The following is a 129,144-nucleotide window of genomic DNA, read 5'->3' as shown; positions in this document are numbered from 1 at the left end:
ATCTGGAAGAAAAGGCTGAACAGATGAAAAAGTCATACTACAAAAGATTAGGGTGTACTGTACAATTTCAGGTAGGACAAAGGTATTACTATAAACACACACCATAAACCTACGAAAAGTGGCAGCATTTGTACACTGGGCCATTTGTGGTTACTACAATCCCTCATCAAGGATAAGGGACTTATCCATGCAAGGGTCTAAGAAAATCTGTACATTGAAATGACTGGACAAAGATCAAACCTCGCTTGAAGTACAGTACACGGCAAATGAAAAAAAAAAAAAAAATATATATATATATATATAAAACGTGTGGTTCCTGAAGAGGGACAGCAGCCTTTTCAGTAGTTGCAGGGGCAACAGTCTGGATGATTGACTGATCTGGCCCTGTAACACTAACCAAAACGGCCTTGCTGTTGTGGTGCTGCGAACGGCTGAAAGCAAGGGGAAACTACAGACGTAATTTTTGTACGAGGGCATGCAGCTTTACTGTATGATTAAATGATGATGGCGTCCTCTTGGGTAAAATATTCCTGAGGTAAAATAGTCACCCATTCGAATCTCCAGGCGGGGACTACTCAAGAGGACGTCGTTATCAGGAGAAAGAAAACTGGCGTTCTACGGATTGGAGCGTGGAATGTCAGATGCCTTAATCGGGCAGGTAGGTTAGAAAATTTAAAAAGGGAAATGGATAGGTTAAAGTTAGATATAGTGGGAATTAGTGAAGTTCGGTGGCAGGGGGTACACGACTTTTGGTCAAGTGAATACAGGGTTATAAATACAAAATCAAATAGGGGTAATGCAGTAGGTTTAATAATGAATAAAAAAAATAGGAGTGCGGGTGAGCTACTACAAACAGCGTAGTGAACGCATTATTGTGGCCAAGATAGATACGAAGCCCATGCCTACTACAATAGTACAAGTTTATATGCCAACTAGCTCTGCAGATGATGAAGAAATTGATGAAATGTATGAAGGGATAAAAGAAATTATTCAGGTAGTGAAGGGAGATGAAAATTTAATAGTCATGGGTGACTGAAATTCGACAGTAGGAAAAGGAAGACAAGGAAACGTAGTAGGTGAATATGGATTGGGGCTAAGAAATGAAAGAGGAATCCGCCTGGTAGAATTTTGCACAGAGCATAACTTAACCATAGCTAACACTTGGTTCAAGAATCATGAAAGAAGGTTGTATACATGGAAGAGCCCTGGAGATACTAAAAGGTTTCAGATAGATTATATAATGATAAGACAGAGATTGAGGAACCAGATTTTAAATTGTAAGACATTTCCAGGGGCAGATGTGGACTCTGACCACAACCTATTGGTTATGAACTGTAGATTAAAACTGAAGAGACTGCAAAAAGGTAGGAATTTAAGGAGATGGGACCTGGATAAAGTGACTAACCCAGAGGTTGTACAGAGTTTCAGGGAGAGCATAAGGGAAGAATTGACAAGAATGGGGGACAGAAATACAGTAGAAGAAGAATGGGTATCTTTGAGAGATGTAGTAGTGAAGGCAGCAGATGATCAAGTAGGTAAAAAGACGAGGGCTAGTAGAAATCCTTGGGTAACGGAAGAGATACTGTATTTAATTGATGAAAGGAGAAAATACAAAAATGCAGTAAGTGAAGCAGGCAAAAAGGAATACAAACATCTTAAAAATGAGAGCGACAGGAAGTGCAAAATGGCTAAGCAGGGATGGCTAGAGGACAAATGTAAGGATGTAGAGGCTTATGTCACGAGGTGTAAGATAGATACTGCCTACAGGAAAATTAAAGAGACCTTTGGAGAAAAGAGGGTCTATACAGGGGCGACGTTCTTGAGGACAATATTATGGAAAGGGAAGAGGAGGTAGATGAAGATGAAATGGGAGATATGATATTGTGTGAAGAGTTTGACAGAGCACTGAAAGACCTAAGTCGAAACAAGGCCCCGGGAGTAAACAACATTCGATTAGAACTACTGACAGCCTTGGGAGAGCCAGTCCTGACAAAACTCTACCATCTGGTGAGCAAGATGTATGAGACATGCGAAATTCCCTCAGACTTAAAGAAGAATATAATAATTCCAATCCCAAAGAAAGCGGGTGTTGACAGATGTGAAAATTACGGAACTATCATAAACTGATAAGTCACAGCTGCAAAATACTAATGCGAATTCTTTACAGACGAATGGAAAAACTGGTAGAAGTCGACCTCGGGGAAGATCAGTTTGGATTCCGTAGAAATGTTGGAACACCTGAGGCAATACTGACCCTACGACTTATCTTAGAAGCTAGATTAAGGAAAGCCAAACCTATGTTTCTAGCATTTGTAGACTTAGAGAAAGCATTTGACATTGTTGACTGGAATACTCTCTTTCAAATTCTGAAGGTGGCAGGGGTAAAATACAGGGAGCGAAAGGCTATTTACAATTTGTACAAAAAGGAGATGGCAGTTATAAGAGTCGAGGGACATGAAAGGGAAGCAGCGGTTGGGAAGGGAGTGAGACAGGGTTGTAGCCTCTCCCCGATGTTATTCAATCTGTATATTGAGCAAGCAGTAAAGGAAACAAAAGAAAAGTTCGGAGTAGGCATTAAAATCCATGGAGAAGAAATAAAAACCTTGAGGTTCGCCGATGACATTGTAATTCTGTCAGAGACAGCAAAGGACTTGGAAGAGCAGTTGAACGGAATGGACAGTGTCTTGAAAGGAGGGTATAAGATGAACATCAACAAAAGCAAAACGAGGATAATGGAATGTAGTCGATGCTGAGGGAATTAGATTACGAAATGAGACACTTAAAATAGTAAAGGATTTTGCTATTTGGGGAGCAAAATAACTGATGATGGTCAAAGTAGAGAGGATATAAAATGTAGGCTGGCAATGGCAAGGAAAGCATTACTGAAGAAGAGAAATTTGTTAACATCGAGTATTGATTTAAGTGTCAGGAAGTCGTTTCTGGTAGTATTTGTATGGAGTGTAGCCAGGTATGGAAGTGAAACATGGACCATAAATAGTTTAGACCAGAAGAGAATAGAAGCTTTCGAAATGTGGTGCTACCGAAGAATGCTGAAGATTAGATGGGCGGGTATTGAATAGAATTGGGGAGAAGAGAAGTTTGTGGCACAACTTGACTAGAAGAAGGGGTCAGTTGGTAGGACATCTTCTGAGGCATCAAGGGATCACCAATTTAGTACTGGAGGGCAGCATGGAGGGTAAAAATCGTAGAGGGAGACCAAGAGATGAATACACTAAGCAGATTCAGAAGGATGTAGGCTGCAGTAGGTACTGGGAGATGAAGAACTTGCACAGGATAGAGTAGCGTGGAGAGCTGCATCAGACCAGTCTCAGGACTGAAGACCACCACAACAACAACAACAACAACAACAACAACAACTGTTTGCTTAGTTGTAAGAGAAATTCTTTTTACTTATTTATATGATTTTAAATGGAAGCAAGATAAACTGTAGTAACATATGGTGCCAACAATGTGATAATGCACTTGAGATGCAAATATGTAAAGTACCAATACGAGAGGGAGAGGATGTGCAGGCATGGATAGTAGGAGTTAAGTATATAGGCCAGCAACCTTAATGTTTGCAAAGGAACAGTTTAATCCAATACGCCACTTTCCACTTTGCATGCTGGATGCAACGCAAATTTGGTATCTAGCCACCAAATTAGCTACATTCTGGAGATTTTAATAATTGTTAATTATTATTAAAATGAAGGCGTCTACACTATAAGAACAAAACTAGTACAGTAATGGGGTTTAAAATAAAGGGAAATTTACACACAGAGAGAAAGAGTGACTAACTACAGAAACCTTATACACTACATTACTATTTAAAGTATACACGAATTTACACAGTAAAATACTATAAGGACAATATCTATATACAAGGACAGTATCTATACGTATACAATGAAACAATATTATGAAAAGGGTAGTTGCTACTCACCATATAGTGGATATGCTAAGTCGCACATATGCACAACAAAAAGACCCTCACAAAATAAGCTTTCAACCAATAAGGCCTTTGCCAAACGTACATGACAGACACACACAAAAATGCAACTCACACACATATGACCAGTCTCTGGCAATTGAAGCCTATATGGTAAGTAGCAACTACCCTTTTCATAATATTGTTACATTCCATCCTGGATATTCTATATACAATGAAACAAAGAATAATTGTAGCAGTACGGTCACACTCTGAATAAATTACAAAAGATACTGAGGTTGTGGCCATCTACAACAACACTTGTTAATCGCACGTGTAATCATAGTACGAATATGTAAAGACTGAAAAAGGTAAATCAAAATGATGGACATGCTCTGAATATTTGCACTCTTATGAAAGGAGGATTGGTTTTAAGAATTAAAAAGGAGTTGATACATTTACACATCCACATACTTAAAGTAAAAAGATATGCGTGTTAGAAGAAAAATGATACGTTAGTAAGCCATGGAGTGAGTACTTTCTTAGTTTACAAGTTGTTATCAAGCTTCTTTTTCGGGTAATGATGTCAATAAATGCCCTGGTAAAGGCAGGAAGGAGAATTTAGGTAGCTGGTGCCAAAGAAAACAGGCCACACTACTATATAAGTAATTATATGTATGTAAATAATGGAAAATCCAGGATGGAATGTAAGAATATCATGAAAAGGATAGTTGTTACCATATAGCAGAGATGCTGTGTCGCAGATAAGCACAACAAAAAGACTGTCAGGAAGTGAGTTTTCAGCCAACAAGGCCTATGTCAAAAATACCCCCACTCCCCCCCTCACACACACACACACACACACACACACACACACACACACACACACACACACAAACAAACGCGCGAACTCACTCACTCACTCACACACACACACACACACACACACACACACACACACAACCACAGACTGGCAGCTGAAGCCAGATTGTGAGCAGCAGCGCATGATGGAAGAGGCAGCCAGGTGGTGGGGATGAGGAAGAGGCTGGAGCGGGGAAGGGGAGGGATAGCAGGATAGGATGAGGGACGGTACAGTTCTGCCTATTGGAGTGAGCATGGAAAAGGTGGAGAGAGGGTAGGGCAGTCTTTCTACTTCTGCCCTCCATCTAACCTCCTAACTGCACATAGCTGGATATATTTAGTTATGTTAAGTACTTTGTTACCAATACTATTCTTCAAGACATTTAGCCAGTTACATGTATTCACAGCAGCTTCACCTTTCTCATTTCTAGCAGCAACAGCGGAATCAACATCTGTTGTAGGTGCGGGTTTTTATTGCTACAGTAATGTCTGCAAGACTGGGATTTTAGGGCCGCCACCTGCAAACTGATAACATCTGTAGGCATTTACGGTTCTCATATGAAATGGACCACTTGTCTTGTTTGGCATTATTGTATTCACAAAACAGTCTTCTTTTACACAAAGCTCCTTAAAATACCTATAAAATTTAGGTGATACTAATTTTGTGCAGAATTTCATAAACAGATGTGAGATTTAGAAAAGGGCTTCTTGTAGGGCCAAAGTTACTTCTCCATAATGGCACGAGGCCCTTTTTCAGAAGACTGACATTGATTGCTTTTAATGATATTATTGAGTCCTGATCATACAATTTAGGGTTACATAGCCTGTATCGTCTTTAAGTAAAACTTCTGGGCTGATAGGCCGTAGTCGATGTATTGAGGATACTTGTCAGCCCTGTAGGCAGTCCCACCCATGAGTTAGTTAGACACCTTGCCTCACTGCTGCAACCTTATGTTGGTAGGACTGACAGTCATATTAAAAATTCGACTCATTTCATTGACAAGTTAGAGGAAATGAGTGTGGGCCAAGATGATATCCTCGTTAGTTTTGATATTGTGGCATTATTCCGACACTGTCTCGCCACAACCTGCTTTCAATCAATAATGACTTTTGAACAGGTGGACGGAGTGGCTATGGGCAGTTCTCTTAGTCCTGCAGTGGCTAACTTGTTTATGGAGACTTTTGAACAATGGGTATTGCAGACTGCCAGTAAGCGACCAGCCATATGGTATCGCTATGTCAATGACACTTTCGTAATATGGACACATGGAGCAGAGGAGTTGGATGTCTTTCTGACACATTTAAACAACATTAATCCGAAAATCCAATTTACTATGAAGAAGGAGAGTAATGGGCAACTGAATTTTCTGGATGAGTCTGTGATTAAACAACGGGACAGAACACTGGGTCATAAGCTGTACAGAAAGGCCACACATACTGATTGTTACCTGCATAAAGATTCAGACCATCACCCTAGAAAAAAAAGAGGTGTAATAAAAACCTTGGTACAAAATTTGTGAAACTGTTTATTTAAAAGATGAGACTGAACATCTATGGTCGACTTTCATGAAGAAAGGTTATTCTAGCAAGGAGATAAATAGAGCACTTCGCTCTAGACAGAGAGTCAGGAGCAACGACAAACGACAGCTGCCCAACGGCAAGGTTTTTCTTCTGTTCATTAGTATGGTCACATATCACATTGGGAAAGTGTTAACCAAGTATGGGGTGGAAACTGTTTTCAGACCCATCAGGAAAATAAAAGAATATTTAACGCCAGCAAAAGATGCATGACATCCTTTGGCTACACTGGGATTACGTAAAATTTCTTGTAGTTGTGGACAGGTTTGTCAGTGCCACAAAGAGAAGTGTTAACAGTTGTCTTGTTGAACATAAGAGGAATTGCCACCTGGGTCACATGGATGAATTGGCCATAGCAGAACATGTTTACCAGGAAGGTAATCATTCTTCGCTCTAGACAGAGAATCAGGAGCAACGACAAACAACAGCTGCCCAACGGCAAGGTTTTTCTTCTTTTCATTAGTATGGTCACAGATTTTATCAGGAAAGAGGAAGATGTTAAACTGGATAAAATTTGGATGTCAGCGTTGCACCGAAAACATGACGATCAATTACTTTGAATCGAGAATGTTGGCATTACCAGAGACAATACCATAGCCAATGCCACATGATGGACAGTGGCGTCCTCTGTACTGCCTACATAATCAGCGCTTCCTCAAGTTCACTTTGCAGTTTGCCACTTTATCTTGGAGGATGTCTCCTGCAGTCAAAGACGAAATGTCAGGGGAGAGTTTATACATCGACCTTGGCCTGTCAGCCCGGAAGTTATTGAGTCCTGTTGCATTAAAAAAATTTCCAATCAATACGAGTGTGTACAGAATGATATGAGTCTGTACAGAATGAGTTAAAATTACTGCAATATACAAAAATGAGAATAGATATTTTAGACATTATCAAACATTTTTGCCTGTAATGAAAATTTTACTTCTCCAATAAGAGGTCCCTTTTCGTTCTCCGTCCCACAAATCGTGATGATACAGGGACTGACACATTTGTTTCATTAAATATGTTTGATAAACGATTTTCTGAGTCATATGCATCTAAAGTAGGGGACAACTAATATTTACTTACATTTTTTTTACATGAACATACACGTTGGTAAAATGCAGAGGTTGAGAACGACACTGATAATATTGTACTTTATTATGTACACTTATGAAAATATATTACAAAAAGCTTATAAATAATTCATTTATCAAAACTATGTACATCTGTTGCTAAAAATTAAGTGGGTCTTATTTTTGACATATTTGTAGATAAGATTCTGTCAACTACTTCAGCTCGTTGATTCAAAAGAGTTAACTGTGATGTTGGTAGAGACATTGAATTTTTCAGCACAAAATGTTTTATAAAAATTCTCATGCTTTCTCGAAACATTTGGAGCTTTGGTGACAATGACACACGGCAAAATACTTCCTGCATATTGTCCTGTGATTCATGGAGTAAGATTCCCAACAGAATCTGACGTAGAAGGTGCACAGTTGCCTTATTCACCTCACCAAAGTTAATTACCTGAAATGAACTTACAGTAATGAATCATGTTTGACATCAGATTTTTGTATCATAATCTAAAACAGTTTATGGTAAAAAGTTCAATAAATTAATAACAAATTTATAGCATTTCATAGTTAAAATCAAGAGAATTCAAAAAGAGCAATAATGTAGGCAGCAGAAAGTGCCCTGATCTGTCTTAAGCATTATTCCATCCTTGTAATCATATGTATTTATTTACCACTAAATATCCTGTATTCTTATCAGTCAAATTTCTTGTAGCAACTGCAGTTTTGACATATTCAAACTTCCTTAATCTTGAGTTAATTAAGAACTAAGAAAATTGACTAAAGATTGAGAATTACTAGATATGGAGGAGATCATTATCGCATTTATTGGATCTATTAGCTTTCCTGGCAATGACAGCTCAAAACACACAGTTATTTAAACGTTTATTTGCCAGGGGAGTATCTTGTTCTGAGTTAAGTGAATGCAATATGCATTGTGCTTACAGTAAAGACAGAACTTATTCAGAACAAATTACATGTAGAGAGTCTGATGGTGGCGTTGGAAACTGAAAACCAGTTAACAAAACATTAAATCTGCAGAATGTACGCAATACAGTGTTTTTCATTTACAAAATTGGTATAACATTTTAGCAAATGTTTTAAAAGTTATCTGATATTGAACTTGATTGTATATGAACAATTAATGTTTCTTGTTTCTTCATATAATTTTAGTGCAAACTTCATTACTTCCAGCACTTGCTTGGTAGATCAAACCTTTATAGATGTCAAATTCTGAGGACACTTTCTGAATAAAAAGCATTTTGTCAACTATACTCTTCATACAAATTCAGCAAACAACATCAAAAATATAAACTGCTAAGTCAATCTCTTTCAATTTTCTGACATACCTTCAAGGTTGAAAGAGCCAAGCCTTTGTTGATGAAGAGATGAATAAGCAGCTGTGCTAGGTTTGGCACTTGAAACTGTGACAGTCTGCTTAATTCTTTTAGTTTATCCCACACTGCACACTGAGTTATCATCTGCATCAAATATAATTTATATTCTTAGTAGATGAGAGAAAGGTAAGATATCAATAAACAACAATAATAAATAAACATATAAATTACATAACTTCTATTTTTATAAACTAAAGTTTTTATTTTTTTAAACTTAAAAGATAATGAATAACCGATATAGTAAAATCAAGGACGTCTAAAAGTAGAACTTTACAACTTTTAAAGGAGCAACAGTACGGAAAAGGCTACAGAATAACAAGTACCTCTGCTGTAAATGTTCACCAAATCATTAACATACCAAAATCAACCAGGAAGTAAGTACCAATACAGTGTAAAAAAACAGCGATTAGAATTATGTTTATTTCACGGGACAGTACACACCTTCCGATACTTTACAACATAATAAACTCCTCTTATAATGTATTAAAACAAATGTGTGGGTCTAGTGGTCAAGCACCCGTACTACATGTTTACCATCTCTGAGGATACCCAAATACTAATATTATCTATACTCCACCTAAAAAAAATATGTGATGTAGTGTTTTAAAAATTTCAAGGCCCAGTAAGCTTAGCTCAGATATGACCATAAACTCATATTTCAAAATTATATTTCGTATGAAAGGATTAGGCTTGCAAATAGACACAGTTTTCAGAAACACATTTCTCCAAGATTTTGGGCTGGTTAGTCACGCCTTGCCGTATGGTTACGACGCACCAAGCACACACAGCATCTTGTCTGTTGTCCAGTTATTAGCACCCATTAGTTGCTTGCTCTTCCCAAGCTCTTTGTATTACTCGATCAGCCTAATGTAACCTTCTGCATTTGGTTTCTTAATTAAGACTTAAACCAGGCATTCGCTGAACTACGTATTCCATAAAAACTTAATTTCTCTAATAAAACAACGGAAAATCCAGGATGGAATGTAACAGTATTAGAGAAGGAAAGTTGCTACTCACCACACAGTGCAAATGCTATCGTTGTCCTCATCAGATTTCACCTCGTTTTTTTCCCCTTGTGCATCCATTTTGTCCTTTCTCTGATTTTTCACATGTATTTGGGTGTATTTTGCGTAATTTTTTGCATGTAATTCTACTTTTTTGCGTAATTTTTCACATTTTTTGCACCATCTTGGATCCTTGCTCCTTCCATCTGAGTCAATACAGAAAAGTCTCCTTATCCCTAGCCAGATCCCACTCCCACATACTGTTCCTGCATTGTTGCTTGGCTAATGGCCTTACCATCAAATTACCCATCTCTGGTTGCCACCCCTCCTTCCACAATGACCTTCACCTGTTCAGACTCCGCCAATCCTAAGCCCTCACCAACATAGTCCTGCAAAACCATATCAACTGAGCCCAATCCTCCTTGCAGTACCTTCTCTCCATCTGCAAAATTCTCCTGCTGTGTAATCCCAAATTCCTGGAACAAAACTTGCCACAGTGACTCCATTTCAGTAATCCAGCAGGATCTCCAGTCACTACTCAAATCCTTAGGCCCAGCCCAGAACCTCTCCCCAGAGTGCACCTCTCTACCTGCTCCTACCACTCCCCGCACTCCCACCTTCTACATTCTTCCTGAAGTCCATAAACCCAACTACCCAGGACGACCCATTGTAGCTGATTACTGTGCACCCAGTGAGAGAATCTCTGCTCTCGTAGACCAACACCTTCAACCTATTACCCAGAACCTATCCTCCTATGTAAAAGATACCAAACATTTCCTCCACCGACTCTCCACAGTTCCTGTCACTTTACCGCACGGAGCCCTGCTCATCACTATTGATGCCACCTACCTGTACACTAACATTCCTAATGCTCATGGCGTTACTGCTATTGGACACTACCTTTCCAGATGACCTATGGATTCCAAACCAACAACCTCCTTCCTAGTCGCCATGACCAACTCTATCCTCACCCACAATTACTTCTCCTTTGAAGACATTACCTACAAACAAATCCGGGGTACGGTGATGGGCACCCACATGGCACCAGCCTATGCCAACCATCTAGAGGAATGCTTCCCAAATACCCAGAATCGTAAACCCCTCACCTGGTTCAGATTCACTGATGACATCTTTGCTATATGGATTGAAGATAAGGACACCCTATCCACATTCCTTCAGAACCTCAACAACTTCTCCCCCGTTTGCTTCACCTGGTCCTACACAAACCAACAAGCCACCTTCCTAGATGTTGACCTCCACCTGAGAGATGGCTACATCAGTACCTCCGTCCATATCAAACCTACTAACCACCAGCAATACCTCCACTTCAGCAGCTGCCACCCATTCCATACCAAGAAGTCCCTTCCGTACAGCCTAGCCACCTGTGGTCATCGCTTCTGCAGTGACATGCAGTCCCTCTCAAAATATACCAAGGGTCTCATTGAAGCCTTCACTGACCGTAATTTTCCTCACAACCTTGTACAAAAACAAATCTCCCTTGCCTTATCTTTCCAGTCTCTCACCACCTCCCGAAGTCCCAGTCCGGCCACAGAGGAGCATTCCCCTCGTAACTCAGTACCATCCAGGACTGGAGCATCTGAATTACATTCTCCACCAGGGTTTCAATTACCTTTAGTCGTGCCCTGAAATGAGAAATGCCCTGCCAACTATCCTTCCCAGCCAGCCAACAGTGGTATTCCGCTGTCCACCAAACCTACACAATATACTCGTCCATCCTTACACAACCCCTGCTCCCAATCCCTTACCTCATGGCCCATACCCCACAAAACGTGCCCCATCCATCCTCCTACCACCACCTACTCCAGTCCGGTCACTAACATCACCTATCCCATCATAGGCAGGGTTACCCATGAAACCACTCATGTGATTTACAAGCTAAGCTGCAACCACTATATAGGCATGACAACCAACAAGGTGTCTGTCCGCATGAATGGCCACTGAAAAACTGTGGCCAAAAAACAAGTGGACCACCCTGTTGCTGAACACACTGCCAAACATGACGTCTCTCATCTCAATGACTGCTTCACAGCCTGTGCCATATGGATCCTTCCCACTAAAACCAGCTTTTGTGAACTGCCCAGGTGGGAACTTTCCCTGCAATACATCCTACGTTCCTGTAACCCTCCTGGCCTCAATCTTCGTTAGTCACTGTCCTCACCCATCCAGCCCCTTCCCTGTTCCCATTCCAGCACTACAGAGCCGTCATTTCACTGCCACAACCAGTCTTTTAATTTCTTTTTATTTCTCTCCTTTCCGCTACTAACCCCCCCCCCCCCCCCCATCTAAACTACAGCACTTCACTGTCCGCCACCCCCACCGTACTATCCCTCCCCTTCCCCACTCCTCCTTACCCTTACCCCCACCCAGTCGCCACTCCCATCATGCAGTGGTGCTGCTGCTCGTAGTGTAGTTTCAGTTATCTGAGACTGCAGATGTATGTGCAAGTTGCGTTTGCGTGAGTGTGTTTGGGTGTGTGTCTATGTGTGTCTATTGCTGAAAGCTATAATTGTGTGAATCTTTTTGTTGTGCCTATTGCGACTCAGGATCTCCGCTATATGGTGAGTAGCAACTTTCCTTCTCTAATATTGTTAACTGCTTTAATAGAATATTATGACTGACACAATCCAATGCTTTTGATAAGTCACAGAAATCCCAATTTGTGACTTTTTTGCCATTTAAAGATTTATATGTGCTCAGGAAATGTATAAATAGCTGATTCAGTAGTATAGCCTTTTGAAATCCAAATTGTGATTGTCTAAGTATCCCATTACTACACATATGGGTGACACCACTGGAGTACATTACCTGCTTAAAAATCTTAGAAAATGATGTAAGGAGCGACACTGGATGATAGTTACTGGCGTCTGTGCAGTCACCCTTTTCGTATAGGGGCCTAACAGTGGCATATTTCAATCTCTCTGGGAAAACACCTTGCGTTAATGAAGCGTTACATGAGAGACTAAGAGCATTAGATATTATAAGGCCACAACTGCGTAGTATCTTGTTGAAGATGATATCCACTCCATATGAACTTTTACTTTTTAGAATCATAGTGATCTTCCGTAAGTTCCGACATGAAAGTGAGATTAATTTTTAATTCACTAAATGTCCTCTGTATTGTTTCTTCAGTGTACTTTTTTTTCTTTCTCTTCTGAAATATTTGCACCAATTTTTTCAACTATTTTTAAAAACTGTTTATTAAAAACATCTGCTACATGTGAACTGTCTTTTACAACACTCACATTCTCTTTAACATAAACACTGTCATCTTCTACAACTTCTTTCCCTGACTCTTTTTTAACAATATTGCATACTGATTTTATTTAGTTATCTGATCTATTAATTTCAGACAAGATGTGCACACCCCTGGACTTTTTTTACCACTTTTTTAATACTTTATGGTGCTGTTTATGATAAGAAAGTATTTCTAAGTTATTAATTGTACAAAATAGCCAGAACAAGTCCTTTCTTCATCGTGAAGAGATTCAGATACCTGCAGTGATCAAACGTTTCTTTAATGACTTGCTGTTATTACATTTAAATATCTTTATAGGAAAACTACCTTCAAAAATAGATACAAACTCATTAAGGAATATGTTGAATTTAGAGATAGAATAAGGCTCATTGTAACTTCACCCCAGTCAACATTATTTAGCTTCATTTAAAATCTTTAGTAGTTTTGTCATTAATCAGCCTTACTGTTTACTTAGAGTGTTCCTGAACTGTAAATGGAGCTACGAGATATAATGTGATTAACTGTGCATCGTGATGATCCAAGAGTCTGTTTACCACTGGATAAGTTATGTCTCTCTTCAAGTTCTGTTTGTTGAAATGAATACATTATCTATAAGGGTCCTACTATTTTGAGCAACCTGGACAGGGAAATTTATGACCGATTTCAAGTTTCAAATGGCTAAAAGGCCCTCTTACATCAGTTTTCCTATCAATTATCCCAATAATAATCACAAATATTACGTTTTCCAATAGTAACTCACAAGTACATACTTCCGTATCCTGATTTATATAGAACTTACTTATTTCCACATGTCTGTATTTATATCTCTTTTATTATGGATGTGACAACCCTTCCTTTATCTATATTGAATCCACATGAGTGTGCAGTTAACTTAAACCACTAACAGTAAGATTTTCTATGCCTGAGTCATATGGTGTTCAGGCAGACAAATTACATTAATTTCTTTCCACCTATTAAGATCTTGCAAACAAATTAACAATTCATCTGTTTTATTTTTTACCTCTCAAATATTGTGATGAAATAAGTTGATTTCACATGCTGGTTTCTCATCTGACCCCAATAACCACAGGAATTTGCCTTTGTGTGCTGATGCCCCCTTATGTTATCTGCTAATAGACCTGCTAACTTATCCTTACTCCTCCCATTCAAGTGTAGGCTATGTGAAGTATATCCCCGTCTTCATGCAAACTACTGAACACTACCAATATGAGATTTTGCATCCTTCTGAAGGAGTCGCCTCAGGTCCATGTTTCCTCGCTTTACAGTTGAGTAAAACCAGTGCTGGTCAGGGCTCCACAAAACTCACAGTTGTGTGCTCAGTAGCTGCTCCTACTTTGTCACCCCTATTACCATATTTTTCATTTTGAGCCAAGCCGTTTCCAACTCCACCATCTATTAACACCTGATCATCTTTGTTAGAATTTTTGTGCATTTGGGGTTGGGTTGGGTTGTTTTGGGGAAGGAGACCAGACAGCGAGGTCATCGGTCTCATCGGATTAGGGAAGGATGGGGAAGGAAGTCGGCCATGCCCTCTGAAAGGAACCATCCCGGCATTTTCCTGGAGCGATTTTGGGAAATCACGGGAAACCTAAATCAGGATGGCCGGACGTGGGACTGAACCTCCGTCCTCCCGTTTTGTGCATTTGTCCTAAGTTATTTGTTACCTGGCTAATACTGGCACTTGGTATTAAAAAAGAAACTGTGACCTGGCACACTGCACGTAATGTTCCCTGTAGCTGCCTGCTTGCACCCCTCCCATGGCTGCTACCTAGCAGCTGAACTGTTCTCTTCCTATTCTGATTTTCACCTGACTTATCACTAAGTGTCTTACCATTGCTCTGATGCGCCCTACATTTCTCAACACCTGTACAAGGCTCTTTGTTCTCTAATTCTGATAGCAAGCAAAACTGAGTTTGCTAAGAAAATTTTCCCTAATTCACCCTTTGCTGCCACCTTTCCCCAGCACTCCTTCTCTTTTTCTGCCCTTCAGCAACTTTTGCATTTTGTAACTGTCTGAAGGGCACAAAAATTCACCTCCTGTTCCTCAATTTTCTGGTCTTTCTGGCCTTTCTGGCATAACCTACTTGTCCAATTCCGTGAAAGAGACCCGCTGATCATCCCATTCTCTTCCTCACTGCAGTCATCTCAATGAAAGCATAACCAACCATTTTCACAAATACTCCATGTTTAACTACAGCAACATCCATACTTATCGCAAAGGACTGACTGATTTTAACACTAGGTACAATGAAACAAATGGAAAAGAAATTTACGTTATTCTATTTGTACAATTCTTGTGCCTAAAATTAGTTCTAAATTTATGAGTGTAGGTGAAATAAGAAAAGAATACTTTTTACACTGTTTTTACCTATTTTACATGACACTAATACTCACATTAATGTAATTATGCTAATACTGCATAATACTACATGGACAGAAAACCAGATTATAACAACCTGAAAATAAATAATGAAGTAATACAGTGTGTGGAAGGCACAAAATTTCTTGGAATGCATGTTGACTGAGGGGGTAGGAACAGCATGTAAAAACATTTAGTAACAGAATCTCTACGGCATCTTATGCCTTCTGAATTCTTACATCAATATGCAATATTTCCTGTATCAGATCAATATATTTTGCTTATTCTCATTCTGTTTATTTAAGAGATAATTTTTTGGGGAGTAATTAGGAAAAATATTCAAGCTGGGGAAAAAAATGCAATACATATAATGACACAGGGAGGCAGCATGGCTCATTGATTTGACCTTTTTAAATGCTGGAAATCTTAACTGCCCTTTGTGTGTATATTTTTAGTGTTACATATGATGATGAAGAAGAAGAAGAAGAAGAAGAAGAAGAAAGGAAAAAAATCTACTATGTTAAAAACTGTTTAGTATATGGTTAGAACACTAGAAATGTCTATAATTTGCATCTGGACAGAAAAAAATAAAAATTAAAATTCAGCAGTTTATTGCACAATGTCATCAAATTATATAATAAATTACAACAACATACAAAAGATAGACTATCTTCTCTTTCAAAGTGAAACTAAAAAATTATTTACAAAATAAAAGTTTTTCTAGATGGTAATGGAGTACTTGAATTAAAGTAGGTTACTTAATTTAAGAAGTCCTGTATTATAATATGCACAGAAATAGTAATTATTTAAGAGAAAAACAAATGTAATTAGATTACAAGAAGAGTCATTGTCAACTATTGTGCATGAATTAATTTTAAGCTGTTAATTTTTCACTGTTTTGAATGATGAAATCCATTCACATATAGATAAATAAATACAGTCATGTAATTCTTTACAACAGCAAAATTCACAACGATCTTGCAGGCACAGTGTTTGCAGCACAATCCTCCTGCACACTGTTGAGTGACTATGTCATGCGTCAGAGGGAGGAAAGGAACTGAAAGTGACAGTATTAAACAATTATTACTTAAGCCAACTATTCAGGCAAGGCATAGCTGCTTTCAGCTACTCTGTCAACACAAAGTTTTGTTAACATGTTTCCAGACAGCAGTGCTTTGACTTAAGTGCTTGTGATGGCATATGGATATCATGGCAACAATGAACGCACTTTGCATGCCGATGAGAGGGTAGCTTATGCTTAAGCTTTCCTCTACTTTGGGTGAGTGCTATGTGTCAAGCATCCTCAAAATTCTTTCAAGTAGTTCCTAGAGATGGTAAAAACTAGCCACAATGAAAATTTTGCTGCTGTGGTTGTGTCTAAAAGAAATAAAAGATGTTATAATGCCATGTTAGTCATTCTGTCACATGTGATGCTGCTGTACTAGTATTAATGCAGCACTGACTTATATGCTAGATCTTTAAATATAAAAAACATGGAGATTATTACATACAATCCATAGATGCTCTAATTAGTCAATTTGCTTACTAAGTTACTGTACATAGGAGATACTGTCTGACAATGACAGAAACCTCATAATTCCATAAGAAGTACAGCAAAACAAAATATGATGCACTGAGAGTGCAGATGAAGAAACTTGTGAGTATGAAGAACTTGGCATACATATATTTACACAAATGGCCATTATAGTTACTTACCCTTCAAAATAATGTTTAAATGAAGCCTAAATGATTGGCAAGGAAAATGTAACTGTATAATTTGTGTAAACTGCAATTTGGACTCAGATGGGGAAAGTAAAGTTGTTCAAATACTGTTCCTGTCCTTCCCAATACACTCTTCTGTTAGTTGCTACATGTCACAAAACATTCTTTTAAAAATCACAATAACACACTCAAACTGGTGCCAAACTGGACAAGATACTTCATTATGTGGTATATACTATGGTTGTCACATTGTGATCATGTTACAACCATTTTCTACCAACATACATGCACGGCTTCATCAGGATATTTCCTTGATATCTGTCTTGATAAATGTGACTTATATTAGTTTTAATAAAACCAACTAAGTTTGTATAGCAAGGCTATATGAACTTACCTGATATTTTCTATCAAAATCACAAAACTTTTGAATCAGATGGCTATAGTACGGGTTATATCGTTTTTCTTGAAGACAACAGTCCAGAGTAACATGTATGATTTCCCTTTCTTGTTGATTTTTGAGACCCAAATGCAGCAGTTTTTCAAAACCGTCTAAGTAGTCCTGCAAATAATATTTAAAAGTAATAATATATCTAACAGGACAAATATAAATCTCTCTCTCTCTCTCTCTCTCTCTCTCTCTCTCTCTCTGTGTGTGTGTGTGTGTGTGTGTGTGTGTGTGTGTGTGTGTGTGTGTGCGTGTAAGGGGGGGGGGGGCAGTTCTTGTGTTTGTGTCTACATATATCTTCAAAAAAATTCAAAAGAAAAGGCATGACATTCTAAAGAGGTGCTTAGCAGGCTGCTATGAGGAAGCCCCTGCAGCTTAATTAACAATTCTTATTTGAAGATATAATCAAGTAATTAGTGTGACTATTTGCTTCATTGCTTATTGTGATCTGGCATTACTTGGTCATCTATATTCTTGAGATAGTATCTGTGCGCCTTCAGCCTATTAGCCTTAACCTATCCTCCTATATAAAAGACATGAACTATTTTTTCCACTGAGTCACCACAGTTCCTTTTCCTTTAGCACATGGCGCACTGCCTGTCACTGATGCCACATCCCTAATGACCATGGCCATGCTGCTATTGAACACTGCCTTTCCCAATGCCCGACTGACTCCAAACCTACAATCTCCTCCCTGGTCACCTTCACCAAATATATCCTCACATACAATTACTTCTCCTTTGAAGGCATCACCTACATACAGATCTGTGGCACAGCAATGAGCACCCACGTGAAACCATTCTATGTCAACCTATTTATGGGCTGTCTAGAGGAACTGTTCCTAACCATCCACAAAATCCCAAACCCCTCAACTGGTTCAGATTCACCATTGACTCCTTTGTGGTCTGGACTGACTGTGAAGGCACATTTCTCCAGAACCTCCAACATCTTCTCCCCCATTCACTTCATCTGGTCCCAAACCCAACAAGCCATCTCCCTTGATGTCGACCTCCACCTCAATGATGGCTACATCAGTACTTAAATCCACATCAAACCTACCAAATACCAGCAATACCTCCACTTTGACAGCTGCCACCCATTCCATATCATGAACTACCTTTCATATAGTCTAGCCATTTGCGGCCGTCACACCTACAGTGAAGAACAGCTCCTCTCAAAATATACCAAGGATCTCGCTGAGGCCTTCACAGATCAAAATTACTCAACCCAGCCAACCTTGTACAGAAACTGATCTCCTGTGCCCTGTCTTTCCAGTCACCTACCGCCTCCCACAGACCCACAATCTAGCCACAAAAGAGCACCCCCCTCATAACTCAGAAACACCCAGGACTGGAGCAATTGAATCACATTCTCTGCCCAGGTGACAACTACCTCTTGCCATGTCCTGAAATGAGGAATACCCTACCCACTATCCTTCCTACCCCTTCCTCAGTGGTATTTCAACATGCACCAAACCTACACAATATCCTTGTCCATCCCCACTCCAGCCCTGCTCTCAACCCTTTGCCTCATGGCTCATATCCCTGCAATAGACCTAGATGCAAGATCTCTCCTATACACCATCCCAGCACCACCTACGACAGTCCAGCCACAGTCATCTCCTATCCCATCAAAGTCAGGGCCACCTGTGAAAGCAGGCTACGAAGTTGCAACCACTGTACTGCTTTCTATGAGGGCATGACAGGCAACAAGCTGTCTGTCTCCATGAATGGCCACTGACAAACTGTGGCCAAGAGACAGCTGGACTACCCAGTTGCTGAACATGCTGCCCAACACCCTCCTGGCCTCACCCTTCACTAGTTCCTGTCCTTCACTTACCTATCACTTCCCTGCTCTCACCCCAGCACTGCCCACAATTCGTTTTTCCCTTTCTCTACTTCTCTGACCTCCTGGTTGCACCCTCAGCCCTATCCTTTCCCCCACCACATCCCTCCATGGCCCCACAAGCAGCACTATGCCTTCCCTCACCCCTAACCTGCTCTCTCTCTCTCCCCCCCCCCCCCCCCCCCTCCATACCCGCCCCAGTTTCCTTCTTATCCACAGCACCCTCGTATTGTTTTCCCGTCAGGTGCAGTTGCTATACACAATCCAAGACAGTCGTGTGTGAGTCATGCTTGTGTGAATCTCCGTGTGTTTTCTACTTTAGAAGAAGGCCTTGTGGCTGAAATCTCAGATGCACAGCAGTCTTTTTGTTGTGCCTTTCTGTAACTTAACATCTCCTCTACATGATGAGCTGAAATCTATCTTTTCCTAATGTTATCATTATTCTGTCCTGGATCTCCCATTGTGTGAAGATTGTTAAAAACATGTAGACAACCAAATTGTTTTAGTTTCAAGGGGAAGAAAGCGTCACTTGAGAGTTTGATCTGTAAAATCTCCACTGACTTACGTATTGACAAACACTTCCAAGTATTCTTGGTTGCAGCTTTACTGGAACTGATTCTGCTTTGAGCCACTATCTAATGGATAAACTACTTTATCATGTGTGGATGGGTTCTGTGGTGTCACCGCAAGGCACCACGCTTGCTAGATGGTAGGCTTCAAATTGGCCACGGTCCATCAGTACACATTGGACACGCAAGTCTCCACTGTCGACACTAGAAGACCGAGCGCCACCACTCAGCTGGTCTTCTGAGACAAGCTAGCGCACTGCCCAGTTCTACAGCCGACTTTAATAGGAATGGTTCACTTGTTATAGCTTCAGAGATCTCATTTGCAGAGACGCTAGTTAGCGTAGCCTTCAGCTAAGTCAGCAGCTACGAACTAGCCAGGCACCACATACAGTTTATGCATTGACAATTGATCTATATGTGTGGAGCAATCAGAATTGCAAAGTAGTATTCGCAGTTCAGTCTATAACTGCACTTGTAAATATTATTGTACAAAGTCAAGATTGATGTTCACCGCTGATGCTGAATTAAAGCTAAGTATTTAAATGTATTCCTGTCTACTAACTTTCTAATCACCTAAGATGTTCCCGATACATCCCGTCAAGTATAGTTCATCAATCCTCACATCAGCCAACGTGATCAACGCGTGCAATTAATGGCCACACCTCATGATCATACTAAGAGTCAAATTGTGTGACTCAACCGGGTCACCCTTTTTCCATATGGCCCATAGTTCCGCCTCATACACAACAGATTCTGAATGCCTGTTTGAGTATATGACAGAAGAATCAGATGTCACACATTATCAAGTCTATGATGCTATCATGCAACAAGGTTAGAAATGCGCGTTCTTTGCACCTTCAAGTGTAATAAACTGCTCTGGTATGAGGAGAGTAAGCACATTTATACAATAGCTTGGGAATATTTTTTATTTTTCTATGTCTTGTCATTGATATGTGTATTTATTTATTTCCTATGGCTCATTGCAATGTCTTTTCATTTGAATATATACAAAAAAGTAAATTTCTAATTTCTTCTTGGCACTAACATAACATTTTACATTTACCACAACTGATAAGAATTAAATACTACCATTTTGTTTCCTTGTTTCTGAGTACAACATTCCACTTTTCATTAGTGCACTACTGACTATGAAGCAATATGAAAGCTGGTTAATGGCCCCCAAGTTCAATCAGCTTTCTATGAGTTGAACGAGAAGGACTTACTATCTAATAAGTAAAATAACCAAATAAAAAAATGAAAATAATCGATCTAACAAATATTGGTTTACAAGGTGAATGTCACAACTGTAATTGACAAAATTATAAGAGTTATTTTATATGCAGATGAGAAATCTTAATTTTATTTTCTCTCTAGGCTGATTCTGAAAAGGTAATGTGTCATGCTCATAGTTACTTTTTGAGATACTGGTGACCAACTTTTAAAGACTGAATTGTTCAGAAACAGGCAGTGAAAGAATAATTCTGAATATGGATTGGGTGCAATCTGCTGCAGCTATCATTAAATGTAAATGAGGTACATGAACCCAAGCCTAATTTAAATGCAAAAACTTAAGACACGTTTCACATGTGGTATGAACACGAGTCAATAAATGCTCAGACTTTTAATCTCAAGTGGAAAAATTATTTCAGATATTCTCATAATTATCAATGTTAAAGTAATTTATTATTTCATGCACGTTTCTGTCATTCCACGAGGCGTGTTTTTTTTTAGTAAGTACCATTTTTTTATAAAAATAAAACAAGCAGACTTTTACATGTATGGCTGTACTTTTAAACTACTCTTCAACATCATTCCCACCAATATTAAGGCTCTTATCGTATACTACAATTGGATTTTGAATACCATCCTTGTAGAAATCTGCCACCTAACTAGACAATCCAAACATGGTCATTTTGTTATCTTCATCATTGTCATCATGCTGACCACCACATGCTCCTTCAAATGCTGGAACACATGGTAGTCACTGAGCAACAGATTGAGGCTGTACGGAGAGTGATCAAGTTGTTCCCAGCCAAATGATCCGATCAGCTCTTGGGTTCGGATGGCCACATGTGGACGGGCATTGTCATAAAGCAAAAGATCCACTTACTCAGCATGTCATGTCTTTTGTTTTGGATTGCAGAGCACTGTTTTTTAAAGTTCTCACAAAAAGTCGTAGAATTTATGGTGTCACCATGAGACAAAAAATACTTGAGCAACACCCCCTCCCTGTCCCAAAAAACAGTGACAAATTTACTTAAAAACTCTTTACCCTTCTCGCTGTACTGTTGTGTGAAAGTCAAAGCGGTTAATCATTTGCTTTTGTGTACTTCAGTCAGCATTTTCAGTATTCAGTGTATTATAACTTTTGATAATTTACATATTTTGTAACAAATGCACAAAGCACACTTCTTGACACTTGAGGAAACTCTTAATGTGAAATCGTGAAGCATCTGTTCCCCCTTTTTCATCAACTTTCTTCTGCAATGGCTGATGGTCACCGACTTAGTTCCTCATCATGCACAATCGTAAGGCTATCTTTAAAAGCTCTCACCTATTTCCATACCATGCCATCACTCATACACTTCACTGATCTCACAATGAATTTCAGCTGCTTTCACACCTTTAGCATTAAGAAAACGAATCACAGCACGTATTTCACAGTCAGTGGGATTCTCAATCAGGGGAGGCATTTAAAATACTCACAAACAAGCGCAAACATGCTATATGATGCTCAAATGGCATCTGTAGTTGTCAACATAGTGAGGTACACACTGTGCAGAGCCAAATGCCGACCAAAGCACTGCAGCAGCAGAATTTCAAAATGATGCTTACTTTAAAAACATGCTTCATATTTTTATTTGGCACATATAGACACCATTTTATGAACTTCATTTTCAGTCATTCTCAATTTAAGAAAAGTTGTAAGAAGTAACGAAGAGAGTTTGAGATTTAGCAGTTTCTTTACAGAAAAGAAACAATACAGGTTACAGAAATGTTTGCTCTATTCTGTGAGTTCTACTGTCTCGTTTTTTTTAAGTTACACCACTCTGAATGTAACATGTAACTTCCACTAAACTTTCTGAGATTAAATATAACAACAAACACAGCATTAAGAAAACTAAAGATTGTGTTTCAGCAAATAAATAGTGAACTTCTTTCCTATCTATTTATTTATTTATTTTTTTCTCATTGCCCTTTGCATCCGAGACATTTTCACAGATGTCTGCTACTGCTAACAAGTTCAGTCTTATGTAGATCTGTGTGGTAAGTAAGGAGACGAGGTGGAATTCTCACTGCACCAAAAGATTCCCATCCACAACCATTCAATGATTTACTGCCGGAAGTAAGAAAGTGATGGGCACTTTGTTTTCTAGTGCAGTATATTTCAGTAAATTGTAATTCATTCTTGGCTTTGACCAGACAGTAATGCTGAATTGTACACTGAGTGAAAAATAGAAACTGGGTTACATGGTGTCATTGATTCGTAACGAACAAAAGTTGATTCTTTTTTTAAGTTTTTTTATTATTTATTTATTTATTTATTTTACACACATTATTAGTATCTCACACTTTGTGAGATAATCAGGTCTTGACAACAAACAGTGGTATTTTTCTTTTTATCAGTATCTGCATTTATGTGAGATCAAAGTCTGCAGCTTTCAGTTTAATTTAAAATATTACTGGAAACAAAATGGAAGTAAAATATCTGCATGTGAATTCTGTTCTGCCTTACATCAGAGTGCATCTGTAAGTTAAGTGGAGGATCTCGATAGGCATAATACTGAATAAGGAAATAGGGATGCACATAAGCCAGTACGAACAGCATAATGAAAGCATTTTTGTATCCAAGACAGATACAAAAGCAACACTCACCACAGAAGTACAAGTTTATATGCCAGTTAGCTCTGCAGATGATGAAGCAATTGGAAGAATGTATGATGAGACAAAGGAAATTATTCATGCAGTTAAAGGATATGAATATTTAATTGTGATGAGTGACTGGAATTTGGTAGCAGGAAAAGGAAGGAGAGAAAAAGTAGCAGGATAACATGAACTGGGGAGAAGGAAAGAAAGAGGAAGCTGCCTGGAAGAATTTTTGCAGACAGAATAATTTAATAACTGGTAACACTTTGTTTAAGAACCCTGAAAGAAGTCTGTAAACATCACAGACCTGAGGACACTGGAAGGTTTCAGACTGATTAAACTATAATGGTAAAACAGAGATTTCAAGAGACATTTCCCATAGAGACAGGCAATCTGCACTTGAAACATTGACTAGGAAAAAAGGAACAATAGTTCGTCTGATCTGAAATGTCTCCCTGGTAATATTAGTAAGTGGAATGAAGATTCTGCGGCAGGCTGCTGCAACAGCGCTCTATGTCACATGCTCAAGGAAAAATTTCCCAAGCTGCAAAAAATGCGGTATATACTGTGTGTGAGAAGGACTGGGATATCTTATCAATGTGTGCAGCTTCTTTCAGTCACAAAAAGAATAGACAATGAAGGAATATCATTTTTTCAAAAACTGCATCAATGCAGAAAACACTTTCCCACATTATACAGCATGTAGAAGAAGCTGAAATGAACAGGACACTTGTGGTTTATCAAGTTGGACACTACCTCAAATTTTGGCCTACAAAAACTACATAAGCTGCACGAATGTGTGATGTTTGAGATTTTCAATATTCTCTTGGTCTCCTTGGGCAAACTATTAGTCCTAGAGTATGTGTGAGATTTTCAATATTCTCTCACTGTCTTCGGGCAAACTATTAGTCCTAGAGGAAAAATGAATAGGACCTTTTTTGTAGGAAATTTAATACTGGACATCTCATGCAATGCATATGTGCTGTAGATTGTGTGCCATAAACGGGGATAACTTTGTTAAGCAGGGCGACTTTGCCATTTTTTGAAAAAGAATATCTTTCCCATCCTACAAGTTCCTGGATCATCGAATAGATGCACAAATGCTTTCACTCCACAAGGCACCAATGAATGAATGAGAGATCCATTTATTCATTGTTTCCTGGTCTTTGTCAGTGCTTTGTCTTTCGGGTTGTGGAGCACACGTTTTCTGGTAGTCTACAAAAGTGTCTCGCCCTGCCCACTCATTCTAACGAGAGTGAAAACTATTACTTTTGTTCAATGCACTATGTAATTACATTTCAGAACCCCTTTTAAAAATAAAATTTTGTGGTGTGTTTAGTATAATAACATAACTTGGCAACATTGCACCAGGAAGCTCAGTAAAAGTGGGACAACTTTACCAACCTAGAATTTTGCCTTTTTCTTACTTATTTCAAGCTTTTCTTCTTTTTTAATCAAGTGTTTTTGGGTCTCCATACAGGTTGTTAAAATGCCAAGTGTAAGGGTCTACGGATTGCACACAGGCGTACAGTACGTAACATGCGCTCACCAGCCGACCTATCTGGAATGCTGACAATATGCTTGGTCAGTACACGAGCATCAGGCCGCAGCGCCACACAGGAAGTAAGTGACTGGCCGCCGTCCGCAGCACACCGCATTAACTAGTGTGGCCTCGGGCATGAATATGTATTTCCTTAGCCCACCTTGGAGCCTTTTGATAAGACGGTAATTAGCCACTGTTAGCATGTCAGACACAGTGATGATAGGTGCGCGTAGTGTGCGTGTTTTATAATCAGCCTTTTGTTAATAAAACTGTTTAAACTTACTTCTCATGCTCGCATATTGCCGTACCTCAAGGACCCACCGCTTACAAATCCTGACAAATATTTTGCCTAATCATAATCCGGGGCAACAACACAAACAACCCCCTTATACAAAACTCATTAGAACTAAACTGGCAGCACACACATATCAAAATTATGACGACACTAAACTAAAGCTAGCTCTGCAATGATTAATAAGTAAATGAGCAGTGGAAAAGTAGCAAAAGAGTTCAATATTCCTTGGAGAACAATTGAAAAAAAGTAGAGTGTCTCCATTTAAAGAAACCAGGGTGTCAGACTGCACTGAGCAGTGGAGAAGAAGAGGAGATCCTTGAAAATGTCTTCATGTGTGTGGATTGGGAAATGCCTCTCGATGCCCTCAATCTAAGACTTATCATGAAAAATTTCTTGGATTCAACAGGGAAGCAGATTTTACAATTCCAAAATAACTTACCTGGTGATTACTGGTACGGTTCTTTTGTGAGACAGCATAAAGAAAGACTTTCTTCATGTACGTGCCAAAATATTTCCCTTGTTAGAGCTAGCTTTGGGACAGATCAGCTTAAAGCATACTTTAGTCAGTTGAAAGACTCATTAGAAGGAATTCCTCCATTCCACATACTAAACAATGACATTTCGTAGGGGATGCAAGTATCCAGAAAGTTATAAATTCTACCAAAGCAAGTGTTTCTTTAATGTTCAGTTTCAGCATTAGGAGAACTGCTTCCTCCTTTTGTGGTTTATCAATCAACGCAGTTATGGATTTTAGGAGGACCGAAAGGAACAAAATATGGCAATATAGCAATTGGATGGTTTGATGCTCCGCATTTTTAAAATTGGTTTTTCCATGTTGCTGAGCCGTTGGCAAAAACCTATGTTTAATACGAAATAATCTCAGTAGCCATGTGAATGTGAGAGTTATCAAGGCATGAAGAACTCAAGCCATTCGCTCTGTGCCAGCATCCACTCATCCTTGTCAACCTCTGGACGTTTCAGTATCTGCTCCCTTTAAAAGGAAATGGAGAGCCCTACTGACAGATTAAAAGATGATAAACTCATATAGTTCCAAGACTTGAACATCATATCAGGGTTTATGGAATGTGGTACTGTGCCACTAGACCCTGAAGAAGTTTATTCTAGAATCCCCAGATGCAGAGAGAGCTGACAGTAATGACACACCTACAAGAATTAGTGATTCACTCATGAATTATCTTCAAGCCTGTTGCGGAAATAATAATCAGAGTCCTCTGAAGAGGAGAAGAAGAAGAATTGATGTGGCACCAGGAGAAGCTGTTGATGAATCACACTTGGTGAACCACCAATCTCTTCTGAGTATCTCTGTAACGAAACAAATTGAGGAAACTGGAGGAAGAACATTCAGAGGATTAGCCATGACAGGCGTGATGAATCTGACTGCTTTTTCTTTACATGACACATCTGACTCTGAACCTGAATAAGGTGCAGAATGTACAGAGGACCTAAGTATTTCGGAATTAGTTGATCCTGTGGATCTTGTTTTTGCTGTGAAGAGGATCGTAATTCAGCCATTCGTGAATAAAGTGAAATTAATGCAATAATGGTGCAGGAAACTGAAGCTTGGAATGTTTGTTGTAGTAAAATTCCTGACAAAAAAGTGTCAAGCATTTTGTTGGTAAACTTATTCAGTTCTGTGGAGATGGGGACTTCAAGGAGTCATATCTCTGTACAACAGACTGGGGGAAAACTTTTTACTTCCCAGATGTACCAGAAGCAGCATCCCAGAATTTAAAAGATGTGGTGTACATAATTAATAATCTTTACTATCAAAACCGAGGCAAATTTTTCCTTTCTGATGAAAATCTTAAACTTTTCTTTTAACTTTGAAGATTTGAATTTTATGTGTGCCTTCCTGTGTAACTTCCTTTGTATCTATCTTTGCATTAAAGTGCTTAATACCAATGGGTAAATTGGTTTCAATGCATTAAGCTTCTTTTTTGGTAATTTTTTAATGATTTCCGCTGATTTTAACACAGTTGGCTAAGTTGCCTGATTTCCCAGATAACTTTACCAAATATGTTTTTCAGTTTTTTAAAATATAAATACATAAGTAAGTTGTCATCTGTCCACTGATTATGAGACCAGAGATCAAGACTCATGTTTTAGGATGCTTTCAAAAACATATGCTGCATTATTAGGTAACAAACCATGCTGAAGGAAAAAAGTGGCAAAGTTGTCCCAGTTTAGTGTAGTCTCTGTAGGCCAGTTTGAAATAAGTTTCCTGACTTGACAGACCACAAGTGTCCCATATCAAATTGTTTGTCTCAACTTTCTCTACAATACTGTGGTAAACTGTAAACAGTTATCATTTACATCTTGAACTGAAACGAAAATCTCAAAATTCAGAAGCACAAAAAATGTTCACATACTTTTGAATGAACTGTTACTTCTAAAAGTGAGAGGAAAATATATTAGTCATGGGGGACTGGAATTTGATAGTAGGAAAACGAAGAGAAGGAAAAGTAGCAGGTGAATATGGACTGGGGGTAAGGACTGAAAGAGGAAGCCAGCTGGTAGAATTCTGCACACAGCATAATTTAATCATCGCTAACACTTGGTTTAAGAATCATGGGAGAAGGTTGTATATGTGGGAGAGACCTGGAGACCCCGGAAGCTTTCAGATTGATTATATAATGGTAAGACATAGATTTAGCAGCCAGGTTTTAAATTGCAAGACATTTCCAGGGGCAGATGTGGACTCTGACCACAATTTACTGGTTACGAAGTAACATTAAAACTGAAGAAACTGCAAAAAGGTAGGAATTTAAGGAGATGGGACCTGGATAAACTGAAAGAACTAGAGCTTGTAGACAGTTTCAGACAGAGCATTAGGGAATGACTGATAAGAACAGAGTAAAGAAAACAGCAGAAGGGGAATGGGTAGCTTTGAGAGATGAAATAGTGAAGGCAGCAGAGGATTAAGTAGGTAAAAAGATGAGGGCTAGCAGAAATCCTAGGATAACACAATAGATATTGATTTTAATTGAGGAAAGGAGAAAATATAAAAATGCAATACATGAATGGAATATAAACGTCTAAAAAATGATATCGACAGGAAGTGCAAAATGGACAAGCAGGCTACAGGACAACTGTAATAATGTAGAAGCATATATCACAAGGAGTAAGATAGATGCCACCTACAGAAAAATTAATGAGACCTTTGGAGAAAAGTGAACCACCTCACTCCGACGGAAAACCAGCCCCAAGCAAAGAAGGGAAAGCCAATAGGTGGAAGGAATATATAGAAGGTCTACACAAGGGCTATGTATTTGAGGGCAATATTATAGAAATGGAAGAGGACATGCAAAAAACCCTCAGATTTCAAGAAGAATACAGTAATTCCAATTCCAAAGAAACCAGGTGCTTACAGGTCAGAAAATTAGTAAAATATCAGTTTAATAAGTCACAGCTGCAAAATAATAAAACGAATTCTTTACAGAAGAATGGAAAAACTGGTACATGCCGACCTCGGGGAAGATCGGTTTGGATTCCGTAGAAATGTACGATCACACGAGGCAATACCTGCGACTTATCTTAGAAGCTAGGTTACATGTATAGCATTTGTAGACTTAGAGAAAGCTTTTGACAATGTTGACTGGAATGTCTCCCATAGCATAATACTGCTCCCATCAGCCTGCATCCGTGGTACTGTAAAGCGACACCCTCCTCTAACATTACTTTTATTCAGCAGAAGTAATCAATGCAGAAAATATTTTCATATCTTGTATAGGTTAATATTATTTCAGCTGTTTAACTAAAAGAATTTCATATGATTTTGTACATGATGTGGTATATTTCAGGCTAAAATGTACAAAGAGAAATTATTTCATTTTCTTTGCCCCAATCGATATATACTAGCTCTGTATGTACAGTTAAAATTACGCTTTTTTTTTTTTTTTTTTTTTTTTTTTTTTTTTTTTTTTTTTTTTTTTTTTTTTTTTTTTTTGAGATACTTGAAATTACAAAATATCTGGCACACTTTATTGCACAATCTGACACTAATTATTAAATTTATTTCTGGATTCATTTATAGAATAATGACACAAATTGGTGGATACTCTTTTGTCAAGAAAGTCTGTAAACTCTTTGGAATACTGTTAGTACCCAGAATGAAGCAGCAGTGGGCATGCCTCTAATGTGATTGGACGTGGTTTTATGTTTGGCAATAACAAAGTAATTTTTGAAAATAAAGTGGAAATTGTAAAGATTGTGTGATATAGAAAAATGTGATATAATATAAATTACGGAAACAGAAATTACACAGCAGGCTTACTTAAACATTATCATGTCATTCAGAACCTATAATGTCAAAAATTTCAGCCTCACGAATCAACCCCTAGACAAGAAAAACTAGAGCCAACCACGAGAAAAGAAGATAAGTAAAAAAATTTATTTGTAAATCTGACTCCTCTCAAAGCTTATTAAAAGAAATTAATTAGGAAATGAGTGACAATCAATAGATGATACGAGGGAGGGTAAGATTACAGTACGCAGCACATTTCGAGCAGCCGTTCACCTCGTTGGCAGCATTTGTGGAGACCACCGTCCAACTGGTGTAGCAAGAAGTATGATCCATCTGGAGAGCTGACATGTTTCCATAGGTTGAGGATCGAATCTCAATGGCCCTGTACCAACCGCAATCATAACTGATGATGTCGTTGGGTCAACAAGTGAATACGTAGGGGTGGACTGCTGCAGAGCTCCTCGTTCAGTAATGTACAATGAATGGTGTGTTCTGAAACATTAGTTCTTGCACCAGTGTTGCCACAGATCACTATCTACCCTACTTTACAAAGCAAACAAGCTTCCTAACCACACATTTTGTGAAGAGTCACGGACGTTCAACCATTTAGCACCTAGTGGTAGTTTCACTGTCATTTGACACCTTTCCATAGGTGTTCACGACAGTAGCAAGTGAACATTCGACCAGCTTCACTGTTTTCGAGATTCTCATTCACAGGCTCTGTGTAATAATAATTTGCTCTTTGTCAAAGTCACTTATCTCAAAGGATTTTCCCATTTGCAGCCCATATATTCACTAGAGTGATCCCCTGTCTGTGCCTGCCCCATTTTAATACTTCTGTTACCACGTCACGAGCCCAAAAAGTGACCATGCGGCACCCAACGTCTTGGTGCGCAATGGTCATAAGGTTTTGGCTCATCAGTGTATATTGTCATACTGATTGTAAATGATGACTGTAGATATTTAAATTAATTATAATTATGTTATACCTGTTGTACCATATTTTGTCAGCAATAAAAGTATGAAAACTTAACAAGAATCAGAGTTAATTTTAAAATTTTCCCATAACAAGCCTGACTCATACTGTTTTGGGCACAATTCATTATCAACTACAGATTAAGTCTGAAGAAATTGCGGAAAGGTAGGATATTAAGGTGAAAGGACCTGGATAAATTGAAGAAACCAGAGGAAGTTGAGAGTTTTAGAGGGAGCATTAGGTATCATTGGACAGAAGCAGGACAAAAGAACAAAACAGAAAATGAATGAAGAGACTTGAGAGATGAAGTAGTGAATGCATCAGTGGATGACATTGGTAAAAAGACATTGTCTAGTAAGAATTCTTACATAATTCAGGGGATGTTGTATTTACTGAAAAAAGGAGAAAATATAAAAATGCAGCAAATGAAGCAGGCAATTGGGAATACAAAGGTCTAAAAACGAGACTGACAGAAAGTGGAAAATAGCTAAGCAGGAATGGCTAAAGGACATGCAGGGGTGTAGAACCATGAATAACTACGGAAAAGACAGATGCCACCTGTAGGGTGATTAAAGAGAACTTTTTGAGAAAAGAGAAGCAATGTATGAAGATCAAGAGTTCAGGTGGCAAGTCAATGCTAAGCAAAAAAGGGAAGGCCGGGAGATGGAAGGAAAATAGGAAAATATAGAGGGTCTATATAACGGGAACATACTTGAGAACATTTTTATATAAAGAGAGATGAAGTCGGAAAAGACGAGATATGGGGTGCAGGGGGGCGGGGGTGATACAGTACTGCGAGAACAATTTGATACAGCACTGAAAGTCTTAAGTGGAATCAAGGCCTGTGAAGAATATGACGTTCTCTCAGAATTATTAATATCCTTGGGAGAGAGAACCACGATAAAATTATTCCACATGGTGTGAAAGATATATGAGAAAGGTAAAAAAACTCCACACTTCTGGAAGAATGTAATAATTGCAATTCCAAAAATGCAGCTGCTGACAAGTGTGAATACTATTGAACCATCAGTTTAACAAATCGTGGTTGTGAAATACTGACATGAATTATTTATATAACAATGGACAAACTGATAGAGGTTGACCTTGGGGGTCCTACAACTTATTTTACAAGATAGGTTGAAAAAAGGCGAATGTATGTTTATAATATTTGTAGATTTAGAGAAAGCTATTGGCAATGTGGGCTGGACTACACTCTTTGAAATTTTAAAGGTGCCAGGAATAAAATACAGGGATTGAAAGGTTATTTACGACTTGTATAGAAAGCACACTTTAATCATAAGAGTTGAAGGATATAATGGGGAAGCCATAATTGAGAACGGTGTGAGGACACATAGCATACCCATGATGTTATTCTAGCTATATATTAAGCAAACTGTGAAAGAAACAAAGGAGAAATTTCATAAGGGATTTAAAGTTCAGAGAGAAAATATAAAAACTTTGCACATTACTGATGACATTGTCATTCAATCGGAGATGACTACGGGCTTGGAAGATTAGTTGAACAGAGTGGATACTGTCTTGAAAAAGAGATTATTAAATGAATATCAATTAAAGTGAAACAAGGATTGCCATGCACTTATAAATAACAATAAAAGAAGAAATCTACAGAAAGTAAATCAGTTTTGAGAGATTTTTTAGAACATGAAATCTTCAACATACCAAAAAACAATGTTAAAACACTCCTCGGTGACTTCAATGCACATGCTGGGAAGGAAAAGGAGAAAATCTACGCAAATATTCAGCACACTTAAGAACAAACAGAAATGGTGAAAGACTGATCAACATGTGTAAAATATTCCATTTAAAACTGATGTCCACACAATTTCACAATTTACCAAGAAAACCCAAAACTTGGATATTTCCAGATCCAAACCTAGGAGAATTTCAGATGGATCACATAGCTATAACTAAACAGAATAACATGGAAATTATGAATGTTAAAGTAATCAGAAATGGGGCATTTGATTCAGATGATAGTCTCTTTAAGATTATAGTATGATTTCTCCCATCTAAAACAACAACAACAACAACAAAATACAATCAAGAAAGTAATCAGATAAATCTCCACTAAAGCTAACATAACAATCAAGAATACAGAAAAAAAATTGAGAAGAGACTGAGACAACAAAACAAGGTGATGAGTATGAACTCCAGGTACAAATTACTAAAGCATTATAGGAAACTTTAGGACTGGCCAAGAATTAAAAGAAGACATGGTGGAACCAAAAGTGTGAAGAAGCACTAGAACAAAGAGGTAAAAAAGGAAGACATTCAAAAAAGGAAAAAAAAAGAAAAGAATTCAGACAAAAAAAAAAGGAACTTCAAAAAACTGAAAATCAAACGAACTTTTGAAAAAACTGAACTTATGGAAATACAAGACAATTTTACCAAGAATAATACCAGACTTATTGCCAAACTTTTAAACACATGGTTAAAGGGTATCAGGCACAAGTATTTGTTCCAAAGATGAAAATGGCAAAATCGGATTAAATAACAAAGAAAATAGTGAAATACTAGCAAAATATTTTGACAGGCTCTTAAACTGCCCACCTCCAACAGTTAAATTTAAATTTCCAGCAATACCACAAAATATGTTGGAACATTTCCCACCAACAGAGCAAGAAATCCGTAAAGCCATTGTTGTTGTTGTTGTTGTTGTTGTGGTCTTCAGTCCTGAGACTGGTTTGATGCAGCTCTCCATGCTACTCTATCCTGTGCAAGTTTCATCATCTCCCAGTACCTACTGCAGCCTACATCCTTCTGAATCTGCTTAGTGTATTCATCTGTCGGTCTCCCCCTACGATTTTTACCCTCCACGCTGCCCTCCAGTAGCAAATTGGTGATCCCTTGATGCCTCAGAACATGTCCTGCCAACCGACCCCTTCTTCTAGTCAAGTTATGCCACAAACTCCTCTTCTCCCCAATTCTGTTCAATACCTCCTCATTACTTATGTGATCTACCCAGCTAATCTTCAGCATTCTTCTGTAGCACCACATTTCGAAAGCTTCTATTCTCTTCTTGTCTAAACTATTTATCGTCCATGCTTCACTTCCATACATGGCTACACTCCATACAAATACTTTCAGAAACGAATTCCTGACACTTAAATCTATACTCGATGTTAACAAATTTCTCTTCTTCAGAAACGATTTCCTTGCCATTGCCAGTCTACATTTTATATCCTCTCTACTTCGACCATCATCAGTTATTTTGCTTCCCAAATAGCAAAACTCCTTTACTACTTTAAGTGTCTCATTTCCTAATTTAATTCCCTCAGCATCACCCGACTTAATTCGACTACATTCCATTATCCTTGTTTTGCTTTTGTTGATGTTCATTTTATACCCTCCTTTCAAGATACTGTCCATTCCGTTCAACTGCTCTTCCAAGTCCTTTGCTGTCTCTGACAGAATTACGTCATCGACAAACCTCAAAGTTTTTATTTCTTCTCCATGGATTTTAATACCTACTCCGAATTTTTCTTTTGTTTCCTTTACTGCTTGCTCAACACACAGATTGAATATCATCGGGGAGAGGCTATAACCCTGTCTCACTCCCTTCCCAACCACTGCTTCCCTTTCATGCCCCTCGACTCTTACAACTGCCATCTGGTTTCTGTACAAATTGTAAATAGCCTTTCGCTCCCTGTATTTTACCCCTGCCACCTTCAGAATTTGAAAGAGAGTATTCCAGTCAACATTATCAAATGCTTTCTCTAAGTCTACAAATGCTAGAAATGTAGGTTTGCCTTTCCTTAATCTAGCTTCTAAGATAAGTCATAGGGTCAGTATTGCCTCACGTGTTCCAACATTTCTACGGAATCCAAACTGATCTTCCCCGAGGCCAGCTTCTACCAGTTTTTACATTCGTCTGTAAAGAATTCGTTTTAGTATTTTGCAGCTAAGACTTATTAAACTGACAGTTTGGTAATTTTCACATCTGTCAACACCTGCTTTCTTTGGGATTGGAATTACTACATTCTTCTTGAAGTCTGAGGGAATTTCGCCTGTCTCATACATCTTACTCACCAGAAGGTAGAGTTTTGTTAGGCCTGGCTCCCCCAAGGCTGTCAGTAGTTCTAATGGAATGTCATCTACTCCCGGGGCCTTGTTTCGACTTAGGTCTTTCAGTGCTCTGTCAAACTCTTCACGCAGTATCATATCTCCCATTTCATCTTCATCTACCTCCTCTTCCCTTTCCATAATATTGTCTTCAAGAACATCGCCCCTGTATAGACCCTCTATATACTCCTTCCACCTTTCTGCTTTCCCTTCTTTGCTTAGAACTGGGTTTCCATCTGAGCTCTTGATATTCATGCAAGTGGTTCTCTTTTCTCCAAAGGTCTCTTTAATTTTCCTGTAGGCAGTATCTATCTTACTCCTCTTGAGATAAGCCTCTACATCCTTACATTTGTCCTCTAGCCATCCCTGCTTAGCCATTTTGCACTTCCTGTCGCTCTCATTTTTGAGACGTTTGTATTCCTTTTTGCCTGCTCCACTTACTGCATTTTTGTATTTTCTCCTTTCATCAATTAAATACAGTATCTCTTCTGTTACCCAAGGATTTCTACTAGCCCTTGTCTTTTTACCTACTTGATCCTCTGCTGCCTTCACTATTTCATTCCTCAAAGCTACCCATTCTTCTTCTACTGTATTTCTTTCCCCCATTCCTGTCAATTGTTTCCTTATGCTCTCCCTGAAACTCTGTACAACCTCTGGTTCTTTCAGTTTATCCAGGTCCCATCTCCTTAAATTCCCACCTTTTTTCAGTTTCTTCAGCTTTAATCTACAGTTCAAAACCAATAGATTGTGGTCAGAGTCCACATCTGCCCCTGGAAATGTCTTACAATTTAAAATCTGGTTCCTAAATCTCTGTCTTACCATTATATAATCTATCTGAAACCTTTTAGAATCTCCAGGGTTCTTCCATGTATACAACCTCCTTTCATGATTCTTGAACCAAGTGTTAGCTATGATTAAGTTATGCTCTGTGCAAAATTCTACCAGGCGGATTCCTCTTTCATTTCTTAGCCCCAATCCATATTCACCTACTACGTTTCCTTGTCTTCCTTTTCCTACTGTCGAATTTCAGTCACCCATGACTATTAAATTTTCGTCTCCCTTCACTACCTAAATAATTTCTTTTATCTCATCATACATTTCCTCAATTTCTTCATCATCTGCAGAGCTAGTTGGCATATAAACTTGTACTACTGTAGTAGGCATGGGCTTCGTGTCTATCTTGGCCACAACAACGCGTTCACTATGCTGTTTGTAGTAGCTTACCCGCACTCCTATTTTCCTATTCATTATTAAAGGTACTCCTGCATTACCCCTATTTGATTTTGTATTTATGATCCTGTATTCGCCTGACCAAAAGTCTTGTTCCTCCTGCCACTGAACTTCACTAATTCCTACTATATCTAACTTTAACCTATCCATTTCCCTTTCTAAATTTTCTAACCTACCTGCCCGATTAAGGGATCTGACATTCCACACTCCGATCCATAGAACGCCAGTTTTCTTTCTCTTGATAACGACGTCCTCTTGAGTAGTCCCCGCCCGGAGATCCGAATGGGGGACTATTTTACCTCCGGAATATTTTACCCAAGAGGACGCCATCATCATTTACTCATACAGTAAAGCTGCATACCCTCGGGAAAAATTACGTCTGTAGTTTCCCCTTGCCTTCAGCCGTTCGCAGTACCAAAACAGCAAGGCCGTTTTGGTTAGTGTTACAGGGCCAGATCAGTCAATCATCCAGACTGTTGCCCCTGCAACTACTGAAAAGGCTGCTGCCCCTCTTCAGGAACCACACGTTTTTCTGGCCTCTCAACAGATTCCTCTTCGTTGTGGTTGCACCTACGGTACGGCTATCTGTATCGTTGAGGCACGCAAGCCTCCCCACCAACGGCAAGGTCCATGGTTCATGGAGGGCGGGGGGAGGGGGGGGGGGGGAGTAAAGCCATTATCTCATTCAAAAACAACACAGCAAGTGGTGAAGACTCCATTACAGCAGAATTATTGAAATGGCCAGAACCAAAGACTATAAAAGATCTACAACTGCTTTTTCAGTACATCTAGAAAACTGAAAATATTCCAAAAGAGTGGAAAATAGCATTAATCCACATGGTACATAAAAAGGGAGAAAACTGAAATGTCAACAATTACAGAGGAGTATCACTTCTGCCAGTGGCATACAAAATAATATCAAAAATTCCTGTGGACAGAGTTGTAAAAACTTTAGACACACAATTGGGAGAATATCAGGGAGGTTTCTGTGAGGGAAGATTCTGCACACAACAGATTTTTAGTTTAAAATCAATAATTCGCCACAGAATGTTAACCAGCATCACAGTCGCGCTATGTTCACATACGCTGCAGCAATGCACTCAAACAGAAATATTTAAAATGCCACATATACAAGCTTTTGAAATGTGATGCTACAGAAGAATGCTGAAGATTAAATGTGTACACTGAATAACAGATGAAGAGGTACTGAATGAAATTGGGGAGGAAAAGAAGTTATGAAACAACTTGATTAAAAGGAGATGAGTGTAGACATCCTGAGATATCGAGGAATTGTCAATTTAGTGCTGAAAAATAGGCAGCAGGAATTCAAGGATAATCAAGGCAAAGGTAAAACAGCTGACAATAAATTTACTGGGTAATGACTGCCCATTCTGCAGTAAAGAAAACTAACATACATGTTGTCAGAAGACTTTTTTCTTTTTTTCTTCTTCTTCCTTCAAAATAAATATACATGAACTATCATAAACAATTTTCAAAATTAAATACATTCTAGAGCTGAAATAATGGAATAAGCACTTGTAAACATGTAGCAAATGTGGCAAACAAAAATATGCCAGGTATGTTCGTCAAATTAATATAGTGGTTGTTCTTAATTCTGCACTAGGACTTATTCAGTCTTACAAAACTAATTACATAACAGAAACAGAGCAGAGAAAGATATAACATAGGTTATACTGACATTAATGTCTGCAGCTAAATCATTAGCTAGACAACAAAATAGTGAAAACGGACAATAGCTTTTTTACAACTCTGCAAGTTATAATCTCTTCCTGCCCCTCTAAATTTCATTATTACCACAGTCCATCAACCACCCCCCCCTGCCCCGCCCCCCACTAGACTACAGACTATCTCAAAATTCACTAAGTCTTTCAGAATTCCGTTGATTTCCTTGACTTTACCAATAAATTTGATTTCCCTGAGAATTCCCGATTTTCCAGACGAGTCAGCAACCTGGGTTGTAATTTTACACCCTCTATTAGCAGAACAAATTTATATTATACACTACATGAATGTTTGAAAAATTCAGGCTGAAGATCCTGTACCAGTGTCAAGCTACATACTTCTTTGTGGATACTCACTTCAGCTGTCATCACAATGCAGAAAATATCTCTTCTTACATCGGTATTCATCCGTTGCTTTCTGGCTAGCTCTAGCAACTGGCTGCTGTAGGCTGTATCCTTTTTACTGATAGTAGAGGTTTTACCACCTTCTTGTAAAGGCAGTACTCCTGTCCATGCTGAGCCAACTACCCACCAGCGACCTTGTTGGTCAGCTGCAATAAAGAATTTGCATTTTAAGGAAAGCCAATAAAACCACAATAGTCTCCCAAAACATAGCAATGATATATACATTTCCCGATGTGTTGATTTTGTATCCAATTCGTAATGAGAATTTCATTCATACATCAGATATAGTCCTAAATAGGTAGCAAATATTACTATAAATGTGAAAGTAATTTACAGCACATAATTTATAGATAACTGACTTTTACATACATTGTAATCCACACTCAGCTATATTGAAATAGGAATTATTGTTACCATTGTGAGCTGACTTTTGATTTCACATACTTTTCATGTTTTGTCTTCAGCTCTCAGATTTTGAGAAAACATTTTCAAGTTACACAAGTCATCTTATTGAAACAGGCAGGAGAAATTAACACACTAGTATGTTCTGTATTAAATGCTAGCATAATTTTCATTTAAAATTTTGCTAGATAATTACAAAAAATAATGTCTGTAAACTGCATGTATCAGTCAGGGTTAATGCATCATCTAAATCACAAGCTAAAATTACCGAATTATCACTTTAATAAGTCATCGTTTCATAATACTAACACGAATTCTCTACAGAAGAATGGAAAAACTGCGAGAATCTGACCTCAGGGAGGATTAGTTTGGGTACTAGAAACATGTAGGAACACATGAGGCAATATTGACTTTCTTGGTAGATAGGTTATGAAAAGGTGAACCTACATGTATGGCGTTTGTAAATTTAGAGGAAGTTTTGGACAATGTTGACTGCAACACTCTCTCTGAAATTCTGAAGGTAGCAGTGATAAAATACAGGGAGCAAATGGCTATGTACAACTTGTACAGAAACCAGACAGCAGTTATAAGAGTCGAGGGGCTTGTAAGGGAAGCAGTTGTTGAGAAGGGTTGTAGCATATCCCTAATCTTATTCAATCTAAACATTGAGCAAGCAGTAAAGGAAACAAAAGAAAAATTTGAAGTAGGAATTAAAGTTCAGGGAGAAGAAATAAAAACTGTGAGTTTTGCTGATGACATTGTAATTCTGTCAAAGATAGCAAAGAACTTGGAAGAACTGTTGAATGGAATGGACTGAGTCTTGAAAGGAGGATATACGATGAATATTAACAAGAACAAAACAAGGAGTATAGAATGCAGTTGCATTAAATCAGGTGATGCTGAGGGAATTAGATTAGGAAATGAAATGCTTAAGTAGTAGTAGGTGAGTTTTGCTGTTTGAGTGGTGAAATAACTGATGGTGGTCAAAGTAGAGAGGATATAAAACAAAATGGCAATGGCAAGAAAAGCATTCCTGAATAAAAGAAATTTGCTAATACTGAATATAAACTTAAGTGTTAGGAAGCCTTTCTGAAGGTATTTGTCTAGAGTGTAGCCATGTACGGAAGTGAAACATGGGCAACCAGTTCAGACAAGAAGAGAATAGAAGCTTCTGAAGCATGGTGGTACAGAAGAATGCTGAAGATTAGATGGGTAGATCGCATAATTAATAAGGAGACACTGAATAGAGCAGGGGAGAAAATAAATTTGTGGCACAACCTGAGTAGAAGGAAGTATCAGTTGATAGGACACATTCTGAGACATCAAGGGATCACCAATTTAGTATCAGAGGGAAGGGTAGGGGGTAAAAATCATAGTGGAAGACCAACAGATGAATATAGTAAGCAGATTCAGAAGGATGCAGGTTGCAGTAGCTATTCGGAGATGAAGAAGCTTGCACAGGGTGCACAGGATAGAGTAGCATGGAGAGCTGCATCAAATCAGTCTTTGGACTGATATCACAACAACAACAAATCAAGGATGTCCAGCCTACAGCCTGTGGGTTGCATGTGGCCCAAAGCAAGTACAAATGTGGCCCAAGAAGTGAACCTCTATCACACAATCAATAAAAAGATTCCAGAAAATTGCATTTATGTAAAGTTATGGTAAAATTGAGTATTTTCAATTTGAAACTCTTGCCACATGATACTATTCTCTCATTGACACATTTGTTATTGTTAGTGTTAAGTATATTATGTGTAGCCCAAAAAATTTGTCTTCTTCCAATGTGGCCCAGCTAAGCTAAAAGGTTGGACACTCCTAATTTAAATAAAAATATGAGGGCTGTTCAATAAAGAAAGATCATAATTTTTTTATGGTCATAATTTCCCACATTAAAATTTAATCTTATGATATTCTATTACCCTAATGTGCAACAAACACGCCATAGCAGTTTCATTGTTGGGACTCCTTGTTCCCACCTGTGAAAGGCAGGCAAGGTCTGACATGTTCAAGTATCGCCTACCGCTACAATGGAGGTAACACGTGACAAACAATATGTGGCTTTGAAATTCTGCTTTCATCTCAACAAATCTTCAGGTAAGGCCTATACAATGCTACCTGTGGAGAGTCTGTTCTTCCCTACAGCACAGCTCAAAGGGGGTTTAAAATCTTTAAAGAGGGGAGACAATCAATTTCAAAGGAAGATGGACCTGGTGCTCCAGTTACTGCTCTTACGGAACGGAACATCAACACTGCTGCTGTCATTGTGAAAGAGGATTGACAAATTACCTTAAGATCACTTTCTGAAATACTGCACATTTCATTGGGTGTCACCCACATGTTGGTGAGAGAAAAATTATACATGACACATGTTTGTGCGCAATAGGTTCCAAGACTGTTGATTCTCGAACCAAAGGAATTTCACATTCAGGTTTGCATGCAGTTAAAAGATTATGTTAGAGGAAGACCTGGAGTTTCTTTCAAATGTAATCACTGCTAATGAAACTTGGCTACATCATCTTGATCCTAGGAGCACACAGCAAAGCTCAGTGTGGAAATTTCCTTCATCACCAACCCCCCAAAAAGCAAAAGTGGTTGCTTCTGCTGATAAAAGTTATGGTCATCTCATTCTTTGATATTCGTGGAATGGTTTATCAGCATTTTGTACCTGCACATACACACATCAGCAACTGGACAATACTACAGGGATGTCCTGAAAACATTGCAAGTCCATATCAGGCACAAAAGACCACATTTCCATGAAATAGGCAGGATGCTGCACCACGATAATGCGCGGCTGCATATTGCCAATGCTGTTGCTGAATGCCTTGCAAAAATCAATGTGAAGTGCATCCCTCACCCTCCCTGTAGTCCAGATTTAGCCCCATGTGATTTTTTTCTATTCCCTAACATAAAGCACAGCCTTCATGTGAGGCATTATCAATAATCAGAAGCAGTGGTGAAGGCTGCGGAGGCAATCTTGAAGGACCTCTCAAAAAATGGTTTCCAACATGTATTTGAAGACTGGCAGAAATGCTGGGACAAGTGCATCACATTCATGGGAGACTACTTTAAGAAGGACCATCACAATTATGAGGATGAGTAAAGGCATGTTGTCCAAAAAAAAAAAGAGCTCATTCTTTATTGAACAGCCCTCGTATATCATTTGGCATGCTGATTTAAAATGTGTTCACCTCATTAATTAAAGATAAAATGTATTATAGAAAGAGAGACCTGAGAATAATTATTTAGATGGTCATTGTTATGGGATCAATAAGCACACTGGACAAATTAAATGGTCATTGTTTTGGGATTAATAAGCACACTGGACAAAAAATTAGCCATCCCTCGGGCAACATCAGGCACATTATGTGCAACACTGCTTTTGGCCTGCATTCCGAAGTTTTGTGAGGAAGCGAGTCCACTATTTATTTAGATATGCCATATCCAGCAGAAGACACTCAATTATTAGATCCAGCAGAGCTCCTAAATTGGAGGGATGTTGATTGTAATATTTCACATGCTGTTTTAAACAATTCCAGACATTTTTTATAGGATTAAGACTGGGTGATTTAGCAGGCCATTAGACATGTGACAAGCGTCTTAGTGTTTGTCAAATCAGGAGCATACACTTGCAGCCCTGTGAAGATGGGAGAGCCCGCGTCATACTCATCACAAACATGTAGGAGAAAAGGCAATACTTGATCACTAAGATTGTAGAAGTAAACATCTTGGTTCATGTTCACTGTAACCTGAATGAGTGGGCCTAAGACACGATATGAAAATCATCCCCTAAACAACACAGAATCGTTTCTGGCCTGAACCACACCCCTCCACAGACTGCAGTTTAAATGCCAGTTGGAGTACTTGGACACCTTGCATTATTTGAAAAGAGGCAACATTGTGACTCGATCGACCGTACTACATGCTCCCAGTCAGCTAATCTCCAGTTTCTGTATTGTTGGGTCCACTGAAGAATTGCAGCTCTCTGTGCCACTGTGAGCAATGACCTTTTATGAGGTACCCAACTCAGACTGTCCACTCACTGACAGCATTTCATACTTGAAATGGAACACCAATCAAATCAGTAGATACACCAATGGCCTTTCACCAACGCAGGCAAAGCCTGGTTCATTTGCTCAATACTTTGTGGGCAGCAATACAGTATTCCTGGGATACAAAAACAATTTTTCTCTTTGATTTCCTTGCAAAGACCACCTGGACCAACTGGCCGAAGAAATACATAAACATATACTGTTAGAATATCATCAGATTTGGCACCTTTCGACATCTGGTTATTCATACTTCTAAAGAAATTTGTGGCTGGAAAATATTCTGAGAGCAATGAAAAGGTTGTGGTTTCTAGATGGGCATTTTCCACACCTTACATAATTTGATTGGACTCTCTTCATTGGCCAGAAAATGGACTACACAAAAAAACTGAGTGCATTGTTAACATTTAAAACATTGTCTTTCACTGCCAGCCCAAGAAATTTTCTCCTTGCACTTGTACCTGCTGCCATGTAACTATAGAATTGGAAAACAAATTCTTAAAGTGCAGAATATTTGACCAGTTGTGTTTAGTTATCATTCTATGTTGATAATCACAGCTGTCAGTCTCATTTCTCACTTCAGTATGAAGTGAGTTTGATATGGCCTTGAGGAGCTTCTTTCAATACTTCACACTATTAGGGTTTGCTAACAAAGATTTAGCACCTTATACAGTCTACATCATCTTTTCTCCTTAGCCATCATTGACAGAGCAGTTAACTGCCATCCAGTCACTCTCAAGGCTCACATCATTAAATAGTGTGGCTTTACAGAGAAAATGGAAGAGAGAAGCCTTAATTAAATCTTCAGTAAAATTAAGAAAACCAATTACAGTAGGAATCAGTATCTAATCCAGACTTTCACACTATGCAGCTGCTAGTAACCATAAGATACGACAGGACAACATTCTTGTGAGCAGATTTGAATGAGATGGTCAGTACTCATACAGCACAAAACTAGATGAGTCAGTAGGTCTGCAACCTTCTTGACTGGACTACAAATTGCTGACTGAGAATTTCAGAGCTCTGCTGAGATGTGATTACCACGGGAACCTGTTGAGGCGATTCCAAGATATGAAACTTACGAGCACTCACACTTGTCGTGAGTCAGCTGCACATACACTTATGTCAATGTTTGGCACTGATCATATGTCTCTCTAAGCTCATCAGGCTTTCGTAGACTTGTCTGCCATAGGTAATGGTGTAGGGGCCCTGATGCCACATGTTTAATTCTGAACAGTCACTATTCAGCCCTTGTGAAAAAACACTGAAAGCAAACAAAGGTTTCTGGTCATGGTGCATACATACCTACTTATCTGCTTGCATATTGCTATACAGTTTGGCTAAGGAAATAAAGACCTTACAATACAACTCTGTCAGTTTTTATTAAGATACAATAAATTGCAGTACTATAGAATCTGAAGCAAGATTAGTGGAGCAAGAGGTGGAGTTTAATAAGATAAACAGATTAGTGGGGTCATTACGAGGATGGTAAAAGGACGAAGCCCACCTATAATTAAAATCTGGACACACATTTTACTGGATTGAAACAAAACTGGGAGAAAATTCAAATGTAATTTTTATTATAAATAATTTATACACTCACCTATGGATAAATGATACGCCTTACAAACGTAATCTTAAATATTGCATAATCTCATTAGTTCTCCAGTTTGCTCTTGCTCTTGCTCTGGTACACCAATGTTCCATCAAATCTAGAGACGAGTAGAAACCCAAATGCTACTCATATGAAAATCTTTAAGTGCACCCAGGTTTATCTGTCACTATTCAAGATCACTTCAAAGATGAAGATTGGCCCAGACTTAATCCCAGTAATGCAAAAACAAATACAGTTAAAGTATTGTTTTTTTTTTCTTTATCAATATATATCCACACAGTAAGAGTACTTTGTTAACTGAGTGGCTCAGGAGAAAACAATGGTAAGCACCACCACCGTGTATTTTGCGCTCTACCTATGGTGCTACCTATGAGTAGCAAAATATAACACATGAGAAAAACATTCTAATTTCACTCAACAGATGTCTGGACTATGCTTCATGGTGAACGCCAGTGGCTGCCTGCCACAGGGACATAGTGGCAACTGACAGGTAAAATGGCTGGCGCTAAGAGGGACCCGTGTACCTTTTCCAACATTATAGCCACATTGGACGAGTTATAAGAAAATGAAGATGTTCTTAGTGATCCTGAGTAGATTTTCCATGAGCCAGAGGACTCACAGTTATGTAAATTTTCAAATCTGTTGTACTTAGTACATTTCACAAACATAACAGTAAGGGCACATACATACCATTATGTTTCTGAAATGCAAGAATTATGAGGTTAGTACTGAATGGCTGTTGTTGAAGGCTTGACAGTGGGTGTGTATATTTCTTGATTCATATTTGTATAAGCAATAATTATAAAAACAAAAATTTGGTAATAATAATGAGTAGTAATAATCTTAGCAGCTATTCAGGTAATCCACGAAGGATATCGAAGTGACCTTAATATCGAGCAGTCTGTCACTGTCTCGGATGCCTGTCAGAAGGAGCAGAACAGATAGAAAAGTCTTCTCAGAAAAGGATGAGATGCACCACACAATGGAAGTTTAAGCAGAAGATTCGTAATACAGGTAAAGAGTACGTACCTCATTCTGGAAAAACTGCAGATAAAAAAAGGATGTAGGACTAACTGGCATTGTTCTCTTACATTTACAGAAAGTAGGGGGCATTTCGTTCACACAAGGCATTTGAAAAAAGCATTTGTCTCCAAAAAGATGACTGTTGATGGTCTAACTGTTAACCCAAGGAATGCACGCTGGTGGGAGATGACTTCTGAATACCCAATATCTTTATATGAGAATGCAGGCTTTTTCGGCAAATCTCAATGATAAAATCTTCTTGGGTTGACAGCAGAGTCAATACATTGTTCTCCAGCAATGTTTCAGCAAGTTTCTTTCTTGGCATCTTCAAGTGAAGTGTCGGGTTCACATCTCATCTGGATCTTTATAACCGCTGGACCACGGGCTTCTCTGCATCCTCGGCACTGGTTGGGCCAATCAGGCTTGTGCAGATTCTCCACTCACGCCTGATTGGCCTGACTGGCACTGAGAATGCAGAGAAGCCCGTGGTCCAGTGGCTATAAAGATCCGGACGAGGCGTCCTTTACTTCACCTAAAGATGGCAAGCAAGAAACTTACTGAAACTTTGCGGGAGAACAACGCATTGACTTGGCTGTCAACCCGAGAAGATATCATCATTGAGATTCACCAAAAAAGCCTGCATTCTCATATAACACACTTCTATGGGGAGGACATAGCAGTGTTAAGTCACTGCAAAAACTTCAGATCAAGAGGGCAAGTTTGCTCAGCAGACTCGCGTTCTTGCAACATTGTCGGGATAAGGACATACTGCCGCAGTTCACACACCTGCGACATCCTATCCGTACGGCAAGAACCGAAAGCATCCTGCAATGTGCCAGCTCGGCGCTGGTGACGGAACACACATGCATCACACGGTCTGAACTCGAAAAAATTGGACGCGTCTTACTCGCACGCCACCTGAAACTGCTTTTGACACGGTCACCTTTCACATAGTAGTGGGTAGATGGCAATACTTTCACCTCCAGTGAAATGTTCAAGCAGAAGGCCACCACGAAACAACAAAACAAGTGCCAATGACTACCAGGGGTACAACAGCAGGAGGCCGACACCGAGAATTCGAGGACCATTGTCAACCAGAGCAGCAAAGAACTGGATGAGCCAACAATGCCTGTGCTATCCAAAGGATTAAACTTTGCACCAGTTCTGAGCACATTACCAAAACTACAGATCAGCAACAGCGTTGAACAGGCCATACGCGGGCTCTCTTCTGAAGCCGCTGAAGAGGTGAGAAAGGAGACCTGCACAATCCTAGACAACGCAATAATGCCAAAAAGCTACACCTCAGCGGTGGAACGCAGGGTGATACGCAGCCTCAGAGAAGATGAGGATACTGTCATTCTACCAGCAGAGAAAGCGAATGCAACGGTGCTGCTAAGAGCGGCTGACTACTGGGACAAGATTAATTCGCTGCTGCAGGACCAGGCCTAGAAACAAGTGGAGAAGGACCCTACAACAGCTGTGATTAGAAAGACTATTGGTCTTCAACAACAACTCAGGTCTGGACCAGGACCTGATAAAAATGCTTTACCCCATAGCTCAAGTTCCACCATGGTTATATGGCCTCCCCAATATACACATGATCAATTCCCGTACCTATGGTATAGCCAAACACCTGGCACCTACTCAAGCCTCTTATGGGTAAATGTCCCCACCACATCAAGAATTCTACGGAGTTTGCTAAGATATTCAAGGTGGTGGTGGTTGTTAGTGTTTAACGTCCCGTCGACAACGAGGTCATTAGAGACGGAGCGCAATCTCGGGTTAGGGAAGAATTGGGAAGGAAATTGGCCGTGCCCTTTCAAAGGAACCATCCCGCCATTTGCCTGAAACGATTTAGGGAAATCACGGAAAACCTAAATCAGGATGGCCGGAGACGGGATTGAACCGTCGTCCTCCCGAATGCGAGTCCAGTGTGCTAACCACTGCGCCACCTCGCTCGGTAAAGATATTCAAGGAGTGGCGTCTTAACAAAAATTATATTATGGTCAGCTTTGACATTACATCCCTCTTCACGAAGGTAATGCTAGAGGACTCCTTGAAACTACTGGAGAATCATTTTGATGAAGACACAGTGGAATTATTCCGCCATGCACTCACATTTCCAGTGTGGGGGCAAGTTTTATCAAAAGGTGGATGGAGTTGCTATGGGATCCCCACCGGCACCATGTGTTGCCAGTCTGTACATGGAATACTTTGAATATATCACCTTGGAAGTAGCATCCCTGGAACCCAAGGTCTTTCATCGGAACGTGGATGATACTTTTGTGGTCTAGCCGCACAGTGAGGACACACAAATGGAATTTCTCAACCATCTGAAAAGCATACACAAGAATATCAAGTTCACAGTGGAATTGGAAGAAAATGGGTGCTTATCCTTCCTTGATATCCTAATAAAGAAGAAAACAGACGGCACACTGGGACACTCAGTCTACTGAAAGAAAACACACACAGACCTGTACTTCAAAGCCAACAGCTGGTATCACCCAGCACAACGGAAATCCATGCTCACTACCCTTGTCCGCAGAGCTCATGACATGCACAAGGACAGTTTATCTACTGAGATTCAGCACCGTATCTGAAGAAAACCTTCCAGAACAATGGCTACACTGAAACACAGATTAGACGCGCTCTCAAGGTGAGCAAGAAGATGAAAAAGGAGGAGGACCTTTAGGAAGAAGAGAACAACAAAGGTCTGGCGTTCCTCCCGTATGCAGGGCCACCCATGACCGAGACTGCCAAGATACTGGAGAAGAACAAGATAAAAACCATCTTCCACCTTCCAGCAAAAATCAGGAATATGCTGGGCTCAATTAAGGACAACTTGGGTCTAAGAACACTGGGTGTCTACAGCATTTCCTGTGAATGTGGAAAACAATATATTGGACAGACACAGCATTGCATCACACAGTGCATCTCTACACATATGAGAAGCATTCACCTCAGGCAAAAGGAAAAATCCATGGTAGCGGAGCACACCCTCAGTGAAGAACACACATTTCAATCTGAAGAAACCAAGAGACTGTGTAGAGCGAAAGGTTTCTGGGACTATTATTAAAGAGGCAGTGGAGGTGCGGGCCAGTGATAACCCGGCCAACCGGAATAGTGGCTTCCAACTCAGTACCGTGCCGAACACAACATTATCAATAATAATGAGAGCACATCGATGGAAAGGGGTTGGTGGTGGCAGATGGAATAAACAGGCTGCACTGAGATGAGACGCCAGGACCCAGCGCCTGCGACCTGCCCCCCCCCCCCCCCCCCAACCCCAACCCCAACCCCAACCCCAACCACGTGCCGCTGCACAGATTCCGCTCGTGCCTGATTAGCCCGACTGGTGCTGAGGATGCAGAAAAGCCCATGGTCCAGTGGCTGTAAAGATCCGGATGAGAAGTGAAACTGACACTTCGCCTGAAGGTGGCAAGTAAGAAACTTGCTGAAACATTGCCAGAGAACAACGCATTGACTCGGCTGTCGACCCAAGAAGATTTTATCACCCAATATCTTTATTCATCAGTGAGACATACAGTCATGACATCTAAAACAAAGTAAAGTTTACATCCCTCCTGTTCATCGTGGATTTTTCTTGTTATTAAGACCAACATATTTGGACAATGGATACATCAGTGAGGGGTGTGATGAGTAATTAAACAATGGGTGTCTCAAAAGAAGGTTTACATTATATTTGATGTGTCAAAATAAAATAGAAGCTGACGTCAACTGACAAAATCTTTATTTATTATTAAATATCACTTTAGGAATTTAGGTTAGTTTTTCAAAATAATGTCATTTAAATGCAATCCCGCACATCTACAGCATTCATTTAAACAATAAACAAAATTTTGCATGATGGCTCGAGGTGGCTGCCAGTTCACAAAGGATATTTCCTGTCAGTTGCTCCAGAGAAGTCAGATTACTGCCCTACACTTTGGATTTGACATATCCCCATAAGAAAAATATCAATGGGGCTCAAATCTGAACTGCGTGGGGGTTAATTTAGGCTACCTCTCCTAGAAATCAACAGGCCAGAGAAAATTACACAAAATCACAGTACAGACACATGGACCTGTGTCCTATGGCTCCATCTTGCTGAAACGATGTTCTTTGGTTATAACCACAAATGTTTTGCAGTTCAGGTGCCAAAAATCATTTAAAATCTTAACATAATGTTCCAAATTAACTGTAACTTGTGAGTTAGCAGGTGAGCTGTGGCGCCCTGAAAATATTCTAAGTTCGGAGTTGGCTTGGCCGCACGGGACGCTCGGCAAGCCAGGGCTTGTCAGCAACCACGTGCTGCTGAACATTAGCCGGAGTAAAAGGAGTAGCCCAGCGCGTGGTCCAGGCTGACCACGTGGCTGGGAATTCCATATTGATGCTGTGTCGAGGACTGTGCTTTGTGTCAATGAAGGAGATTTGTATACCGGGAGTGCCAAAGATGGCGGACTTTGTGAAATCATAATGGCAGACATTTCACAGTTCATGTAGAAATTAATAGTAGCCAGAGGAATCATGATACCTCAAAAAGAAACATGTATGTTACCATTAGTTGCATCATGATTCTAATGGTGTTATCAGATTTTCAATATCTTTATTAGTTAAAGTTTCGTATCTGACTGTAAATTATACAAGTAACACCCAGCAATGAATTTCCGAAATCTAAATGGTTCATCCGAATTTGTCAATTGATGTGTCTTTAGAAAGCTATTACCGCAAACCTAAATTGGTATGAATTACAGGCATGTAACTTGAATAGTACGTGAGTTATTGGAGGTCAAAGTGGCCGATTACTATTGATCGCGTCAGGCCATAAGTACTCCACAGTTACATGAAAAAATGGTAGCAGCATGCTTATAAATATATTTATTCATCTATGTTTATATCTGATATATACTATTCATGAAGAAATTGGTCAAATATTTACCGGGGTTTAGGAAGAACAGAGCCATTAGGCTACAGAGCGTGTTTATGGTCCAGCCGTAGGAATATTTATTTAATTTCAAGTTATTCAAATGTAAATTCAGTATTTCGTATGTGTTTCAATATGTTTGTGAGTGTTCATTGGTTTGGAGACATGGCAGTAGCGCTCTAGCCAATCACAGTGCTCGTTACTACAGTAGGTGATAACGGAACTCAATGGAGAGACTGTATGGAAGTGGAGGAGGAGCACTGCATCACACAGGACACGGGGGAGTGCTGGACACGAAGGCGCAACGGACGGTCGCAGGAAATACTTGGAGAGTGTTGAGCAATTTGCTCGTGGTCATGGGCGATAGAAATATTTCGTAGCGCCGACTTGTGCACTTGAGATTTCCGGGCTTCTGCAGTGAATACGTAGTATGCGTTTAGAAGTGAATATCTCGCGAGCTATGTTGTTGCTCATATCTATTTACGTGAAGTAGGAATCTATTGTTTCCCTGTTATTCAACTTATATTTTATTTAATTGCTGGACCACCGACACCAATAAGTGTTTTGCAGTAATAAATGGTACTTCTGCTATCGTACTCGTCCTTTAAAGTCGTTAAAATAGTACCTGCAGATTTTATTTAATTGCAATCTTTCATATATAAATTTCTAAGTTACATTCAAAATTCGCAATTGCCAATTGATAGGAACCTTCAACCATTTGATTCATGTGTATATTCATATTGTATACTGTAGACTCAACAGTATTTGGCTTGTAATGGGGCAACTACATATCACAGCCCCTTGACAATGAAACCAGCCAAAACTATTAATATTTCAACTCTGAGTCTGAGGGTATGTAGTTGAGGGCCACCATTTTTTTTTTATTTTTTTATTTAAATAGCCTGCAAACTGCACGACCACTCTCGTCCTCGAGAAAGTGCAGGCCAATTATTCCGTGAGCTGATGTCGCAGCCCATACAGTAAATTTTGGTGAATGAAGGGGTTTCTCACACTTCTGTTTAGGATTCATTGCTCTCAGTAGTGGTAATTTTACTTAATGATGTGACTGTTCAAGTGAAAATGAGCCTTATCGGAAAACAAGGTGACATTAAATGAAGGGCACTCAGCAACTGCAGCCTGTGTCTGGTATCCTGAGGCTTTAATTCTTATACCAATTGGATTTTGCATGAGTGAAGTTTAAGGTCTTTTTGCAGAATTTGGTGCAGTGATTACCTACATACATTTAAAAAACATGCATGCTTATGAATGGAGAGGTTAGGATCATCATGAACAGCCAGATTTACTCTCTCCATGGATTTACCATTTTTGATGACCTCAGTTGCCCGGATTTCGGTTTGGTCAGTATTGAACCAGTCTCCTCAAACATTCTGATCCATTTCCAGATAAGGGGAACACTTGGAGCATCACTTACTTTATGCAATTCATGATCCTTGAAAAATTTCCTCCACGGTACAGGCACCAAGTCACCATTTTTGTAAAATTCTCCCACACAGAATGTGTGGTCCGTTCCTGAGAAGTGCTCCACACAGACTGAATTTCTAAAGACCAAGCAATCGTTGAGCTTAGCCCCTCCCCCCCCCCCCCCCCCCCCTCCTCCAATTTGTTGCACATACATAGAGAGCCCTTCAAATGTAAACTTTCTTTTGAGACATCCTGTACTTTCAAGCAACGAGCTATACAGTTAAGTGCACTAGTAACTTCGTGTAAATGTTCTCACACGATTAGATGTCATTAGATTTTATTGCTAGCGTATGTGATTGGGGTAACATAGTGGTGTTGCCTTACAGTAGTGTATTTGTTTTTATATATTTCATATGTTACAGACAGTTTCTTAGTGTTTTATGTCAGTATGGACTAATATAGATGTTAAAAGCCATCCAGAACAAAAAAATGTTATAATACAATTATTCAGATTCAAGGATAAATTGCAAACTTTACTCTTCTGTTCCTCCAAACTCCTACTTTGGTGCTTACCATTTTATTCCCTCAAGCAGCTCAATTACTCTCTGATGTGTATACCATCCAGCCATCATACTGTAACATACTCCTACTTTTGTTGATTGAAACAAATATGTGTAAGTATATACAAAAGAAACATAGTAACTGATAACAGATCACAGAAACAATCACCACACACAATTATTTTAGGTTGTTGAGGAAGTAAAAGTAATGGATTGCACAAAGTTAACGGACTGTACAAAATTAAAGTGACTTGTGACATAAACTTACTGTTTCATTCTATATCAATAACAGTCATGGAAAGCCTAACCTAAAATGTTCACATTTAAATTTGTACAAACACACTAATTTGTTATGAAGTAATATCGCAAAGTAATCTTCTGGTTATATAATGGCTTCCATAATGTAAAGATTAAGCAAAGTGTACATATAGCTCTGCTGCCTGGCAGTCCATGGGATGATAAAAAAGCTCTTTGTGAGAATGCATTTAACTATATGGGTAGAAAAACAAACTTTTAAGAAGTCCATTATGATTCTGAAAGTTGTATTTTCTGAAATCAGCTCAAAATTGGTGTCTCAGCTTCCTTTGTTTCTCACATACTGATTTGTGGGTCACATTTCTCTCAACACAAATATATTATGCATTGAGCTACACAAATGAAATGGTGAGTCTCTGACAGCTATACTGTGGAAGGGACTGGAGAAGTTTTTGTGATTCAAGCACTGGATATGAGGCATTTTCTGCCACAGATACAATCTGTAAATCACAATGTTCTGGGTGCAAGAAATTACAGAATGTAGCACTGTTGGCCTCTGTTTGGCATGTTTCTTCCCCCTTTTCCATTCACGCACCATATGCCCTCAATTTAAATTTAGGTATACGATCTGTAGTGCCGTGACCCAGTCTTCGGACAGAAAATTATAACTCTTTAGCAAAAGTAAAGAGAGGTAGCATGCACGCCACTGCAGAATGTTGCACTAATAGCCGTGGCTGCACGTGGAGCCATTTCCCGAGTGGAATGCTGCCACAGCACAACACACAGTGCCATTGATGTCAACAGCCTTGGCCCCCAAAGGCTGCCTGCCACAGAATTGCAGGGCACCACCTCAGCAGATCTGGGCAGAGGCCGCTGCCCATTCATCAGCAGCCAGGGATGAAAAGGAGAAGCGTCCCTGCCTCACTATGACATGCACTGAAGTCAATAAAAATCATTTATACTGTCAACAGAGTTTGCCCTGGGCTCCATGGCCTGTCAACACCATTCACTCGCTCCCGGTATGCACAGCGCACATCAGAGTGGTGTCAGGAGTGCCGACATCACTGCAGTCAGCAGAAGAGGTTATCTAGGGTGAGTGAGACCATTTCGTCCTTATGTGGTGAATGTCACGGGGTCGAAGTTTAGGAGGCATGATTATGCAAGGGTTACCTTTGTGAAACAAAAGGAACCAGCAGATTTGTTGCAGTTTAATGGCAATGCTAGGGATGAATGGTTGGTGGCTGTGCATTTTACTCAGTGTGATTTACTTGGACATTCTGCCCCTTGTGCTGAATCAGTAAGAGTGAACTGTTTTGCCTGCAATTGTTTTGGGCACACAGTTAAGCAATGTCGAGAGTCCAAGTGGTTCATGATTAGACAGAAGAAGTAGGTTGACGGAACACTCTGCAGCTACCTGGTCTACCTATATTAATTTCTGTTATTTTCCCTTTTTCCTGTGTCATAACAATGAGTAAAGGCGAGGCAATGGCAAAATCATTGTGTCACCAGGGATGATTAAATAGAATCATTAGTGAATTATGTAGCTCAATTGAGGGCAGATGACATAACTTTACTTAACAGTTTAGCAGAGAAATGTGATGAAGTCGATATGTAGAAATAGCAAAATTTATGAATGGATTCAGCTGTTGCAAACCTTTTTCCTCCCTTCTGTAGTGGGGCATCTGATGATGTGTTAGCATTTGTAGAAGATCTCCGATCATTGGCTGACATAAGTGATTGGTACAAATAAACAGTTATCGCAGACTGTAAAGTTGTATTTAATGGGAAAGATAAAGTTGTATGTGAGATGCACAGAAGCACACACAGTGCGGAAACTTTTGATTAACTTAGGCAGTGGTTGGAGCAGTGGTACAGGAAGCAAAAGAGTGCATAATTTTTTCATGAGCAGTAGGGTATGGTGTCAAGAAGGCATAAGGCAGTGGAGACTTCATGCACAGAACTAGGAAAATGAATGTGCAACTTACAAATTGTCACACAATGAGGAGGTGAACAAAATGATGCTGCAAGAGGCCAAGCATCAGGCACTTGTCAAGGAGTGTGCACACGGCGGCGCCACATGGGGGTTAAAGTGACGTTGGAGTAGGGGCAAAGTAACATATCAAAAAGGGTGAAGGACTGAATACATCTGTTTGCATCAAATGTAAAGTGTTTTAAATGTGGCCAGATGGGGCACGCACAGAGGCAGTGCTACTAGCCATGAAGAAGTGAGGGGATAACAGGGGTTACCAGCAATGTGATTGGAATATCAGTTTAGGGGAGATGTAGATCACTGACATACAAACAGATGTAGTGGTAGTGGTAGTCAGGGGGAACGAAAGGTCTGTTAATTAAAGAAGGAACCCCAGGGCCACCAACATGAGTTACTGGTGAAAATAAAATCAGTTAAAACAAATGCATAGGTGTGCCCTAATGGGTGTAATAAATGACACAGAATATAAAGTTTTGTTGGACGCAGAGGTGCACATGACGGTGGTCTCAAGAGAATTAGTGTATAGGAGGCAGTGGAACTCATTGTGGTACAAACTGCATGGAGTAAGAGGTAACAGATCATGATATACGATCACAGGAGTCAGTAATGACAAATTTTTAATTTGAGACTACCAAGTTTACACAGTTTGTGCTATAACATGATCCTGAGGTTACTCTTTCTGCATCAACATCATGCCATAACTCACCTTGACAATGTACAGTGGAATTTATTGGGAAAACATTCTGGCTACAGGAAACTGTTGTCAATGTTGATCTGCAGCGTGGAGCATCTGGTATATGAGACAATCTAGTTAAACTGCAAGCAATGACATTAAGACTTGATTCACATGATGGTGTGTCAGGAGGTACTGGAAAGTAACTTGGGGTGAATATGGAGCTTGAATTACCAGTTAATCTGTTATATGTAGTGGAACTCATGAAGGATAATGAACTATTGGATACAGCATGTTGTTTAGTAAAGCGAAGTATTATATGCATACAGGAGCGGAGGCAACATATTACCCATCAATATAAATAATTTTGGTGTCAAGGATATGAAATTATTGAAAGGAATGTAAGTTGGCCACATCGGAAATTCCATACAAGGAATATTGCTGCGTAGAGAGTATAGGCCATGGCAGGGCACAGCACGCTGTTAGAATTGCATTTTGTGATGAACTTAAGCATTTGTAGGGGATAAAGAGAACATGAATGGTAGATATGTTACTGGAGTTTCAAGAAATATTTTTGCCACAAGGACTGTTGCCTGCTACACCATTCATACAGCACAGGATTCCAACAGGGAACAAAGCACCAGTTTATCAAGACCATAAGGAGTACCACAGTCACTGTAACCAGTGTTAGAGGAATTTATAAATCAACAATTGACCAAAACGGTAACAGAGGACGGGGAGGAGGCAGGAACTGTGACTATGTCCAAAAAGGTCTATGGCTGGCTCTAGGAAGTATCACTCTTGCCACCACTTAAACAGTAAGACTGTGACAGATGCTTATTCCAAACATCACGGAGATGATACATAATCTAGAGCAATGCTGGTACATCTTGTCAATGGAGTTGAAAAGTGGATACCAGAAATTAGAAGTTGCTCCGGGGAACAGACTGAAAACAGTTTCTTCTGCACCATGGACTGATAATCAATTTTCTGCACCATGGTGTCATTACCAATACAGAAGGATACCTTAAGTGTTGGAGAATGTTCCAGCGACATTCCAACAGTTATTGGACGAAGTGCTGAAAGGTTTGAAATCATGGCAGTGGCTACTGCACCTTGATAATATAATCGCCTTTTCAAGGCATATGCAACAGCTTAGACAATGTATGGGGGACGCATTGAAGAGGCTGCAAGCAGCTTGTTTGATACTCAGCATGGAAAAATGTCACTTTGCACTGGAACATGTCAACTATTTGGACTATATCATTACCAAGGATGGTGTGGGGACAGATCCAAGGTTAGTACAAGGGTCACTCCAAAAGAAATGCACACTATTTTTTTAAAAATCCATCTTTTATTTTACATGTTTGAAAGGTTTACAGTGTGTAGATACATCCTTCAGGAACAATATTTTCATTTCTCCACATAATTTCCATCCCTCTAAACTGCCTTACACCATCTTGGAACCAGTGCCAGTATACCCGCACAGTAAAATTCTGGACCAACCTGTTGGAGCCACTGTTTGGCAGTGTGCACAAGGGAGTCATCATCTTCAAACCTTGTTCCATGAAGAGAGTCTTTCAGTTTCCCAAAGAGATGATAATCACATGGAGCCAGGTCAGGACTGTAAGGCAGGTGTTTCAGTGTTGCCCATCCGAGTTTTTTGATGGCTTCGATGGTTTTTTGACTGAAATGTGGCCATGCATTGTCGTGCAACAGCAAAACATCCTGCTTTTGCCGATGTGGTCGAACACAGCTCAGCTGAGCTTGAAGTTCCTTCAGTGTCGTCACATATGCATCAGAGTTTATGATGGTTCCACTTGGCATGATGTCTACAAGCAAGAGTCCTTTGGAATCGAAAAACACCGTAGCCATAACTTTTCCAGCAGAAGGTGCAGTTTTGATTTTTTTTTTTTCCCCCCTTGGGTGAATTTGCATGATGTCACTCCACTGATTGCCTCTTCATCTCTGGTGAAAAATGATGGAGCCATGTTTCATCACCTGTCACAGTTCTTCCAAGAAATTCATCTCCACCATTCTCGTACTGTTCCAAAAGTTCACTGCATACCGTTTTTCTTGTTTCATTTTGAGCCACTGTCAACATCCTGGGAACCCATCTGGCACAAACCTTTTTCAACAGTATTCTGCAAAAACTTCCTTCTCCTATCTCAAAGTAGCGTGACAATTCGTTCACTGTGATGCGTCTGTCAGCAGTCACCAGTTCGTTAACTCTCTGTTCATTGTCTGGACTGTGTGCAGTACGAGGCCTGCCACTGCAAGGACAATCCTCAACATTGCCTTGCCCACTTTCATCACGTAACCTGCTCGCCCACCGAGTAACTGTACTGCGATCAACAGCAGAATCTCCATACACCTTTTTCAACCTCTTGTGGATGTTTCCCACTGTCTCGTTTACACCACACAGGAATTCTATGACAGCGCATTGCTTCTGACAAACGTCAAGTGTAGAAATCATCTTGAAGACATGCTGTGACGGCGGCACTCACGGGAACAGGTTGAACTACGTTTGAAAACAAGTGGGAAGGATGTATCTACAGACTGTAAAACTTTCACACATGTAGAATGAAAACTGTATTTTTACAAAAATAGTGTGCATTTCTTTTGGAGTGACCCTCGTACAAGCAGTGCACACTTTTCTTGATGCCATGAACAACTGAGGTATTGTAATCTTTTCTCAGCCTCACAAATTATTATACAGCAACTAGAAGGGACTTATATATAGCATATCCACTTACACAGTTGCTAAACAAGGGTGTTAGTTTTGTATGGTCATAAGAATGCCAGAAAGAATTTGTCAAATTGAAGAAAGTACTGGCACAGAATCTGGTGCTGGCGTTTCCAGATTTTCAGAAGGAGCTCATATTGTCTTGTGATGTGTTGAATCATGATCTTGGGTGTGTTTTAAGTCTGGAAGTGGGTGGTTGGGAATATCCTGTTGCTTTTGCATCAAGGTAGCTGAACAGAGCAGAGAGAAATTACTCTGCTACAGAGACAGAGATGCTTAGCTTGATGTATGGCAGAACATATCTGTGGTGTTACATACAACGTAGAAAATTCAAAGTAGTAATGAAGGAGCCATCCAGTAGATTTACAAGGTGGGCACTGAAACTCAGTGAAATTGAGTACAAAATAATCCACAAACCTGGGAAGAAACATGGAAATGTAGACGGATTGAGCAGAAAGATCATGGTGATACAAGCACTTGGTAAGGACTTGGAGGAAAGGCAGGATGCACAGCGCAATGATAACAAATGTATGTAATACAGCAAGCAGCTACAGTATAGCACGGATAATGGTTTGTTGTGCAGAGATACAAAACTGGCCCATGGGTGGTTGTGCCAGCAGTGATGAAAGAGGAAATGTTGCGTGAGATGCATGATCATGTCTTGTCGGGTCATCAAGCTTGCAGAGCAACGAATTGGTGAGTTGCGCAGAAATACTGTAGGAGAGGTAGAAAGCGTGATGTGGAGCAATATTTTAGGAGTTGTATATGGTGTGTGGAGCAGACGTATCTGAACAAGAAACAGGTGGCTGCTGCTACAAAGTCTGCCAGAAGCAAGAGAACCATTCACCAGCAGGTAATCATTTTGTGCTGACAACAATATATCATTTTTCTCGACACTAAGAGATTGTGCCAAAGCTAGAACAACACACACTCACAGCCACACAAGCACTGGCGAACAGGTGAATACTGAAGTTTGGGATACCGGGGACTATAAGAACAGACCAGGGAACAAACTTCATGTCAGACTTGATGAAAGAATTGTGCCTGTTACTAAGAGTGAAAAAATTAAGAACAAGTCAACTCCATCCTCAGGCTATGAGCAGGACAGAATGGGTTCATCAGATGATTGGGAAAAGGTTATTACTTGAATGCACACCACTTGAATCAGAATACATATTTAGGCTTTGTGCTGAGCGCATACAACTCCAAGGTACACACTAGTACAAGGTTGTCACCATTTAAGGTGGTGTATGAGAAGAAGATGCCAACACCATTTGACATGATTAGACAAAAAAGGAGGCAGGAACAGTGGGCCAGTCTGTGAATTTGCAAGAAAAGAGAGAGAAACGTGGAGGAGAATGTAGTGTGCAAATACAAAAGCATCAGAAAAACAAGAAGATGCAATGAAGTGAGTGGGAACATTGCTGCAGTACACAGTGGGACAGTAGGTGATGTTATCCAGTCCTCATACTCAGAAGGGAAAAACGAAGAAGTTTGTAACACAGAACTGGGACCCATACCAAGTGATCAAGACTAATTCACCAGTAAATGTCAAGCTACAATTATCTATGAGGCCAACAACTGTATGCTGGGCATTTATGACTGTTCAAGGGTGTGCCAGAAGCAATTCCACAGGAAGTGGGAATGTAAATAAGGTAGGAGCAAGGGAAGAAGAATTCAAGGGATGGTCAATGAGAGGTGGTGGTCCAGATATCTCACATGCAATATGCATTAAGTCCTAGGAAGTAATTGTTTGTATTATATTACATGATTCTTTTACTTCTGTGTACAGTATGGGTAGTTGACACTGTTGCAGCTGAGACTGTGTGTTTGTTATGATTTCTCTACCGTATGTAGAGACGTGCTGTCATGGACAGCGGGGCTTGTGAGAGAAAGGGAGGTGACAGTTGTCCCTGGGCTCAGGTTGCCATACAGTGGAGGGCCAGAGAAGAAGAATGACAGTGGTGGCAGTACTGTACCTCTTTGCTCGAAGCAGAAGCTGCAGGATCATCTCCTGGATGGAGGAGTTGTATTTTCCAGGCAACAAAATGCAGTATTGTTCAGCTGTAGCTGTTTGATGAACTTAGTGTTTAATGTTTGGGATCTATGGAAGGAGGCAAGGAGGCTCAAAGATGTTTTCTCAGGAGTGCAACAATTAGCGAGTAGCAATGTGGTGCTGAGAGTAGGAAGTTACTCAGAGCTTAAGTGCATTTGAAAGAGCAGATGAAGGAGATAATCAGAGCAGTGCCAGAAATCATACACCGTGCGAGGCCAGAAGGGAAAAAAGGAGATATATAGATACAGGGGTAGGATACTGAAAGCCTGGTTCGGGACAGCAGGCGCAAGTGATGTGAACAGACTGAATCAAACTGCAGTAGTCACAAAAGAGCTGACTGAGGCAAACAGAGCAATAGCAGAGTGGTATTCCACAAAGATAATGACCCTGGAGTGTGGTGTGCTAAACAATGCGTGTACATTCCAGTAGCTTAACGATGAGGTTATTGAGTATGCTAGGGATTTGGCTAGTACTCTGAATCAAGATTTGGAAGCCTTAAAGCACGAATGCAAGTACTGAATTTTAGAATGATACTGACAAGACTGTTGCAATCCTCAGGTGACAGCATTTGGAATGCAAAAGTAGAGCTGACAAATTTACAGGATGCTGCGCATCAGGCACTTCACAGGCAATTGAATCTGGTCTTGCTGTCCCTTGTGAAGTATTTGAAGGGCTAAAGGAATGTCCAGGAAGAGTTAATACCAGAATTGCAGCTGGTAGTGGAGCCAGATATCCAGAACTTGCTGTTCTTCTACCATAGTGCAGCAGTGGAAGTGACAGATAACACACAATTGTGCATGTCAACGAGGACACTGGTAGCAAGCAAGCATTTCATATTTAAAGTCATGCAGTGCACACCTAACCGGTGAGGTTGTGCAGGTGACACAAGAGGGGATACTGCTAGTAGAGGAACAGGAGCGAAGGGACATCCATGTTGGAATGAGGTAATTGAGTTGAAACCGTACTATCAGAGATCAGGTTTACACCACCTAAACTCACTATGCAACAATGTGGTAGAGGCATTCAGTTGCTGTGAACAAGGGAAACTCATGGGAGCCAAATGTTTACGGTTACAGGGTACTGGACTGTTGATGAATGGAATGAAGTGTGATATGACAGGACCTATGTTTTGTTTGCCAGCCACTATGACAGGAGTGACTCTGTTAAATGCAGCCCAACCACAGCTGTATTCACCAGACGAGTCCCTGGACATGTTGTCCAAGCACAACCTTACCTTCCTTAATGTCACTTGGGAACCCTTGTTAGACCGTCTGTTAGGTCAGGTGAGAGCCACACAGTAAAGGCAAATCACAGCAGAATAATTGCTACAGCATGTAAGTCAATATCAAGATAGCAGACACCAAGTAACCGTGACCTTAAATGTCACAATTTCTGGTGCCTCAGTGAGTCTGATTTTGCTTGGCTTAGCCTTTATGTATCTGAGATAAGGAGGTGTTCAAGAGGCCTGATCCAGGGACAATATGTGTTCCTGTAGACTGGATTGCCGAAGCACAAAATGGAGAGCAGTTACTAAGTTCAGGATAAGTTTGATAACTGTCTAGTAAATAGGGATAACCAGTCTAGTAATAAGTGTATTCATCCGTAGATTAAGGTGGAGTTACCTTGGGGAAGACTGGCCAAATTAAGATTTGGGAGGCCGGGTCTACTCAGTAGGGGAGGGCAGTGTACTGCTGTGACCCAGTCCTTGGACAGAAAATTATAAGTCTTTATCAAAAGAAAGGAGAACTAACATGCAAGCCACAATAGAGCATTGTGTTAACAGCCATGGGTCACTAGCCACCAGTGTAGACATGCCATTGTAGACATGCCAGTGGATTGCGAAGTAAGGATAGCTGAGCTAAGTGGTAAATGGCACAACATAGTAACCACATAGCAAGTGTGGTGGTTTCACCACCCCGGGCAACTCTCTTGTTATGACATCATTCCTGGGTACCAGATTTTAGTGAAACAAATGGGCACTAGGGACATCTAAATAAGGTTGGATTTTAAGACAGGGAGCACTTCTTGTCATCAGAAACCGCCAGCACCACTGTGATGCCAGAGCAATGTCAGACAGCGAGACAACTAGGCTATGCCAATAGGACCCATGGATTTGAGACCTGTTTGCACCCGCCATCTGCACTAAGTCCTTTACTGAACTGGGTGCCACAGGGTTGCCAATCTGTCGTCCATGCCTACCACCACTGACACCGAGTTCCATTGCCCAACCCCTGTCCGAAGGCAGCAGGTTATATCCTGAACACAGCAGACTCCCCACAAAACAGAGCTGAATAGCCATTTCCTGTGAGGAATGTCACTGCAGCACAACATGTAGTGCCACTGACATTCAATGGTCATGGCCTCCAAAGGCTGCCCGTCACAGCAGCACAGGGCACCAGTTCAGCAGCTCTGCCGCCCATTCATAAGTCCCAGTGAGGGACAATGATGATAGATGTGCCTGCCTCTCTACTTCATGTACTGCAGTTAATAAAAGTAATGTGCACTGTAAACAGTGTAACGGTGTTTTCCCTGGGCCCAATTGCCTGTCATCACCACTCATTCCCCCCCCCCCCCCCCCCAATATGCATAGTATACTTCAGAGCGAATGTACAGAAATCGGGCATAAGTAATTGAGTGGACATCAGTGACCTGAATACTAAACTGGACAGCCTACTCAAAGGCATTTTTGCCTAGAAAACTGTGACAATCCTTGGTGACGCTACCAAGTTAGCAAGAGACATCCACAGCTACTTGCAGTTTTCCTGCTTGGGTCTTCAGAGTGATTACTTGCCTTATGTTTTGGACAAAAATTGTTCAGTGTTACATACTATCCATAAATGGTAATTTCATTTCATCTGTATAATAGTGCAATCTGGCAGTTTCACCCAACATAATAAGGTGACTGTGACATCACACCCAACAGCTTTGTTTCTTGGAGTAGTTTCTCCAGTTAGCACTGAGTTCACTAGTGACCACTGTATTTTGTATCCCTCGTGAGGAAGTGGACGTACCCATTTTGTTGGTTTCACTGGTATCCACAGAAAGTTCAACGAAGTTTCCTATCACTGTAGCTTAACCAGTTTTTGCATTGTTCTCATAAGGTGTTTATCATTGTTCTCTTTATTGCTGATGATGTGTTCAGAGCCGAAACTATACTAAATGGGTCATATATGATTAGGGTCTTATTCAGTACAAGTGATTTGACAAACTGGAGAGCTTGCCAGATGTCTCCTGCTTCTGTGGTAAACAATGACATATTCTGAGGAAAGCTTCTCCATTCTTTGAGATCATGACAAAAGGAGACACCACACACATATACAGGAGGGGGAAGAAACATATCAGCAGACCAACTTGTTGCCAAAGTTGTCATGGCCACTGATTTACTTCAGGCGAAGAGCTGCACGCCTGGTCATAATCATGGTTCTGTAAGCAACTGAAAACATTTTTTCCATGACAGCACTGACCATCCTGTCTCACAGTGGCATAAATGTAATAACAGTTACGGTAATTACTTTTCAAATAATAAACAGCTAACTTACTTTTTTCAATTTCACATCCATTATAATTATCCGGGCTGTTATGCCGTGGTCGGTTGATGAATTCTGTGTCGATTCCCAACATTTCGTCTCCGACTGCGGGAGACATCTTCAAGGGGGTCCGTAGCTCAATGGAAGGTCCAACACACTCACTGGCTCGCTACTGAGTCAGTAGCGAGCCAGTGGGTGTGTTGGACCTTCCATTGAGCTACGGACCCCCTTGAAGATGTCTCCCGCAGTCGGAGACGAAACGGGAATCGACACAGAATTCATCAACCGACCACGGCATAACAGCCCGGATAATTATAATGGACATGATATTTCCGGCTGTGAAAATCTACATTTTTTCAATTTGTCCCATTTTCATCTGACTGCTCCTTATATTTCATAAGTTCCTAGCTTTAACACATTTAATCCACTTTTTTATTTCCGAACACTGAAATCTCACTTTGAGCAGATTATTGGTGCTTTTCATGCATTTCATGCATTTCTCACAGATGTTGTAGGTCTCATTTCCTTTATACTTCCCAATATGGCACTTCTTTGCCTTTTTTTATTTGTCCAGTCCCACCATTGCATTTTTGTTCATGTCCCACTCTTAGTTGCTTTCCATTTGTGAGTTCATTTCCAGCTGAAAATGATGCCTTCCTCTTCAGGTTTTTTTTTTTTTTATTTGATTGTATGTGGTCCACACATTTATTGCTGCCATGTCTGGGATATTGTAAAAGATAGGCCTCAGCCATCTCCTGAAAGCAAGCTTAGTTGAATATTTGCAAATCATTTGATCAATGACATATACATCCTAGTTAGTGGCATTCTTATTACTCTTCATTCAGTACTCTGCCAAGACACATTCTGGCTTGAAATCAGATATATTACTGAAAAGTTATGTTACAACACGAAGCATGAAAGCCTTTCTGACAAATTGTTTATCACCATTCAAGACTGTGATTGTTGAATAAAGCAAAATGCAATGCAAGTACATTTTTAATTATGAGAACAGCAATATTTAAAAAAGAGTTATGTCAGGAGTCAACCGACCTCATCTGTTGTCCCATGTATATTTCATGAACTTTTCATGAAATTGTGAAAATTCAGCAAAGAGCACGACACTACTGTCAGAAGCAGAAGTGGGGGAAACTCGTGAAGTTTGCTGGAAAGATGTTAAAACCTACACTCATTATTATGGAAATAAAAGCTGAAAGGTGTCTTTTGACCCCTTTTGCTGCACAACGTCTCTCAGATAACCAGGTTTAGATCACAGGAACAACTAAAAAGAGTCCCTGTATGACAAAGGCAGTATTGACCAACCTACGCTCTGCAGCTATGCAATAAACACAGTGTGATCATATATCATGTAGCTAAGAGAAGGTACAGGAAAGAGTTAAGATGAAGATGAAATTGTAGGGTTAAGCAGAAAGAAAGAGAATACACTAAAACAAATTTAAAGTGCTGAAAGGCAAAACATGAAAAAGTCACTTTCACAGTGAATAAAGTGCTGGCAACTAATGATAGTCAATAAGATTACCATCATGACTGGCAGCTGCTTAATGCTTTCTAACACTTCATAATACAATTTAATTCCAAATAAAAGATATTTATCAATTGTTTACCTTTCAATAAATCTTGCAGGGTCAGTTTCACCTCTGTAACATAAGCTCCTTTGTGAAGAATTCCCTTCAGCAACTTCTTCAAGTGCTCACTATGTGTAGGGTCAAAATTGGGAATTTTTGCCATATTGTTGTTCTTTATTGCCAAAAGTACATCTAACATAAATTTCACTCTGGTGCTGAAACAAAAGCAATATATATGCCATAAGAATGTTGAATCAAGTACCAATCTAGCAACACAATGTTTGAATTGTGAAGAGCACCTCTCAAAAGTGAGATAATGGCTACAAAATGTGACACAAATGAACTTGGATTAATACATCAGCAAGCACAGATATTTTTGTATGCAGAAAACCAAGGTCTCTTATACAGGGTGGTGCATGAAAAATTGGCCCCAAGTACAGACTGCTTGCCAGCTACATACTAATTGTTGTGTGCCACAAGCAGATAGAACAACAAGTAGATAAACATGTAATAATTAGATAGTAAAGATCTAACAAACAAGTTAATGTAAAAGTCTGTATTTACTGCACTGATCTTGTCTTTTACATTGCATTACACTTGGCACTGAAAAATGACCTCCTTGGGCTTCAATGCACTTTTGTGTGTGCCCTCACATGTTAACATATCTTTTTGCACAATTATGCCACATCAATTGTCAAAATTTCATTACAAATATTGTCCTTCAAGTCTTCCGACATTATTGGTTTACACTTTTTCCTTTAGACTGTCCCACAGATAAGAGTCGCAAGTAATTAGGTCCAGTGAACGTCGTGGCCACAGTCCTCTCGCATGAAGCGTGACGGGTTGCCCAATCTTGTTGAAAGCATATGTACATTCATGAGGGGTCAACTGTGCATAAAGTTCCTCAGACATCTGCATGTACAAAGCAGTTTTTAATGTTGTTTTGAAAAGTATGCGATCCACAATCCAACTTGCCGACATAGCACACCACACTCCAATTATTTCACCATCAAGCAGTTCCTCATTAATCATGTAGGGATTGTTTGCTGACCAGTTACCTTGTGGTCTGGAATTGACACGTCCTGTCAGATGAAACCAGGTTTCATCTCCCATGAAATACAGCAGTGGGTCCAATATTCCACTCTCAACTGACATAGCCACACGCAGTAATGCACATATTTTGCTAATGCACATATTTTGCTCTATCTTCCTCCTTCTGTTGTTGGACACATGTCATTTTGTAGGGCTCCATCCCTACATGGGGTAAAACACTTCGACAACACCTACGTGAAACATTCACTTGTTGTGACAATTTACGTGTCGAATTCTTTTGGACTCCGGACTATTCGTGTTTGAATATCCGTGTTCACAGCAGGTGTACGAATGGACAGGGCACAATTCTTTTTCCATTTGCAACTGACCTTTTAGTGTGCTACTTTGTCATCAATTCTTGTATACTGCTCTTTGCTGGTATGGATATGTTAGGACATTTCTTTGTAAAAAGGATGTCAAATTAAACACCTTTCAGCCATCTAGTTTCCAAACTTGTTTTATTTGGTTAACAGTTTAAGTGTCTCACTAAGCCACCTTCAGGACCTGACCAACTTGTAAGAAGATTCTACGTCAGTTCTGATCAAAACAGGGGCCAGCAATGCTGGTATTAGTAGACTGAACAGTCGGCATTAGATGGATGAAGTGATCACTACAGCAAAAAATTTACTAATACCAGCCCTGCTGGTCCCTGTTTTGATCAGAAATGAGGTAGAATCTTCCTATAAGTTTGTCAGAGGCCTGAAGATGACGTAGTAAAATGTTGAAACTGGTAGCCAAATAAATAAGTTTGGAAACTAGGCAGCTGAAAGATATTTAATTTGACATCCTGTATCGAACAGCTGAGTCCCACAACCATCTCCAAAAAGACTGACATACAGAGACTCTTTGCAAAAATGTTCCACATTTTCTTAAATGAACCAGCAGACATGTACACTTCCACTATTGTGATTTTTACTTGAAGTGCAAACAGCTTGTTGAGATACGTCTTAATCAAGTCACAATGACTTTCATACTGACAATACAAAACTCAGATGGAAAAGCTTTGAAAAAGTAGACGACAATTGGTGGGCAACAATGAGCAGTCTAGTACTCGGGGCTGGCTTTTTGTACATCACCCTGTATTATTATCATTGTTTGTACACCAATGAGTTAAATGTATGTGAAAATAAATAACAAAATTTAGTAATTTCAATCAGAAGTTCCACTTGTTAAGTTGTAAGGAAATACTGTAGCTGTAATTCATAGTTAATGGTATAACTCTTATTAGCCTTCAGTAGATACTGACAGAAAAACAAGACAATGGATTTAGGAAAGATTGTAAAATAAGGGGAAAGTTTAGTGTTCTGGATGAAGACCTTGTTGTTGAATGAGTGTATGAAAAGGTGTTTGAAAATCATTGCTTGACAATGTGTTTGCTTCCCTCCACACACCCCTTGGGTGACACTGCTCCAAATCTCTAGTCAACATATTCAGTGCAAGAGAATTATCAGCTGCACTGATATTTTAAATTTTTTCATATTGTTTATTTTTTCATTGCAACTGCACACTTTTTATGGTATGACTAGTTTCAATCACATTTGATCATTTGTAGCTGTCTGAACAAACTGTCATGTCTATTCAGGAACTATACTAAACAAAACAAGTCATACCATAAAAATGAGGATTCTGTGCAACTGAGACCGAAAAATAAACAACATAATTTTTGTTTTTTAAATTGCTTTAAATATTTAGAAAAAGTGAATTATCAGAAAATGTGTACAAGATAAGAGCCAAGAATGTTAATAGGTACTAACAAAATAACAACATAATTTTTTTCTTATTATGGCTATAAAACTAGATTTCCTTGTAAATGTGAAGCCTAAACAGTGACCATCTAGCGTCTTTTCTGGATGACATTTTCTCCTGAACAGTCTCCAGCCAGAGATCTGAAAGGGGTACTATGCCTCCAGAATATTTTAGCCAAGGGATGCTATCTTTATTATCATATAAGATACTGCTGCATGATATGAAGAAATATAATGATACTGAAATCAGATATGACAGAAATTAATGAAATGTGGTGACAGGAAAAAGAGGATTTCTGGCCAGATAAGTATATTTTTATCAATCCAAAATCAAATATGGTACTGCAGGAATAACTCTAGCAATGAACAAGAAAATCGGAATGTGAGTAAACAACTATAAACACTATAATGAAAAGATTTTCCTAGTAAAGAGAGACACACAGTCATGACCAAGCACCAAAGTACAAATACATAATACATATTCCTACTATCTCTGGAGATGAAGAAGAGATTGAAAAAAAATGTGTGAACAGATATAAGAAATTATTAAGTTCATTAGGGAAGAACAAAATTTTAGTGTAATTGGAGGGGAGGGGGCAGAATTCAATAAGAAGAAAAGGAACACAAGGAAAAGTGGTAGGAGAAAATAGACAGGGGGAAAGAAACGAAAATAGAAGCTGCATGGTGGAATTTTCCACAGAATGCAATTTGATCATTGACAACACTTGATTTAAGAATCATAAAAGAAAACTGTACACATGGAACAGACCTGGGGAAACCGCAAGCATATGTGGAGTCTTCATAATTTATCAGTTACAAACTGCAGATTAAAGCAGAATAAAACACATAAATAAAAAAGTTAGAGAGATGAGACCTTGATAATTTGAAACAATCAGATTGTTGAGAATTTCAAAGGCAGTATTAGGCAACAAATGACTGATATAGGCAAAAAAATACAACAGGAGATAGATGGGCAGCTTTGAGAAGACAACGGATAATACAAGATATATTAAATTTAGGGGAAGGAGAAAATGCAATAATGTAGAAAATAATGCTGGTAAAAGGTAATAAAAGCATCTAAAAAAATTAGGTTGACATAAGGAGCAAATTGCAAATCAGGAATGGTTACAGGACAAATGCATAACTATAGAAGCATGTATGAATGTAGTAATCATAGATGCTGTGTATAGGAAGATTAAAGAAACCTTTGGAGAAAAGGCAAGCAACTGTACGAACATTAAAAGCTCAGCTGGCAAACCAGTTTTTGCAAAGAATGTAATGTTGAAAAGCAGAAAGACTATATAGATGGGAAGTGAAAAGGTAGTGGAAGAAGAAGAGATGGGGGCTGTAGATGGGGGTGGGGGGCTGGAATACTGGAAGACGAATTTCACAGGGCACTGAATGACCTAACTCAAAACAGGGTCTCTGGAGTATATGGCATTCCTTCACAACTGTTAAGATCCCTGGGAAGATCAAGTACGACAAAACTGTTGCAGCTGGTATATGGGATGCATGATGCAGGTGAAGTACCCTCAGTCTTCATGAAGAATGTAATATTTCTCTTGTCAAGGAAGACACAAGCTGACAAGTGTGAATACTTCCAAACCATCAGTTTCATAAGTCATGGTAGCAAAATGCTAATATGAGTTGTCTATAGATGAATGGAAGAAGCGAGTAGAAGCTAACCTGGGAGAAGATCACTTTGGATTCTGGAGAAAAGTAAGAACATGTGAGGCAACACTGACTCTGTGACTTACCTCAGAAAATAAATCGAAGAAAGACAAAGCTATATTTATAGAATCTCTAGATTTAGTAAAAGCTTTAGTCAATGATGACTGGAACAGATTCTTTGCAATTATGGAGGCAGCAATAAAGAAACCAAACTGCAGTTTCAGGAGTCAAACAAACATGAAAGCAATGCACAGTAGTTGGGCTTGTAGCCTACCCTCGATGTTATTCAGTCTGTACAGCAAGAAATGAAGGAAACTAAGAAGAAATGTGGAAAGGGAATTTAGATTCAGTGAGAAGAAAACAAAAAAACTTTAAGGTTTGATGACGAGACTGTCATTCTGTCAGAGACAGAAAAAGAAATAGGAAAATCATTTGAATGGTGTGGATGGAAAGATGAACATCAACAAATCTGAAACACTGGTAATAATGTGCAGTCCAGTTAAATCAGGTGATGCTGGAGGAATTAGGAAATGAGTGTCTAAAAGTATGGTAAAGGTTTGCTATTTGGACAACAAAAAAACAGATGGTGGTAAAAGTGAAGAGGATATAAAAAGCAGACTGGCAATAGCAAGAAAATTTTTTCTAAAAAAGAGAAATTTGTTGACATCAAATATCAGTTTAAGGGAAGGGAAATATTTTCTGGAAGTATAAGTGTGGACTGCAGCCTTATAGGGAAGGGAGGCAAAGGCATGTCTACAGTAAGCAGCTTCAAATGGATTTAGGTCATGGCAGTTAGGCAGAGATGAAGGGGTCTGCACAGAATGGACAAACATAGAGAGCAGCATCAAACCAATCTTTGAATTGTTGATCACAACAAAAATATACCTCAAAAACTGTTTAGCTCTAAATGTATTCAAGGCACCAGTGTGTATTAAACTTCAGTTGTGAAATGATTAAGTCCTAAGTGGCTGAATTTCAAGTAGAAGATTTAAATATGTTCTCTCTGGTGGCTCCGAAGTATTTGAAGAACAATAATGATTATGTAGAAAAGGATCAGATAGTCTGCTGTAGATGTTGTTATAATATTTGCTCAGAATGATCTGTGACCTCATTTTCTTCATCTAAGATTTTCTTCCTATGCAACTCCAGCACTTTAACAATTTGCTACAACTGAAGTTTACTGAAATTTTCACTTTGTTTATTGTATCCAACGATCGTTCTGTATATCTACAAAAGAGGGAATGAACATTTATAAAAAATGTAAATGTAATTCACAGTCACACATAAAAATGATTCATTGCTACAGTGAACAGCCTCCCTCTATCTAGACATGTTATGTACTCGATGCAAAGTGTTTTTTACAGAGGCAGCTGTAACTGCAAATTTTACCTTTATAATAGTTTTAAAATTAATTAAGATTCAGTGTATTATATGAAGAATTATAACAATAATCTGAATTTCAAATAAATGCTTTACTCAGTATTATATGAGAATGACAACTAACTTTTCTCTGAGGTGCTCTGATGAACCCGCCTTCTGCTGGAGACGCAAAATCAGTTCTTTCAGAGCTATTGGATTATCTTTTCTAAGTGTGAATCCCACACTCTTTAAGATTATCAGAATAAGTTCAATTTCTTTTTCAGTAAATGTCCCTGATAAAACTTCCAGAATGTCGTACATTAGTACAGAATCAAAGACCTAGAAATACATAAAATAAGGTTGTTATGACTCAATAACAATAATAATAATATTAATAATAATAATAATAATAATAGTAAAACAGTGTGACCTATTCAAGGTTAAAACTAAAGCATCAGGAAAATTGACATAATGACAAATTACTGATAAGGGTAAATAATCTTTCATAAAATAAGTTTTTCTCTGGAAGAGTAAATACAAAAATAAATATACGGAAGGCAAATTACATATACTCTTATATTTATGAAACCTGCAACACTAAAAAGGATGCATGCCAGACAAACACACTTAATGACACAGATTAGATACCCAGAATCACTAAAAATGAGCAAGTTTGTAAGAGAATTCAGTAAGGAGTGAAGTCCTCATTTACTGCCATCAAGCCTCTAACTGTAGTGGAATGTTTGTCAAAGGGAGTCTGAGTACCTTCCTGGAGAATCTGCCCCATATGATTTGCATCTAATATAATTTTTAATAAAGATGACATTTTTATTTTTAATTACTAGTCATATGAAAACAAATTAAAAGTTGATACAGACATGAGTGACGCCTTTTGTGAATACTCATATTTTCATACAGACAGTACTTAAAAATAAAACATATTATTTTTATTAAAAAAGTACAAGTCCATACAGTTAATTAACATTTTCATTTGTCAATAAATATAAAATTTTTAGAAAAGTAAAAAGTTACTTACACAAGATTTGAACCAGCAGCCGTATGATTACACTAGATGCTGAGCTATCAACAGATTTGTTCATAATACACATTTTGCTTAACAGTGCTCCTAAATCTTCTGATCTTCAAAGGAGACTTTTTTAGTATTTTTGAGAACTGTGTCATATTGTTTCAGGACATTGATGCCTGGGCACTGACCTCCAAATTTTATGAGTATGATGAAAACAGGAGAGGGCCATCCTGTAGGGACCCTTATGAGCCCACATCGCAAAATCAATGTTTGCAGGATGACCGTGACAAACAAGATGCTGAGCAACAATATCCCAGACATGATCAATGAATTATATGGTAGTCAAACAATCAGCTAAGGGATGTAGTGGCACCTACCATTCTTTGCAGACATTTTGTTTATTGTTCAATACATATGTCCAGCTGCAATATGACTTCTGTAGTTGCCCAGACAAAGGACAGTATCTCAGTCTCCAAAAACCCACCTCTGCATAGTGGCTGTTGTTCAAACTGCCTTCGAGACATAGAAATAAAGGTCACATGTTGAATCCAACAGTGATCCAAATCATCATAATTGGAGGCTGTCAACTAATGCAAATTGCCAGATTATATACCACTTTAGCAACCAAAGCATCAGCAGCCATTACTTTAGAGCACGCAGAAGTAGAGGCCATCCAACAACTCTCCATTTGGCAGTCAACCCACCAGCGATGGTATTCTCACAGCCATTGCACTACAAGACATTTGTGGTTTTTATCCCATGGCAACTGATGCAAAGAACCATGTTACAGTAATGTGGCCTGAAGCTGTCAGCATTACATAACCAAGAGAGAGATTTTTACTATCAATGCAGTCCCCCAGCATCAAAATAACACAGTGGACAAAGCTGTTAGATCCTTTACGGCCATCCAGAAAAAAATGCCATATCTGTTGCTTTCTTCCATCCACCAACTCCACACAGATATCTCTGTCAAAATAGCATCCCCCACATGAGCCCGAATGATAAAAGTATGGAAACCCATTTGCCAGTGAGCAATCATTCTCCTTTTCCAAGCTCGCTCACATGGTGATAATACCCATAGTTACAATGGTGAGGCATACTGGCACTTCTTTTTTCACATTTACACTTGATTTGACAGTTTTTCACTTCCCAAGCTTGGTGCAAGCTATCTTTCCAGTCATATGAGATAGGATGCAGCTGAGATTGTGTGTACACCATCTGTTTGCAATTTTAATCACATTACTGAATGCATTCTCCAAGTTTGGAATCATTCAGGCCTTCCTTCTGTAGGTTGCAATTTTCACAAATATCAGTGTATTTTTGTAAGATGATGATGTGTATCCAGTATAAACATGCAAATGACAAATGTTACTCAGAACAAAATTATTCAACAAGCTGTTCGTTCATACACCATCCTTTTGCGTCTTTCAGTTAATGCTTGTCGCCTGTATGCTTCCATCTATATTGGAGAACCTCATATATTTCAACTTTCATTGGGTAGCTTTTTAAATGTTTTTCCATCTTAAAAAGACTTAAAATTTTAATGTGGCCACAAAGTCTCCTGCAGTCAAATTGGAGTCATGCAATCAACTTGGAGGTCAAAAGTTTAAACCCCTCTTGTACCCTACTGCACAGTGTAACACTTGTGATATATTTTCACAAAATTCTGAGCAGTGCTCCATGACCATATCTGAATCATTCTCTAATTTTGCATCTCACAGCATACAAACCATTAATTTCGACAATATTATGACAAGGATAGAATGGTACACACCATGCAGAGGAGATGTTGAGTCACAGACAGGTGCAACAAAAAGATAGCTATATATTTGATCCTTCCACCAAAGGCCTTCTTCTAAAGTAGAAAAAACACACACACACACACACACACACACACACACACACACACACACACACAGACACTGACACAAGCACAACTGACACATACACGACCACTGACTCTGGCCAATGAGACCATTAATTGCTGGACGTAGGTTACATCATGAAAAATTATCAGTTTACCATCCTGCTCAACACACTCTGATTGCCCTGTTATAACATCCTATAATTTCGTTGACATTAGCTATTGGCACTAATAATTCATACAGGGGAAGGTGGAATTTTCATGTATAGAACACTGTAAAGGAGGAACGACACCCTCCTTTCTCAAACTTGGCCAAAATGGAAGAGAGAGACGCAAATTTTAACAGATGGAATTTAATGTTCTATATTCAACAAAACACATCTCATTATCTATCCTAGAACTATTAGCAGTTTATGCCAACACATGGAATTTTAATATGAACTTTCAAAAAGAATAAAATTTGAGGATAATATTTTTGTAACTTTCATCAATGTGATTTACATTACAATTCTTCCAGGATACACATATCACTCTACACTGTTTAAAGTAAGTATATGCTCAGTATAATGCACAAATACCTACAGAGTTTCTTTGGAAAGGGTAAATGCCACAATTATAGGCTGTGTCACTATGTTTATTACATTACAGATGGATGCGGTAAAAATAAATTTTAGGAATTTTACAATTTTAATTACATGTAGGCAAAAGAAAAGATAATAATTACTAAGTGGTAGAGTGTAAAGACATTTGTAACATACCCACTTGATGCCTTATTAAGATTCCATGCACAAAGAACCTGTCAACCATGTACCACCACTGTCTATTTTCATAGTCAAATCACTTATTACTACAGGAATAAGAAGAACAGTACAGAAAGTTGTGATTTCTTATGCTTTCTCAGAGTGATTAATTGATGGTATATTCTTGGATTTCTTGCTGAGATGACAATTTTAATTTGCACACACATTTTTGCAGTTGACCTGGTTGCCTTCTTTGAGTGCTCCAAGCATTGGTGTTACAAGTGCAAACTGCATAGACTCTAATCAGTCTGTGACATATTGCTGGCGTCACATTGCTTTTTATAGCCAAGTTTGACTACCATGTTACACTGTTTTATAACCAAGTTTAACTACCACTGTGTTCTGCCCTCTTTGGTATGTATTCGCCATTAAACACAAATCTCCTCAGCATTTTCCAGGTCTGATCAGTGGGATGATCAGCAATATCTTCATGAACTAAGTAGTAGGTCTCAAGTGTTCCTTAAATAAAATTTATTGACTTTTTATGAGGTTTCCCAGCATTCTTATATTGAAGGACTCTTTAAACATGCTGTACCACAAACATGGAGATTTTGACATGATACTGCATGTATCATATTTCATCCAGTGATTATATTCCAAACAGTGCTTGGTGAAACATAACTTGCTTGGCTGTTTAAATCAGCTGTGCTGCTGACATTCCTTGAACCTTTCGAATTTTCTGATTTTCTGTCCCATTTAGGACACGCCATGAGACATACTCTTATTAAAGGCACCCTCAGTGTCAGGTGAGACAGTCTGCATGCTCCAGCAAACTCGAGGGCTATGTCGGTGGTAGCATAACTGCTAGCAGGGTCACCCAGCAAGACACGCCTCAACAGAGGAGTCAGATGAATCATGTCTCATGTAGGGCATGGAGGGCGGCTCTTTAGATGAAGGGAAGCCAACCTCCCTAGGGCAGTAATCCCCAATGGAAAATCCTGGTCCTCCAGCTCGTGGGCTGGGCATGGGGCTAACAACTCCACTTCATAAAATGGAACTGTCACGGATACCATGCATAGGCCTCAGAAGGATATGGATTGCATGATGATGATGACACAACAAAGAAAAAGGTTAACGAGAAGGAAAATGGATATCATGAGAGCCACCTGGAATGTCAGGACACTCAAGAGACCTGGCAAACTGAAATAAATTAGAGACAAGATGGAAATTACAGAGTGAAAAGAGCTGCACTACAAGAAATGTGATGGAAAGGACAGGGAATGATTGCACTGGCGAAACATATATTGATGTACAGCAGAGGGGATACAGACCATCACAGTACTGGCTTTCTTATACATAATTCAATGAAGACAAATGTAATTACTTTTACAGTACTTAGCAACAGGTCGTATTCTTTGAGAGTTAGGGCAAAATTTATCAATATTACAATGATGTGTGCCTATGCTCCTACAGAGGAATCAGACAAAGATGAGAAAGATGCATTTTACTCCAAACTGGAGGAGGAAGTCAGCAAAGTTCAAAGGCATAATGCAAAAATGATCCTTAGTACATGAATGCAGAAACAGGGAAAAAAGAAATGTATAGCAGCATAGTAGGGCAAGAAAGCCTGTATAAAGTCAGTAATGATAATAGACTAGGGCTGACAGACTTCACCAATGCAAGGAGGAGATGATTAAAAGCACGTGGCATCCATGGAAAGATATTAAGAAGTGCACATGGAGTTACAAGAAACCAGATAGACCATGTAATTATTCATAAACAGCATGGATCAGACATTATGGAAGTTAGTAGCTGTAGATGGATAGATGGAGACACAGAACATTACATAGTGCAGATCAGATATAGCAAGAACATATATATGGCAAGAAACAAAAAGGGTATGGGAAAAGCAAAACATTATATAAAAAGTATCCAAATCTAAGAAAAGAAGGAAGAATACACGTAGAAATTAAAAGAAAGGATCAACACAAGAAACAGCATATGAAAAGAAGGGCATGCAAAAACTAAATGGGGGGCACTGGAAACAGCCATCAGTATAGCCACAGAAAAACTACTTGGGAGGGTAGAACACCAGAGGACAATGAAATGGTTCAATGAGGAATGCTCACTGATAATCCAAGAGAGAAATGTTGCAAGATAAAGAATGCTGCAAAGCAAAACAAGATTAGTGACAAAAGACTACTGAGAGAAGAGGAAAAGAGTGGAAAAGTTATGCAAGATGAAGAATTGGCAGTACGAGAGGAAGAAGGTAGAGCAGTTGGACAAAATGTGGGATGATAATGAGCTACGAAAGATCTAGAGAAATGAAGAAAGAAAAGAGGATTCCAACCACATAATGATTAAAGTGGAATCCTAATTGGACACAAAAGCAAGGGCAATGGGAAGAGTATTTTGCTGAGTTACTGATGGAAAAGGGAGGGGTGAACAGAGATGAGACCTAGAATGATGAAGGGGAGTAACTGAATTTGGAATTGGAATTAGAATCAGAAGTGGAGGAGCAGGAAGTCAAACCTCTAGACTTCAAGGAAGTGAAGAATGCAATAAAAACTTAAAGAATAATAAAACAGCAGGAGAAGGTGGCACCTGATGGCAAATTATTAAAATTGGGGTGATAGACAATAGAAACAGCTGTTAATGAAATAACAAAAAAAAATGTACATAAAGGGAAAAAAATGCCTAAAGGTACACATCTACTAGCAAGTAACTTCTGAAATAACTACTGCAAGCACTTGCTGAGCTGTTTTACATGAGAACAAAAACTTGCGCAAGTTTACTTCTGCAAGTCACTTGGGCAAGTTAATTTCAGTAGCTTGTTGCAAGTACTTGCAGAAGTGTTTCCACTAGAGATATGTCATGAGATTGGCAAGTGAATGTTTACAGTGACATGCCAAAAACCAGAGCAGTCACCATCATTGTTGCAGCATTATTATTGAAGGAAAATCACGATGAAAAAAAGTTAAGAAAAGATAAATGTTTGAGTGAAGAAATGAGTACAGAGGTGTACATATTTATCAAGAGACATTACTGAACTTATGAAAATTACAGGACTTTGCTCCGATTAAAAACTTTATGAAAATGTCACATGCAATTTTTGAAAACCTCTTGTCAATTCTACAATAAAATGTCTGAAACCAGCATACAAAAATCCTGCAAACTGTATCATCAAGAGATCACCTGTTAATTGTTCTTCAACTTTTGCAAACAATATTTATTACTTTTATTACAGACGTAATGCATTTGAAAACAGTATACAAAAATGCTGGAAGCTAGATCACCGAGAGATCGCCTTTTAATTATTTTCGATTTTCGCAAACATTATTTACTACAAACATAATGCATTTATGTTTACACTACAATTAAAAATTAGCTAAAATTTAGAGGTCTCTACTGGCACTCTTCATTTCCTTCTGGTGAAACCAAGTAATTGGTTAATTTTTTCGCTCTTACTTGGCTGGCAAATATATATGTTTATGGGTTCCCACAGTACATTGGTTCAGTCCTTGTGCCACCTTGTTTTGACAATCACACTGTCATACCAATACTGAACATGCAAAACTTCCAGCAACTGTCAAGTTTGGCAGGTACTCACAGCAACATGCAGGCAACTGTTTCCACTAACTTGTGGAAGCAAGTACATAGAACTTGCAGATGTTGACTTGCTGAGGGTGTGTCCATGTCAAGTGACTTGCAGAAGCAGCTCCTGCAAGTGATTTGCAAAAATTTACTTCCTAGTGGACATGCGCCTTAAGGATTGGAGCTTGAGTATAATCTGTTCATTACATAAGAAAGAGAATAGGGCAGAGTGCAGCAGTTATACAGGATTATTTCCTAGATACAACTTGAAAGGTGATTAGCAAGATTTTAGCCTCTTGGCTAGAATGCTGTGTGGAAATGATAGTGGGGGATTATCACTCTGGATTTAGGAGAAATTGGTCCATAATAGACCAGATATTTTTATTGAGACAAGTGCTAGAGAAATGTTATGAATACAACAAGCAACTTTGTCAGTTGTACATTGATTGTAAACAAGCATACAACAGCCCACACAGGAGTAAGATCCTCCAAAGTATGAACAATTTTAGAATCCCACAAAAATTAGTGAAGTTGACCAAAATTACAAAGAAAGCAACAGTTTGCAAGGTCAGAATAGAGGAAGAGTTGTCAGGAGAGTTCCATGTGGGAAGGGAGCTGTGGCAGAGGGATGTGACCTATGCACTACTCTTTAAGTTAGCACTACAGGAGATAATTTGACAAATGCCAATAAACCCGGAGGGATCAATATTGAGCCAGCAGGTCCAGGTGGTGGCATACACTAATGACATTGCATTAATTGCAAGGAATATCAGAGCTTTGAAGAATAATTACATTGCATTAGAAGGATTAGTGCGAAAGTTAGGACTGTATACAAATAAAGGAAAAACAAGGTATATGATGGTGGGAGATCTTGGTGGGGATAGAGAAGAGACTTCAATAAAAGTAAACTGGAAATAGTACCAAATACTGGAAAAGTTTAAATACCTCAATAACAACAGATGATATGAGGACAGCAGCAGAAATTCAAGGAAGGATAGTGCATGGAAACCAATGTTACTATTCCCTACAGAATATATTCAAATCCAGAAATGTCTGTAGGGGAAAACACCAATCACATTTGACTGTTTTAAGACCTAGTAATTCATGGATTAGAAGGTTACCATAAAAGAGGAAGGCTAGTTACTGATATGGGAAAGGAAGATTTTGAGAAAAATGGTTGGTATGGTGAAAGAAGAAGGAAGCTGGAGAATAAGGACAAACACAGAACTAAAGACACTTTTTGGACAGATGAATATTGTAGTGAAAATGAAGCAAGGAAGAATAAAACAACGGACTGGACATGTACAGAGAATGTCAGAACTTCAAATGTTAAGAAAGTGTTTATAGGAAACCCCAAAGGGAGACAGAGAAGAAAAAGATCCAGGAAATGGTGGTTTGAAGATATGGAGGAGAACCTCAAAGCAATAGGAGTCAGGAACTGAAAAAAAAAAGGATGGACAGAAAAGAATGGAGGCAGGTGACAAAGGAAACCACGATTCTGCAAGGAGTGTAGCACTGACCAGAAAGTAAGTAGTACATTTGTGCAAAATGCAATAGGACTACAAATTAGTTTCCAGGGGCCCACGTCATCTTTAATATCACACATTGGACCTTATATATTCTACTGTGGGAGTGAAATGCATGGTTGCCATGGTTATGGAGTCTTAGCCAGCAAAGTTTAGAAAAGTGATCGTTGATTTTCTCTTTCTTTCTCAGCCTCAATTGAAAATAAGTTAATAAGCCTTCTCAGTGCATTAGGCATGCCTCATAACATCGTTAATGTCTGCCAACACAATTAAATAGCCATCTTTAGGTACACAAGGAAGGTATTCCGTTACAACTAACAGTTAGTAGCACTGGAGTATGGACACAGCATGTTGGTAAAATACATTAAGTACATTCCCAGCCGAAATGAGGGGAAGTGTGAACATCACATTCACAACTCCGCTGATTTTTTGTACCAAATCAGTTACTTACAACATCCAAGACACAGATATGGTCAGTTTCAATATGGCCTCCCTCTTTGCTAGAGTCCTACTTTCGGAATCCATGCAACTAATGGGTAAAACATTTGATAATTACTGATCTCTTCATTCAGGCTCTAAAGTCAGTATGTATATTATCAGAGATAGGACAGCAATGGATAGTCAGTTATCAAATGATGTAGCAAACATCTGCATGGAATATTTGTAAGTAAAGGTACTAAAACCTACAAATTGCAAGCTCACAAATTTCTACTAATACGTATGTACACATGTTTGTGGTATTGCCACATGGAATGGAAAACATCATAACTTCATGGAACACTCAGACTTATTTATCCTAATATAAAATTCATGATGGAACATGAAAAAGAAAGCTGGCTTGCTGTCCTCAATGTATTAAATGTACACCCTACCTTAGAGTTGTATGGGTTGTAGATGTAGAAGAGTAGATAGATCCCTTGGTCATTGAGTACAGAAGATTCACACACACCAGTATTTACCTTTACACCTCTGTTGCCAGTCATCAAAACGAAGTGGAAGTGCTGTGGTAAGGATAGACAAGGACCGATTTGTCAAAGAACAATAACACCTACAAATGGTTTTCCAAAGAATTGTTGAGGGGGTGGGGGTGGGGCGGGGGGGGGGGGGGAGGGAAAGGGGGGGGGAGAGAGAGAGAGAGAGAGAGAGAGAGAGAGAGAGAGAGAGAGAGAGAGAGAGAGAGAGAGAGAGAGAGAGAGCATCCAATGGCCTTTCACTCTCATCAAGGAAAATTGGCTATGCAATAAAGAAGATGTAGGTTCACTAACCAATCCATCAAAACAGTCTGAGAGGTGTAACGAATGTCAGCAACACTGCAGAAAATCAGCTGGAACTGAGCACTGCTTGGTATACTGAAATAAGGTACAACCAATATTATGGCACAAGCTCCAATGTTCCACAGCAGCACAATTAAGGAAGCCATCAAAATAAAGATATCTTAAAACCTTACAAACAGGAGCAAAGGCCTCAATTTGAACAAGGTTTGGGAACTCATCTATTAAGCTCTCAGGAATCATTTGTTAGAGACACCAAATTCTGAGGAACTGTGCATTTCTCAGAATAATGGAGTGGATACAGGAAAAATTATGTCCATCAGAAGGCACAGTGGTAACCTGATGTTAAATTCAGTTGACACAACTCAATATCTCACAACTGGATGGAGTACAGGTAGCAAGCACACAGAAGGCTACTGCTCGGAGTACCTGAAGATGATGAGTAGGTCAGTTGTCAAAATACTGTGTCTAATGAGGATAAGTCAGTTTGGCTAGAAACATAAAAATATTCATCTGACAGATCCTCTGTGTGTCTGTCTAAGTCTGAAATTACTGGAAAAGTTAACGACAGAGACTGTTTGCACAACAGTTCCTTGAAAAATCCAACAGATCAAAGGAGGAACATTCAACAATTATTCCAAAATATTCCACTTACCTTAAAGTTGTACAGATGAGATATTATTAGCACTATATTGTCAAGTTGTTTGTCTTCAGTATCCTTTATTTCACTGCACAGTTCATGAAACCTTTTTACACTTGCTTGCAAGAAGTGTATACCTGCATGAATTAAGACTCCACATGAGTAAACTTTCAACTGTTTCACAATAATATAATGATACACGAAAGAATATTAGAGTACTCCCTACTCTCGATGCCTTTTTCCTCAGTCTGTCTCTCAGCAACCAAAAATTGCATTTTGGTAGCAGTTGAGCACATTAAAATTAGTGTATTTTTTGTATAATAACATAAAGAATAAAATAAAGTAATTAACAATGACTGAAATTACTTAGATCATAATATGAGATGACTATTCTGCTTTGAAGGTTTTGTCATTTTATTTGTAATAGTTAAGGAATGTAACAGTTTTAGTTAATGCAGCCACCTCTTACTACACTTGTGTTCAGATTGACTGTGTGGTGCACCAGTGAATAGGAACAGTCAAAATGGCTAAATGGCTACATCAAAATGATGAACTGTTGTACCACTAGAAAAGGTTGAAAGGGTTAACTTGTTTCTGCCACAAAAGAATGCACAAGAGGGAGGACTCAAAAGCAACAGGAATTTTACAATTAAATATTTTATATTTCACAAAACATATAAAAACTTTTTTCACTTTCAAAATAGTGTCAATGCACTTGTCCCAACACTTGACTGACAAAGGCAAACAGTTTTTAAAGGCATGACTGTTCAATGGATCAGTTGGACGTACAGCTCTGGGATTTGGGACTATGGATGACAGTTGGTCAACTAATTCAAAACAGTATATGTAGAACCATCACAAAGGTGAACACACCTCTACTACCACTCCACCCAGAAGAAAAAAGTAACTTTTAGATACCATCTCACATACTGTGTTTAGCAACATCATATTTAGTAAAGATTACCCAATACTTTACAAAACCAAACTACAGGACGACGAAAAAAGTAAGTAATTGTCTTCTACTAATGGAATCAAAAAATGTAATTCACGATAACATATCCTACATCTTTCAAGCAATATTTCCAGTAAGTGAAATTTAACAAATGTATGCACTTTCTAAAAATGTTGATGGAAAGAAAGAGAAATAAGATCATTACCCACTTGAGTTTACACACACACAGACACACATACACACACAGAGAGAGAGAGAGAGAGAGAGAGAGAGAGAGAGAGAGAGAGAGAGAGAGAGAGACGATATATTCAAAACAATCCACAGATATATGCAGAAGCTGAACAATGAAACGTACCTACTTCAGTATCCACATTGCTATGCAAAACAGCAACAAGCAATGCATGTTCCATAATCAGTCTTTCAGGTGTCCTTATTGGTACTACAAGTGATTCCATCAGCAATTCTGATAAAATTTTATTCATGTCATGTCTGCTGTTACTCATATATAACTGCTCCATCTGAAACAAATGTAATACAAGGGAACCTAATTAACAGATGAAAAAAATAATTAGGTATGTTCGTAATTTACACTGATGACATTTTCACAACTGGAAATGTGAAAATGCTATTTTTTATCTCTGCACAAGCGGTTAGAAAATCAAGTAAGTTTTATTTAACAGGCTGTAATCACAACAGTTCATAATACATTTTCAGGAGGTGATGCTTCACAGCTCTTAAATATTTGAAAAATATCATATTATCACCTTGAGCGGCTCATAAAATACTTAATTATTGAACCAGTTTCAGTTGTCTTGCCACGATCAGGTTCAAAAAAGTATTCACAGTACTGCATTAGATGAAATATACAATCATCATCATCAGGTGATAAAATGATGAATAATACACAGTCATCATATTATAATATTAATTACATCATCATCTCTAAAAATTGTGCTACGGGGTGTACATATTCATGTCAGATGCTCCTGTGTTGTACAAATCTTTTCACAGCATTAATATCACTTACGATTTTAAGATGAAAAAGTACACTCCACAGCACAATTTTTATAACATGACAATGTAATAATGAATAAGGTTAGTGTATTGATGGATCACATTTAAATCACCTTAGGTTTGCTGATGACAGTGTACCGTTTAGTGCTAGTGCAAATTAACATAAAAAATGTAAGGAATAGTTCATTAGGGTAAGTTTGAAAATAGGTCTGAAAATCAATAATAATAAGACAAAAATAATGTAAAATTAACATACTGAAAAAAGTTGAGGCAGTTGAAACTCACAACTGGGTAAATAGCAAAGAGTACAAATGGTCTGGGGTACTCTTGTTAAAATAACCATGATTGTCAAATTTGAGAGTCCAATGAATACACAGTAAATTAAGTGTAAATAATCAGTTTTGATGTGAGACACGTGCTTTCACTAAGAAATCCATTCGGAAACTGAAAGAATGATGGACTGGCCCACATCAGCAATAACTATGCAAGGCAGAAAAAAAAAAAAAGAAAAAAAATGTGGATCAGGGAAAGATTGGAGTGGAAAACATTTAAGCGAATTGAAAATAAAATGGTGATTGGTGGCACATGTAACTGAGTGAATGGACAGCAGATGTACCTAAAACTTTTTAGCTGGATTTCCAGAGACAAGAAAAGACCAAGCTGACAACCTAATGTAAGATGGATACTTAATATTACAAAACTTGCAGGTACAACAGGACGTGAAGAGCTTAACATACGGAAAAGTCTAGCAGCAGCCTTAATCTAGCTGCATGTGTCAAATGACATTTGATGATAAAATATATCATATATTAGCACAGGTATAGTTTACTGACATATAACTGTTAATGCAGCCTACATTATTAGTTTCAGACAGCCATTCGTCTTTGTTAATGCAGTGTTTGACTAGTTCCATATCTCTGAAAAGTCTGCTCCACGATCGCACCTATGGAACATAAATGAACACAGTGTGTTTCGACAAATTAGTAACAGATTGAATTCGGCCAGAAATGGCCACTTAGTTAAATGTTAACCCCACTGTTGTTTGTAGAATGTTGTAACAATTTGTAATCACATATTCAGCATTGAGAAGGTCCAATGTCTTACTCTCGCCATCGCAATGTTCTCTCTTGAAATATTGTGTACGTAGGGCTTTCTGAATATGGTATATATGTAGGGCTGTCTTGATTTAGACCACTTCACTACTAGACAAAGTCCTGTTCTTCGTGCAATAATCACGGGGGAATATCATCAAGTACTGTATACAGAATGCTTCATGATGATTGGATGTGTGTCCTGATCAGTCACATATGTAGCTCTCACTACTCATCACAAGAGTGAATTATCATGTACACTTGATTGCAAGTCAATGGAAGACTGTTCATTCACTTCAAACGTGAGTCATGCACTGTACAAAGACTTGTTGAGCTTAAAAGCGTGGTCTTGATAAAGCATGTATATTATATCAGCCACGTTTCAATTATTAGAGAAATTGAGATCTGTTGTGATCCATCAAATAACTGTGAAAGGAGTGCCTCCAAAAGAGGCAGTATCAGTGTGTGGATTAACATACTATTATGTGGACACAAAGACCTACATTTCACTGTGGCTATTTATGTCTGCAGAGATAACATGCTTTGTGACATGTTTATGTTTACGCTAATGCAACAGGTGGAGATTTTATTCTTCATGATGGCATGGCTCAGCCACATAGGGATCTTCTCATCAATGGATATCTTTAGGCAGAAGCAATCCAGGATTCAGGGTTTTCAGCATGATCTCACAATCCTTATTTGATAGAGTATGTACCAGATGGTCTTGGCCCTCTTGCAGAGACTCTTGCTGTAGAAAAATATCTGCAAGATTTTTATTTACTGTCACATAGAGGTTCCTTTCACCACAATTTAGGTATACTTAAGATACAGAACCACAGCTAAGACAATCAGGTGATCCAATACCATTTCGTGTGGAGCACTGTCCAAATCAAGTTTAGTAAAGAAGCACAAAATCAGCACAAGTAAAATACTATCAGTATGCAGCAGGTTATGCTTAGTGTAATAATTACTAGAGGCCTGTGCAAATAATTCCACAGCAAATCAAAAGACAAACAAAAACAAAGAAGGTAGAAGCTGAGCTGTAGCGGCTAATCATTGAAGAGATTCAACCATGTCACAGGTCCAAAGAGCCTGGCCAACATAAGCTTTTACTGGACAATAACATTTAACAGTATTTTTGAATCAATGAATACAATCTTGACACATGGGACAAATTCTGTACAGAAATAACACAAAATTTCTTATGTCAACCACAATTAGGTGGGGAGACAACTGGAACACTGAGCCAAGCATCAGGGTATAGCTATATTGTTGTATCTGCAAAGTTTTTGGTACTGTGCCATAGACGTGGTGAAAGCCAGTAAAAGTTTCAGATGAGACACGCAGTTGACTGAAAACTTAAATCATGGGTCAACTTGTTGTGCAGTGCAATGCAAAACTATAGCTGACTGAAAACTTATGTTTTGATTCATATGGTGGGGCAAATGCACACACGAGGCATAAAAATCACTAATAACGCCTAATTCAATTAGGTGAAACTGGTGTGGTTAAACAATAATAAAAATTCCAGTCGCAAAGAGACAAAACATTTATTCTTATCTACAAGGCAAATGTCACTGATTATCCATAAAAATAAGGGAAAACAAATGAGGCAATGATTTCTGGAGAAGAGACCGTCACAGACAGGAATCCTCCATGGACAACAGTTGCCAAGAGATTGTAAAAACACACTGACATCATCATCATCATCATCATCATCATCATCATCAGGACCAGTAGTAGTAGTAGTAGTAGTAGTAGTAGTAGTAGTAGCAGCACCACCACCACCACTACTGGCTTGGGCTCTAGTCAATTCTGTAGCTCACCTTTTCAATGATGCTTGATATCCATCATCAAAAGTGGAAGGAAACTATATTTTCTGAGCAGATGGTTTGACTTGAACCATATGAACAACAACCTGGTATTTATACTGTAATGGCAATTACAATGACTTACGCAGATTTTCCAATTTGTCATTTTTCCAATATATAGACATAATGTAATCACTGGGTGGAACTTCTTTCTTGCATCACAAGACTGTGAAAACCTCCACTTCAGACGGGTCGAGTCACTCCAATAAATTCTTGCACAAAGGACAACTAGGGGTGAATGTTCATAACTGAACAAACTATTTATTCTTCTGTCATTGACAAGTTTCACTCTACAGTCAAAACATCCGTACCCAGTAATTCAACCAATGTAAGAAGAGGAGAATCTTCTGATTTGGGAGAAATTGCTTACAGGATTTCACAAGGCTCAGTCTTCGGTCCACTATTGTTTCTCGTGTATGTAAATGACATTTCATCTAATATACAACAGGCACAACTAGTTCTCTTTTCAGGTAGTACTAGTATTGTAATAAATTCAAATATACAGGGTTATTACAAATGATTGAAGCGATTGCACAGCCCTACAATAACTTTATTATTTGAGATATTTTCACAATGCTTTGCACACACATACAAAAACTCAAAAAGTTTTTTTAGGCATTCACAAATTTTCGAATATGTGCCCCTTTAGTGATTCGGCAGACATCAAGCCGATAATCAGGTTCCTCCCACACTCGGCGCAGCATGTCCCCATCAATGAGTTCGAAAGCATCGTTGATGCGAGCTCGCAGTTCTGGCACGTTTCTTGGTAGAGGAGGTTTAAACACTGAATCTTTCACATAACCCCACAGAAAGAAATCGCATGGGGTTAAGTCGAGAGAGCGTGGAGGCCATGACATGAATTGCTGATCATGATCTCCACCACGACCGATCCATCGGTTTTCCAATCTCCTGTTTAAGAAATGCCGAACATCATGATGGAAGTGCGGTGGAGCACCATCCTGTTGAAAGATGAAGTCAGCGCTGTCGGTCTCCAGTTGTGGCATGAGCCAATTTTCCAGCATGTCCAGATACACGTGTCTTGTAACGTTTTTTTCGCAGAAGAAAAAGGGGCCGTAAACTTTAAACCGTGAGATTGCACAAAACACGTTAACTTTTGGTGAATTGCGAATTTGCTGCACGAATGCGTGAGGATTCTCTACCGCCCAGATTCGCACATTGTGTCTGTTCACTTCACCATTAAGAAAAAATGTTGCTTCATCACTGAAAACAAGTTTCGCACTGAACGCATCCTCTTCGATGAGCTGTTGCTACCGCACCGAAAATTCAAAGCGTTTGACTTTGTCATCGGGTGTCAGGGCTTGTAGCAATTGTAAACGGTGAGGCTTCTGCTTTAGCCTTTTCCGTAAGATTTTCCAAAACGTCGGCTGTGGTACGTTTAGCTCCCTGCTTGCTTTATTCGTCGACTTCCGCGGGCTACGCGTGAAACTTTCCCGCACGCGTTCAACCGTTTCTTCACTCACTGCAGGCCGACCTGTTGACTTCCCCTTAAAGAGGCATCCAGAAGCTTTAAACTGTGCATACCATCGCCGAATGGAGTTAGCAGTTGGTGGATCTTTGTTGAACTTCGTCCTCAAGTGTTGTTGCACTGTTATGACTGACTGATGTGAGTGCATTTCAAGCACGACATACGCTTTCTCGGCTCCTGTCACCATTTTGTCTCACTGCGCTCTCGAGCTCTCTGGCGGCAGAAACCTGAAGTGCGGCTTCAGCCAAACAAAACTTCATGAGTTTTTCTACGTATCTGTAGTGTGTCGTGACCATATGTCAATGAATGGAGCTACAGTGAATTTATGAAATCGCTTCAATCATTTGTAATATCCCTGTACTTGCGGCAGTAAAAGAAATAGTAAGCAATGTTATTAAAAATATTAGTGTATGGTTTTCTGCAAATGGTCTTATTTAAAAATCACACAACATATTCATTTCTGGGCATCTTGAGGTACTACACCAAATGTAAGTGTAACATGTGGTGAGAAAATAATAAGTAGATTGGAAACTTCAAACATTTTAGGTTTCCACATTGATGAGAATTTAAGTGGGGAAAAGCACTTTGGAATTCCTAAAAAAAAACTTCATTCAGCCACACATGTACTTCTAACCATTGCAAAACTTAGGGGGTGACAAGCCAGTAAGTTAACATATTCCATGTATTTTCATTCAATAATGTTGTATGAAATAACGTTCTGAGGTAACTAATCTTTGTGAGAGTATGTCTTCGTTGCTCAAAGACGTACTGTAAGAATAATATGTGGTGCTCACACTTGATAATTTTGTAGACATTTTCTTAAAATAAATAATTTTCTTGCATTGGCTATTATTCAATTCCATTTTATTTTTAATTTGTGTACTTTGTTGTTTCAACTGTGCAGCCATTCTCGAGTAAAATTTTTAAGCCATACTACATATGTGTCGGGTTACAGCAGTTTTCATGGGCATTCCACGGTTGTCGAGACTTATTCCTTAGAAGAAGTTTATCACAGATGTGGAGCCTGTTGCAAGTAAACAGAAGACATACGTTTAAGGTGGTAGGCAGTTTTGAACATTGCTTCGCAGTATATTTATCCTCACACGAAGTGTAAACGTATACGGTAGTTAAATAGGAACAACGATGTACAAAATTACAATCCCAGAAGAAAAATATTACATTCCTTAATCCACATTACGGCTGTCTTTAGAACAAAAGGGGTGCACAATGTCGCACCCAGTTTTTGATCACCTACCCAATAATAAGTTGCACAACAGAATAATTTCATTCTACATGTTAAAATTTTTTTAAAAAGTTCTACCAAGTGGGCTCAGAACAGAGTAAGTTAGCACTGGGCCGATTATCGGTATGTCAACAAAACGTACTGCCAATGCAACAAACCTCAAGAGTAGACAGAAACACAAGTGTTGCGAGTGCTACTTAACAAAGAACTGTGAGGTAATGCTACGTAACTCCACTGCTCGAGCACCGTTACAAAATCAAACGTAGACAGAAAGAACCGAGCTCAGAGACCCCCAGAATAATTACTGAGTTACCACAGCAAGGCAAGGAGTGCTGACAGGTCGGATAAACGAGAGCAACTGTGCTCATACATTCAGAGGTAACATGTCACAGGTGTGCACTGGGCCCTTTAAATAGTGAGGCTTTCAGAGCACAAGACCATATTCTGTCACGCTGCCAGTCTGTCCACGTAGTTAGAACAAGAGAGGATGACAGTCTACTGAGTTTCAGTTAAATCGTGACAAGCTGATCGATAACTGCCTGCCTACTGCCTGCTCGCTAACTTCGACACCGAGATGCAGCCAATCTGATGCGTACCACAGGTGTGGTCTGTCATTGCTGCCTACTAGGTCACTGAAGATGAGAAGACTGGCAAGTGGCCAGCCCTGTGGGGTCATTGTGGATGAGACTGGGGTATGGCCAGTCCTCCTACATTACAGGTCATCGCGGATGATCCGCAAGCTGCCACCTTCACATTGACTGGGTATGGCACGTCTGTGCAACCTCCTGGCTTACTTATGAGCACCTGCTGCCATCTCGGTCAATCCGTCATGGATGACCGGGGTCTAGTCTTCACGATAACCGACATCCTGGACCATGGTTGGCAGTGTCCATCTGAGTGCACGGGTGCTGTCTTTGAGAATGCTGAAGTGGTGGATGCACTGGGTCTTCACAGAGTCTGTATGGACAGCACCTTTCTCACACCCCCACCAATGCCACCACCACAGCACGCAGTCACAGCACTACCCCGTGGGAGCGATGTGACACCACACTGACGAGGCATCGTCACTTCTTTGCAGCATGCACGCCTGCATCCGGCCTCTGATCGTAGCTCTGGAGGCACTCACAATTCTGTACACTTTGCATGACAAATACATGTTATTACAGATACTGCTGTGTCACTGATGCATCTGGGCACGAAATGGACCGCTCCCCTACACTCTGTGCACAATCTCCTGTTCGCAAAATGACCTCAGCTTATCAGGTCACAAAATTCGTGTAAGAAAATGGCTGTGTCGCAGCATCGGTGCCAGAATTTTTTTCACCTCAAGACGCAAATGACAGTGAAGCTACATCTACAGCATCGACCGTTATCTAGCAGTGCCAGCACGATGTGGTCTGTCGAGTGAGGGTTTTCTTCACTGGTGGCCTTTTGAGTGTATATGTGTATCTGTAATGAGCCGTGTCAACTCACAGAGACATCAGTAGCACCCTTAAAATGCCATTTCTTAAACCACAAGAGCATTTGTCACTGTTTAAGGAGAATGTTACAGAAACTTATTTGACACCTGCATTAACATCATTTGTGGTTTCAACTGAAACAATTAGAAATGTTACCCATCGAGGAACAGTAGCAGATTGACTAACTGCAAATGTAATTGCTGGGCACTTATCTATCAGGGCGTGAGTTGCCACGTACTAAGGTTGTGTCAATCACGTGTATCCCTGTAGGCAATTGGGGCATGTGGCACAGGATTGCTCTGGGTCTCATTGGGCAATGATACGCCAGAAATTTTAGTGTGCAATTATTATGTATGTGTTGAAAGTGCAGTTTTTCTCTTTTTATTTTGTGTTGTTGTTAATGACAGTACCAAATTGCACAGAATGCCACAAACACATTCTGCTACTATGAGTGAGATTGTTGCCACTTTTAAAAAGCAGGTACACGTATTGTCAGGGTTAAATTCCCAACATCAGCAAGAGCTACGTAGGCATGTAGAAATTTTACAGGCTGTGGTTTAGCAGATAAAATAAGGGCCTAAGGAAGCCAAGACAGCAGTGTAGGTAGCCCCCCATCCCCTTCTTCTTTCAATCCTTTGACAGTTATGTTAGTAACACCTTTTCTGGCAAGTTAACAGAGGCTGTAATTGCATTCCCTGACAGTGTTAAGGCTACCGCCACAATGAGTGGTCAGTCACACAAGATTACTCTCTGTGTGGCTGATTTACAATTAGCAGGTGAAGTTCTCAGTAAGGCAGAAAGATACCAGCAGTTAACTGATGGGTTATCACAATGTTATCAGAAGCAAAACAGCACAAAGTTTTCCTAGGAAAAATTGAGTTCCTTAACACAAAAAAATAGGGAATCAGTAGAAATATTTATGGACAAAACCTAGGGTATCCATGCACAGATGTATCAGATGACACAAAACATGGAAGCATACAGAGTCTTGCTGAGAGGAGCTGAGAGTAGGGCTTTGGATGTTTTTCTACAGAGTGTCCACAAAGTCTGGATAGATAGGGAATTCTAATAAATATTCTATTTTCTATAAATATTAATAAATAAATAATAATAATCATAAAATTAATTCTAATATTTTTTTCAGATTGAATGGTGGCTCTGACTAAAGAAGAACAAGTGGAGTTGATATTCTTAAGTGAAGGAGAAGGATCGTCATATCGCAAAATTGTGGAAGAATTTAGCCTTCAACACTCTCATCATCGATCTATTTGTTTTACTGCCGTCAGGAAATTAAAATCACTGAGTTTAAAGAAACAGGCAGTGTGTTGGACAAGCCCTGGTCGGGATGATCAAAGACTTCACATGAAACGAAAGAGGCTGCCTTCAACAAGGTCTATGCTGGCCCAAAGAAATTGCTTCATTGGACATCCACGGAGTTGGGTGTTCCAAGGTCAACCATCCGCAAAATCTTGGCAGAGGAGAGGTTTCATCTGTACAAGTTACAGGTATTGCACAACTTAAAACAATCAAAATAGGCACATCCATATGTGTGAATAGTTTTCAGATAACTTGGATGAAAATATCAATTTTTACTAAAGACTGTGTGTTGTTCTGTGATGAAGCTGTGTTTTACATGAATGGTGAAGTGAACATACAAAATCTTCGACACTGGTCTCAAGGCAATCCACCAGATTGGATGAATCCATCCAAAAGGACTGCGAAAAGGTGATAGTATGGTGTGACTTGTGGAAAGCTCATGTGCTATGACTTTTCTTCTTTGATGAACATGTAACGGGTGAACATGCTGAGAGACAAATTGATGCCTTAAATTGAGCATCTGGGTGAGGGACTTCCAAACTGGTTTCAGCAGGATAGGGGCCCTGCCCATTTTGCTGCAGCTGTTAGATATTGGTTGATGACAATTTTCCTCAATGAATTGGGGGAAGAGATCATATGGAGTGGTCTGCTCATCCGCCAGACCTCCCCCAAATTTATATCACCTGATAGAATGCATTACCTGTCAGTGTGCTAAAATTGATGGCATTGAGTTCACCTTAATCTTGAAAAGTACATCAAATTATATATTGAAAAGCACGAAGATCATGTTGAAAATATTGTTTATTAACATTAGAGTGACTAAAATGTGCTTTATTATTATTTTAGAATTCTCTATGTACCCAGACTTTATGAACACCCCATACACTGTATCCCCACAGAGATATCACATAGGGTTAGAAAGGAAAATCATGGCAATTTAGCAGTGGCTCTTGGGGTCACAAGGCAGATAGAGAAGCTTGACATTGCTACACGAACACATACAGACCACCAAGATTTTTCTGCAGAAATAAAGTGTTATAGATGCAGATGGAAAGGTCATGTATGGAAACACAGTGTCAGCAACCTGAATGCTGTTAAGTGTGGCCAAATTGAGCACTGAGTGCATGATTGTGGGCAGCATAGGAAGTGAAACAACTTCAGCAGAAGCAGCCATTAAATTTAAATGAGAGTGCAACAGTAAAATGCAAATGAGATTGCACAGTCAGAAACATTCCTTATAGGACATAACATTGCACAAAAAGGTGCATAGATGGAATGTTGTTTGTCATGCTGTGTGAAGGGCAAGGAACATAAATGTCTGGCAGACATGCATCAATCATCAGTCCAGACCTCATAGGGAGGAAGAAACTGGGACTCCGCATTATAAATTGCATGGGGTGGGTGATGATAATGTCGAGTCATTGAGTACAACATTTTCAGTTTCAGTAACAGAACTAGAGATTTTCAGGAGTATATGGAAGTGTTCCCATACACTAGCGAAGTGTATTCAGCAACTGTTGGGCTAGATTTTCTCCACAAACACCATGCCAGAATTCATCTTTCACAGTATACAATGGAACTCGATGGGAATTTGTTCTTATTGGAGGCTACAGCTGCAAGTGAGGCAATGTTGCAAGGGGCACCCTTCTTGAAGCTGTTGCCGACTAAATTGTGAACACATATGCTAAAGATTGGTGAGGGACAGGGAAGTTAGTGTGGGTTTCGATTTATACCGACTTACCATGCGAAATATTATATGTGGTAGAGCCACTAAAGGAAAATGAAGAATTAGATGGAACTCATTTTTTGTGCTTACTAGCGTAGCACACAAAAGTAATATTAATAGTGAATTTATGGCTCCTGTAACCCTGGATAACTTCAGTATGGACGTGGTTTGCCTGTCAAAGGGCTTAATGATTGTCTCATTAGAGATACTAGATGAGGAAGATACTGATAGGTCTTGTGATGACCAAAGCCCCAAATAAATCGTCAATGCAGCAGTGTTACGTGAAAAACTGGGTCACTTGCGAGGCAGTTATCAGCAGGCAATGGGAGCTTCGCTACTATGATTTATTTAACACAAAGTGTCATCTACCAGCAACGTAGGTCACCCAACACCATATAATGACAGGTAATAATGCGCCAGTTTATAGAATGCTGTACCACATAGCAAGGCATCTTCAACTCATAATGGAGGAGTTCATAGATCAGCATTAGCTGAAGGTATAATAGAGTCCAGTGATACCCCATGGAGCACAAATGTCATCATGCCACAAAAAAGTCAACAGATGGCACCAGGAAGTACAGATTCCCTTGCTGTTACCACTACCTGAATGTGAGTCATAACTGACGCATATATGATTCCCAATATTATGTAAATGTTAGACAACCTAGGACGGTGCCAGTAATCCACAAAAATGGATCTGAGCAGCAAGCATCATAAGTTAAGAGGTATTCCCAGAAGACAGACCAAAGATAACTTTCATGATTCCATGTGGACATTACCACTGCTAAGGAATGACGATTGGGGTATAAACAGAGGTTATTAGATGGGATCCTACATCGTTTAAAACCAAAAAAGCTTGCATGGTATATTTGAAAAGGCGTTCAAACCTAACAGAGGCAATCCGGAACTTCCCAGCATCACAAACCACAAAACAACTAATGTCGTTCCTAGATTTATGGAGTTGTTATTGCAAAATTGTAAAGAATTTTGTACGTATCATAGAACCTTTGAACCGAAATTCCAGTGGTCAGCAGAACGTCAAGCAGTGTTTGAGGCACTGAAGGCAGCATAAGTTTCTGATCCAGTACTAGTCTTTCCTGAAGTTAAGAAGGAATTTATCCTCTCTTGTGACAGCAGCAATAGCATGGTTGGTTGTATTTTGAGGCAGAATATCAATGGGCAGGAACATCCAGCAGTGTATGCCTCACACCAACTGAACAATGCAGTGCGTAACAATCTCACTATGGAAAAGGAAATGGTGGAAGGGATATATGAAATAGCATACTTTCGTTGTCATTTATATGGACGAAAGTTTAAGGTCACCATGGACCATGCTTCATTAAAATGGCTGTTAATGCTGAAAGATTTGTCATGTTGGCATACAAAATGGGCACTCAAGCTCAGCAATTTTAATTATGAGGTGGTATGTACATTTCTTAACAGAGTAAGAGTGAGCACAAGCAGCTAACAAAGACTATTAGGCATTCAGGTCGCAACCGCAGTTCGTGAAGCATGAGGGCTTGTTCTGCAGAACGATGAAGTGCAGACTGTGCATAGTGATTCTGATGGCATTCAAGGACAAAGTGCTGCTCAAGCACATGACATGTGTCATCAGGTCACAGAGGATGCCAAATGATGGACAAACGAGAAGCAGAAAGATTCTGATGGAGAGCAAGGAGATCCGATGCGGAGCAATTAAGTGAAGGACCCTATGTCTTGTGCACAAAGAGCTGATCTTAGTTATCAGAAAATTTCTTTGTAAAGACTCTCAGAAGTGTTTCAAATGACTGGACTTAACATTTTAGGCATAATAGGGCACCCACTGAGCAATTAAGTGAAGGACCCTATGTCTTGTGCACAAAGAGCTGATCTTAGTTATCAGAAAATTTCTTTGTAAAGACTCTCAGAAGTGTTTCAAATGACTGGACTTAACATTTTAGGCATAATAGGGCACCCACTGGAAATAAATACATACTGACAATTACAGTTCATTTTTCAAGGGTCTTGGCAACGTTGGCAATTCCTGATCAGTTGGCCAGGCTTTAGGGCTTTAGTTAACAACTGGATGCTTAAATGTGGAGTACATGATACATAAGTTATGGATCAGGGCACAAATTCTTTACCAGACTTGATGATGCAGATATGTCACATACTTTGTCTCCAGAAATTATAAAAAAAAACCCATTCCCTCCACAGACTAATGGCACAACAGAATGAATACATAGCATCCTCTCTAAATTATGAGTTATTACGTTAACAGCAGTTATACAGACTTGCATATGTATTTACAATATGTAGTTTGCATGTATAACTCTAAAGTACATGCTGACAAGTCTCTCACCTTTTGAGGTAGTGTAAAAATGCCACCCCTTTGACATCATGATTCCTAATTTAGGATCAAACTGTGAATAAGCGAAAAACTTTGCAAAAAGAATACTGGAGGTATGGTACAATGTAAAGCTACCAAGTGCTTAAGCTTTGGAGTGACAGGAACAGTCCACACAACATGCAGAAAAACTGCCACAATATCAAGTGGATCAACGGGTATTAGCCACCAACTTCTACATGCCTAAGGGTAAGATGAAAAAATATCTTGACTAAGTATCAGTGTTCTTATCAGGTCATTGAGATGATTCCTCCAGTACACATTAAAGTGCAGATTCTAACTAAAATGTCTACTGTCCATGTAAGTAAAGTTAAACTCTTTACAGGAATGGGGGGTACATGCTACAACTCCCAACAAACAGAGTCAAATCATGAGAAAATGACTAAAACAGTTCAGAATTGTGAACTAGTGGACAAGTAGGATGCAGATAGTATACCCTATGAGTTAAGATCATGCAACAAGAAGTAGTATTTAAATTTAGTTGTGTTACGTCTACGAGTTGTTCTATTCTTGTCAAGCATATTTAGAATTTATACTATATAGGTCTTTACAGTATTACACAATATATTGGCTGTGTGTTATTTGTTAATTGTTTTGTTGTATATATGCATTTATGAAGGAGGGATGGGATGACAGAAGCTACTTTCTTTAGGTCGTGAATTACAAGGAACAACTGGATGGGTTGTGACAATCCTGATGTTGCTACACAGCACCAATGGAGGAACAACGCATACAGTTCACATTCGACTGTTATAACCACATGTGTTGCTAAGTAGTTATCAATGGACATTGAGGTTGACTGTTGATGTGTGGGAGATAAAAATTGAAGTTCAAAGATTACAGGAAACAGTCTACCATGCAGTAAACAGGCAACTGAGTTAGATATTACTGCTACCACATCAGTTCTTGACACGGTTGTGATTAGCAAAAAAATAATTTCATTCGCAACTACAACACATAGCAAAGGTGTTGTGGAAAAAAAATAGCCACGTTTTATCACATAGCAAATATGGAAGTAAATACGGACAGAACAAAGTTATATCTAATGGTTCAACTAACAGTGGCAGGGATGAATGCACAACATCAATGTTACGTAGTTCACCCTTTTCTAGTGAGATGGATAGTGAGGGAAAAATGGGTACAAGTAAAGATGTGAAAGAGGTGTTAATAATTTTCGATCATGGGGAAACTCACATTCCTATGTCACAATAGGATGTACAAGGGTGTTTGAAGGAAAATACCATCATCTGTCCAGCCAGAGAAGTGCAGACGGACACACAGACAAGCAAGATGCACCATGTCTGTGGAAAACAGAGGTAACATGATGTCAAAAAGAAATGCTGGCACCACAGCCTCATTTTCAAATGGTGGGAGCAGAATGGATATACTCAGTTTTTGCACTGGAAACTGTATCATGAATTGCTACAAGAACAGAAACAGAAATCCTCAGAGTACGATAATGTTCCAGTTATGTTATAGTGGTATTTTGGTGAAGGGCGTGATTTGAGAGATACACAATGAATTTCCGACTACCAGCTTCACTCACAGGTACAACTGTACTCGATTTCACTCCCTCTGCATTGTACTGGGCAGAGAAACTATTTTCAGTATTGCCAACACAAAACCTAACCTACCTTAACAACACCCTGAATCCTGACCTCATATATTATTTAGACACACTGATAGCATCTCAGTAAGGTAAGATTTCCATTGGGAAAATGTTGCAACATATTCAGCAATACCAGGAGAACTGATGCCAAAATGTGGTAACCAAAAGCATGATGACCACTAGTCTTGGCATGTTCTTGTTGGCAATTTATGTGCTTTACTTTTGTCTCAGTTGTAGAGGTATCCATCCTCCAGAACAACTGACACATCAGATAGCAGTCAAGCAGTCAACTAACATAAAACCTAGAAACATACACTAAGAAAACTGTAAAATTAGTATAACGTAAAAAACAAGAAAGAATGTGCCCAGCAAACTAAAACTTGGGAATAATGACACAGAATTAGGAAATGACCCATGTAAATCAGCTCCCATGAGAAAAGTCGGTGCAGTGGGCACGATGAATAATTATGTAAACAGACCTATAAGATTAGTGTGGAGCATAATCAAAGGCAAAACTAAGGATGAACTTTTTGAAATATGGGAGGTGTACTGCTCGGCAGAATAATTTTATTGTACATGTTTAAATTTTTTAAAAAGTTCTACGAGCCAAGTTCAGAGCAGGTCAGGTTAGGACTGGGCTGGTGTGCCAAACATATGACAACGAGACATACCACCAATGCAACAAACCTCAGAGCACTGTAGACGGTAATATAAGCATTGCTGTGTTACTTAACAAGGTGCTATAAAGTAATGGTACATAACTTTACCACCAAGCACCACTAAAAAATCAGAGACAGGCAGAAAGAACCAAGCTTGGCGACACAGAATAACTACTGAATTAAAACAGGGAGACAAGAAGCACTGAAGCATCATATAAAAGAGAGCAAACGTGCCCATACACTTAGAGCCACTGCATCATGGGTGCAAGCTGGGCCTTTAAATAGTGAAGGTTTCAGAGCTCAAGAACATATTTTGCCATACTGCCATTCTGTCTGTGTTGCTAGAACCAGAGAGAATAACAGTCTATTGAGTTTCAGTTAGATCACAATACGCTAATAGATGATTGCCAGCCTGCTACCCGCTTGCTGACTTTAACATCGAGCTGCAACCACCTGATGCATACCATAGCCACGGTCTGCCATCTTCGCCTACCGAGTCATCGTGGAGGAGAAGATTGGTGAGTGGCCAGCTGTCCTCTGCTATGGGATCATTACAGTGACAAGACTAGGGTGCAGCCAGACCTCCTACAATTACAAGTCATCGTGGATGATCAGGAAGATGTCACCTTCACACCAACTGGGTGTGCCACATCTGTGCAGCCTCCTGACTGACTCGTGAGCATCTGCTGCTGTCTTGGTCGATCCATGGTGGATGACCAGGGTCTAGTCTTCACAACTGCATGCTAAACCACAGTTGGCAGTCTTCACCTGACTGCAAGATGTGCTGTCTTTGAGAGCACAGAGTGGAAGCCACAATGGGTCATCGCAGAGTGTCTGAGCAGGCACCGCACCGCCTTCCTCGCCCCACCGTAACTGTTGTGAGCACAGTGCATAGCCATGGCACTAACCTGCAGGAGTGATGTCATGATGCACTGACAAGACATCAGCACTTCTTCACAGCATGCACGCTTACTCCTACTGCTAACTGTAGCTCTGAAGACACTCATAACTCTGTCCGCTTTGCATGACAAATAAGTGTTACTACAGATACCACAATGCCACTGATGCCTCCAGCCACGAATTGGACAACTTACCCAAACTCTACGCTTAACCTCCTGTTCATGACGTGACCCCAACTCCCTGGGCCACGACACTGGTGCCAGGAAGAGGTCAGTTCACAACAGATATAAAAGTCTGACAGACAGCAAAGTTAAATTTGAAAACAAACTGAAAAGTTTCTCTCTGACAACTCTTTCTATTTAATAAAATATTTCTATTTTTGGAATACATAAAAGATGGTGGACAGGAATTCACATCTGTATTTGTAAGTGAATAAACTGCCAGTAAATGGTCAGCATGTAGCCACATTTACACAAGAATGTGTAATGTGAACATAAAATGATGCATTCATTATTATGACAAATTGTAAAATGATCCATGAAACTAACTAACTACCTAATTAACTTCCTGTGAAGCTCTCTAGTTGAGTGCATAAAGTTTCTCATGTTTACAACAGAAATCTACATATTGCAAATGAATATCAGCATTACAAGTGGTTTTTAATGCTCTGAAACAAAGAGTGAACACAAGAAAGACTAGATTATTCAAGGTGCAGCTTTATATCAACACCAGGAAGTATCCACCCATTAGTACTCACAAAAAGTGCCCTCATAACTCAAATTTTTGCTGATTGCTTTATGCAAAATACTGAGCAATCGGCCACCTTCATAGTGGAGAAATTACTTCAGCATACAAAAAGGACAGATGAATTGAACTGAATTTGTGGTAAGTTCCTATGGGACCAAACTGCTGAGGTCATCGGTCACTAGGCTTACACATTACTTAATCTAACTTATGCTAACTTACCCTGAGGACAAAAAACACACACACACACACACACACACATGAGGGAGGACTCAAACAGGGGGAGCTGCGCGAACCGTGGCAAGCCACCTCAGACTGCAGAGCTACCCCGTGCGGCTTTGTTAGGTTATACAGCCCTCACACTTCCCAGAATAAATCTAAAAATCATAAATGCCAGTTAATAACAACGGAGTGTGCCCCAGAAGTAGGACTTCACTGAATCCTAAAAAGAGCTTCTTTCCTGTTCAACTTTGTCAATTTCAACTTTGAAATTATTTTCTCTTCCTTGAACACTAGTCATTGCAAAAAACTATACAGTTACCCAAGTAACACAGGTAGGAACTTTCAGAGGTGACTACAGTGCTCTGATCTCTGCACAAGTGAACCAAATTTTCTACAATGACTGTGTGAAAACACTGTACTGGGTGGCTGAGAGGTGTAGATCAGTTCTCCTGCCCCTCGCCTTCTCTCCCTTTCTAAGTGCCAATGAGTAGCCTCTGGCCTAGTCCAGTTTGGCACATGACTCTATGCCCACACTGTCGCCTCAATCGTATTTTCATCATGGGTGATATCAAGGTAGCATTGTAAGAAACAACAGCTAGCTACCAAACACTCATCGTTAATAGGGTTTATGCAGCACAATGCTGCTGACATGACTTTGTTACTACCAACTATCCAGCATTCAGTCATGTGCGCTCTGCACAAAAGTGTACAATTGCAAAGAGAGCAGTGATTTTCATTGGGAATTATTGCTATTTTTGTTTGTGAGTTAAAATGACTAAGTTTCAAGTCACACAGAGCCAAACAAAAGTGTTAGATACTACAGATACCAATTTCTTCATGACCTTAAAGACAATGCCAGGCGAGATTAAATCTTATTGGCAACGGTGATTGCATCAACAAAGGCATATGCTGTTTTACAACAGAATTACGGGCCATGGAAACCTGTGGTCAAGAAATGAAGTTCCACTCTCTGAGAAAAGATATTAGCTGCAGAAATACTGTCACTGATTTGGACAATTTCCAGAAAGACACTGTTCATCATACTCTATTGCAATTTTATGGTTGTGGCGAGCATCCTACAAGGCAAAATGTAGCAGATGTGTCAAATGACAAGATTGCTTTCACAGGGAGCCGCCATTCAAGTGGAAGATTTCTGAAGGACTTGGAATTTAGGCACAGAAAATGCAACGATGGAAAACACACATTCTGATAGAGAGATCTGATACTGATCCAATATTGCAGCAAGTAGAGGTACTATTTTCAGGAAAATGCACAACATTCAGAAAGTAAATCCTCATTGCCCTATTATTTTCTTAATGATGCTTGTATCAATCAAAATCACGTAAGAAAGCACATCTGGCATGATTCGAAAGGCGTAGGTGTGATGAAGTACATATGCAGAAGGAACAGACTTACTGCCTGACATGCAGGGTCATCAGACTATAACTTTATGAAAAGTGAAAAGCTAATGTTTAAAAACTGAAAATCCACTGAGAATCATGAAGATATGAATAGTCATATATTTAAACACAGGTTTTCACATTTATTACATCGTTTAAAAGAGGACTGTGCGATCGTCATGGATAACACTATTTATCAATCAAGGAAAAAAGGGAGAAAATTCCTAATTTAACTACAAAGAAGGAAAAAATTGCACAGTGGCTAGAAGAGAAAAATATTTTAATTTCAGGTTACTGGAGGAAATCAGGTGACACAAGCATCTTTTGAATCATTATGAACTTGTTAGTTTAGCGGCAGAAATGAGCTGTGAGGTTGCCCCCTTACCACTGCCCATACAAATCACTGAAAGAATGAAAGATGGGAGAATTTACTTGATGAAGCAAAGATGATATGATGGAAGACTGGATTAAGTACATATGCCACACTGAAACTCTGCAAGAAAACAACTTTCTGAAGGAAAGCATTTGAGAAAAGTTCGCTGAAATCACTGACAATGCTATTGCTTCAATTGACTCCTTGGATACTGAATCTTCAGAAGAGCACAGTTAAACATCAATAAATTGCACTAAATGTCATGTTCCTTCCTCTGCCCAAAGCTGTGAATGCTATTCCCTCTCTCCACTCTGTTTCTTGTCACCTTCACTTTCTTCTGTCCCACACAAAAATTTATCAATATGAGGCAGGACAGCTACCGGGTGTACATTGCCTGTGCTGCTATGTCTGTCACTATTACCTGTGTGGAACAGAAGACCCATGTTTCTGCTTTGTACTGAGGTTAAAACTAATGTGCCAGGTTAAGGAATGCTTAAATGTTCAGGTAACAATAACTAACGTAGATTTACAATGTAGCAGATGAGCAGTAATATACTTTCTAAAACACAGGAGAATATATCATTATGGAGAGGCTGCTGTTTCACTGCAGTATTTTCTAAGCATTTTCCAAAAGTATGGTTTTGCAGCCATAATAAATTGTTTTAAATAAAATTTCAGGTATCATCATTTTCAAGTGTGTGCACTGAGCATCCATGAACCAAACAGCATTGTCTGATGGCATTGTTTACTGGGCTCGACACTTACGGGCCAAAGGCTATCAACTTGTGGCGCATGGTGAGAACACAAATGGGAGAAGCATGCAGAAAAGATGGAGAGGGTTGCCTTTTAAACTTATCCCTCCATACGCCACTTTTGCTGATCTGCTGTATAATTTCATTTACAATGCAGAATTATGGGTTGTCAAGGCATACTTTCAGCAGCTAAAAAGCAATCTTAGGTTGTAAAGACAACATTGGCAAACTGAATGCTGCAATGAAGTTGCTGTTTCCTCAGTTCTGAGTTATAAAGAAATGCTTGATGAAACATAGAATATTAAACAAGAACACGTTATTATGCACAGTCCTCCACTTTGTCTAAGAAAGTTTTTGATGTGGTGTCACTACGGCATGGTCAGCTATTCAACAATGACAAGTGAATTTTATGAACACCAACCGCCAGAATTCTACCATATATTTGTAAATTTAGTGTTGCATTATAAGTGCAAAGATTCTCATGTAAGGAAAAATGCAGCAAAAAGGCATTTACTATACTGTTCCTCCAAGTTTGAATAAAGATATAATATTTACTTGATATAAAGAATAGAGACCTGTGTTGCAATATTTTTCAAGTTTCCTTCTGATAATCTGTTCAAAAGACCTTTCATTTGCTTTTTCAGTCTCAGCAACAGCAGTTGTTTCTTATCATCCTCAGCTTCATTTTTCAGTCTCATGTGAGGTGGCACATACTTTCCAGTAGTACCCTGAAATGTAAATAAGAATATGAAGTCACATGATATAGCTGGTGCAGTAGCGATGCCAGTACTATGCTAAACTCAGAATAGAACTTTTTACCAGTATTATGCTAAACTCAAAACAGAACTTTTTCACTTACATGTAAATCACTCAGGTGTCATTAAACAAAGTGTCAACTTCTAGTAAGATGTGAAAAATAACATTAGAAACTGTCTTGCTAAATTACAACCTTGCCTTTTTTGACAAAACATACATATTGACAATCTTTCATTGTAGCACCATATTCAATATTTTTTGTTGCATACCTTAAACAGCTATCACATTTGTATTTAAAAAAAAAACTGTCAAACATAATGGCACAAATGAGTAAGTAGCAACATGACCATTTTATGTGACTGTGGCATGAAGAGTAAAAAAGATATCCACCTTTCACTCGTGGCAGTCTGTATTTTTAAGTACAGAAATTATGCTTATCAGCAGCAAAAACTACAAGACTGAAAAATTATGTGAAAATATATTAACAAAAATACTCACTTTTTGAAAATATAATGTAACAGGATACCATCTACTCACCAAGCGGCATCAAGGTTAACGAAATTTCTTTTGGAGCCAGTGGCTCCTCCTCCTGGCAGAAGGGTTGAAGGAAAAGGAAATGGGGCAAATAAAAATGAATAGCAAAATTTAGGAAATAGGGGAAGATTGGAAAAGTCACCCAGAACCCTGGGTCAGGGGAGGCTGGACGGGTTGACGAGGAAAGCTAAGAGCATTGTACGTGGTAGAGGTGTGGAGGGGGTGCAGAATAGACAGGTTAGAAAATAACAGATATAGTAAAAAGGGTGTAAAGAAAGGAATACTGACATCAAAGAAATGAACATAAATTAAGGGCAGGTGTGTGGTAAGAGCCAACGACATGTAACACCAGTTGTTATCTAAGGAGTTCTGAGAAGATAGTGTCTGGGGAAAGAACCCAGATGGCACATGTGGTGAAACAGGAACCAAAGTCATGACTGTCATGTTGTAGAGCATTCTCTGCAACAAAATATTGTGAGTTGTCAGGGCACCTGCTGTCTATGTCCATTCATACTGACTGACAACCTGTATGTAAACACTGTTCACACAATATCCTGTTGCGGAGTATGCTCTACGACACGACAGCCATAACCGTGGTGTTTGTTTCATCACATGTGCTATCTGGATTCTTTCCCAGGACACCAGTTTCTCAGAACTCCGAAGATGGGAACTGTTTTTACTACATGTCCTTTATTCTCACCATCCACATGGCCTTAATTTACATTAATTTATTTGATCTCAGCATTTCTGTTATAACATCAAGTTTAACACATATATTTCAGAACGACACAAAACGTACAAGTCACAGAGTAAGTTGACAAGCAAGACATGTGTACACGTTAGCATTCGAATGAGCACTGAGTCCCAGTCTAGCGGCCGCTGCTCGGCTGGCCGCTTAGGTGGCGCAGCTGCTGCATAGCTGGCAGACAGTGCTGCACGTAGAGGACGCACGTAATTGCGCTGCGGCGCTTTGAATGATCGGCGAGTCACAACAATTTCTTCTCAATAACTATTCCTTTCTTTACTCCTTTTTAATTTTCTAACTTGTCTCCCTCCCCCCCTCCACACACACACTTAGCTTTCCGTTCTTATTCATTCTTGCACAGTGTTTTGTCAGTAATCACTGCCTGGCTTAATACCCTATCTTTTACCTCTAAGCTCTCATGTTTTCAAATCTCTTCTGGTGCAGACCCAACAATTAGTCTTTCCTTCCCATCCCACCTGCAAGTCTCCCCTGACCTGGGGTTCGGAACAACTTTTCCAAACTCTCCCCAGTTCCTAAACCTCATCAGTCACTTTCCTTCTATCCTTTCCTACCTTCTGCCAGAAGAAGAAGCCACTGGCTCCAAAAGATTGCAAATTTCCTTAACCTTTATATGTGTGTTCTCCTGCCGCCGCTTGGTGAGTAGACGTTTTATCTATCCAGTAAGATTAAAATACAGGAAAAATAAACAAAAAAATCAGGACTTGTTGCAGCACATATATTGTACATAAAGAGAGTTAACTAGTAAATTGTATTCCACTGTAGGCTTAATGTATTAGGCAGTTATAAATGTCAGCTGAAGTGTTTAAAACAATATATTCCTTCTTTAGGATAAGTGGGAATACTGCTCTACAGGACCAAAAAATACGCGAAATGTGCAAGATAATACAGTCAACATATCAGTCTTTCATGTGATATCTTTAATGTCATGCAAATGATGGAAATGTTAGTATCAGAGTCAGAAGTGCACGAAACATTGACATAATGTACTGAAAATAACAATGACAAAATGTCATCATGGTTGATGTAAACAGTTACAAACACACACCTTCACAATATTTCCAGCTTTATCACGAGTTCTTCCATAAATATCTTCCCAAAATTCTTCAACTTTTGCATCCACACCTTCAATACCATCTAACAATGCTTCTTCTGAATCATTAATTTCTTCATCTCCATTTTTATTTTTGTTAGACTTAACTTTTTTTTGGTTTGCAGTAAACAAACCTTCATTTTCAATCGTTAACTTTCTCTTTCTGGTTTTCTTCTTTGTGTCACTGCCATCATTAGCCTGCAGATCTGTCACACTCCACCCTTTACTGAAGCAAGTTTCTGCATTTGAAGATAAGGTACTGCCTTCATGAATACCAATGTGTTTTACCTCTTGAACATCAGATTCTTCAGCTGAAACTTGTGAATCAGTTTCTGTATCCACAAAGTCACTATCTTCAGCAGACATATTATGTATGTTGTTCAGTTGATCACTGTCTGATTTTCCAAACAGTGCTGTGAAATCATCATCAATATCTGAACAAGCATCGAACACATTTTGTTCTGAAGTCACGACATCTCTCAGGTTCTCACTATCGCACACCTCCAACAAATCTGATATCTTTAAGGAAAATGACTGAAAGACAAGTAAAGGAAATACTCACTTGCATAGGAAAGAAACCACTAGCATAACAGACCGTGATGGTGCAAATTACAAACAACGATTCACACACACACACACACACACACACACACACACACACACCTGTACAGCTACATCACCCAAGCTGACTACAGTGTGCCAGCACTGCAGAGTGACTAGAGTGAAGCGTTGTGTTGGGTGCAGTGAGCAAGGGGGGAAAGGAGGTGAGCAGTGGGAGGGAGGGTTGGAGAAGACTGGCTGATATCTGGAACGAAGAGGCAGCACACAATGTTCACAACATTGCTTACTGGTTTTATGACGACAACACAGGGTGTTTCAAAATGAATATATGAGTTTTAAGGCTTTGTAGCACATATTACATTCACCTTACAGTTATAAATAACACACCACATAAAAGAAAAACACAAACAGTTTTTCTTACAATTATTCAGTGTGAACTCCAATCACTCATTGAATCGATAGGCGAGTTGTTCCAAAATCTTGATCAACGTGTAAGGAGTAACTGTTGCAATAACACTGTTTCTAAAGTCGGATACATCAGCTGGTATCGGAGGCACATACACATAATCATGTCATATCATGTGTGAAAGTGGAGGTCATGCACAAATTGCTGTGTCAGCCGGCCCCTTGTGCCCAATCCACCAGTCAGATACAACGTCATTTAACCAATCGCGTACTGAGTTATGCCAGCGAGGCTTTGCACCATCTTGCTCCCGAATAAAGATGTGCTGTTCTGCTTCTTCCCACTGAGGCACAGGCCATAGTTGTAGCACATCAAGATAAGAAACTTCAGTTACAGTTGATTCACCGAAAAAGAAAGGCCCATAAACTTTCCGTGGGGATATTTCTTGAGGCTACATGTGAAAGACTCGCACTCATTCAACATGTTTTTCAGTCACTCTTTGTCATTCCATACTCTTCCCATTGCGCACAGGTATACAAACAAAATTGTTTGAGTTGCTCTTTCATTTGATGTATTATTTACAATGGTAAGTTGAACATAATAAATGTTAAAACATCTTAAAACCGGTATGTTCATTTTGAAACACCTTGTATTATGAAAAGGATAGATTACTACTCATCGCATAGTGGGGATGTTGACTCGCATACACACACAACAAAAAGACTGATAAACATGTCAGCTTTCTGACAAAAGGCCTTCTTCTGAATTAGACCAAAAAAAAGGCGCCCCCCCCCCCCCACACACACACACACAACACACACAACACACACACACACACACACACACACACACACACACACACACGACCACTGTCTCTGGCTGCCGAGGCGAGGCCAGACTCGGCCAGAGAGTGACAGTGGTCACTTGTCTAGAATTGTGTTGCCATGAAAGTGTGCGTGTGCGTGTGTGTGTGTGTGTGTGTGTGTGTGTGTGTGTGTGTGTGTGTGTGTGTGTGTGTGAGGTGGGGGGAGGGGGGGGAGGCACACACATGTGTTTTGTCTAATTCAGAAGAAGGCCTTTCATCTGAAAGCTTACTTGTTTAGCAGTCTTTCTGTTGTGCCTGTTTATGACTCACCATCCCCACTATACGAGAGCAGCAATCTATCTTTTCCATAATATTGTCATTATTCCATCCTGGATTTTCCATTACTGGTTTCATAAGCTTAAATGCAGAATACCCAATCATGTTTTATAAATCAATTACTGATGGTCATATAGCCAGGCCAAATAAACCCTAAACACTCAATATGTGTCATACGCACATCAATTTTTAAGTAAATTGTGACAAGAGAAAAAAACACCATATATATTATTTCTAAATTTGTTATTTTCGAACAGCAATAAACACTTGAACATTTTTATAAGCACCATATTTTTGTTCCACTTCCTATATGAAGGCGAATCCTGTTCATTTCACATTTGCTTAAGAGAAATTATTAAAAAGACAGCATTACTTTTATTCATATAAGATACAAATCTACATTTTCTACTTTCAAATATTTCAATTATATCATATGTGTACATAAAATATAAATCAAGGATTAGCAATCTATCAAGATACCCAAATTCCTGGTACCACCCAGAACCTGGCAATACTGCTGCAAACCACTTTTCAGTACTACACAAAAGAGGGAGAGGCAGGGAAAGGAGTCTCTCTTGAACTGTCTTTCTCTTCTGGCCGTAGAAGGGCAGGTGTGGTTATTAGGGTGATCTGAGCCAATCACCACTGTGCTTGAGCTGAATGACACATTAAGAGTATTTCTGTTCATTTTGCTATCACTGTAAGCTGAAAAAAATTTCTGTAGTGATAACATACATGTTGGAAGCCATGCAGTTTTTGCCTTATGATAGTAGTACAAATTTCTACGGAATACGTTGTTCCAACTATGCCTTGGAAATTATTTCACAACTAAGGTGTTTCTAAGGAGTCCATATGCACCCTGATAAAATATAACTAATTATTTACTGTCCGTACATCCCTTTCTGTCAAACCTTCTCCATAAAGTCTAACATGCTGGACTTCTTTAGTCAAAAAATTTTTGAAGCCAATCACATTGGGGGGGGAAAAAAATTACAACTACAGTTTGGCATGTGGTTTTTCGACCTTAGAATATAATCTAGGCTCCTGCAGCCAATGAATATTGAGGATAGTAATTTTTAATACTGTTTATGTATTCTTTAAACCATTTTCTACAAAGAAGTAACCTCTGCAGCTCTCTATTCATACAAGACTATTCACTGAGTGAATTTTAAATATGTAAGGCGTTCACAGCATAGTCAATGTTAAATCTATAAATAAATCTGTCAGAGACTCTAGCCCTGTTCACTTTAACTAGTCTCAACAGATTTTTAAGACAAGGAGTGCTTATTTCAGGAACACATCTTCATGAGTGTATGGGCTTGTCAAACATTTTTTATGTGGTATTTTTTCTGTTGCTTTTCATTTCAACAGAAGACTGATCAGTGAGAGTTGACTGGAAGGTCTGAACCTGTTCACGGATTTTACATGGAACCTGAATATTCAGAGAGCTCTTTTCACTGTATCTGCCTATAGAAACAATTTTATGTACAGCCTATCTTTTGGATGCATGAGATACTTCTTTATAATATTCTTTTGATATAGACCAATTTCCAAACTTTTTGTCACTATAGGAGCCTTATAAAATTCCCTGTGCACATGCGCACGCCCACACATGCAGAGAGAGAGAGAGAGAGAGAGAGAGAGAGAGAGAGAGAGAGAGAGAGAGAGAGAGAGAGAGAGAGAGAGAGAGACTAGAAGTCTTAAGAAATGAACAATTTATTATGTCACTAACAACAGGGAAACATCAGCAAAACAAAACCTATAATGGTATCTCCAGGGGATTAAAGAGTTTTGTGTGGGATGTGTTCCTAAGTAATACCTAAAAATGTAGCAAAAATTTGAAAATATTAAACAAAAGTATGAAATTATAAAATTATAGGTTATCATTTGTAATGTAGCTGTATAAGGCAAAACATATAAAAAATTGTCATAACACAACTGTTTGTTTTGGCAACACATAACACACTATCACCTTCCAAACTAACCATCATCTCAGGATACTCTATAGATCAGTCTGGCACAATGCTGCTGTTGTCATTCTGCATAACTACAGTACCCTACACACATTTGAGCCTACTTACTGTATCCATCCATGATCTACCTCTACAATCCCCCCCCCCCCCCTCCACTTACCTCCATAACTACATCCTTGATGCCTCACGATATGTCCTATCAACTCGTCCTTCTTCTAGACAAGTGGTGCCATCATTTTTTTTTTTTTTTTTCAGTTTTATTCAGCATGTCTTCATTAATTACTCCACCTACCAATCTAATCTTCAACATTCTTCTGTAGCAACACACTTCAAAAGCTTCTATTCTCTTATTGTCTCAATTGTTCCTTCTCTAAATCCTCACACGAACGAAAAAATGGCTGACATCGAAATAAGTGTCCAAGGATAGAAAAGCAACTGAAATCACTCAACAGAGGAAAGTCCACTTGACCTGATGGGATACCAATTCGATTCCACACAGAGTATGCGAAAGAACTTGCCCCCCTTCTAACAGCCGTGTGCCGCAAGCCTCTAGAGGAACAGAAGGTTCCAAATGATTGGAAAAGAGCACAGGTAGTCCCAGTTTTCAAGAAGGGTCGTCAAGCAGATGTGCAAAACTATAGGCCTATATCTCTGACATCGATCTGTTGTAGAATTTTAGAACATGTTTTTTGCTCGCGTATCATGTCATTTCTGGAAACCCAGAATCAACATGGATTCCAGAAACTGTGGTCATGTGAGACCCAAATCGCTTTATTTGTTCATGAGACCTAGAAAATATTAGATACAGGCTCCCAGGTAGATGCCATTTTCCTTGACTTCCGGAAGACGTTCAATACAGTTCCGCACTGTCGCCTGATAAACAAAGTAAGAGCCTACGGAATATCAGACCAGCTGTGTGGCTGGATTGAAGAGTTTTTAGCAAACAGAACACAGCATGTTGTTCTCAATGGAGAGACGTCTACAGATGTTAAAGTAACCTCTGGTGTGCCACAGGGGAGTGTTATGGGACTATTGTTTTTCACAATATATATAAATGACCAAGTAGATAGTGTCGGAAGTTCCATGTGGCTTTTCACGAATGATGCTGTAGTATACAGAGAAGTTGCAGCGAAATGCAGGAAGATCTGCAGCGGATAGGCACTTGGTGCAGGGAGTGGCAACTGACCCTTAACACAGACAAATGTATTGTATTGCGAATACATAGAAAGAAGGATCCTTTATTGTATGATTATATGATAGCGGAACAAACACTGGTAGCAGTTACTTCTGTAAAATATCTGGGAGTATGCGTGCGGAACGATTTGAAGTGGAATGATCATATAAAATTAATTGTTGGTAAGGCAGGTGCCAGGTTGAGATTCATTGGAAGAATCCTTAGAAAATGTAGTCCATCAACAAAGAAGGTGGCTTACAAAACACTCGTTCGACCTATACTTGAGTATTGCTCATCAGTGTGGGATCCGTACCAGGTCGGGTTGACAGAGGAGATAGAGAAGATCCAAAGAAGAGCGGCGTGTATCGTCAGAGGGTTATTTGGTAAGTGTGATAGCATTACAGAGATGTTTAGCAAACTCAAGTGGCAGATTCTGCAAGTGAGGTGCTCTGCATTGCAGTGTAGCTTGCTGTCCAGGTTTCGAGAGGGTGCATTTCTGGATGAGGTATCAAATATATTGCTTCCCCCTACTTAGACCTGCCGAGGAGACCACAAATGTAAAAGTAGAGAGATTCGAGTGCGCACAGAGGCTTTCCGGCAGTCGTTCTTCCCGCGAACCATACGCGACTGGAACAGAAAAGGGAGGTAATGCCAGTGGCACGTAAAGTGCCCTCCGCCACACACCGTTGGGTGGCTTGTGGAGTATAAATGTAGATGTAGAATTGTTTATCATCCAGGTTTCACTCCTGTGCAAGGCTACAATTCACAAATACCTCCAGAAAAGACTTCCTAACACTTCAATTTCTATAATGTGTTAATAAGTTCCTTTTTTCGTTAAACTTTTCTTGCTATTGTCAATTTGCATTTTATATCCTCTTTACTTACTGCTTCCCAAATAACAAATCTCACCTAACACTTTGGTGTCTAATTTCCTAATCTATTTCCCTTGGCATTACTCCTTTCAAGACACTACTCATTCTGATTACTTGCTCTTCGAAGTACTTTCCAGCCTCTGGCAGAATTACAATGTCATTGGCAAACCTCAAAGTTTTTATTTCCTCTCCCTGAACTTTTATTTTCTTTCCAAATTTCTCCTTCAATTCCTTTAATGCTTGCTCAATGAACACACTGAAGAATATTGGGGATAGGTTGCAATCTTGTCTCACTCCCGCCTCAACTATTTCTTCCCTTTAAAGTTCTTCAATTCTTATGACTGCCATCTGGTTTCTGTACAAGTCATAAACCATTTTTCACTCCAAGTATTTTATCCCCACTACTTTCAGAATTTCAAAGAGTGTATTCAGACCAACATTGTCAAAAACTTCACTTAAAATTTATTCCAATGCCAAACATTGTGTTTTTTAATGTTAATATTAGCTTTCTTTTAACCTACAAATGCTATAAATATAGCTTTAACCTATCTTCTAACATAAGTTATTGGGTTAGTATTGCCTAATGTGTTCCTGTATTTCTCCAGAACCCATTTCTCCAAGGTTGCCTTCTAGCAGTTTTTCCATTCTTTGTTTGTTTGGGGGAGGGAACCAAACAGTGAGGTCATCAGTCCCATTGAATTAGGGGAAAATGGGAAAGGAAATCAGCCATGCCCTTTCAAAGTAAACACCCCAGCATTTGTCTAGAGTGATTTAGGGATACCATGGAAAATCTAAATCAGGATGGCTGGATGCAGGTTTGAACCATTTTCCTCCCAAATGTGTGAACCATTTTCCTCCCAAATGTGAGTCCGGTGTGCTAACTTTTCCATTCTTATATAAACAATTCACGTGTGTTTGTGGTTTACGGGCATTTAATGGTGAGATTGTCACCGTCCTTACAATAATTAGTAGGCTCAAATGGATTAAAATTTCTAAAATTTGACAGAATAAGTAAGTGTCAGTCTTCGACATTTACGCTCTCTTTCAACTTCACTTATGGACACCCAAACAAGAACACTAAAAAAACTGCATGAGATAGCCACCTTGACAAACTTCTCCCAAAAATTTTACAGGACAAGTCAGACATTTAAAAAAAAAGCTTAAAATACCACATTTATTAGACTGCCAATAAAAATAGATGGTGAATCTGCCAGTAAATTAACTGCTGCCCTCTCAACTGAATATAAAACAAATCTGACTAAACTGCGACACACTGGGATTCATACAGCACACACTGGAGGGTTCTCTTACTACAGCAAGAAGCCTTGCATCATATGGCTGAGTCCTACTGTGTACTATGAGGAGGGTACCCAAAAAAACCGGAATGACACTGCCATGGGCAGAGCTCGTGTAGTACACATTTCTGCCGCTGGGCAGGTATGGTGCAACCTATTCACAGTTCAGTGACGTCTGTGTTGTCATCTGCAGTGATTGTTTTTGCTAATGCTGTTTTGTTCTTGTTTCATGCTTTATGATGGCAAGTTTAAGTGAACAACATGCAGCTGTGAAATTTTGTTCTCTATTTGGGGCAAGATGTCAATTGATGACGTACATCAACTACCCGAATTGACGAAAATATTGAAAAAATTCAAGAGCTTGTGCACACAGATCATCGACAGACAACTGATCAAATGTCAGAGATGAGTGGGTTATCTTGGAGCTTGGATCAGCGAATTTTAACAGAAGATTTGGGAATGAAAAAGGTTGCTGCCAAGTTTGTTCCTCAGGTTCTGACTGACAACCAAAAGGAACATCAAGTTGAAACATGTCATACTTTGAAACAACAGCGTGAATCTGATCCAGATTTTCTGTCAAAGGTCATGATTGGTGATGAATCATGGTGCCATGGTTACGACACAGAAACAAAGCAACAGTCAAGCCAATGGAATAGGTCACTGTTACCCTGTCCAAAAAATATGTTGTCAAGTCAAATCAAACATCAAAACAATGCTGATTTGCTTTTTTGATGCCAAGGGCAGAGTTCATTTAGAGTTTGTTCCACCAGGTCAGCCCAGCAAACAAATTTTTTATTTGGAAGTTTTAAGAAGATTACGCAACAGTGTTTGTCAAAAAAGACTCAATTTGTGGAAGACAGGAGACTTGTTCTTCGACCATGACAACTCACATACACACACGCAGCCATCTTTGTCAAATTTTGTTTAAAAATGGTGTGGTTCTGCTGCCCCACACATCTTCCTCGCCTGACCTAGCTTCATGTGACTTTTTCTTATTTCCACACATGAAGAGGAGCATGAAAAGACATTGATTTGACAACACTGACAAAGTCAAAAAAAAAATGCAGGAGAAGCTGTGTCATTTCTTAAGTTGATTACAAGAAATGTTTCAAACACTGGAAGCACCAGTGGTACAAATGTATTAGTTGTAATGGAGAGTATTTTGAAGGAGATAAGGTTGCTTTATAAACAATTCGAAAATATATACCTTTTCAAAAATAATTCCCTTTTTTTTGGGTACCCCCTCATACATGAAGATGAAAGAGAAGTATCTCATCCCATCCGCAAGGCTGGAAACACATACGCCATGGCTGAGATAATGACTTTACTGGGCACAGATTATTGTGTGTCACTGCGAGCCATTCCTTTTTTCAAATACACGTGACTCTGTACCTCAACAGTGAGGTGATAGCACGTAAGACGATGACACACTGAACCATATGAGTACCGCAATACACCTTCTTGGCTGCTACATCTGCCATTTCATTTCCATTAATAGCCATACAATCTGGCACCCAGCAGAAAGTCACCTCTTTCCTCAGCCTTTGTACGTGGATAGGAAAGTCCTGAGTGTTCTGAAGTACTTTATCTGCTAGGTACAAGTGATGTAAAGAGTTAAAGGGATTCAGGGAGTCAAGACAGGTATGGTATTTAGCAGCCGCAATACATGTTAACTGCACTAGTGGCATCAAGATCACATACAATTCTGCAACAAACACAGCGAATTCTTGAGGCAACTGGAACTTGAGGACACCATCAAGGAAACCAATAGAGCAGACAATGGAGACCCCCCTGTTTAGACTCATCTGTGAATACAGCTATCTAGTTGTAGCAAAAGAAATGTACATGTAAATTATGCCCATATGCCCACTTGTACTGATCATCCACCATGTCACCCTCCACCAATGGCGTCATCTGATGATGTATGAAGGGGCTTGGAGTAAGCACACCGCTCTCCCAGCTTTTAAGTTTTCATGACATGAAGCTGCTACTATATGGTTAAGTAGCCCCACAACTGGCATCCCGAGGTTGAGTGGATTCCTCTCCAGTCCTCCCACCAAGGTGCAATCCCTGGGAATACCAGGAATCAAACCCAGGTCCTCTCCATGGTAGTCAGTCTCTCTGACCACTCAGCTAAGAAGGTGGACATATAGTTGTTCTACTCATTTAAAATATCATAAAATGTCATATTAAAAATAAAGGCATGTGTGCTATATCTCCGGTACTTATCTAAATGTAAAATTACCAATGATCAACAGGTAAGTATGTCCTGCTGAAGTGTATGCAACCAAAATCTTACAAAAGCCCTGTAAAACTGGAACAGACACACCCTGTCCACTTGCCAAGATCAGTGGCTAAGATAGTAAGAAAGGAACTTAAGTATTTGAAAACATTTATATGTGTACTAACAAACAAACTCCAGAAGCAAAAATCAGACAAGAAAGGAATGTGTAAAAACTACAGATTCGAGGCGTCCAACATAAAGCACAATTCACAACACAGCGTGCATACCACAAAACAGAATGCAGTTTTAAAACGAAAGCAATCTAAGGATGCAGCAATGAAAATGCAAACCATTGCTCCTGAGAGTCAGTTAAAGCGTAGGTGTTGTGACTCGCCGATCATTCAAAGTGCCGCCGTGCAACTACGCGCGTCCTCTACATGTGGCGCTGTCTGCCAGCCATGCAGCAGCTGCGCCACCTAAGCGGCCAGCCAGCCAGCGGCCGCTAGACTTGGACTCAGTGTTCATTCGAATGTTACCTTGTTCACATGTCTTGCTTTTTCAACTTGCTCAGTGACTTATATGTGTTGTGTTGTTCTGAAATATATGTGTTCAACTTGACGTTATAACAATTGGCGATGAGGTAGTGGATTTTTCCTTTTCATCGTTGACCCACAGGTTTCCATGGCTACTGTCAAGCAACTATTGCAAGGTCTCCTTGAACAGCAAACGCTTCTAACATCGGCGATTCGCGATTTCGTCACGGCATCAAATGCGGGGCGTTTCTCATCATTGTCTATACCTCCTTTTCCTCCTAACGACGAGATGGCGGAAGACTGGTCTGATTACGAAAAATGTCTTCGACAGCACTTCTTGGCATTTCAGGTCGCGGACGAACAAACATGTAAGTCTCTGATCCTTTCCTGGATTTCACCTCAAATGTATCGGTTGTTGTCGCAATTGGCTCCTTTGAAAGATCCTGCGTCTTTGTCCTTTGCTGAAATGTGCTCACTTCTGTCTGTCTATTTTCAAAAGCAAACGCATGTGGTAGCCTCTCATGTTGCCTTTTATCGTTGTCAAAAACAACCGCATCAATCCTATAGTGCTTGGGCTGCTGAACTTCACGGCCTCAGACGAAAGTGTCAATTTGTTACTGACGTTCACAAAGAATCCTATGCCGATTCCATGGTACGGGATGCTATGATCCGGTCAGCGCCCGACAAAGAAGTTCGGCAACGTGCCCTTCAATTGGCAAATCCGACTCTAGATGAAGTCCTATCCATCATGCAGTATTTTTAAATTTCTCACGCCGCTGGGGCGCAAATAGAGGCGTGGGGTGACATCGGGGAAATACAACCACTGTGCGCTGTTGACGACGCATGCGATGCGTCCCCGCCGGCCGATGTGGCCACAGTACGCTCCCATGCGCAGCCTCGGCCTAACCGTAAACAACCCTCTAAGAAACTGCAGCGAAACCCCCGGCAACTTCCTTCATGTCCGCGGTGTTTTAAAAAACATTCACGTGAGGATTGTCCCCAACGTTGGGCCGTGTGCCACAATTGCAAAAAGAAGGGTCATGTGTCTGCCATTTGCAAATCCGACCGCATACATGATGTTCATGACCGTGACGCTGATTCTGATTCTGTGTTGTCTGTCAATTGCTCTTCTTCCCTTTAAGGGAAGTTATTCCTCACTATCCAAATCCTTGGTCGGAATGTTCGCATGCAAGTGGATACCGATTCTGCTGCCACTATAATTAATTCTCCGACGTATCTTCAGTTGGGTTCTCCACTCCTATCACCTGTCACTTGGCAATTGCGGACGTACAATAAATAGAAGATTTCTCTCTTGGGACAATTTAAGGCAGAGGTATCTTACAAATCCATTGTTCCCACTGTTCCCATATTTGTGGTCAACCAGAGCAACGCAGAAAATCTTTTTGGTTTCGATGCCTTTCGCGTTTTTGGGTTCTCCATAGATGACTCTGTCAATATCGTCTCTGATGCTATTCCTTATGCTCAATTGGACTCCTTGTCGATGACCTTTTCGTCCCTTCTTTCTCCTGGGTTAGGCCGTGCAAACGACTTTGAAGCTCATATCACGCTCAAACCCACAGCTCGGCCTAAGTTTTTTCGAGCTCAGCCCATTCCTGTGGCCTTTCGTGATCGGGTAAAAAGGGAGCTGGATCGCCTCACTACTTCAGGGGTCTTGCTTCCTGTCACTTCCAGTGAGTGGTCCTCTCCTGTCGTTGTCGTTGCTAAGCCCAATGGTGATATTCGTCTCTGTGGCGATTTTAAAGCCACTGTAAATGCGCAATGCCTCATCGACACTTACCCTATGCCCCGACCTGAAGAATTGTTCACTAAACTTGCGGGAGGCCAATATTTTTCTAAAATTGACCTGTCAGAAGCTTATCATCAACTTCCTCTTGACGCTGCTTCCCGGCAGTTTCTAGTACTTAACACGCCTTTCGGCCTCTATCAATACCAACGATTGCCATTCGGGCTTGCCAGTGCCCCTGCTCTCTTTCAGCAATTCTTGGAACAATTATTGCTCCCTGTCCCTGGGTGTATCAATTACAAGGACGACATTGTTGTCACTGGCTCCACCACTGAAGAACATCTTCAAAATCTCCGCACACTTTTCCATGTCTTACAGACTGCTGGTCTTAAATGTAATCTTCAGAAATCACAATTTTTTTCAGGCATCTATCACGTACTTGGGGTTTCAACTCTCTCGGGATGGTATTCATTCACTTCAGTGAACTGTCGCTGCGATCGATGCCCTTCCTCACCCTACATCTGTTAACGAACTGCAGGCCTTCTTGGGGAAAATAGCATACTATCACAAGTTTTTACCGTCTGCTACATCAGTGGCTCAGCCGTTGCATCGCCTGTTGCATAAAAACGTGCCTTTTCACTGGTCCACGTCATGCGATGCGGCTTTCCAGAAATTGAAGACTCTGCTGAAACAGGCCCCGTGCCTGGCGACTTATCGACCTGGCCAACATCTTTTCTTGCCACGGACGCCTCTCAATACGGGGTCGGTGCAGTCCTTGTGCACCATTTTTCTGATGGCTCTGAACAACCCATTGCTTATGTCTCCAAAACACTCACAGATGCCCAACGAAGGTATTCTCAAATTGAAAAAGAAGCTTTGGCCATTATTTATGCTCTTCATAAATTTGGTGTTTTTCTCTATGGCTCAAAATTTCATCTTGTTACGGATAACAAACCACTTGTTTCCTTGTTTCATCCATCATCGTCACTTCCCGACAACGCTGCACATCGCCTCCAGCATTTGGCTCTTTACTTGTCTCGTTTCAATTATGAGATTCATTTCTGGCCAACGGCTCAACATGCAAATGCTGATGCACTGTCTCGCCTTCCCATGGGTCTTGATCTGGCATTCGATAGGGACGAACTTTTGTATTTCCACCTGGATGTTGCCGAGCAGCGGGTTGTGGACGGATTTCCCAACACCGGGGACCAGCTGGTGGCTGCTATGGGTTCTGATCCAACCCTCTCCGGGGTTTTACACTGTATTCAGAGGGGTTGGCCGGATTGTCCGTCCGCTAAGACCTCTGACCCGTTGCGGAACTACTACGCTTTGCGCTACCGCCTCACGGCTAGGGATGGTGTTATCCTCCTTTCCATCGACAATGCTTCGCCGCGTGTGGTGGTACCTGCATTTTTGCGTGCTTCAGTCTTGCGCCTCCTTCACCAAGGGCACTGAGGTGTGTCTTGCACAAAATCTCTGGCACGCCATCATGTGTACTGGCCTGGCATCGACTCTGAAATAGCACACATGGTCGCTGCCTGCGGCCCTTGTGCGTCACAGGCCGCTGCCCCGAAGTCCTCTTTGTCACCGTGGGCTTCGCCTGAGATGCCCTGGGAGCACATTCATGCTGACTTTGCGGGACCTTTTATAGGTACTTATTGGGTCCTCATAATTGACGCCTACTCTAACTTTCCTTTCGTTGTCCATTGCACGTCGCCTACCACCGCGGCAACCACAAGTGCTCTCGCCCGCATTTTTTCTTTGGAAGGCCTTCCCTCTACTCTTGTTACTGATAATGGTCCGCAATTTGCCTCTTCCGAATTTGCGGATTTTTATGTTTGTCACGGCATTATGCATGTCACAGCCCATCCGTTCCATCCACAATCAAACAGTGAGGCTGAACGACTGGTCCGCACATTTAAGGCTCAGATGCGGAAACTCCTGACTTCTTCTGCTGCTGATGATGCGCTTCACCAGTTTCTGGCTTCTTACCGTTTCACCCCCATGGGCGACCACAGCCCGGTTGAGGTTTTACATGGCCGACAGCCCCGCACGCTACTTCATCTTCTGCAGCCTTCCACCTCACGGCCGCAGGTGCCTTCGCTTGGCCGGTTCACTGCCGACGACCTTGTCTGGATACGGGGATATGGCAGGCGGCCAAATTGGAGTCCCAGCCGCATCTTAAGACACCGTGGCCGATGCCTGTATGAAATCCAGACGGACACGGGTGTTGCAGTGTGTCATTCGGACCAGCTTCGGCCTCGTGTGCCAGCAACGCCTGTTCCAAATGCCGCTACACCACCTTCGGCTCTACCTGACGCTCGGGATCTTGGCATCTCTCATTACTCACAACGCAGCCCTCTCACCGTCATCTCGGTGCCAGTACAAGAACGGACGCCGCCAGGAGACGTGCCCATGCAGGAACCGGATGACCATCATCTGTCGGAGCCAATCTACTCGCCTCCTTCTCCTACGGATGCCAACCCATTGCCCATGTCTCCTGTTATATCAACTGGACTTGCCGCAATGGGCAGATTGCTGCACCGAGCCCTAGCAGATTTGACCCCTACGTCTCCTGTCATCTTGACCCGTTATCATCTGGGACATACGGGAAGCCTCCTCCTCGAGACTTTACATCCAGTCAAACAATGCCTATGGACATTAGTAATATACAGACCGCCTCCATCAAGACCAGTGCAACAATTTCAAAGGGGGGAAAAGTGTTGTGACTCGCCGATCATTCAAAGTGCCGCCGCGCAACTACGCGCGTCCTCTACATGTGGCGCTGTCTGCTAGCCATGCAGCAGCCGCGCCACCTAAGCGGCCAGCCAGCCAGCGGCTGCTAGACTTGGACTCGGTGTTCATTCGAATGTTACCTTGTTCACATGTCTTGCTTTGTCAACTTGCTCAGTGACTTATATGTGTTGTGTCGTTCTGAAATATGTGTGTTCAACTTGACGTTATAACAGTAGGAGACCCACAATATTCATTGCCTCTGATAGCCATGTCAGAGACTGTGGAAGAAACATTTTAAATTTTGCTTCAAGTAAATATGACATCTACAGGAAGGTGATACCAGGTGCCTCCACTAGTGTAATATTACAAAAATGCAATGACCTGCCTAAGCTGACAAATGAAGATTTTGCAGTTATTCGGGCAGCAACTGATGATGTAGCAAAGAATGAAGCCAACTTGGCAATTTGTTCACTACAAAAAGCCTTGTCAGCATTACAAAATACAAATGTGATTGCAGTTGGAGTATCACACAGGCATGACCTGCCTGAATCATCTTGTGTAACCAAAAAATTCAATCCACAAACAAAACACTCAAAAAACAGTGAAGGGCTTCCACAACACTTGTTTTATTAATATTTGTAGTAACAAAGAGCTATCTGCAGCACATAAACAGCACCTAAATGCAACTGATAAAGAACTAAAGGCCACAAGGATTCATGAACAGGGACATGTACAAAACAGCAACAGAACTTAAATGGAGGGATGCTGTAGTCTCAGATAAATAATCGGTGAGAATGGTTACTGACACAACTCCTACACAAATAACAACAGATTCCACAAAAGTGAATAGTGTGTCTGTGGAAAGAATAATTCTTCAAGAAATAAACATACCCAAGAGATCAGTGCAAAAGTTAGAAGGAGCAGTAAATAATGTGACAGGAAAGTAGAAACCATATAAGAAGACAGACCTACTTGAAGAAAGAAGAATAGCAACTCGAGCTCAAGGAGTGAGAATACCAACAGGTGGAATACGGCATTCAATCCGAAGAAAGAAACCACTACCAAGAGACCAGGACTTTTAGTGGGATCAGCGGTGGTTTCACAGAAGGAAGCAGATAACAAAGTGAGAGGTTGGGTTGTTTGGGGGAGGAGACCAGACAGCGAGGTCATCGGTCTCATCGGATTAAGGCAGGACAGGGAAGGAAGTCAGTCGTGCCCTTTCAAAGGAACCATCCTGGCATTTGCCTGGAGTGATTTAGGGAAATCACGGAAAACCTAAATCAGGATGACTGGATGCAGGATTGAGCCATCATCCTATTGAATGCAAGCCCAGTATGCTAGCCACTGTGCCACCTCGGCTGGTAGTTAACAAAGAGAGTCAGCAAATGGATGAACAGGTATGTGACTATCATACTATAGATGATCACAGTGCACCAAGATTAAAGACATTAACTGAACTTACAACTTAAAATACAGAGTCAAATTGCTCTCAGAGGAATACAGACAGAGATAAACTACTTACTTTTCTACAAGTTAACATACGTTGTATTAGAAATAAGATTTCAGAATTAGAACATTTATATAACACTGAGCATGTAGATATTATATGTGTATCTGAGCACTGGTTAACCCAAGAACAAGTAAATATACCCCAAGTGTATGTTGTGGGATACATGATATGTAGAAAACAGAGAAAGAATGGTGGGGCTGGAATTTTTGTCAAAGAAGGAATAGAATTTTCCAGAATGATGTCCCTATAAACTCCACACAACTAGATGTGGAGTTTAGCTGTGTAAAATTAATGAATGACAATATAGTGGTAGGTATTCTATTTAGGTCACCAGATGGTGATGTAAATGTGTTTATTACACAATTTGAATTGATAGTGAAAAAGATATTGAAGAGTAAGACAAGAATTGCTATCTGTGGTGATTTCAGCACAGAAATGGCAAACACACAGAGGCAAGTCACTAAGACATTCTTGAATATGCTAAACTCATTAGACCTCTACTGTACAAATAACAGAACCACATACAAGTATGCCTACATAGACAATATTGTTGTGAATTTCCATAGAGAAGATTTTACAGTCAGACTTGCAGGAAGTGGACTTGCAGATCATGAGCCACCACTCCTTACACTCTACAAGAGGCAACCAGTTAAAATTGAAGAACCTCGAGTAGTAATAGTAAAAGGGCAAAAGTATGTTTATTGATAGATTAGGAAGTGCAAATTGGGAATTTATATATAATTGTCAATCTGAGAAAAGGGAAGCTGAAATTATCTTTGATAACTTCTTTAAAAAGCACACAGATATTCTTAGTCACCAGGAAAAAAAATTAGATATCCAAGTGAAATGAAAAAGAAAATACTGGACTGGTTTACAGAAGAGCTATCAGAAATCACAGGAAACCTGCATATGCTGTACCAGATGCATAAGCAAGCTTCTACACAAGGAGCAGAATAGAGCATGAACATCCATAGGTCATATCTGAAATCCAAAAAATTCTACAAAGCTAAACTACTTCGAGCAAAAAGTTGAGCAGTGGAAAACCAAGGCAGCATGGTAGATAATAAAATAAGGGAACACACCAAAATGCACAGAAACAAGTCTGCTTGAACCCGAAGAATTAAATCAGTACTTTTTAAATTCAGTTAAAGGAATAAGTAACAGTATTAAAGCAACAAATTCACCTGCAATGGACCTTGTTGGAACACCACTGCTTGTTAACCTGATATTTCAATGGAGGGCTGTCGCACCTGCTTATAGGCCTATTATAAAAGCTGTATTCAAATTTTCAGGTTCTAAAAGTATGGACTGTTGTTGGTTATCAAATAACATCATTAGAAAGACAATACACTCAATCGCCAAAACCATTAGCTTTTATTTTTAATAAATGTGTGGAATTTGGAGTTTTTCTGGATGCACTTAAGGTATCAAATGTTATCCCAGTTGTGTTTTTTAAAAAAAAAAAAAAAAAAGGGGGGGGGGGACATCTTCCCCATAGCTACAAACCAGTCTCCAGTGTTCCAACACTCTCAAAGATATTTGAGGCACTGATACACACACAAATAAGCAGCTTCTTTGAAAAATACAATATCCTATGTAAAAATGTCTGGTTTTTGCAAGGGGAGAAACACTACAGGGGCCATCTTGTAAATCACTGACCAAACCTTAACAGCTTTTGAAAACAATGACATGGTATCACTGGTATTATGTGACCTAAGCAAAGTTTTTGATTGCATTGAAGTACTACTGAGGAAACCGAGTTTTATGGGGTGAGAGGGATCTCTTTAGCTGTGATAAGTTCTTATTTAAGTAGCAGAAAACAATTTGCCTCAGTCAAAAATGTAAACTCCTACATAATGAAAACAGTGCAGGTGTACCACAAGGGTATATCCTTGGAGCCTTCTTCTTCATTTTAGCTATCAATTACTTTCTGGTGTACGCAGCCGGCAACTGTGTGATCCCTCTGAATGTCTCAATCACCTCTTTAAAAAAGAAAGCAAAAGAAAAAAAAGAAAAGACAAAAGAAATCCAGCTCCCAATTCCTTTATTTCTTACCTTCTTACAATTTCTGCAGTTTTTATTTGCATTTCATCACCAATAAATTATGGTCAGAATCCACATCTACCTCTGGAAATGTCTTATAGTTTAAAATCTGGTTTCAAACAATCTAACAATTATGTAATCAATCTGGACCTTAATTTGATTCCAGGTCTCTCCCATGTATACAATCTTCGGGTCGACCAAAGTGTCCGATCCCAACCGTCGGCTTTGACGGGTGACGTAAGACTGTTGTGGTGGGTGACGTCACGACGGCGCGGAATTTAGTTTGTGAGATTGGCGTGTTTGTAGGTGTCGTTTTGATGTGATCGGTGGTGTTCTATGGTGGTGTGTGTGTTAGGTGATGTTTTTGGTTTATTTTGCTTGTGTGGCATGTTTATAATGGTTCAAATGGCTCTGAGTACTATGGGACTTAACTTCTGAGGTCATCAGTCTCCTAGAACTTAGAACTACTTAAACCTAACTAACCTAAGGACAGCACACACATCCATGCCCGAGGCAGGATTCGAACCTGCGACCGTAGCGGTTGTGCGGTTCCAGACTGTAGCGCCTAGAACCGCTCAGCCACCCCAGCTAGCTGGCGTATTGTTGTGGTCGGTGGTTTTCTCTCTTGGTCTGTCTATGGGTAGCGTGTTACGTGGCGTATGGGGTTCATTTGCATGGTAGCACTGCACGTGTGTGGTATCGGTGGTGTCTGTGCTTTCAGCAGAATATTTTTCAGTGAGTTAACAATTTTGGTTTTGTTAAGTCGACGTTAATGTAGTTTTTTCTGTTCATCGTGTGTGAATTTTGGTAAATTGCTTTTTTTTATGTCTTTGGTACTTATGGATATGACTGACAACGTCAACAGTTTTCAGTTGTCGACGATAATGGGCACAGTGCGTTGTCTCTAATAAAATTTCTTCAACTATTCGGATTTTTGGATGAAGTTGTGGAGTGTTCAGTGTGTCGTGAAGAAATGAGGCTTACTAAAGTTCCGGCATCTTGGGCCGGGGGCGGCTATATGTGGAGATGTCGTAAGGGTAACAGGTCAAGGTAAGTGTTCGATTCCAATTTTGTTGGTTTGTTGTTTTTTGAGATATTGATGATTCTCGACGAGGCTATAGTTTTGGGTTTTATGATTTGGTATCGGTAGTTTCTGTTGTTCGATTCCAATGTGTGGTTGTGGCTGTGGGTGTTTTGGAATTGGGAGTTTCTGTTGAGCTATATAGGTCAAGGGAAGTGTCTGATTCCAGAGGATATTGTGATTAGTGGAATTTGGGGAGTATTTTGTTGTCGGTTCTTTCCGTCGTTTTGTGTGGTTTGGTATGGTGGTGTGTCTAAATTTGTTTATGTTTACTGTGTCCCCACCCAAAAACCCCCAAGTTCCCATGCTTGTCCCGTTAGTTTCAATAGGTTTTTTGTGGAACGTGTGTGTGTTGGTTTTTCAATGTATTTTCGTGTTTGTGGTCATTTTTGCGTAATGACGTCCTAAGCGCCATATTGGAGTCATAGTGTGCGGTCGTTTCTGCCATATTTGTGACGTCATGGGTCAAAGCAGGCGGGTGGAATCGGATGCTTCTGTATTTCCCAATCTTCTTACACTACTCTTCAATCAAGTATTAGCAATGATTAAATTGTGCTCTGTGCAAAATTTCACCAGGTACCTTCCTTTTCAGTCCTTTCCTCCATTAACACAGCTCCGACTATCTTTCCTTCACTTCCTTTTTCTACTACCAAAAAGGTCATCAATATAGCAACTTACAGCACTGCCACCAATATTACTAAGCTATGCAGATCTACTACAGAAATAGAATTCACAAAAGTGGCATTTGATGTTCTTAATGAAGATGAACATGTTACAGGCATATGTTTAGATCTTTCTAAGGTATTTTATACTGTTTACTATCAGATGCTACTAAATAAACAAGAAGATAAGAAATACGGAGGGGTAGCTAATGACAAGTTCCGATCAGACCCAGCAGACAGGATACACAGAGTAGAGATTACACATACCTTACATAAGTCTAAACACTTATCAGAACCAAAATACATTGCTACAGGAGTCCTTTGGTGCACATATTATGACCAATATTGTTCTTGAAGTGATTTTCCCTGTATTGTTAATCTTGGTGGGAAAAAAGTAACTTCGCTGATGACAGCAGAAAACAAGACAACTTTTCTCAGAGAATATAAATGAAACCCTCAAGAAAGTTTACAATTTGTCAGTAAGCAATAAAGTTAACATAAAGAAATCTCGTAGCATGTATTGCAATGTGAAGAGGAAAAATGATGCTGTTAAATTAAATGTAGATGACATCTCTATAAACTGGGTAACACACAAAAAATTTCTAGTAATGAATTTTTATTGACTGTAACTGGCATGACCTTGCAAAGATACTTGAAAACTGGATATCACCACCATGCCGGCAGTGTCTTTTAGTTAATACCATTCATATGTACACTCAATTCTTAGCTATGACATTCTGCCCTGGGGAACAAATGCAAAAAATATAATGCAGATTTCAAACTGCAGAAAAGGGCTACAATCAGAGTAATAACCATAGACACTAGTCAAGTTCATTCTATAGACCTGTACAAAGCACTGCACATTTTAACTGCCCTGTGTGAGTACTGTTACCTATCAGCTGTACACATTAAATGTAACATTGATAATTATTGCACAAACAGCACTTCCTGACCATGGAAGAAGATCTAAACTGAACTTAGGCTTACCAAGAAAGAATTAACATATTCTCCTCCTCCTGGGCTCAACATCTGTCATTATAGGGGGATGCTGACTGGACTTTTTCAGGTCAGCAAATGGGAAGCTGCAGTACTCAAAATGGTCCTGACAGCAGCTGGTAGTGTGTGTAGTGTTATGAAACAATGTGTATATGGCGAGAAACAAATGAACAGTACAGTACTACTGAACAGCTTATTTGCAAAACTGTATTGTATTGTACATTAGGTATAAACTTAATGAGGTAGAACTATTTTAAACATAATGGCCTTGTATTCTGGAGGCTCCAAACTGCATCCACGCATCCTGATTTGGGTTTTCCATGTATTCCATAAACTGTTTCATGCAAACTATAGGATTATTCCTACTTTAAGGGAATGGTCAACTATCTGTCCAATTCATGTCCTACTGAACTTGCAAGTATATAAATGACTCTATATGTGAAATAGTTTATTTTTGTTGCCGTTAAATTATAATACCATGAAATGTCAAATATCGCTGTAAAACAGATCTACAGAAGAATAAATCTACTAGTAGTATAATACGAGACATCTCAAAGTCTCCCGTCACCAATGGATCGCCATAAATCTAGTAAACAACAAGATCTTCATGAAGATATTTTCCAAACAAGCTACAAATTACACATACGAACAAAAACACCACGGGTAGTTTAGGGTGTCACATTGAGGGAACAATTCGACGTGATTAGTTGTATACTAGACACAAAATAACAAGAAAAACTCTCACAGAAAATTGCTTCACACTAGGTATGCCAGTAGCAAATAAAAGGATACAATCAAGGCCATCCGACGAGAACGATTTTGGAATACTCTTGGATTTCCGTTTATTCAGCTTCAGTTGTTTTTCCAGTTTCCTTATTATTTTATCTTCTTCCTTATTGGCTTCTAAGAGTTGCCTGTCCCTACTTTTCTTCATTTCTTGTTTTAACGCTTTCGTTCGCTGTTGCTCCTTCTGAAATCTCTTTTTGGCTCTGTCCCCTTCATTACTAGCGCTGCTCTCATTCGGTTTTTCCACTTGACGCACATCCTCAGGGGCTCGTACAAATAAGCCAGGGGTGCGCCTTTTGTTCGCAAAATACTCACGCTTTTTGATTTTGAGGCTCTTTCTCTGTTCTTTTCTCTTTTCTTTCCTGGAAAGAACAGTAGGTGCGTTCTTTTTCCCTTTCTGTGGGTGTTTTTTCCCTTTCAACCGGTGACCATGTTTATGCATTTTGGTACTTTCTTCCAACCCTCAAGAAAATAACAAAAATTGTTGAAGAAGCGCCGCATACACAAAACAGAATTTTATCAACAACATAACCTATATCACACACAACACATGCTGACGCTCAAAACAGCACTGTTTTGCGTTTACAATCAACCCAAAGAACTTTATATCTATACACTATACAGATAAGCAGCTATAGGATACGTCCACAGACACACTTTGCCCAATAGCAAGTTAAGAAAGGCTTTGAAAAATTATACATAGATATCTTCAACAAAAGTCGCGCCAGTCAACTTGCCTGTGTATAATTGCAACCTCTTGCATTGCACAGAAACGTGTGAAAACGCTCTGAAGCCTCCATACTAAGCTGATACGAAACGTACAGTTCGTGAATGTCTGATTTTAGGTTTCTCAGTTGCTGTGAGATCTGCTATTTTTGTTTTTAAACTTTTTCTATATATATCTAAAGATCGCTGGTCCACCTATAAAGGTGACTGTTCTGATTTACATGTTGAAATTAAAATATGGTGCCAGAGAAGCCATATAGACTACTAAAATGTAAAACGTTACATGTTAGTAACGAGCAGCTTGCCATCTATCACTGTTACTACTAATTAACTGATATTTTACAGGTTGCAGACAAGTGTTGTGTCCCAGAACTTTCAAGCAATTATAGTTCCAGTGTCGATAAAAGAGATATCACTGTTAGATACAGACACAGACGGTGAATGGTTGACAGCAATCCAAGGAAACACTGGTAATGTTCCAATAGATATGTGTTTAATATGCTGCTATACTCTTTCTTAGTATTTGAA

At 39.6% G+C, this 129,144-nt stretch overlaps 1 protein-coding gene across 1 annotated transcript; it reads right to left on the bottom strand.

The window, feature by feature from the left end:
* Nucleotides 1-7,495: 7,495 nt before the first annotated feature.
* LOC124776496 (nucleolar MIF4G domain-containing protein 1-like) lies at nucleotides 7,496-128,475 on the bottom strand. Its single transcript, XM_047251514.1, has 11 exons — nucleotides 127,897-128,475; nucleotides 106,112-106,668; nucleotides 103,586-103,738; nucleotides 83,113-83,275; nucleotides 81,821-81,942; nucleotides 71,289-71,482; nucleotides 65,316-65,491; nucleotides 38,401-38,594; nucleotides 17,579-17,743; nucleotides 8,775-8,906; nucleotides 7,496-7,879 (listed from the first exon to the last, which is right to left on the bottom strand). The coding sequence occupies exons 1-11, from the start codon at nucleotides 128,330-128,332 to the stop codon at nucleotides 7,592-7,594; spliced, it is 2,580 nt and encodes an 859-aa protein (XP_047107470.1). The 5' UTR covers nucleotides 128,333-128,475; the 3' UTR covers nucleotides 7,496-7,591.
* Between the last annotated feature and the right edge of the window lie 669 nt (nucleotides 128,476-129,144).

Source organism: Schistocerca piceifrons, chromosome 2 (assembly GCF_021461385.2).
Source record: "Schistocerca piceifrons isolate TAMUIC-IGC-003096 chromosome 2, iqSchPice1.1, whole genome shotgun sequence".
In the NCBI taxonomy this organism is placed as follows: domain Eukaryota; kingdom Metazoa; phylum Arthropoda; class Insecta; order Orthoptera; family Acrididae; genus Schistocerca; species Schistocerca piceifrons.
This window is presented reverse-complemented; position numbering and strand designations above follow the sequence as displayed.

What these genes read in the sequence shown, in the direction of transcription:
- LOC124776496 (XM_047251514.1), bottom strand. Translation starts at nt 128,332, where the DNA reads ATGCATAAACATGGTCACCGGTTGAAAGGGAAAAAACACCCACAGAAA. An exon ending in CAATGTGGATACTGAAGTAG is followed by an intron (nt 81,943 to 83,112) that starts GTACGTTTCATT and finishes TAATTCATGCAG; the next exon opens with GTATACACTTCTTGCAAGCA. An exon ending in TGGCTCTTTCAACCTTGAAG is followed by an intron (nt 7,880 to 8,774) that starts GTATGTCAGAAA and finishes AGTTCATTTCAG; the next exon opens with GTAATTAACTTTGGTGAGGT.